This window comes from Macrosteles quadrilineatus, unplaced genomic scaffold (genome assembly GCF_028750875.1).
Source record: "Macrosteles quadrilineatus isolate MER2022 unplaced genomic scaffold, UCM_ALF_1.0 Scaffold_3__2_contigs__length_128488019, whole genome shotgun sequence".
In the NCBI taxonomy this organism is placed as follows: domain Eukaryota; kingdom Metazoa; phylum Arthropoda; class Insecta; order Hemiptera; family Cicadellidae; genus Macrosteles; species Macrosteles quadrilineatus.
In genome coordinates, this window is record NW_026542596.1 from 72,462,583 (window position 1) to 72,606,761 (window position 144,179).

The following is a 144,179-nucleotide window of genomic DNA, read 5'->3' on the forward strand; positions in this document are numbered from 1 at the left end:
CCTCTGGGGACCTCAAAACGAAAAAGTAAATCGGTCCCGTGTCTAGGTCTTACCATGAGACCTACGGTAATAGCTTATTCCCTATATGGGAAATTCGCTAAAATCTCACATATTTTACCTCTTTTGGATAATTAGGTTAAGGTATCGTATTTGCTGTATTGAGTTGTTATAGTTAAGATGGGTGTTAACCTCCTATGTTTGCAAAATGATTGACTATTTATTAAGAAGGCCACACCACGTTTTCTTGCAGTTTTGTGCGAAATTCCGTTTTATTGCTGCCAAATTCTGATTGCCCTTAACAAGTTATGATTTTACTAAAACTATTTCCCTGTAAAATATGCTAAAAAGTTTTTATGCGTATTTTTGTACAGTTTGTGTGTTTTTAGTTGCAAATTGTACCAATGATACAATATTTAAACTACTAATCAATTTTGTGTATTACTTAAATAAACTTACGGTTCCATTTTTTACCAGGTATCATTTCTGTTGTTGTTACTCACAGACAAAATTTATTTGTTAATTGGTTATCCATTCGTTTCTTTTTCAAGAGTTCAATCTTTGTGTATTTTTCGTTTAAAGATAGTAGCTCCGAAGATGAAACAAATATATATACAATACATCTGACAAACAGTAATGTTATTGTAAACCCAAATAAATTACATTGATCATAATACATTGAGCATAATACACCTATATTATAGGTGTAAGCCTGCTAGATTTTAGCTCTACTTCCTAGCTTGGTTAATTACAGTGAACATATTCAGAATAGTAAGCTAGTAAACTTAACACTCACCATCTTCAAAGGGAAAAGGTAAAAGTAACTATGAAGGTAGATTTTAACATGAAATTTATCAACAACTGCAACACTTTAATTCTATTCTAACTCCTTCCTAAGTTGAAACTTTCCATTCATTTTTTATCTTCCGATCAAGCTCTGTAATGTAACCTTTTTACAATGACAACTAAATATAAAAAGACGGACATAATATGGCCTAAGGGACGAGAAAGCTAAGTTGTTTGAAGTACATACGATAAAAACCAATGGATCCACATATTGTGCCCACGCAAAATTGGCCGCGGCGATTCCAAATCTTGATGTTATCTTTATATTCTCGTATATTGAGTCATCCTCCTTCACAGCTGTTCTTTATTGATAACTGTATTCATCTGTTTTACATTAATGACCATGCGAAAAATTGGTTTTACGATATGTAAAATATTAATTTTTCTTTCAATTATGAGAAATTGACAGATTTTGCTCCTATGGAGATATTTTCAAATTCAGTATTGACTGGCTTTTAAAATGTATAAACCCACTCAAATCATGACATGCAATTGACCTTACCGATTGTAGACATTTTGCAGTGGATCAATTAGTTAGACTTTTTTATGACTTGAAGGCTATGAAGAACTTGGTTATAGTTATGTGTTCCAATTCAATGTACACTCTTCTTACTTTTAGATATGTTTGTGCATTTTAGTGTTTAGTGATCCCAGTTGAGGTCGAACCAAGAAATTTACACGCGTATAAAGTTCCTTATTATTATTATCATCACCATCATTATAAAATGGGGACGCCATCTAGGTGCGTATTTGAACCCAATGAATGAGTGAAGGATGAGCCTAGAATGTTGTGAGATGATCTGTGTAGCTTTGCTACTGACGATCAGCTGTTTCATGAGTCAGGATCATTTATTTACAGACCAACAATCAGGAACAGCTGGGTCCAATTTCGAACCATCAAAAAGCCACTGACTAGTCTCAGGATCGAACCAGTGACCTAAGAATCAAAACTTAGGCAAGCACAATTGTATAAAATTACCTAAACACTTCTAATGGTAACAACTTTAGATTTATAACATTGTAAACTGAACTACTGCCAATAAAGTTAGCAATAAACTGAACATGAGCTTATCATATTTAAAAGAGATTCTTGTACTAAACTCACGAAATTCCATAATATTTCGCATTCCAGATTCTCCCAGCTTTCTTTGCCGAAATAAGTAAAATTAATCATTTAAATATGGCGTGAATAAAATTATACACAGAATACGACCCAAAGGCAGGTAATTTAGCTTTCCCTAGTCAAATAATAACAGTGTTTCAAGGCGGGGATCGCAAGATGTAATTGCTTGGGTAGCATTCCCTGCAGCAACCAGCAACATCACTGGCCTTGCGCAACAGTGCTTAGGAAATTATTTATTGCTATTAGGAAGGTAATTATTACTACATAGATGGGTTAAATGGCTAAAGAAGTAAAAAAAAGTTTATTATGTTGCAATGACATACACATTGGAAACCGGGTTAATTCTTCGATTATGAACGATTATTTTTAACCGACTGGTGTGAGTAGTTTTCCCAAGGTAAACAAATTACATACTATTTATAACGGGGTTTTAACTTACACATTTTTTTTACATATTGTGTGAGTGTAGCACATTTCCAGATTTAAAATAATGGAGGCTTGTGAGTTAACAGGATGAGTGTAAATATATTTCAAGTGTTACTAGATGACACCCGTATACTGATTTACATAATTTTTTTGTAAATGAATCATATTAAACTCATGGTTCTGTTAATTTAGTACCAAACCTCATTATTTCAACTTTTGTAGTCTGTTATAAAATCTGTTACGCGTTAAAACATATTGTAAAACCAAATTTAAACAGCTCGACTTGGGATGGTAAAACAGCGGGGTCATTTTCAAGACTATAAAACCCCCAGACACCCTCACATTCACCAGACATCCTCACCTTCGTATTTTCGAAATCGTTTAAGAAAGGCACTCGCGACGGTGACTGGTCGAGGTTATAAGTCCCGACACCAATAATCGATTCGGTGAGAGGTTCAAGTTTTCTCGCAACGGGAATTTTTATAAAAGTTAAGTGATTTGCGCTGACAGGTAGTGGAATTTGAAAGGCAATGTGGTATTCAGCGTTACCCAACCCGGGGAGTTTTAGTAGTAGTGGAGGTTTATAAGCAAATTGTATGAATCGTAAATGATAATGTATGATGTAAATGATAATGTAAGATGCAAATGATATATGTAAATGATTATGCGGGTATTTGTGGTTTACTATGAATTTACAATGTTAAATACATTCTGAATGTATTTTTTTAAACACTCATGATTCTTAATTACTAAGTATGTAAACTCCCCTGCATAAGACGTGTTATTGCATTCGACCTACATTATTGCATAGTCTTCTGTCTACTCATAAACAATTTAAACAAATGCTTGTGGAACTCCAACGTAATTCAAACAACCAAATAGAATTATAAATTATTACAAATTGTACATAGATAAAATTAATTAGATTGAAAACAGATACAGGAGTCTCGTATGGTTTAGAAATGCCTTGACATAAAAACGTCTCTCGTTAATTTTGTTGCCAATTTGGTCACTTGAAAATTATACTTATTACTGTTTTTACCATGCATCACTAATCTGCCGAAAGTTAAGCAAAGGAGAGTCAAGAAAAAGAATTTTATGAGAGTTTGGCGTGAATATACATCATTAGTGAAGATGAGAGGAGTGATAGGTGGGGTCGTGTCTAGTCCCGGTGTGAATTAGAGGACGATGACCACAGGAAACATACTACGATTACCAATTCAGGTTACCAATCAATTACCATACTACAAAATACGCTATTGATATACGCTATACTAAAATATTGTAGTAGGTTTAGTATGTTTTCTGTGCTATGACTTCCGTCGTTCCTCAAAGTGCATCTTATTTTAGGTATACCTGCCAAGTAGTACTATTGATTTTTTATACTGAATATATCAATAGTCAAGGTTTTTGCCAATATTCAAAGGTAGAACCTAGTATGGAATAAAACACAAAAGTTTTTATTACAGTAACAGGAGAACTGAGCCTCTTTTTAGGCACTGAAACGGCAAATTTTGATAGATTGGTGAGGTAGATATGACAAACTAAATATCCTAAAAATTATTAACATTTTAAGTGCGGTATGAAAATGTAATAAGGATTTGATAATCAGTCACCGAAATAATTTCAAAATCTATTTCGAATAATCATTGCAAAGTGGAAGAAACTATAGAAATAAGTGATAACAAACGTGTATATGGAAGTTATCTAGATTTCCCATATCTAAAAGCCTAAAGGTGTTTAGTGACTGAACCATGTCTTACTTATGTTTTTGCAGACCAGGCAGCTATCACAGAATCGCAGGATGATTTCACTCATTTACTCCATAGTTTGCAACTATTTTCCAAATATCCTTAGGCAATATTTGGACTAGGAATTCGTTGCTTACGCCATAAAAATATTTTAGTTGAAAGTTATTCGTGGCTCATTCATTCTTCGTTGTGCTGATGCAGGTGATCTATTGCAGTAGAGAGTTCTATGAATTTGGTTCAATAAATACGAAGACTAAAGAAATTTTAGTTGAAAGTTATTCGTGGCTCATTCATTCCAGTACAGTCCTACCATCCTACCATCCTACCATCCATTCGTTGTGCTGATGCAGGTGATCTATTGCAGTAGAGAGTTCTATGAATTTGATTCAATAAATACGAAGACTAAAGAAAATGCACAACGAAGTTGTACAATGATTTCTGAGGTTGGTTAAATCAGATTTTTTATACAAAACCTGTTTTACATTGGTATATTTTATAACAAATGCTCCACTACATATACTGTAGTACTACAAACAAACAATTTTGAATAATAATCACAGTTTGTATTAACGTAATGGATCAACTTAAGTTATTCAAACTCAGAAGACTGTAGGTAGTATTGGTAATAATCTGTTGGATCTAGTGACCGGTTCCTCTCCCTAAATAAACCTTCGATGTTCAAAGATATAAAAGTGAAAGTAGTTTGTCCATTCACGGAGGTTATAAAGACGAGCTTGGATCGGTTCCATTGTAATAATGAGAACGGCAAGGAGAGATTAGGCTTGTGTATTCCGTCTGGAAGATTATAGGTGTTCGATTACAATAAAATGTAGACTTAACACAATCTCTGGCGTTGTAATGGTGTAATATTTACAGATTGTATATTGTTGGAGTGTAAACATTGGTTCTACTTGTGTTCAACTTTCAGATCAGGTTCTGATACAGTGTATGTTAGTCGACAATTTAATAAAGCCCTAGAGAAACAATTTGAGGGATTCAATATAAAACAAATGGAAAACTTCCTAGTTGTATTTTTGCTATTATACACATTAAAAGTTACGTGGTAACCTAAATTAGATATAGATTATAATTTGAATATAGAATAACATTATTGTTAATACATTCTACTATTTAAAAGCTAAAGTTTTTTCTTTCATATCGTGCTGTATATCTTATATTCATTTCGTATATTTCCAGAGACTGTATGTCAAGAATTGCCTATAAACGAGATGAAAAGCTTTACCCGTCTTACTGCAGACAACGGGTGATATCTATAGGCTACATGCTCTTGCGGGTCTAAATTAGTTATTTTTCTCGCTTAGGGCAAAAAAGAAAAAGCTAGAGTCAAGAATGTCAGCTAGTAGTATGCCTACATAAAATTATTATTCACTAAGGCCTATAGTGACTCTAAATTTTCTTATTTTCATAAAAACCTTTCTGAAGTATTATTGTATCATAATAGCGTAGTAGCGTTACGATATAGAAACCAATTTGGAAACTAATAGTTAAACGTAAACAATGTACGTAATATACGTATAGTGAAAAAGAATTACCTTATTTGTGCAGTAGGCTATAACAAAAAAAATCTAGTTAACACAAACCCAGATTTATTTTCAAACCTCGCTCATTTTTAAATCTCGGTTTCATATCGCTTTCCTAGCTAGATGTCGTGCCGAAAAAAGTAACTTTAAGCCTATAATATGAAATTGCTTATTCGTTCTCTTTTCTGGTATAATGTCAATTAAGTAGACCAAATAAAACAATTAAAAAGCGAAATACTTAATAAGTAATAACAAACATGTATCTAGATTTACCATATATAAAATCAGTTTTCGATCAAATAAATCAAGCCTTTTGTCAAAATCATTTTAAATTTATTTTATTTAAAGCTTACAAGCCTCCACCCTTTTTTAACCTCTACCACCTCTTAACTCATCGTTTCACTCTCCACTTGTACCACAAAGCTGGAATAGAACCTTGAAAAACCGGAATTCGTGAAACGCTTAAGTGAATTTCAACCGGTACTTTGTAGCCTCCTGTGTATTATACGGTACTGCTGAATAAAATCATGCTGTTTGAACCATTTTACAAAATTTAAGAAAACATATTTTGCATTATAACTTTTTTATTCAATACTATGTTTGTCAAAATGTTGTCTGTATGTTGTTGCAATGTATGTAGTCAAGAAACAAGCCCAGATTTCACGATCGATATTGTTTGGAGATAAAAAACAAACAATGAAGAAGTGTAACGGAACATTGCGATTCGCATCGGTTGCTTATCGATCGATAACTGAATATGAAGACTTCTCGAAATACATCGATACTGAGTAGTATGCTAACTGTGATCTAAATCGAGAAAACTATACAGATTTTATTCAGTTAAACTAAAAATTATAGAGTAATTAACGACTCGAAAAACGCCCAAAAAGTACTTCAGAACATGCCATAAAGGTGTGCAGAGTTTAGTTTTTTTTAGGGTGAGCAGTAAAGGAATTGACAGGGGGTCTTCAGACTTTTTATTAACCCTGTATTATTATTTAGCTCCTGTCTTCACATCCTAGGACACCAGAGTCTAGTTGGAGCCTTTTTTTACGCGTTGCAAGTTGTGGAATTATCTCATAGCAAAAGCATTGGTTTGAACCCATGGGACCGCAGCCCCATGCACTCCACTAATAACTAGACCAGCTTGAACCCTTTAATTTTTATTATACATATATTTATTTTTAAACCGCGCTAAAATTCTTGTTTAACTATCCAACTTCTGAATATTCCGAACTTCTTTTGTATTCCTTGATATGAACGCCTTAATCTGTGTTGTGCGTTAATCAACTAAAAATAATTCATGTAATTGTAGTTATGCATCTGCGTAGTATGGTCTGCCCAATAGCCATCCGTTGCATACTGTTCCCTGGTCAAAAGCGTAGGTTCTCATACTGCGCCATGGTCTGAAGCTTAGCTTTTCATTCTGCGTCAGGTCATGGTCCTGCGCAGGTTCTCATACTGCACTTATGGTCTAACGCTTATGTTTTCATTCTGCGCCTCGGTCTACAACTTAGATTCTCGTACTGCACCATGGTCTAAAACTTAGCTTTTCATTCTGCGTCATGGTCCTGCGCAGGTTATCATTCTGCACCACTGTCAAAAGTGTACAGAAGGTTCTCATACAGCGTTACTGTCTTCAGCGCAGGTTAATAAGCAATAGTAATACTTCTAGGGAATGCTTCTCACTTACTCACCCACGTTCTTCAGCGTAGGTGAAGCAGTAATTTGTTTTCTGTAATTCAAGCTGCAAAGACTCGACTGCCCCATTAGTTTTGCAGCGTAGGATCTATACTACGCCACGGTCTACAGCGTAGGTAAAGTGGCAATGCGTCTGCGTAGCGCCTGTCAGGGGTCACGACTCTCTCCACAAACAAGATGAATCCTGAGCTTTCCTGGGCCATTCTCCCGGAGCCGGTCTTGTGATATAACCATTGGTGACCCCGAGGTCCGACATTGCGTGCTGCGCCGCGAGCGATCGTCAGTCGCCCTACCATCCTACCATCCTACAGTTCTACCGTACGACAGACGCGCAGTCCGACATTGCGTGCTGCGCCGCGAGCCATCGTCAGTCGTCCTACCATCCTACCATCTTACCATCCTACCATCCTACAGTCCTACAGACGCACAGTGAGACAGTCCCGCGGGCCATCGTCAGTCGTCTTACCATCCTACCATCCTACAGTTCTACCGTACGACAGACGCACAGTCCGACATTGCGTGCTGCGCCGCGAGCCATCGTCAGTCGTCCTACCATCCTACAGTCCGTCAGTCGTCCTACCATCCTACAGTCCGTCAGTCGTCCTACCATCCTACAATCCTACAGACGCACAGTACGACAGTCCCACGAGCCATCGTCAGTCGTCCTACCATCCTACAGTCCGTCAGTCGTCCTACCATCCTACCATCCTACAGTCCTACCATCCTACAGTCCAACCATCCTACAGTCCAACCATCCTACAGTCCAACCATCCTACAGTCCAACCATCCTACAGTCCGTTAGTCGTCCTACCATCCTACAGTCCTACAGACGCACAGAACGACAGTCCCGCGAGCCATCGTCAGTCGTCCTACCATCCTACCATCCTACAGTCCAACCATCCTACAGTCCAACCATCCTACCATCCTACAGTCCGTCAGTCGTCCTACCATCCTACAGTCCCGCGATGGTATCTGCCAGTGTCCGTGTGCCAGATATGAGCAATATATGACACGGTCACTCTAGAGCGGTAGTCTCAGAACAGTTTATGTGATAACACGCAACTCCGAAATTGCGTGTAGGAACTCACAGGATAGCTTTGCTAGTTTGACTTTATTTGCGGTCAGATTTAGAAACGTTTTTACCATAAAGTTTTGTTATTTTAAAACTTGTATGGATAAGATTATTGGGTTGGTACTCAAACAATCGTTGTGTAGGGATTGCAAGTTTATTTGCGGGAACATTGAATTGAGACATACACAAGAAGACGATAAATGCTGAGTCAGTATCATTTTAAAGGCTCAATAAAATCAATTACTACTTATAATCGTTATATAACATGTTTTTTGTGTACAAAATCGGATAGTATTTTTCGTATTGGGAACACTACACCATTTTATATCAATGATTTATAAATTGTGTTATTGATGTTTTTTTCTTGATGAATCAATTAATTGCTCTGAGTTGTTCATATGATTATTGTATCGTGATTAGCTAACGATATTTTGTTGCATGTTTGAAAATTTATCGTAAAGAGTACTCGGAGGCTAGCGGCCATTTCAAACAGCTGCTTAAGTGTTAATTATTATGCAAAAATAGTTTTCAAACACCAAAATGATTATAATGTTAATATCTAGTATACTGTGAGATTAGAAACGTTGTTTGTTGTTTTGAATGTATTTCCAAGGGAGTCCATGGAAGCCAACGGCCATCTTGGATTTGCCCGCCACAAGAGCAATGTTAATTTTCTTATTTTCAATCAGCCGCTGAAGAATTATTAACCACCTCAAAGTATTTTTTTTTCAAATACCAAAGTTATTATAATTTAAATATCTAGCTAGTGTACTGAGGGATTAGAAATTTGCTTTGTAGTTTTATAATTGCTTTTTGAGTTAGAACGTCAAGGCTCTAAGTACTCTTAATGTTCACTTCTAATTTAAGACTTATACCACAGTGTTTACTGTGGTTATAGGGAAGAACAACATGGATCGTCACTATGATATTTGTTACGGTACAATGAACTGCTTAGTCATGACTATCAATCTTTTCTCTTCACATTAAGGCATTTACTTTGTTTCAAAGTATAATAGATTGACACAGCTAATCATGCTAACAAACGTGGGAACTACTTTCTCCAGGTTGAATTTCGCTATTTTCCCCTTCATGATCGATTTAGTGGGGATTGAGCCAAAGCCCTGAAGGCGATGAGGCATAAACAAGAGATATTATTTTAAGCCTATCTCGTACGGCATCATAAGAAGAATCTGCTAGTTGGAAATGCCTATCTATGCAAGCATGTTTCTTTAAAACCGCTTTTCTCAGCTCGTGTATATCGCAGGGAAAATCTACGCATAATGTTAAAAAGAAAATATGTTCCTGTAGATGTTCAGAACCTTTTTATATATTTTTTTATTTTTCATAGATTTATTTTTTTTATTAACGTGGGGTTTATGTGTTGTCATGCAGATGACGAAATAAAATCAAAATATAAACAGAACATCAAACAAATTTAAGAAATTCCAATCACATGTTATATTTATAGTCTGGGGTGAAACTAGAGAATTCTGTAAATAGCATATTTTTGGTCGAGTTTTCGGCCATTGGACGACTTCTATTTTTATTCAATTGAGGGTTTTGTTCAAATCCAGAAAATGCAAACGCATGTGTCATAACCAATTTCCAAATCAACGCTGCAAAAAAACTTTATAACTGAGATTGAACATATTACAACATTGTTACACGTTACATAATGTAATTGACCACCTGAGAGGTTATATTGCTCGCCTAGAGCTCAAAAGGTCGACGGTTTCATCTTGAAAAAGTGAGCAGTTTTTGGTGGTTCGAAACTGGAACCAGCTGTTCCAACAATTAAGTTGGGCCTTTTATAAATGTTTTGATTAAATCACCAGCTGATCTTAGTTAGTAACAAGCTACACAAGGCATCTTAATTCATTCTACACTCTTAATCACTCGATTTTCAGATAAAATACGCACCTACACTTTTTAAGTAGCTGAGTCATATCTCCTCCGAGTCCTATCTCAATCAGTAAATATAAATCTAAGTTAAAGACACAACAGTACTAACATTCTTTGTAGGTTCTTTTTTGGTAATGGTAAGTTTTATGATGATATAGGATTACTAAGGTCATATTACATTACTAATTTCTTAAAAATATGTAAAACTCAATAATGTGAACATTTTAACTTAATCATTAAATATCAACTATTTGTGATCGGGACACCATCTAGGTGCGTATATACGAGTGTAGAAAGGGTAGAGATGATCTGTCTAGCTTTGTTACTGACTAAGACCAGCTGGTTCATCAGTCAGGATCATTTATTTAAAGCCCAATGATCAGAAACAGCTGGGTTTGGTTTTGGACCATCAAAAAGCTACTGACTTTTCTCAGGATCGAACCGGTGACCTTTTGATTGTTAGGAGAGCACTATAACCAAGCTACCAAGCCTGCCATCGCATCCCCTCCTTAAAACAACAACAAACTTCAAAACAATACAAAAACATCGCACTACTAGTTTCACATTCATAGTTTCCGTGATTTGTCACAGTTAGCGCTACATCACGTCAGATCCTTGATGTTCTCCAGACGTCTTCGGTAGTCTATCGGAGGAAAGTGAAGGTGTAGGAAACAGTTTCACCGACCATTGTACACCGTGACTCGACCAGAGACCACGAACAGCTGTTGTTGAATGACTAGACGACTGATCTCCTCACTTACTCGTCTCTTCTATAGTCATGCACACGTACTTGCCGTTCGTCAACAGACTCAGAGGTTTTAAAATATTATCTTGATTTTATGGTTAACGTATTTTGTGCATTTATATTCAAAACAGCTGATCTTAGTCACCAAAAAAGTTCACAAAGATAATTTTCTACTCTCATATTGCTTCCATATTCAGCTTGAAATACACGCTTAGATTTGCGTCGCGGTCTTAAAATAGTAATAATGATAAATAGTGGAAACTTGGAGAAATATTTCAATATTCTTTAGTCATGTAGACATTTTGACGGGGTTAGATATGATTTCACATGACAATAATTACATCCTAATTGTGTTGTTTCAAGACTATCCTCTGAAATTATTACACATGTATACAAACCATCGTACATTAGTTTTCCCCTGAGCTGTAACTTTACCAAATACCCTCACTGCAGCAAACCTGCAGACTAAGCGAATTTCCATTTGACTGATTGAATTTCCACTAAAATATCTCCTTATAATTATCACATTTATTCCCTATTTAAATATAATTAGTTTAACGAGTACTTAGGTTTGCTGCAACAGGGAGGGTAAAAGTGTGTTTTGTAAAATGTCAATAGTTTAGTAAGAAATAAATGCATTTTCCAAATTTCATAAAAATGTATTCATAAACAAGCAAACTATAACTGTTTACTTATTCTCCATAAGAATAACATGGGAATTTTAAATTTACAATTGTTTGGAATTTTCTCCGTAAGGAGGACCTCAAAAAGAAAAAGTAAATCGGTCCCGGGTCCATATCTTACCATAAGACCTACGGTACTAGATTATTCCCTAAATGGGAAATTCGCTAAAAGTAGGCTTTAACTTTGCAAATAAGCTCAAAATCAGTCAATGTTATTATTGCTGTTTCGTCATTATCAGTCATTTGAATCTGAAGCAGCGTAGTTTAAGTCACAACACATAACACACAAGAATATACATTACGAGGCGTGTCTCTCACACGGTACAGGCATTTCCATCAATTCAAGACGCAGACTTAAAATTGTACTTTTTCGCACTGCGAAACACCCGGAAGGAGACACAGGAGGTTTACGACACCGTAAAATCTGATTGAAATTCCAAGATGTAACTACGTCGAGGCAGGTTGACTCAACGATTTTTATTTCATTTTTTTAATCGTTACACGTGATGATTTCAAATAAAACTTTTACTTTGAATTAATTTAAAAAGTATGATTTTCTGTATGCATGCTCTTTTTCCTATCTCTTTGTAAAAAATATTTACATAAATTTTCATCATATGCTTGGACAACTCTTCCATCACATTGTGACCTGTACGACCAAAATGTATATTTTAACTAAAAAAGCTATAAAATAGCTGAAGGAGTTACAGCAGCCACCTATCAGAAAGTTGCCCTCATTTTTATTTGTGTTAATAATTACTTAAGAAAGAAACATAGGGAATCAATAATATACTTTGTTAAGAAAATTAAAAATGTGGCAGGCCTAAAACTTTGTTTTTATGTACTGTTTAATCTTTGTTTTTATGCAGAAAACAATTCCGCGATAGAACCTAGAGGAATAAGGTAAAAATTGACATGACCTATATTTCTAAATTCTTTTCATTACAACTGCATCAGACTTTCTCAATGAATTGATGCAGGTGTATTTTATTATCAAACTAAACTGGTAGGAAATGACATCACGAACTGATCGCTATTTTATTTGACTTTATTTACTTTGACAGTCGCTTACTGTTGGATACATTTTCCACAATAACGTTGAACGTGGCTACCGAAGTTTCTAACGAGTATCGCCTGTTAACAGATCTGTGTTAGCTATTTATCGGATTTCCATCTATGGCTGAATTCTTTTAGGAGAAATCCAACAAACCTTTCCATAAAAAGAGGCATCACTTCCATTTTCTCCCTGTTAGCTGTCTGATTTACTTCCGTGGAGTAAATAAAAAACTGACACAATGAATGTTGGAATCTACACTACACAATGAATAAATTATTTGCGATTGGAACAATGTAGACATTTTACGTAACACGTTTATACTGTATATTTTGTTCCTTAATAAATACAATTATTTAAGATGTGAAATATGAAAATGGTAATAATTGTATACAAAATTACATTCTTAAAATAGACAAATCGTGTACATGAATAAGTATAAAATGGGTAAAATGAATGTATCATAACTTCTCTTTCATCTTCATTAATTTAGTAATAATTAAGGGAAACGTTCATACGAAAAATGGTTCTTTATATCAAACCCATTCAAGAACTCCTTTGTAATAATCAAAGTATTTCAATGTTGTATATTTCTAGAATTTTATTTGGCATTTTAGTTTGCATTTTCATTTCCATTTAACCATCTATTTTCGTCCCTAGGAGCAATTTAAATCAAGACAAAAAGTATACTCTAACATAATACATGGATATACATAATGTTATAGAGGTAATATATTTTTTTTGTGTAAGTTGGTCAACAATTCAATTACATAGTACACAAAGTAAATATAGTGGGGATCTTGAAAAATAAATCTTCGTTTCCATTATCATTTTTAAGAAAGTGGCGCAATTCTAGGTGAGTAATTTAATCTGATTTTACTCAAATATTAGTGTAGAATGGATGAGAGGATTTGTATAGCTTCTTTACACATTAAGCTCAGATGTATCATTAGCCAGGATAATTTATTAAAAGCACAATGATCAAAGACAGGCAGCAGCCAGAACCGGCGACCTGTTGATTACCGGGTGAGCACTGCAACCCCCCAAATCACCAACTATTTCTTCAAGCAAAGACTTTAAGTTGAACCAACTCAATTTCGTATTCATGAAGTATTCAAGAAGTATGTACGTACACCCTCAACACTGTTCCCCCGAGCACTACTTACAAGGAGAACACGGTGTTTACATGTAATCGTCCGTATACAGCTGAGGGTTGTAGTTTTGGCGGTAAACCACTTCAGTCCAGTGTAGCCAATGGTCACACTCGCGCCATTACCCGCAACTGACCCAGATTCTCGGGTCATAATAGGTGCTAATTGTGGGTTGGTAAACCTGCAGCGGCACTAAACACTTGTGTGACTTCTTCACTCTCAATGATCGACTTTTTGTGGCCTCTTCGCGGAATACTGATCTCCACAGACACTTATTTTCTCAATTTTAGTAAAGTAGTTTTATTTTTGAGGTGTGTTGGGGTTTCAGACCATACACAAAATTAAGAGTAGTGGGTGTCTACTAAGAGTAGTCGTAAGTGTCTAATCTGTAATCTGTGGTCTTACTGCTACAAAACGGCTGTTACAGTACATTAATTGCATTGCTAAGTTGCAGTATGCACTGTTTTAGTGTTAAGTCATTGATTTTGGCCCATTCTTGCATTGGTGTTGTTCTGACTGTTACCTACTTGGTCGAAAATTCGATTATGTGTATTTAAATTTTCAATTAGTCTTATTAAACACCATGGTTAGTCTTTTAAAGTGCAATCCGAATCTAATCTTCATATTATTGAGATTCTCTTCACTAAACAGCACTAGTAGTTTCTTTCCGATACATCTAAATGTCTCATTATACTTTGTTTTACTTGTACATTACTTGTTTTCGCCAAAGACTTTCAATGCATTTCTGGACTAGAATAGATTCCAGCAAACTAACACGTAAAGTATTTCGAATGTTTTTTAATTGTACAATGCATTGTAATTGTAGATTATGAAAACAATAATTCCATAAATGAGCACTATTATTTAGGAAATTATTTGTAAATGTTCTTGTTGCTTCATAATCCAACAAACGTGATTTATAGCTACTATACGACAATTTAAAATATAGTTAATCTATACTTATAAAAGGCAAAGCCCTCACTGACACACTCATTTACTCACTCACTCACTCATCACTAATTCTCCCACTTCCCATTTACCTAGGAGGCTGAAATTTGATACACCGATTCTTTAGTCATTAAATGGGAAAACTAATTTTTTTTTATTCTGATCGGACTCTCGGGCTTCACCCCAGTGGCTCTGGAGTTTCCCATGTTAACCTTATGATTGTTCATGTTTCATCAGTTATCATTTTCTTTAATTTTTTATTTATGACAACAGCTAATTTGCAACCAAAAGGTGAGTGAGCGTAGCGAACGAACTTCAACCTGGAGGCGAGTTAGCGTAGCGAACGAGCTAACCTGAAGGCAAGTGAGCGCAGCGAACGAGCTCCAACCTAAAGGTGAGTGAGCGTAGCGAACGAACTTCAACCAGGACGTGATTGAGCCATGCGAACAAGCTCATCTTGAAAATTAAGAAGTTAAACGGGGCAAAGCCCGCGGGTACAGCTAGTACATTATAAGAGTAAAATGCAAGTCGCTGGTTACACAAGCATACAACACAACATTATGATAAGATTATATAAATTCATAGTTCCGCCTGAACAAACCAGTTGTAGAAGATCAGGATAAAACTGCTAATGTAAATCCATCTCATCCAATGTAACGGTGTTGATGGACCAACGAGAACCTACCAGTCGAAAGTTGGTTTTAATCTTTGATTATTCAGCCATAAACAGCTCTTCTTGTTACGTAATTATCTTAAGAGGATGTGACTTAAGCTTTATCAGGTAAAGGGGTGAAAGTTAAATTCCTAATGGGCTGGAAGTCTTAACACATATGTAGTCTGTAGTATAGTAATAAAAATTCCCTTTTAGGTGAAATAATTCCCTAACTTGTAAAAACTTGCAATAAACCAACCTTGCTACGAGAAGTTTTTATTTTTGTGGTGGATTTACCCGTAATTTAATTTTATTAAATATGATGAAATGGGTCCAGTTTAAAGTTATGTTGATCTTGAATTCACAGGTTTTGCAACTTATGGTTGCACAATTTTTTATACAACACAGACAACGACTGTGTCAGAAGAGCCATTGACGTTTTTACCGTTCATATTTTTGTGGATGGCATTTATATAATTTTTATTCAACTAATCCACCCTTCGGAGTTTATTTTGTATTCTCCTTTATACTTGATACGTTACCAGATAAGTTATTAGCCTACCCCAGCTGTCTGGTAAGTGGGTTTTGGTGTAGTGGTAGAGCGCTGGATTGTGGTCGCCCAGGTCACAGGTTCAGATCCAGCCAATCACTAAGGTTGTTTATATAAGTGATCCAGCAATCCTCCAGGCCTACAGCCTTACCTTTCAGGACTTGAGGGTGTGATTGAAAACCCCTGTGATAAAAAAGCTGATACATAATACAGTTTAAAAATATTTCATCACGTTCTCTCCTCCAATAATCAATCCGAGTATACGTTACGTTTTCGTCCCGGTATCAGATCCTAAGACGCTAGGTTCTAGCCCGGAACTGTTTTAACATTACCTCAGGCTAGTTCTAGAGGGTCGTGGCATTATCACCTAGAAAATCCATTGGTGATTGGCGAGGTTTGAACCCGGGACCTTTAAGCTCTGAAGCCCTCTGCCACTAGACCAGCTCGCTCTCCTGTGTAGTAAGAGTGCTAGACAGTACCAAGCCGGCAGTGACCACACGTCAGGTGACAGAGGTGATGAGGTGACTTGTAGGAATGCCGAGTGAAAGTGACTACCCATGTGGAGGGGACGAGTCAAGGTCCCCGGACTGTGAACCAGTTTCTGTATTACGTCACCGTGTGGTCCAGTGTCCAATGTTACACTGTCACGACTCTGAACTTGCTCCAGTTCCAGACACTTGATCTGGTATCTGGTATAGTGACCTTTGTCCATCCCCGTAGTTGTCATCTTGTTGTCCCAGTTCATTGTCCACAGTTACAGTTCCTTTGGGCGTAGTGAAGAAGCCACTCAGTTTCATGATCATAATCCATAGACATTCAAAAGTTCCCATTAAGGATTATAGGTAGGATTGTAAGGTTTTTTCGAGTAGTGCAGAAATAGTTGAGTAGCCACGACAAATTCCTCAGGCTGGGAGGTCAGTTTGGTGACAACTTTCAGGGAGATACGGAAATAAGAAAAGAACTTATTCCCTTTACCTGTCACGTCAAAAATTTTGATAATAGTGAGCTGTACAAAATTTACCAGAACAGAGTTGTATTTTGTTCCTCTAAGTACATTAACTGCTGTTTGCTATTCATACACACTCATATTATGTGACTCCATCAACTCAAATCGTGACGTTTATGGACATTGACAACAGAGCGTCAGTCCTTTTCCCCTAAGGCCTATCTTTTTACTTAGACCTCAGCTAAATGCGGCTTCCAATCCCATGGAACACGATGTTACCACTTCTAAAAGATATTGGTGATTGGCGGGATTCGAACCTGTAACTCCAGGGTAGAAGTCCCGTGCTTTAACCATCATACCAAACCCCTGCTAAGTATTACACAATATGACTATCTAACCATACTGCTCATCATATCTACTGAGAAGTGTTGACTTGATGCGATTATTACAGTCGGATTACATAGCTACCTCGTATTCCCACGTCAAACCGTCGACTACATGATGGATCGTCTCTCTAACAGAAAGTTGTCTGAACAGTTAGTAACCTGACACATCTCGACTTCGATAGATCATCATTGTCTGTCATTAATAACTAGGCAATGTGAGATCTCAAAACCCTAAAGGTGAACCAAAATGTCAATGTCTAAAGGCTTACTGTGAGAATGCTGTTCATAAATTATCCTTAATAGTTAACTAAAAAAAATATGTTTTTTTGCATTTTTGTACTTACCTCTCAAAATAAAAGGTTGAATCATTCTTAGTGGTGACAATCAGGGTTTCTTATATACCAATAACCGATGATTTAAAATTGAAAACTAGCTCTCTTTTCATGTCCACGATAATCTAAAATATTTTTTTTACTTTACGCTCTAAAAAACACACTTTATTTTATGCATGGCCAAACAAAAAGTATGTTGCAAATTCAGCCAACGTCAGCATTACGAGAACAATCGACAATCAAATTAATTTTTAACTAATATAACTCATGCTAGATCAAATAAACAGCCAGATCATTTTTTATCACACAAATCACCATGATATTTTTCTGTAATAAAGGCATAGGAAATTCTTACGTAACTGCAGTGGAATCTATACAAATATGTAGTTTTTGTGGCGATGTAATCAAAATCGCAGTGTTTCTACAAGTAATTATACTTACGCTATCCTCCAACGACCATATGGTCTATTAGCTAAACACCTTGAGGCTCAAACAGAAAAACTTACAGTCATTACTTCAGGCTAGCTATGACAATAATTGTTCCTGTTTGTAACCTGTTAAGACCCATCTTGAGTGTTTTGCAGCGTCCCTTTCACTTCAAACGGAATGCTGTAAAATGTCGAGTTCCTATATTTACCTATCTTTCTTTATGAACAATCATATTCCTGAAACGTTTTCCTTGGAAAACCTGTATATGAAAAAAAACAAGTATTTAATTTACGCTTTACCAAACAATCAGTCTCAAAATGGTTCAATTTCAGCTAATCTCTAGATTGGACCACATTAACGGGAAAGATCACGATTCAGTTTGCTCGTGATTCTTATTCCACTTTTCTTGTTCCTCTTCCGTCGTCCTGTAATGAACAATCTGCAAGACAGCTGCTATCCTGTCGGACATGTCAGAATAATGTGAAGGAAACTTAATTTCGTTAGATCACATTTAATAAGGATTAGACTTGACTATTCCCACAGATATTTAGAACTAAACAATCGGCGTCGTCGTCGTCCCTTCAACTTTCACACCCATATAAACAAATACATTTTTATATTTCCTACATTTAAATCCTAGGACATAGCGTCTAGCCTGTGAACCATTTTACACATTACTTCAGCGTCTGCCTAGAGGGTTGCGACACTATCACTTTTAAAAAAACATTGTTTTTTGGTGGGGTTTGAACCCAGGACCTCAGGAACCGAAGTCCTACGCTCTACCACTATACCAGCTCGCTCTCCCAAAATATTTAAAAATTGAACATAATCTATTTTAGTTCTTAAACACCAAACCATACAAAAAACAGCACCGAACACCTTAGTGCATAAACACACACAAGTCTTTAAACTTGAATAAACAATTCACGATTGGTTTCTCTAAGACTTGTAAATCGTCGGTACATTATGCGAAATGCATCATCTCCGGGTGGAAATTTCTCCAAATGCCAGTTATTAAGTGGGCACCTGTGAAGATGAAAGTGAAGAAAGGAGGAAAGAAGAGGTTGAGATGTCGGAGGAGTGTTTAGGGAGGGGAGGGTGGTGTATATTAGAGACGAGGATGTGACAGTGACGCCTTTCGCAGGCATTCGGACATTAGTTCGGGATGTGATCATCACTCAGGTTTCTAAGTTTTTTTCTTTTGCTATTTTGAAGAAGGCCAGCTTCATCACTTTTGGAATATCACTTAAGCTTGCCCTCACTTAACTTGCTTAGTTTTCGTAGCCTCTTCAAACAATTAGCCACTTAACTATTAAGATCATGAGGTCTTAAGTTCACCTCAATGAAGAAACCCTTTAATTTCATTCATTTCAACCACCCAGAGATGGTTTCAGTGAAATAAATATTTTAGTAACCAATTCGCAAGCTTACACGTGCATGAGGTATTAAATCGTACATTCAAATGTAGTTGAATATTTTCAAATATTTATGGATTAAAAAGTGGCATCAGCTTCAGGTCTGATCATCGCTGAGTTTTCTAATGTTTTATGTTTTGTGATATTTTGAAGAATGGCAGCCATCTTTACTTTTAACTACAATTTAAAAATTAAGAATGCAAGTCCTCAAGAATAGCATGGGATTTTTTTATTGTTTCCATAACTAATAACCGTACCAAAACACGTAAAGATACTAAATTATTTATTTTTTAAGCTCTACAAAATGGTTTAAAGAAAAATTAGGAAATTATTTGTTTTGAGGGTCAAAAATAGAAAACCTTATTAAAGAGAAACCCCTATTTTCACCCCATAACACTCCTCGTAAAACATCGTTTCCATAGTCTTATCATGCTGGTCAGCGAACTCTTTCAAACAAACGTAGGTTTACACGTGTGGACCGAATTTAATCAAAATCGAATAATATTTGGTTTAGTTATCGTTCTGATAGACACATAAATGGATTCAAACTAGTGATGTGTTTGGACTCTTGAGACCTCTAAACGAAAATATAAAAAAGTCCCAAGTCCAGATCTTACCATGGGACCTACGGGGATAGATTATTCTCTTTTTTGAAAATTTGCCAAAACCAAGAGAGGAAATTTTATCTAAGTAATACACACTCGAGATGAGGGTAATTTAATTTTCTACTTCAATATCTGCAGATTCTGCAGTCAATGGCTACACAATCTGTGATTTTCAAAAGAACGCGATTTTCTTAAAGAGTAATGTTTGCTGTTATTTGAAACAAAAAACTTTGTACTGTGTTTGTTAATTGCCCCAAAAATATAAATAATAGATGAGATTATAATTCCTAAATTATATATTTTTACAGTAAACCTTATAGATACCAATGAAGCTAAGAATTATCGTGATCGACCTTCTAAATCATTTAGGTAAATTAAAAAAATGTTATCTATATTTTTATGTTACTCATTTCAAATTTACAACAAGTTTACATAATGATCTGGTAATAAGACAAGATTGTGAATAAATACTTGTCAGTACAAATAAATACATATTTTCAATTATTTTATGGAACATCTGTTCTTTCCATAACTAAAAATATCACATAACAATCGGTGAGAATCAGACGGTAGTTATTACCTTGTTGTTCATTGTTTAACGATAAATAACCAGCATCCTGTAGAAAGTCTAATTAACTATAACATCTCAACATCTTTGAGTGATTTCTCTAATAAAATAACACATTGAATAAACTAATTAAGTTTTGTATAATGCAATCATTAATTATGGTTGGAAGTGGTGACTTTGCATATTGTGATGATGAGGCATGGCAGTGATAAAAAAAAATTATTTGTGATAATATTGCCACCTAATGGTGTGATGATAAATTTACAAAATATAATAGATAAATTCGTTCCGAAACCACTGAAAATTTGCAACAAAGCTGTTAAAAATTCCTGAAATAACAAATTAAGAATACAAGAGAAGTAACATTATTTTAACAAAGATTACACGATATTTCTAAATTCAAGTAGGCCTAATCAAATATGTTAAATTACACCACGATACATGATAGTAAGAGGACACCTCCAGCAAATATTTCTTATAATACAAACGACGCATCGACGTTACTTTTATTTCGAAATCTAAAGCACAAAATGTATACCTAATTATTTCGACTTTTGATTTTGATCTGAATAATAGAACTACAAGCTTAGAGTTGTAATTTTAAAGAATTGCAGTGTTTTTGTCTTTAATTATTATTTGAGCATTTTATATGATTTATTCTCGTATTACATGGGTGTTCTATTTTCATCAAGATCTTTTATTAGTTTGAGTACTATCAAAATATTGCTGATTCACTCTCCTCTTCCAGTGGAGTGAGCCGCCTTCACTGTCAAGTATGCATTCATTCAATTTCACATTGCATCAATGATACTATTTACTAACACTATTTACGTTTAGTCTAGTTTCAAAGCTTTTTTGGTAATAATTTGCTTGATACCACAGATAAAAAATGTGTTGCTGCTATAATTAAAAATATCTTCACCAATAGCAGTCATAATTAAATTGGAGAACCTGTCAAAATTATTTTGTTTGCAGATTAGTTTTCTGTTCGCTTAAATAGCTTTGAAAACTAAAAATGTTATAAACATGTTCTACTATTAAGTATTGTCAATATTGAAAATAAATATATAAATCACATTAACGGAAGGTTATGTAGATATATAATGGGATATATGTTTTAACATTAAAAAGTGATTTCTGAGAGCTATTTTTTTAAATTAATAATTGATTTCAATGTTGGACGACAATATTGAATCTAACGATGATTGTTGAGTATTGTTTGTGTATCAAATTCCATTCCCTTTCGATGCTTAGGAGAAGGCAGACAACAGCCAAAGTAGACCTTTAAAATGGGTTGGCAATTAATTGTGTTTTCAATTAACTTTTAAAATGGATGGTCTGCTAAAAAACCAATACTTGTCCTGTTGTGGGACTGGATTCAAAACCTGGATAGGAGTGTTCCGAAAAGTATATCGGTGCTAATTTAATCTTTTTGTTTATTTAACAAAATATAATGACCACATTATTTTTCAATCTGAACCTACACTACTGCAAATAGTCATGATAAAACCCAAACTAAGAATGTTTGTTTTAATAATGAAGTGTATGATAATTTTGTAAACATCTTACTCCAAATAATGGATAATGAATAAAAAGCTCGCCATTATTAAACTGGATGAAATTTTTACCACAACCATGTACACATTTATATTATTACACAAACTATGAAATGAAACTAATTTAACCTAGGCTACAAACAGCAATACTAGTTAAGCTTGGCTTACATTTGCAATCGTTTGACATCCAGAAAACCTTTCAGGGTGTTATTATTGATGGAAAAATAAACATTTTCTTATTTTCATTCTTTAAGCATTTTAGGAAAACAACGTGTTAATTTTTAATAGTTGTAGTCATAGAGGCGTTCTAAAAATTATCACAAAGTACTCATTCAAGATTCTTTCAACTCACTCTCATGTGGCCATATTGCTCTTGATTTCCTCTACAAGAAACCTGATTTAGACTGTCAAATGTTAGAAAATAGTTTCCTCTCTGATATAGAGTCCAACAAATTCCATAACAATAATGTTATACCATTGACCTTAAGATGCCGACATAGACATCCCATCAATTTGCCATTGGCTATCAATTAATGACGGCAACAAAAGGTTATTTAGTAACAAGATCAGAGTTTGGTCAATTCTCTTACAAAAAACGTAAACCATTCCAGAGGCAGGCGAAGTTATACAAAAAATAAAAAATGTATGGAGCAGCAGTAGCAATATTTTATTCAAATATATGAAGCCAATCTCAGAGTGTGGAACTGTCAAAATGCTATATCCTCTTATTTTCAGATAGTCTGTTAATTTATGTGATAAAAGATATTACAGGAACTGTTTCTAAGATCTTAGCTTGCTCAACATGCTAACGGACTCGATATCCCCGCTAAAAAAGACGTTGGTTCAACCCAACTATTTTCCAAACCTGGCCACCACTTTAACGTAGGAATGGAACGCCTACTTATCTAAGGTTACGCGTAACCAAAAAAAGTTGACGGGGCTACAATTGCAGCTCGCGGAGTCGGTGCCGTTGCACAATGCTATGATAGGTAAAGGGCCAAACTTTCGCTGCTTGGCGTCCACTCTCGCTGACCTTAGAAAGCTTCACCTCTCGGAACGGGGAAATACCCGATTAGACGCCGCGGAAACGCTTACATGTTTGCGGTATTGCGTCACAATGCAGACGAACCCTCCAGTGACATCCAGGCTTCACCTTCCTGGTTGCTTCACGGCGATAAAACAAACGGCACTACATGAGCCGAGACCACTAACACTGATGGGGAATTCACTATCGCGTGAATCAAGAAAACGGGGATTTTTAGCGTGAGTTATGTGGAATTAAGAACTCTTTCTTTGGATGTACGCGTTTCGTTCATTAATGACGACTTGACAGGAATTCATATCCTTGCTGATCGCGAAACGTGAGAATTTTTAGTGCAAATCTGAAATTAAGAACTCATTCTTATACCACTAACGAGCTATCAACAGGAATTAATTCCACGTGAATCGCAAAAACAAGGTAGATTGTCAGTAGTAAAAAGAACTCTTCATTTGGATTTACAATATGCATGAACTTTTTACAGCTTAAGTCTGAGGTGAATCAAAAACCGTTCTGCCCACAAAAGTATAAGAAATTAATTAGTAAAATTAATTTACTCTGGTATTTTAGTTTTTAATAGAAAAAGATTATCAAATGTCTTACGATGAAGTGGTCAATGTGCACTGATTCTGGGAGGTTGTTCCCTACAACAAATAATGTATCAACACACCATGATCGTACGTGATTCTGTAAAGAATAAATAGTGACTATTGCTGAATCTATTTGTATATATAAATCGCAATCAATGTTTTTGCTTACAATATTACTAATTTTACCACAACACCACCCCGTTACCATCACCCAAGTATTCAAGAATCTCCACAAGTCTGGAAGGTATCAACCAACATTCTCCGATGACCGATTCTTGACTATCCAGTTCTCCCTCCTTTTCGTCTTCTCTCTGCCTCCTCCGCAGCCCCCTGAGGCTGTAAGGTCTAATGTGGGAAGCGGAAACGGCGTTCTCTTCCTCCTCTTATTAGAGGGGTTCACGACATTACCACAAGGAGCACGCGAGGCTACATCAGAGATCACCTGCAAGTCTGCAATGCTCCCGTGGCAAGGGTCATACACCGCGCGGTGGAGCGGGGAGGAATTAGAAATCAGTTTCTTGTGGAGTGAATATGTTGCACTGATCAATTGGAATAAAGAATTTAATGAGAGAGGGCTTTACAGCAATGGATTTTGTTTGCATTGTGTACAGTATATTTTTTGTATCGACTTCACATCCTAGGAGAGATAATTTTGTTGTTGATTGCCTGCTCTAATCCAGAGAGATAATTTTCTTGTAGAGAGAAAATTATTTTTCACTTATCTACTCGAATAAAGTATGTAATGAAGACTTAACACCAATTTTGTTAAATTTAAGTTGGATTTTTTAATGATATTTACATTGTGTGCAATTTATTAATGTCTCACCTTCCTAGGACGCTAGGGTCCTTCCCAAAACCGTTTTACAACGTTCCGCAATATAATGACAATGATAAAAGTCCATTGAAGATTTGCGGGATTTGAATCCAGTAGCCTCTGTGCCCAGCGCTCTACCACTAGAAAAGCTCATTCAATGTCCTGTCAATATAGTTTATTATCAACTGTCCAGAAGGACCTTAGGGATAAATCCTTCCCTAAAATCTGAAAGGGTAATAGTAATACTTTAAGGTTATTGTTTTTTTTTTTTTTTATAATTAGCTAGAATACAAATGGTTGGAGAGTGGAGTTAATGAAAAAGACAAAGTTTTCTAAGATAATTGTTATAATTTTATCATAGACAACGTGGTTTGATTTCCCATACCTAGAAACAACTCTGCAGTTTTATGTTTTTCCCAATTATGCAGTAAACTTCAGTTCATTAGTTTTCTATGGTGTTTATTTATTCGTATTCTGCATAAGAGTGTCAACGATAACTTTAGACTTATGTTGATTTTTGTTTTTGGGAATTACTTATCAAATGCCTCGGTTCATTTCAATCCGTAGCTGTGGATTGATTGAGGATTGGGGAGTGAATTGGACCAGTGATAAAGCGCGGCCTTCGGTTCCTAAGGTCACTGTTTCAAGTACCACCATTCACCAATAGATTTTGTCTATGTGATAATGTCACAACCCTTTAATACGACTAGCATAAAAATGTGTAAAATTATTCTGGGAGAACATAGCTTCTTCAAATGTGAAGGTTAATAACATAAATCATTAGTTATAACCATACACATTACAAGAGGAGCCCCACATTACATTATGTTAGGCTAGATATATGTTTACAGATGAGACTGGTGCCTCTCTGGTCCCATCTTCGACTGTACACACACATGTCACAGCTGATTTGTTTGGAGGCGTCTGTTGATTTAATCATCAGTTGCCTGGCAGGCAATCAACATCAATTAAAAGGTCGTGAAAGTGAACCTGCCATGTAAGAAGACTGGGTTGATTCATGTGAGAACACCGAGTTACCGGTCCCATTCAACCTCAACGTCCAGACCATACAAGTGTCATTGGATGGTCGGCTAGGTTACGTATACTTACTCAACCGTTCTATTGTTCATAGAAGTGTCAGTGATGCTTGATTACCAACAGCTAAAATGATTGCTACTCAATTCTATTGACCTGTTTTCCACTGAACAGGGGATAGAGCTGGTTTAGTGGTAGAGCGCGGTTTCGGTACCCGAGGCACCGGGTTCAAATCCCACCAATCACCAACAGATTTTACACAAGAAAATGTCAAGATCCTGTGGTCCTAGCCTGGAACAATGTTCCAAACAGATCCGAGTAGGGATGAAAATACTGTTTAGTACATGAGTACATGTCTGTAATGGTTCAGTTGTGGTAAAAGCCATTTCCTCTTCATTATAACAACTTGGCACTTGAGTAATGAAACACAAACATTGGTAACATACATATTTGGCATTAACCTACAATTGGGGGTTCAGTATTATTTTCAAAATGTTCCATTACAATATTTACATAATGTTTATTTATTGGTAGCATTTAATGCTTTTAGCTTTACAAATATTGTCAAAATTCTATTACCTTAATCATCCATAGTCAACCAGATATAAGATACCGTAATTATAACGGTTTGTAATTTTCAAATTGGACGTTACCAAGATGGTTTAAGCTTAACCATCATTGTGTGGTTCTTTATGATGTATAGCAGTATAGATTATAATCTGGTATAAGTTATTTTAAACAAACCGTGTATATAAGCGTGTCAACCTGCAAATTCACCTTTTCCTCTGCAAATGTTATACATTTTTGCATTGAAGGTGTTGACAACACAACCAAAAATTTCAAGGACCCTTGGATTTGATGAGTAATAAATGAAAGCAGATGAACTAATCAATTTCGCAATTTCGGTATGTGTGTCACGGATGATTATATTGGTGATAGCTGACTCTTGGTTCTGCAAAGACCATGAACTAACGGGTGAACTGGTGACCGGTGAGTTTACAAGGCGAACAGGTCCAGTCTCTCATCAGAATCTGAGAGACGGGGACGATCTCATGTCAATTAAAAGGAACATTCACACAGACACACACACTTACAACATTGCCATCTATGTTCTAGAGTGAGAAAAGAAATATTGTTGCTTTGTAAGATGAATATCTTCAATAGGTCATTATCATTGCTTTAAGGGAGCAACGCACACATAGATGCATGTTCTGAATATTAGGTAAGTGTAGAATTGAGTGAGATAATCAATATAGCTTTGTTACTGAATAAGATCAGCTGTTTCTTTAGCCAAGACCACTGATCAAGGACAGCTGGGCAAAGTTGAACTATCAAAAAGCTACTGACTTGTTGAGTGAGATTCGGTGTCTGAATCAGTAGCGCCACGGCTTCTGGAACCTAGTACCTAGTATTATCAGTACAGGTTGCCCTTGTACTGTATCGGCTCACCCCTTGCTTTGCTGGATACGTTCCACACACAGACCCCTGTGGCCGATGTAGACGGGCAAATGCAGTGTTGAAGCCGCAAACCTCTTAACAAATATAGGAACACACTTTTATACATTGTTCCAAGAAAATTCTTCTACCTTGAATCCACAAAGATACACAATCTCGTAAAATAGTTGAACCAAAACCAACTGCAACACCCTGTGGAATACGTGTGGTTGCGACAAGGTAATTTGTTAGAAACGCTAGTTCGATTCTACCGTGAGCACATTAGTCATGGAAACGTACGTGGGTTTGATTAATCTCAATAACATTCCGTACTCCTGAAACTCGTTATTAATCCAGTGTTGAGCAACCTGAGTTCATTTTAGAAATAATGATCAAAGCAACAAGTCGGTTGCAGGTATCAGTTCCCAAAATTATATATGGTGGTTGTAAACTGTAGCATCATGTAAATCATCCTTGTTGTTTATTTAGTTATGGTTTTTTAAGATTAGTTTTGATTAAACAATTTAAAGCTATCCCGCATCTGTTCCCTAATCGCTGAAACATATGAATGTCTTGTTGTTTAGGTAATTGACTAAATCTTTGTTAATTATGGTATTATATAGGTACTTGTTAAATCTTTGTTATTCAATATTTCAATATTTTGGGAGGATTAGGAAGGTTTTGTTGTAAATCTGCCCAACACATTTATAAAAAGTCAAATAGCCCGATGAATTAGTGGATCAGAAAGTATGTTTCGTAGTGAAGACAACATTTTCATAGCTTGCGACTTCGTCAAACACACAAATCCTAGGCTATAAGATACAACTTCAAAACGAAACGTGTAAGCTGATTCATCTAGATAATCGTTGGACTATTTGGTGGAGGTAAAGTACGTGCTACCTTTTGTCTTCGTATAACAAAATAATCCAGGGCCAAAAACATGAATTTTGACATTAACAATGTTCTTCACCCTAATCACCCATTCCTGTAATAATATTCTCAAAACAATCAAATGAGCAACATTTATCATGCATTTAATGGTTTCATACTAAACAGTTTCCAAACAAAACTACATCACATGATTCTACAAAAATTAAAGGCCATTGAAAGCATAAAACGTGTATACCATACATCTTAGTTGACCCTTTCGCTCTACCATGAAAGCATTGCAAGATTGCCTAGTAACTCAAGTATAATAACTTACACAAGCTCTACACAACAACCCCCTTAGTCTTCCATCATTAATAACAATAGGGTAACTAGCTAAGTATATCATCCAGCTGATAATAGGCTTATAACCAGCTGATGTTCACTTTCTCTCGGGTTGTCCTTGAGGTTAACAAGAAGTCTGGATCGTCTGACACGACAGTTACCATAGTGGGTCCCCACAAGTGTGGAGTAGAATGCACTGGGCAACACAAGTGTATGTGACTAACACTAATAAACGTGACCAAATACACTTGGGTTTACCATTGGTCAACATTGACTATGGCCACCTTTGGGTTTGTCGTACTTTCCAAGTGTTTAGCTGCACGCCTAATCTGTAAATATTTACTGGATACAGTAGGTTTCACTTTAGTTGCGATTTGTTCCACGATGTTTTATGGGGAACGAATTGATATTTTTGTTTTGTAGAAATTATGTTTGTTTCTTTATTTTTTTGTGAAGGGGTTTGGTGTTTTAATAGTGTGGCCTATTAGAATTATTAGATAGAATCGTAGTTAATATCTAGATGAGTGTTCAAAGTTGTCATGGGATTGTCATTGAAGACGTAAGGTCAGCGTTTGGTGACGATTTGATATCGTCGTGTTATTACACCATATATTACCATTCACAATAATTCCAATTTATTGTTTTAGGCAATACGTCTTGTTTTATGGCTGGATATTTTGTTATATTTCATAATAGTTTTCACCTTAGGGCTAGTCTACTTGTGTTTAGCCTTTTACGCACCAGTTTAATTTTTTTAAATTTAAGTACTATACTATAATGATTTGAGTATGCAAATTTCAATATAAGATGCCACTGAATACCTCTGTATATAAATGTTTCAGATTCACATTGTATACATTATGTTTTATAATAAATATTGTACTGGGTGTTACAGTTACAAATATATGGATTTGTTATGATTTTATTTTATGCATTTTCATGACATGGGCACACTCAGCGACGCTTTGCTGTAGTATAATATATATATATATATATATATATATATATATAGTATCTAAAATTGTTAGTTTAAATATGTTAAGACACCTACTGTTCTCAATCATACCTCGATTGCATCTAAAGCCTATTTAAGTTTTGGGTAAACATGATTTGCTTTTCTATCGAAATCAATTTTTAAAATGTGTAATAACAATTTCACAGAAACGAAATTCCCATGATATTTTGAAGATTTCTTATTCAACGTATATTATCTTATTGTTATATATTAATGTGTAGGCCTATTTGTTGTTAAATTATGAAACTTAACTGACCTGCTACATCTCTTATAGTCTCTATTCTCAATTAAATCATTTTCAATGTTTAAACATGCTAATGTTTCACCATATGGCTTGCTACTAATTTCTATGGAAAGTTGCTACCCAAACAATTCCTGGACGAAGATGCAATTCTTGTTGCGCGGGACATAGTTGCACTATCACGTCGGTATGCAGTTAATGCAGCTACGTTTATAATCAATGGCTTAGCCATGGGTGACCAGCCATCTGTCCAGGGGGCACAGCGCAGCTACATGGATAGCAAAGCTGCCTGGCGTTCTTGCAGCGGCACATTGACAATCGTGTGATTTACCTTTATAGAGGTGTAAGGTTGAAGATATTTATGTTCAAATCTGTAGTACACCCTCTTGTGAATGAGGACATTTTTATCACCAACAGGTTATTAAAACTCAATGTATTAGATTAGAAGGCCTCATTAGGTACTCTACAAATAGGATAGTATTTTTAGGTTTAAGAAATTAAAAGTTTCTTCGCATGGATGGTAGTAGCTATTCTTGAACTATCAATCTAGAGATAGCACAAAATATATTGTCTGTTTAGCCGAGTGGTTATTGTGCTTGTTTTCAAATCTGAAGGTTGCTGGTTCAAATCCATGCGAGATCGTTTCCAGACCGAGATGCCATTTGTCATTAGGCTATGTATTAATGATGCTATATAAAAAATGGTCGACGTTACAACAAGGCAGGGTTTGGACCGTTTCCTTTCAAAACTAAAAAAATCCACTGGCGTAAAAACACACGAACTAAACAAATATATCCCGGAAGTAACACATTGATAACACTGTCACATGTAACTAGACGCAGTATATGGATTAGTTAAACAATTACCTGTTCAGTAAAAAAACATGTCACCTTCTAACCCATCTGTAGGGCATAAGATGCAACTGTAGTCTTATAGGATGACGCCTATCAAGTTTTGTTCCTCTTGGCGCAACTAGGAAGATGAGTGACGTAACTAGGGTCAGCTGTCAGCTAGCCATGGTAATAGTCCCCCTCCCCTCTAACCACTTGTTCCCACACATTTACCCAAAATACATCGCACGCTCATTTGTCGGAGAAAGTGCCGTTGCTGTGTATACACCTAATGACTGGCTTCCGTCAGGGTGGATGCCTAGGTTTGTCTTTGTTTTAGATAGATTAGAAGTTACTCACTCAGATTTTGTCCAGTTTTCTTGGCTTCATTATAATCCTGATTACTGCTTTTAATAGTAACGCCACTTGCATTTTTAAGGTGATTGCAAAACTGCAATAATGAATTCAATATTAGTGTAGGACTGAGAGAGATGGTCTGTGTAGCTTTCTTAGGGACTAAAATGTGGTGTTACTAGCCAAAAGCATTTATGTTAAAACTCTATAAGTCAGGGTAGATGGGCCCAGTTGACCAAACAAAGAGAGGACTCCACTTAAAAAAGTTGATCAAATTTCAATTATTTACCAAAAAGTGTTCTACAGTTCTTCCTGAACATTTTGATGTATGACACATAATAAATTTATTTTTTACAAAATAGCACCTCATTACAGAATTTACAGAACTACCTATTTCAATTATCCCCTCCCTACCCCCTTGAGGGGGGGTTGGCCGAATAGGTTATTGATTAATGAACTATGACGGTGACACACCAGATTACGTAGGTTCAAGGGTTTGTATGATTAAATGTTTTTTAAATTAAGTGTATGTACTTTACGTCAGGAATTTGATTAAACTTCTAAACGCCCTCACACAAAAATGCGTATTTTAAGGCATATATAGGTAAAGGACGGGTTCATTTAATGAGATGCTAGCTTTTTTATTTGGCCAGGACCATTTATCGAAAGCCCAATCAAGAACAGCTGAGTGCAATTTCAAACCATCAAAAGCCTGACTTTTCTCAGGCTCTGAATTGCAGACTATTCCCGATAAATTTATCATTTTGAATCAGCTGATTGCTAGTTAGATAACGGGTCGGGAACTACTGGAATCGCCTTGCATAATGCTGTGGATGTCTGGAGGTGTAGTTAGCAGTTGCAGTAGCGCACCGGACGGTTACATTATGGTACACATCCTTCATCCTTTGATCATGCAGCTTCTTCCGTCCGACCCAGCTGATACCGGGGAAAGCCACGTAAGAAACAGCTGGCCAACAAGCAGCTAAACTGTAGGATGGATGCATGTAATGTCTGCAAAAGAGAGAAGTTAAGTAAAAAAGGTTATTTTATAAATCGACGTGTTCATAAGAACGAAATAAAGATAACGACGTTTGCCTGAAGATAATCCCGTGAAGATTGAAACTGGTCCCCTTTCAAGATCATAAGCATCATTACATCTACAAGTTATTTTTCTACGTTAGATTCCGTTGATGTTTTAACTTTGGGATTTCCTTGTGTAATAATAAAATGTGCGATTGTTAAGCCAATCAATGTATGGAATTGATTGCCTTTGTTCCATATTCAATTACCTCAAAATATTTTGAAAGCTTTCTGTGTTATTTTATATGAGTATTGAAGTGATATAAAGTTCGGAGGGAAATTGTTTCATTCAAAAGTTTATAAATTTTACAATAGGTATTTAATTGTCTTGGTTGTATATTTTATAAATAAATAAATATAAGGTGTAACATTTAAAATATTTGAAATGTTCACAACATAATGGTATGCTTACGGGGAATTTAGGATTGTATTGGTCTCATCGCCGATTTAATAAATTAATCGCTGATTTTAGAGAGAACACGCAGGAAAAAATTGATGTCTATTGAGATCTTTTCAATTTACAATGTCTATAATTCCAAATAAAAATACTATACGATAAGTTACTTCAATATCTACCTGAATAAAGCTAATCAACTGACCTCGTGCACCAGAGAAGATTACCAACGCAACCAAGTAGCAAAGAGAACAAAAAATGCCATCAGGCAGACAAAAAAGCACAAATGGTGCTTTTACACCAGGCTAATTTAATTTGAGTGAAATAAATTAAACTATCCCGCAGCAATGTTTTAATGGCACGCTGTTTTTTTATATTTATACATTTTCCAATTCACACACACCTCAGAGGAGCCACAGACTATACTCCGTTCAGAAAATGTAGGCGGTTTCAGGGGAAGAAATCTATCCCCTCCACGTCTTGATCCTACCATTTAAACATAGCTCAACAGTTGAGATTTGTCAAAACGTCAATCAGTTGCAATATGCATTAAGTAGAAAAAAGTGGTGACGAAACTTCCCATAAAACCGCCTAGATTTTGTGAACGGACTATAGTAGAGGATAAGTTTTCAGAGCAGGAGAGCTTTTCAGTTATACAAGAAATACTAATAATGCCATATTATTAAGGTTTGTTTTTTTTCACACCTTCACATAGTAGGGGACTAGGTTCTAGCACGGAACCGTTTCACATTGCTTAGCCAGGCTAGGCATAGAGGGTCGCGGTGTTATACCTAAAAATCCATTGGTGATTGGCGGGATTTGAACCCAAAACCCCGGTGCTCGCTACCCGATTCTTCGAATATTTGGTCCCTGATACGAGGGGAACTTTCGTTTTTTTACACTTTACAAAAAAACTTCATTATTTTTTCACAAATTTTCAATATCAGTATTTAGTGAGGAGTGACACCATAGACTTGTGAATTCTATAAACCCACCACATATTTTCCTCCTTGCGACTTAATTTTATGCAACGTGTCTTTTACCTTGATAATGCAATATGTGGCGAATAGTAAACTACACTCTGGACCCGAGACACAGTAATGACAACTCTCTGTCTATCATCGTTTTGACGCCATAAGTTACTCTTGACGCCTCTACCTCTACATTTTATTTCACATAAAAGTTACAATTTAATGTTTTGCTTCACTTATACGGTTAGAAATTAGAAAACAAATAAATAAAATTGTTGTGGCCAAATCACAACATTAACATTCGTTAAATATTTTGTAATGGAACGATTTTTTCGTGAGATTGATTTTTAAGGGTGGAATAATTTACAATTAATTGTTTTTTGTAGATATATCGTTAGCACATTCCGCATCGTATTTTTAAAAACATATACATACATTTATCAATTTCTTAGAACTAGAGAAACAATGTTGAACCATTTGTTTGTAGGGTGGTCCAAAACGACAAATTTTAACATGAATTTTTATTTACAACATATTAACTACATGGATACGTACTGATAGAAATACTCAAAAAAGTTTTGGCGATGTTCAATAAATTCCAATCTAGCCACCGTTTAAGGCTCTGCCGGCGTTAAATCAAAACTTAGCTCACCATGCCTGTGTTTGGCTGAGGTTGAATTTCAATTTGACGTATATTTAGGGTGATAAATAATTCAACCCAGATAACTAAATTCATAACCCAATTCAACCTCAGCCAAACATTAACATTAAACGGTGGCCAAATTAATAATTTATTGAATATCGACAATTTTTTGTATAGTTTTTCTATCCGTACATATGTAAATGTTACCATGTAGTTACAACTTTGAAAATAAAAACTTATGTTAAAATGTGTCAGTTCTTTTTGGACCACCCAGTATAATTAATATTACAGTGCGTTCAAACAGCCGTGGCATCTAAGGGATTAGGAGACCCCAAGGGTTTCCATGGGGTCTCCTAATCCGTCAGTTGCCACGGCCGTTTGAACGCACTGTAGTTCATTAATGGCTTGTCGGGAACGGTCAAGAGGTCCAGCTTTACAGTAGGGTGGAACGTCTGACAACAACCGACAATTATTAAAGACGCGATTGATGCCGGAAATTAAATTTTAACTACTATAAAACTAATATTTTAAATATCGGAAGTTATTGTAGATCCCTATGACGTCACTAGCCGCAAGGCCTATGAAGAAAGACAAGACCTGGACCTTGGTACTATCTTAGATTAAAGGAGTAGACACTAATTAATATTATATAGTTGTTTGCAATTATATCAGACACTCCTAGAAACTATTAGTCTACTCGTTTAATATATTGTACTATCTAACCTTTTGATTAACAGTATTAATAATCGATCATTGGAATAGAGAGACTTATGTATTCCTACCAACCTTATAAAATTTATAATGTTGATAAATATTTGAATAGCATTACATCTTTTTACTATACACTTTGATTACTGGCAAAAAATACTACTTTACCAAATAAACTATACATGTTTAACAAAATACATGTTAAAACGTTATGCATGCTTATTGGTACAAATGAAACAATACAAACAAACAAATACGATTTCATTACATTTTTAATTATATTTACCTTTGAAAATCCATTTATGTAATAGGCTAATCATTAGTTAAGTAATAAGAAGTCAGTTGGTAGGACCATTGACAATTTAATTTCAATGATATGGCTCAGTGTATATTGTTACGTATTTTGCTATATGACGCCTTCCATTTCCTGACATTTCGTCATTCAGTACAGTTGAGAAACTGCCTACACTAATATTGCAGGCGCCGTGTAATTTGTATATTGTATAAACTAAAACTACAGTATCTACGAGTGAAAATACAGTATTACCAACTATAATACCAAATACGTGTTAAACAAAGTCTCTTTGTTCGCAACATTAACTATGGATTCTGCAAGTGCATTTATCATCCTCTAGTAAAATCGGAATTAGGTTTTGTTGTATTGTTTTTAAATTAAATTCCGTATCACTTATTTTTTGGCAAATATGTACAGTTTGTGCTTAACTGCTTGGTTTTAATACCAGATTACAAGATATACTTTATAAATTTACCATTTTATTTCGTTATCAATATTTACAGGAATTGTAAATGTTTAAATACATCCTTAGTAAACTTCAAAAATGCTGTATATACCTGACAAAAACAATTCTTTAAAGTCTTCAGTTTATCTCTAAGACTAATGATTAATCTAAAATTATATGTATAGAAATAGAATAGATATAGAAATAGAAATAGTCTATGTTTATTCCATAGCACAGTCATGGGAATAATTATTCCATAGATACAGGGTGTCCCGGAACTCTCTACCAATATTTTAGGGCATTGTTCCTGGGTAAGAAACATATCTAAATATCATATTTAAATTGTCCGGAAGTCCTTAGTTACTCAGATAGCCGCCATTTTGTTTTTTTCACTTATTAATTTTTTTCTGAAAATTGGTTAAACATACGAAGTTGAAACTTTGCACAAACATTTATGACAACTAGACAAAGCTACAAAAAAAATTATGACGATTTTTCAAATTCATAAAACAAAATGGCGGCTGTTTAAAATTTTGTTTCTTAAATTACTCGAAAACTGTTGATGTTACAAAAATTTTACAAGATTAACTTTTTTAAGGCAATTTTATTACAAATCGATCGACACCTTAATCTTTAAGATCGGACAAGTATTAACTGAGATATGGCAGTTTTAGTGATACGTGACCGCCGGATATTAGTTGCAGCGCATGCTGAAAGCGGTCACGTATCACTAAAACTGCCATATCTCAGTTAATACTCGCCCGATCTTAAAGATTAAGGTGTGGATCGATTTGTAATAATAAAAAAGTTATTCTTGTAAAATTTTTGTAAAATCAACGGTTTTCGAGTAATTTAAGAAACAAAATTTTAAACAGCCGCCATTTTGTTTTATGAATTTGAAAAATGGTCATAGTTTTTTTGTAGCTTTGTCTAGTTGTCATTAATGTTTGTGCAAAGTTTCAACTTCGTATGTTTAACCAATCTTCAGAAAAAAATTAATAAGTGAAAAAAACAAAATGGCGGCTATCTGAGTAAATAAGGACTTCCGGACAATTTAAATATGATATTTAGATATGTTTCTTACCCAGGAACAATGCCCTAAAATATTGGTAGAGAGTTCCGGGACACCCTGTATATCTAAATTCAAATGATTGTTTGAATAATTTTGCTTGGACTTAATTTCAATGGTACAACAGTCTATAGCAAAATTTTGATGGATTTTAACAAAAACAAATAGTCATGGAGGTTACCTTAAACCGTGTATAGTCAATGTTTAAACTAATTTGTAAGCAGAATTTGGCTTAAATAAATCAAATCATTAGATTTTGTTATATATAAAAAGTATTGAAACAAATTAAACTAAAACCTACAGTATGAGTCTCCTGTGTTTACCGGTGAACACATAGAGTAAGTTATGGAGTGAATGTGTTTGTGTACTCTATGTCAAGGCATTCAAGCAGACCGACACCTCTCTTCCCTGGTGATTGTACCTGGTATTTTCGTAATCTTAACATTTATTGTCACTTTATGTAACCGGTATTTCTGTGATATTAACGAATCCAAACACCCCATACTTACTGGGCTGTCAGTTGTCAAATTGCACATTTTCGATACGTGCATAATGTGTTGTAAAAGTGTAGTCAAAAGGTCATACTTAAGAGCACAAGAAGATACAATAATTGAAAACAGGAAAGAACCTGCTGTTTTGGGATTAAACTTAGAATAGGTTGTGTTTGCGTCACTCATGGCTAGGAATTTAAAACGACAAACTTAAAATGTAGTGACTTTAGTGTTGAATGCAAATTGAGGTATTTTCAAGAAGGTTATCCTTTTAGCGAATTTCCCTATAGAGAAGTAGCTATTACCGTAGGTGACACGGAGAGACCTGGGCCCGGGACTGATATACTTTTTTACATTTTGGCCAAAAACACTATTCGTTCAATTTATACGTCCGTGAACGCGATAACTTGATTTATTTTTGTCAGAATTTGATAAAATTTGGCTTGAAGGTGTAAGGCGAGATAAATTTGAATGAGTTCACGAACTAGCATAATCGGACAATGAGAACAGGGTGTTATGGGGTGTTTTATGGGGTAAAAATAAATTTTGCTAATTTTTGAAACTCAAAACATAAAATTTCCCAATTTATCTTTACACTTATTTCAAATAATTAAAAAATAATAATAATTTAGTATATTGGAGTTTTTGTGTGCGGTAATTGGTTACGGATAAAATGGAATAAAATGTAAATTTAAAAATCCCGTGTTATTCTTATGGAGAATAATTAAATTGTTGTAGTTTGCTTGTTTATGTTTATATTTTGATCAAACTTGGTAAATATATTTGTTTTATACTAAACTATTCAGGTTTTACTAAAAAACACATTTTATTACCCTCCCTGTAGCAGCAAATCTAGGTACTTGTTAAACCTAATGAAATTTCAATAGATTTCAATGAAAATCCAATACTGGTAAATAGAAATTCGCTTAGTCTGCTGGTTTTCTGCGGCGGGATTATTTGTACAATGCCCTCCTGCCATTAGAATAGGTTAGGTTAGCTTATTTTAGTTTAGTTTATGATCATAAAAACAATATAACAGTTGTAATTTTTAAATAAGTCTAAGTATAAATCGACGATTCTAATAATTTCACCGTAACGTTTGGCAATTAAATGTAATAAACCAATTTACTCTATCATTACACAAATTTAAACACATTCTCGCATCACAGTTCGAAGATTGTCAGTTATATCCAAATCCTAGAACATGAATTGCTCATAAAATTATTTGCATACAAACTGATAAGCAGCTTACAAATTGATAGGAAAAATCTTGCACATACTCTGTTATAATTTGACGGTAAGTTTTGTGGGGTTGAGGCAAAATGTGGCAACGCAAAGCCAGTTCTAAGATTTATGCTACGTTAAATACAAAACAAGCTCAGTAAAAAAATGAGAAAACCCGACGTGTAACCCATTAAACCACCATAAATCCCCGTCGCTACAGTCAGATTGTACTGTTTGTACGTATGTTTCACGTTTCACCAAATTTAATCAAAATCGGAAAATTTATTCCTGAACCTAATGAAACCACCTGCACCTGTTTTTTTTCTTATGTATTCCTTGTGGTAAATTCTCTAAAAGTAGCTTACTCCAATAGCTATAAAAGCAAATACCACTGGCAGTAATTCTATTTTGTCGAATGACAGCTTACATTATCAAATTCTAGAATTTCAGCTTCAGCCCTTTCTTTAAGTCCAATAGCCCTGCTCAAATATTGTCTCTTCACCCCGATAGAGTGCGTTGACGCCCCGTCGTGTGCGGCCGCCATGACCTACTTGAAGGCCACCCTTTGGAGAAAGTCCTTTAAGAGGGGCTAAGAGATTTTTGGCGTATCGTAGTAGACGTCTCGATAAATATTACCCTTGGAAGTTGAAACATTCTCAATAGTTTGCAGATCGATTTCTATATTATCTACAAATAATGGGTTTGTCCTTAAAAATAAAGCTGGGGCAAGCTTTGAAGCAAAATATAATTATTGTTCCGGACCAAAACTTAAATTCAGCGTTATTGTATTGGGTATTCAAATAACAGTGAATAGTTATGAAGTGAACCTCGAGGCCACAGAATGAACAAACTCATAACTTGTATACAACATCTTTACAGATTTTATTTGATCAGCAAAAAAACTGAAAATTAAAATAAAGGTACAATATCCAAACAAAGCGAAAAAATTGTGTATTTCATGCAAATCTACCGTCTTACATAGAGAGAAAAAATCTTGAAATGTGCCTAAATCGCAGCACTGTTTTACATGAATTAAGATCAATAGTTATTTTGTTAGGTAATTTTACATTCATAAAGTATGTATAACTCAAAGGGAAGATTAGAAATTAGATTTTATTTAATTCCGAATGAAATATTCCAATCCTGCTTAAAAAAAATTAAATAATCACTATCCCATCTCATTATTAAGGTTTATAGAAATACTAAACTAGGCCACTACTACGAAAGTGTATTGAACGAAACGAAATTACTCTTTTTTTATATCTTGGTGAGATGTATAATCAATGAGGGAATATTTAGCAAGCAATGTACAAGCAGTTTATACCCTGAGAGGAGAGATGCTATAATGTATTTATTCTCTTATAATGTTGAAACATAGCGTTAATTACATAAGATACCAATGTATGCGTTCCTCACCAGCAATAACTATGCTTTTAGGGATCTTCTAGAACACACATGATTTCTTACAACCAAACAAAATTTGAATTCATCTCAAAGACCCATAACAATACAAACCACTCCCCTACAAGAAGTCTTTTGGCATATTTAGTTACGGAATCAATGTTTCCCAATTCCCATAAACGTCAAGCGATGATGGTTATGAAACGTGTACATGTTAAAGATGCAAAGACAACCAAATACGGCGGACAGGAATATGAAGACTCACAATCTCTAATCTCACAACACCGACACCGCTGGTCATCGAAGATAGTATCGATTGTTGGCATGCAAGCCATTGATCACAATCGCTTATAGGCTAGATTCAATCTTTATTGAGATAAATGACTATTTATCTTCCAGACTGAGTAAGTCTTTTACACAGATGGGGGGGAGGGGAATGGTACATCCTACAACCTCAGATAATGTAACTTAGATTGCACCATGGACTTTCGTACGAACAATCTCTCTCTCTGGTTTACTGTGAATTGTGTGGAGATAATGATATTGTTTGGTTAGCTTTACTTAATAACTAGGTCAGTAACATATTTTATTCTGTTTTAAGTTTTTTGTTTGTTAAATGTTATTGTTTCGTTTAAAACAATAATAGATAAACGTGAAAGCCATTCTCAATCGTAAAGATCGTATAAGTAGGACGGATAAAAAAGAAGTGTAACAGAGATTTGTACATTTTGTCTTTGTCTAGGATAACAGAGGGTAAGCAACAGCTTGCAAATAGATTAAAAGCTATAAGCTAATAGATAAATAATTTATAAATAAAAAATCTTTTAAAACAAAACGTTTTTAAACGGACTAAAAAATAGAAAACAAATTAATAAATATGTTTAGAGTATAAATACTTAGTAATAATACATTAGTTCAATAGGTGAAGGTAATTGTAAATTATCTATTGAATGCATCCCACATTTCTCGTTTGAAATATTACAAGTATTTATACTCTAAACATATTTGTAAATTATTTTCAACTTTTTAGTGCGTTTGAAAACGTTTTGTTTTAAAAGATATTTTATTTATAAATTATTTTCTTCTTTTTAATTTTTTAATGTATATGTGGATGTTAAATCTATTTCAATCATCTATATCAGATTAAGACAGAGGCATGTGAGAAATCAAAGGTTTATTTGAGTTTCTTTCATATAATTATGTATTAGATTGAATGTATAGTATTGAATGTACCTTCTAACTATAAATATATCAATCTATTTAATTTATTGTTTACTTTATAGAATACAAAATAAATAAAAATTGACATTATTAACTAACATCTTTATATCTGCATCAGATTGTTTATCTTTATTTTGAAATGTTTGTTTGTATAAATAATCTCTTGGGAGCATAACCTGCACCTCTTAACCTCTGCTCTCCGAACTGTCAAATTTAAGTATTTACAGCTGACTTAAATTAATTAACAACAAATTAAACAATTCAAATTAATTAATTAACATGGAAAATTTTGAGCCCCATAGTTCGTAGCCCAAGGGAAATATGGAAATTAAATGATACAATATTGCATTTTCATCCATTTGTGAGCTGTACTTGTTTCAAATTTCAAGTCTCTAGTTCATCGGGAACTTAGTTTGAAATTGATATCAAAATTTGTAGGAAAGCAAGCTAATAAAAAGAAGCCAATGGGGCGTAACCCAAGGGAAATATGAAAATTGAATTATATAATATTGCATTGTCATCCATTTGTGAGCTATGTTTCAAGTTTCAAGTCTCTAGCTCATCGGGAAGTATCCAAATTTGCAAGAAAGCGATTTAATAAAAATAAGGCCATGGGGCATAGCCCGAGGGAAATATGAAAATTAAATTATTTAATGGTACTTACGTATTATACGGAGGCCACTTATTTTACAGCGCGCTGCGGCGGTTAGGTTAGGTTGGGTTATCATAAGTTTTTATGACTCATCTCGTATAGTTCGATTCATAACGAAACTAAGAAAGTTCTACAAACATATTTATGATAACCCAACTTAACCCAACCGCCGCAGCGCGCTGTAAAATAAGTGGCCTCCGTATAATACGTAAGTACCGATTTAATATTGCATTGTCTTCCATTTTTGTGAGCTATGTTTCAAGTTTCAAGTCTCTAGCTCATCGGGAAGTTAGTATAAAATTGATTTCAAAATTTGTACCGGACAAGAAAGCGAGCTAATAAAAACGTTTTAATTATTAAAAAACGTTTTAATAATATAAGACATCAACGCATTAAAGCACACCAAAAGTCTACATTTCAATTGTTATCAGCTGATAACTGTGGATGATCAATTTCCAAAGAATAATTTGTAATATGTATTTTATGGTATTTTTTTAGTGAGGCGGCAAAATATTCCACTTTTTCCTAAGATCATCCAACTCCAGCTGTTTACAAAGCACGTCCACGAGTGGCCTTATTGTGGAAGAGATGGGACTGAGTGAAAACAAACCTAACTCAACCGTAGCTAATTTAATTTGCGGAACCACTAGGTATACCACTAGAGCTACCACACTACAAGCAGATGAACCTGATAACCTTTAGCTCAGCTGTTACGTCAGCTGTGCTGGTCCGGAAGTAGATTGTAAACACATTACGTGTTTATTAGTGCGAGAACTGACAAAATGGAGAAGAAAGTAGCGCCATTTGTAGAGGTCGAACCTGAAATTACCATAATTATAAACTTCCCGTCCACATTTGGACAATGGGAGGAAGACATGGAATCCCCGACCACTTACGCTTACTTCCGATGCCGCTATTTTTTTGAAATGATATATTTCTGTGGGAAAACTGAAGTACAAGACAGTGTTGTGTCAGCCGTTCATTCAAGAATGGCTATCACTTGATGCCTGTAAACCACGATGTTAAAAATTCACTTGTTCTCTGGGAACAGATTAGTCAGATTTATGTCTATCTGGATAAAAATGCCAAATATTTGTTGGATGGTTTCGGTTTTATGATTCAATAATAGGTGTTCATCTTTTTTAGTCATCGTTGACACCAAGATTGATTTTTTGACAGTATAAAAATAGGTTAACACCTTAATTAATCCTTAATGTTAATTATACCTTAATGTTTATAAATCCTAATTTGTAGTCTGGGATGTTCATAATTTTTAATTTTTAATCTAAATAGTAGTAGGTGCACATTTTAACCCGAATATGATTCAAGGAATAGTGTAGACTGGAGTAAGATGATCTGTGTAGCTTTAGATACTGATCAACTGTTTTACTAGCCAGTATCTTTAAGCCCAAACGACCAGGGACAGTTGGGTCCAGTTTCGAACCATCAAAAAGCTTATTTTCTCAGGATCGATTCGGAAACCTTTTGTTAGGTGAGCACTGTAAACGTAAACACTCATGATATACAACCAATTGTTGTTCATGGGCAATGCTGAATTCACCGATGATGTCCCCAGGTCTTGTGAGTTGCGCAATAGCTAATTACCGCCAATCGATCGTTATAAGCTAATAGCAGACTCCTTAGTTCTTCCTCCTGCTTTCTCCATTCGCTTGGAGCTCTGACCCGTCACTCATCTCCGTGTGGAGTCGGTAACAAACAGGGTGTGTACTGTGTATTTACCTAGTCCAAAGGAGAGGGGGAGGGTCCATATTCAGCAGCTTGATTTCAATACCGTTCATCATAGATCACTTATCAAAAATGATTGTTAGCTCTGATTCATCACAGAGAAGTAACGAACTTCCTTACTTCCCCGTGGGTTCATCGTTCATCGAATGATAGAACCCAACAGTAATCCAATAACATAACGCAATATGAGTTAATGTCCTGCTAGTGGAACGTCAATGAATATATTTTTTCATCTTCTGTCGCTCATATATTCACTGCAAAGTTGTGGCTTGTTTGGTCAACATACTGACGTCTTCAGAATGACAGTGTAGGTCCGTAATAATCACGTCATATAAAACTGTAATTACTAGGCGTACGCTCATTCTTCACGTATTGGGACGAAACGAAAATAAAGAATTAAAGGGGTAATAAGTCTGACCCACAGAGCAGAGATCTCTTGGTGGGATTCACCATCCTATCCTTTGGTCAAGTCTTAGCTCTGAGACATAATTTTGAGCCTTCAGTAAGGACTCAAAGTCATGGAGAGAAGCAACTTATTTCTACAAAGGGGTAATAAGTCTGACCTACAGAGCAGAGATCTTGGTGGGATTCACCATCCTTTGGTCAACAAGTCTTAGCTGAGAAATCATATTAAGAGCCTTTAGCAAGGACTCAAAGTCATGGAGGAAAGCGACTTTCCACAAAAAGAGTTATATATCGACAACGAAATCAAGAAAAGTGATCCTGATAACTCTCTTGATTTCGTTAAAGAATATGTAGAACAGATAATATCTGAAATTTTGTTAGGGAAGCAAAAGAATAAGGATGAGCCATAAGAAATTGAATGTATCACTTAAAAGAGTCTGCTAATATAACTTATAACTGAATATTATTCTATTTAAGGTTTCCATTACGTTGCTGACAGGGACATAAAATTATAATGGTTTACAAAAAGTAAAATTCTGTTTTCATACCTTTTACTAAGTATATAATTTTAGAATATACTAGCTGTGTACCCGTTCTACGCACGGGGATCTTATAATATTCAGTTGAAACCTTCTTATATAACGAACAGCAGTTGGTTTGCATATTATTTTAAGATATGCTGGCCAAACTATTATACATAGCTTCATTTTATGTTGTTTTTTGTTGTTCCGGATCGGTATGACAATCAATAAAAGGTTAAATTACCTCTGTGTCTGCCGGTCGATCCTATAACGGTAGGCTTACTTTTATTTTTACTATCTGATCTCGTTTGCATGGCTCAATCACGTCCTGGTTGAAGTTCGTTCGCTACGCTCACTCACCTGTATGTTGGAGCTCGTTCGCTGCGCTCACTTTCCTTCAGGTTAGCTCGTTCGCTACGCTCACTTGCCTTCAGGTTAGCTCGTTCGCTACGCTCACTCGCCTCCAGGTTGCAAATTAGCTGTTGTCATAAATGTAAAAGAAATAATAGTGCTAGTGCTGCACCCTGTTGGTAATCCTTGTAACTTTAATGCTATTGAACATCACAGAACAGAACCAACTTGTTTAATTGAAACAGCTGTTAAGATTCAATAATTTCATTTCTCATAAGGTTAACATGGGCTTCCAGAAATTCCATGTCAAAAATCGACAAAAACTTGATTTTCAAGGGTTTACTGTTAAATATCTAACTGTCTCATATTCGATGAAATACGTCTAAAACCATCTCATATATGTATAGTATTTGGAAAATAAGTTTCAGGCGGGACAGTGCTATAGTTATTGAGGAGTAGTTGTAATAAAGTGCGTATTTTAGCGTTACCAAGAGAATGACAGATAGACAGACAGACAGACAGACAGACAGACAGACAGAAATTGAGATAAGGTTTGATTCGGTTTCTCTGACCTATGAAATGTAAAAATAACCAAAAAGTTCATTATTCTAAGCAATGTACAGACAAAACTCTAATTTTATTTATATAGATAATATTCTAAAAATATAGTCCGTTTTTTTAAATTATAAAATATAATTTTCCTAAACTTACATGAAAAAAACGGACTTTCTACATAGCACTCAAAGTAGTTGATTCCTTATTAACAGTTATTAACAGTGATTTAACCTACTTAAGTCCACTTTATCTCACTAGTTTAACTTTTCCGCATTCCTGTATTTCGAGCAAACAATTCAAAATAGCGTGCTTGTAGGCACTTAATGTACTAAAAACAAGTTAGCAACAAAAAACCAAGTTAATATAACTTTCACTCTTCAATTGTTTTACAACTGCATGTCATTTTCATTGAACGTGTTTTTTCAGCTTTTCATTTTCATATTTGCATGTAGAACTGATGTATCTGTACAACATTTATCAGCATGTAATAAGCATCTTGTCGCATGTATGTATCATGTATCACAATATGTAAAACGAGTGTAAAAATGGTGTTTGCTGTAAAAATTAATAAATAAACAATGCTAAATTGATCAGCTGGCGCAGTTGTCAATCCATTTGGCAAACCTTTGACGGGGGGGGGGGGATAAATCACATCTATCCACTCTACTTGACATTTTGCCTTAAAATAATAGCTCTACACCTGATCAAGCAACAGACATTAAGCACAAAAAAGTGGTGAGGGAACTTCCCCTCAAAACACATACATTTTGTGAACAGTGTATAATAGAAATGCTACCAATACGGACATGTGCTGCTTGTAGTAATTTGAATTTCATACATGTATTTTTTAACCCTATCTCTGGTTTATTGGATTATTTTCTACCAAACCTGTCGATTATGATGTACGGGAAATGGAAAGAAAACTCCATTTCCACGGAGGAAGATCCGGTCCAATTTATTCGTCTTCCCCTTTCACTCACTTCGTTTCGGTGAACCCAGTCCAGTCTAGTCAGTCTGCCTCCACTCCAGTCCAGTCTATCTAATTCAATTCCCCGCCCGAATTGCATCGCCATCGACTCGAGACGCCATGATCGCCATCTGCATCTATTTCTATGATCTGATCCGATCCGCCATTTTGTGTTGTGGGTGACTTAGTTCTTTCTTCGATCAGTGTTGTTACTTTTGTAAATTAATTTCAGTGACTCAGCTTTCTAAGGAAAGAATTTCAATTCCTCAGGTAAATATGTAGTTAGTGATATTTTGATGAACTTGTCTGTTCAAGAAATATAGTTGAAATAAGCCTCAGCGAAAGTTTAAATCTATGCCCGCTTGTAAGTCGCCGAACTGCCTAGGCCTAGGGTATGAAATGCCGGTAATACTGAACTTATTCTACCTATGTCATATTACATGTTTTGCCTTAGGTACCTACCAAAATTATACAATTTTAAGAGCTTTTTTACCATTGGCACTTTTGGTGGAAACGCCTAACTTAAGTTAGGCTCACCCTGAAAATCAGGAACAATGCTAGAAATCTGCGATTTTAGGGCATGAAAACCATCTCCGGTACTGTTTCTTAACTGTTCTATCCTAATATCGATTGAAACTATCGAATTGAAAATATTAATCATTTTTACCAGCCTAGGCCTAGGTCTGAGTCCCCTAATTAGTCCTACCTATCAATTTTAAAATTAAACTCTCCTACCTAACCTAACTAACCAAACTTGGTGATAGTGAAATAATTGAATCAAGGTTGGGTACACTTCCATAACTTATCTGTTGGCACAAACAACCGAATGAGTAAGCTAATGATTATTCGATTGTTTAACCCTTTGAGTGCCACGCAACAATAACTAACTTAGGCAACTTAAACAACGTTTTGCACAACACATCTGAAAAAAACTTCACAATGATATGTCGTCGTCGGTACTCTTACCCGAAAAATACATTGATCATGTGAGTTTTAATGGGCATATTGGTTGACTCGGTTGTTATTATGCCTAACTTATAAAACATCGATGATTTCAATCTATTTCTTTATCGAGTCAAGATAAGTTAGGCCTATAGCCTATCGTTCCATGGCACTTTTGGGATGAAATTTTATAGGCCTACTTTCACCGATTTTTATTCTTGCGCACCAGGCCTACGCTTTGCCTCCAAGAAAGAAAACCTGGCACTTTTCAGACAATAGTAGGCTACCACCTAGTAAAAAACTCTGGCACTTTTCGGAAAGTACCAAAATAAATTTCTGGCACCCAAAGGGTTAATTAACTTAAACTTACTTAGGCCTAGGCCGATAACTTATCGATCGTTAGATATATCGATCGATATTTTCGTTCGGTTGTTTGATCTAACTTAAGTTACATTATCAGATATGGAAGTGTCTAGGCTTAAGTTAACTTAATGAAGTTAAGTTAGCCCAGTTAAAAGAAACTGTGGGACCAAACTTCTTTTTAATTTAAGTAAAAATAACTTAAATGGTATTTATCTCATTTACTTTAGTCCTATTTCTTGGCCATTTCAAACACTTTTTCCTCTTCCACTTTTTTCGGCTTAGGCCTAGCCTAGACACATCTTACCGGTAGGCCTAAAATACTTATTTTCAAAAATTTTGATAAGCGTTTAAAATCTCTCAGAGGCCTAAGTTAAATGTTGGCACACTTTTAAATGTGTCAAATAACGTAAGTTATTAAGTTAAACTTACTAACCTTAACCTTGGTTTAACTTAACTTAAAGGCTACCCAAAATCGGTAATTTTTGGCACTTTGTTAACCTAAGCATGGGTTAAGTTAGGTCATTATTCTTAAATATTTCAATAAAAAATTGTAAAAAACAAAGTTGGGTGGGCGGTCAAAATGTGCACCAAACATAACCTCAAGTGATGTGCAGTCCCACTGACTACGCTAGAAGCTATTTCAATGAATTTGTATCAAATTTAGGCCTACAGTCCGGTAGGCTACCGTAAGTGGAGCTCTCAGCTCTGTTTTCACCTTTTCTTCTTTCCTTCTTCCTACCAATATTAGCCTGACTATTAAACATTTAACCCTAAAATAGGATAGGATTTGTTGAACTAATGGTGTTTCAAGGTTATATCGTTATAATTGTTTTTCATGGAACAACATTTAAACATGTATTTTACGTCAAGAGCGATGTATTTTACGATCAAAATTTAGCCATAAACAAGCCAATTACAACATAGGCTATTATAATATTCTACGTAGGCTAAGAATAACATGGGAATTTTAAATTTTTTTTTTTTTTTTAATTTTCTCCGTAACCAATTATGGTAAAAAAATACTTTAATATAGGCCTAGGCCTACTAAATTATTTGTTTTTTTAAGCTCTTTAAAAAGGTCTGGAGAAAAATTGATAAATTGTGTGTTTTAAGGGTAAAAATGAGAAAAACCCATTTTTACCCCATAAATCCCCCCGTTAAACCCCGTTCCCATGGTCCGATCATGCTGGTTTGCGAACTCATTCAAGTTTATCACACCTCACACCTTCAAACCAATTTTTACCAAAATCGGACAGAAATTACTCAAGTTATCGTGCGGATGGACACATATATACAGTCCAACCTCAGTATAACGAATCTGAAGGGACCGAACTGAATATTCGTTATATCAAGGATTTCGTTAAAATGAGGTTCGTTATATAGAGGTTAGGTTTGCAGGAATTTCGCTAAGTCGAGGTTCAGAACCAGCGTCGGTCAATATAGGCCGGGATTTGACCTCATGAAAACACAATTAAATTATCATAGGCTATAATACTTTACAGTACAGTGTTCATTGTACAGTAGAACTTTCTGTATCCAATAGTCAATGGTAGAACCTAAATTATCCGGCATAATAAAGGTGAGGGATCTTGAATATTGCGCAATCATGACAATGGCATTGACGTTGGTACAGGTTAAAAACTGTAAGTTTAAAATCACAGCTTGTTCTAACCCTCCTAAAACCTAGCCAAACACTACATTGCGTAGTCATTAACCATGTAAAAAACAAAACAAAACAGTAGAAAGTTTTGTAAGCTACTGACTGCTCCGTGATAGGCCGGTAGGCTACTTACAGTACAGTACTGATTTATCACAACAGAGGAATGTCAATAATAATCATTAACTATAGCATTGGTGTTGCTAGTTGAAACAAATCGTATTGAAAACAATAAATTATTAGATGAGTCATTATAAAAGTGCATATTCATAGCCAACTTAAAGATAATAAAAACACTCGTAAATTATGGGTTAAAATAACGATGTTACTATTCTTTCTCTTTGCTTATGTTTTTATATTCTTTCTTAGATTTATCTTTATCCAAAAATTGTAAAATTCACCATACAGTAGAACCTCTTTAATCCGAACCCCCCTAATCCGAACGTCCACTAATCCGAACCCCTCATTGCTGTACTCTACACACAGTACAGTAGTTCTTTATTGTATACTGTATTTAATTTACAGTACTGTTTATTCACCATGTTTACTACTGTATTAAATAAACACTGTATTTTACTTTATAAAACATTTTTTTCACTTTTCCCAAAATAATGTTGATCAATTTTAGCCATGTTTTAGGTATTGTTATGTAAGAACAACAATATGTTCTGTAATCCGAACTATTCAATAGTCCGAACTACCCCTGGTCCCAATTAGTTCGGATTAAAGAGGTTCTACTGTATTTACTTATCACCCAATCACAGCTTACTACAGATTACGTCGTCATCAGTCCTCATTGAATGAAATCAGTTCTCAGTTGCAACATAGCGCGCACAGCAGATTGACAGCAGACAGAGATATGTGTAAAACGGAGCAGACGAATGTTAGCGCAAGCGATGACGTCACCTTTCCATTTAATTTGATAAAGAAACAGATTTTCCAAAAACAATACTGGGGTGGGGGATTTGTTACATCAAGGGAAAGACGTAGACAATTCGTTATGCAGAGGTTAAATTCGCAATGTAGAGGTTTTGACAATGATAAATTCGTTATATTGAGGTGTCTTATTTTAGCCGAAATCACGAAAAATTCGTTAAATCAAGGTCGTTGTTATGGTTTGTTCGTTATGTAGAGGTAAAATATACATAGTCTCTTATGGAGAGTTCTAGGGGATTTAAAAAAAATTCGTTATATCAAGGAATTCGTTATATTGAGGTTCGTTATATCAAGGTTAGACTGTATATAGATATATACATAGGTACATAAAAATTTGAACGAATGGTGTTTTTGGCTTCTGGGGACATCAAAATGAAAAAGTAAATCGGTCCCGGGCCTAGGTCTTACCATGAGACGTACGGTACGGAAATAGCTACTTCCCTATAGGGAAATTCACTAATAAATGAACGAGATAATTTAAATAGATCTCGTAATACCCCGAAGTAATAACTTCAACTTTTCCTTTACAGTAGACTCCCTCTTATCCGGACACCTCTCAACCGGACATCGTTTTAACCGGACTACTCGAGGGATGATCAGAATTATGCCCCGATCGGGCAAGACGATGATAATGTGGTTCCCACATCACCGTGGGAAAAGATCAGAATTTTGCCTCATTCGCGCAAGATGATGATCTATACAATAGGCTACATGGCCGAGGGATCACCATTTTTCTGCAATTGCGGGTGGCGGTTGCTATGTACTTACGACTTCGGGGGAGGATAAAATGATGTCTTAACGGCCGCGAGGGGTGATCAGAATTTTGTCTCATTCGTGGTAGACGATGATAATGTCCTCCGCAATGAAAGATTGTCCTCCTCACAATGCAAATTAACTCTTAAAACCCATCCATGACCGCGGGATAATTAATTATAACTAGTGAACCTGTGCGGCTCAATGCCCCGCAAAATAACAAATATGAATTTAGAAAACAAATTCATCGTATTAGGCCTATATATTGACTCGACGTCAAAAATTAAATACAGTAATAATGAAGCCTTGGAAGGGAAGCAGTCCAGCCATGTTCTAGCTGTATATATGTATTATATTTAGTAAATTAATAGGTGTTCAAGTTCAAGTATGTTATAGACAGCGAGCAAGGTTGTAGGGTAGTAATTTTTTAAAGATTTTTAAAACACATTTAACAAAACATTTGATCATATCAAACAAATAGGCCTATGTAGCATATTTTGAGGGTCATAAAAATGCTGCTTGAAGAAAACACACTTTTAAAAATAAACACTAAAAAACTATATTTTTATCACAAAAGCACTTCCATGAATACTACGATTCTTAAAGTTACCTTCAGGAAGATTACTCTGGTCAGAGATTTCCGTAACGAATATGCATATCCTATTAAAAGATGTAGCCTTACTTAAAACAACACATAATATAGCGCTGCAAATGCCAAAGGTAACAGAAATTAGCATCTTTCCATGTTAAAAGGTAAGTTTGTTTCAGACGGTTAATTTTTATCCTCGAAATCAAAATATGTCCCAACTCACTTGTTCCAGTTAAGACTTTACATTCTATTACGTTGTTAACCATTCTGATCACATGAAGCCTTGTGCCATTATTGAGGCCCTTTTTGATGTATTGATATTCCTCATCAATAAAACCACTGCCCCCTTTTATTAGTCTAATCTGTGTCTTGGCAATCCACTGACCTCTATATTTAAACACTCAGTTGGATTTTCTAGATGGGTGTCTCCGCCTTCGTCTGTTTTCAAGGACCCACTATTCTTCCCCTTCGTATACTGACAATTAATTACCTGACTTGTCAAGTTCATGTAGCAATTCATTAATACTGTTAGTTTGTAAAGAAAATTAGATAGGCCTAAAATACTTGGTTTGGTGCTTTCATAACTGCAAACTCAAAATACACCCACAAATGAAAAAGATTCAAGATATTGGTTAAAAAAAAAAACTATGTTTGTGTAATAACATTATTCACATGAAGTAGATGATTTGTTTGATTTGTCGATCAGCTGTTTAGTTTCAAATGAATTAATAATGTCAAAGATTTGTGATTTAAATACACAAATTATTATAGTAAAGTTTTCTAAATCTTGGTAACTTATCCTCCACTAAATTGTACTATTCCCAGCATTAAAATAAAGTAGTAAGATCCATTATGGGTAAACTTTAAGGCACACAATCCTCGATTGAAATGTAGTAGATATACATTAAGAGTCATAATACACAGAAATTATTATGTAGTAGACTTTGACTATTTTTAAGTAACAAACATATGTTTCTGTAAATAAAAATTATCTCCCATGTTATCCTTATGGAGAAATACGAAACTTTAAAGGGCTCCAGGGCCTCAATCTCTCATTATTTCCCTAAAATGAAAGTTTCCTGCACAACTTCACGTTACCCTCTTTCCAATGACACCAAAAACATGTCAATCGGTTCAGTAGTTTCGGAGGAGTAATTGTCACAAAAAACCTGCTTGCGTATTAAATAAGTATATAGATAGATTATGTCTACACAACCATGGAAGATAGATAGTCAGAATTTTGCCTCAATCGGGGGAGACAGTTACGATGTCTACACGGCCACGGGTGATCAGAATTTTGTCTCATTCGCGGTAGACAATGATAATGTCCTCACGTCCGTGGGATATGTTCATAAATTGCCACGATGATGGAAGGCACAGTAGACTCCCTCTTATCTGGACACCTTTTAACCGGACTACACTTGGCGGAAATGACATCTCTTTAATACAAGATACAAGATTCTTTATTTGGTCGATTGAACAGAAATACAGGTATAGACCACGTCAAATTGTTGAGTTAGGCTACAAATACAAATTGAGATATTGCATAGCCTACAGTACCCTACAGGTACCTACATAGTGAATGGACATTTTTGGTGACTAGATTTAGTAGGAACATTTAAGCTGCAAATACCACACAAAGGAATAAAAATATAAAGGTTACTAGACACAAACAATAAACATGTGGAAAACTATAGCTTACAGTAGGCCTGCTTATTTTAACAGAAAACAGATTTTAGTTCGGAAGAAGGTACGTCAAAAAAATCTTTGATTTAAAAAATGGCCTAGATACTAAAAACCTGCAAAGAGTGCTTTTATATATGCTGAAACACATTTGTCTAGCATTTTCTGATAGCCTATTAAACATTTTTACACTTATATTGTCTAACCAACAATGGGTCAAGCTTCTAGCCTATTAAAGGTTTCATCCATCTGCCACTTGTGTCTTGTGCTGTGGTGGTGGCCATCACTTCTAAGTTTAAAATCATTTAGGCCTAAATTGTTCTTAACTCTACAGAGACAAACATAAATGTATAGGCTATATTTACTACAGTCAAGATTTCCTCAGCAACAAATAGATGTTTACTGTGTGCATCGAGAGATGATCTGTTCATGAATCTAATGGCCTTTTTTTGCAGTTTTAGGACCCATGACACATGATTACTGTTGCCCCACGTGCTAATACCATACATCAAATTACTGCGAAAAAAGCAAAGTAGGCACCCCTGAGAAAGTGTTTAGGTAACAAGTTTCGTAAATGCCTCAACAAGCAAATTACCCTATTTAACCTAGTACAGACAGATTGGATATGTGGGTTTCAGTTTAATGTGGAGTCTAGATCAACGCCTAAACGTTTTGCATGGCCCATGTTACAGTGTTCAAAGCTGGGGGTAACTTTACACAAAGAGAAAAGCAAACTTTGAGTTTTATTATTGTTAAGTGACAAACCGTTTGAATTAAACCAGTCAGTGCTTTCAAGCAAGGCATTAGACATTGTTAAACTTAGCTGTTCTAATTCGCTATTAGGCCTACTACTGTACAGAGTGGTGTCATCGGCAAAGATTACAGAATTACAACTTTACTGTCAGGCAAATCATTAATTAAAATTAAAACAAGGTAGGACCCAGCACCGATCCTTGCGGCACACCGCTCTCAACTACTTTCATGATGGGTAGCCTCTGGACCATACAGCAACAATAATAATGGTTTAATTTACCTCTGTCAATATGGTCCTTGCGTAGTTTGTCACTACTGCAGTTTCGTGCTCGTGGAGCACATCATCAGGTGAAGGTCACAAAAAGTTAAAACATTTTCCTTACGTGAAGGTCGTCAATTTAACACACCGAAAAAACACAAAACACACGAACGGTACGAAAAAAACATTTAAACTTGGCCAATACATTAAAGACATTACACACGGGGTCCGGCGCCGGTAGAAGGCAAGTCATGTCTTTAATGTATTGGCCAAGTTTAAATGTTTTTTTCGTACCGTTCGTGTGTTTTGTGTTTTTTCGGTGTGTTAAATTGACGACCTTCACGTAAGGAAAATGTTTTAACTTTTTGTGACCTTCACCTGATGATGTGCTCCACGAGCACGAAACTGCAGTAGTGACAAACTACGCAAGGACCATATTGACAGAGGTAAATTAAACCATTATTATTCTCAACTACTGCTGTCTCAGAAAGCTCATTATTAAAACTAACTTTTTGAGGTCGGTTAAACAGATAGGATTTAAAAAAAACTGAGCTCCACCCAACGATATAAACAACTCATGCTGACAGTGGCTGGCTCAGTGTTGGCCGTGCGGTCCGGCGCTCCCCCACTCTCTAGGCCTACTAGCAGAAGCCGGCGCAGCCCATACACTCACCATATAAAACGCACCTTTTAGCGAATTTCCCATATAGGGAATAAGCTATTACCGTAGTACTCATGGTAAGACCTGGACGCGGGACCGATTTTTTTTTTCGTTTTGAGGTCCCTAGAGGCCAAAAACACCATCCGTTCAAATTCATATATATATATATTTTGTTATTGTATACATCAATGAGGGCTACTTTAAATGTTACTAAGCAAATCAAAATACCACAGTACCCTAAAAACATTTTATTTTATATTACTTACATGTTTCGGACATTAATGCCATGATCACAGTATAGTATATAACCTATTAGTTTCTTTTATTTACAAACATTATTAGATATTTCTTATTAAAGAACAGGTGATAACTTTTATATTAAGGGAAGGAGGTGTTTTCTTTAAGATGTATAATTTCATTGAATATTACGTTTTGATTTTGAATTTGTGTCAAGTTTAGTAAATTGTCTTTGTCATTAATATGGTGAGTATAAATATAAAAGTCTTCCTTTGTATTCATTTTTTCACCTTTATTTTCAATATCCAGAATGTGCATATTTTTATTCATTTCTGAGTATGTATGGTCGGTCTGAAGTATATGTTCGGCGTATGAGGATTTTTGTGTTGTCATATTGTTTGATCTGATTGCCTGTATATGCTCTTTGTATCTGACTTCAAATGTTCGACCTGTTTGACCAATATAGTATTTTTCACAGTTGTTACATGATAATTTGTAAATTCCTGATTTCTTATATACATTTGGTGGGTTGGGTATCGTATTTGTTCTTTTTTGTATTATGTTGAAAGCGTTATTCCTTGTTTTATAACTTAGTTTAAATTTTGAGTTCGGTAATGTCTTTCTTAAGGTTTTGTTTAAGGATGAGCTGAATGGAATACATATAAATTCTTTCTTTACGTTTTCTTGTTCTTCTACTTTCATTCTTTTTGTTTTTTCATTTTTTATTAATTTTTCAATCATTTTTTCTTTGTATCCATTTGTTCCTGCAATTCTTTTTATAGTTTTCTTTTCTATTTCAAAGTTGTCTTTAGACATTGGTATGTTAAGTAACCTAAATACCATTGATTTGAATGTAGAAATTTTGTGTTGCCAAGGATGGTTTGACTCAAATGGAATGATTAGGTCAGTTTGGGTAGGTTTCCTATATATATTGAAATTATGTCGATCGTTTTCTTTAGTAATTGTTATGTCTAAGAAATTTATCTTCTTTTCTTGTGTCTCCATCGTAAATTTAATTGTTGGGGAGATAGAATTTAAGTATTTCAAAAAATCTTGATATGAGCCTTTATTGCCGTTGTATAAGCATAATATATCATCGACATATCTATACCAATAGATTATATCTTTTTTAAATGGATTTTCGTCGTTTATGATTTTTGATGATTCTAGATGCTGCATATATATGTTTGCTAGAATACCAGAAAGTGGAGAACCCATAGCCAATCCTTCTAATTGTTTGAAAATTTTGCCATTGAATTCAAAATAGCTTTGATTGATTGCTACTCTAGATAGTTTCATAAGATCATTTAACTCATTTTTTGAAACCTGTTTATTTTTGTTTAAAGTTTCTTGAAGGATTTGAAGGGTATCTTTTGTAGGAATATTTGAATACATATTAGTTACATCAAAGGAGATAAAAATTGCATTTTCAGGTATTAATTCATCCTTAATTTTTTCAATTAATTTATATGTATTGTTGATACTGTATCCAGATTCAAAGTTTATCTTATGTTTTAGTTTATTATTTAGGTACTTACATACATTGTATGCTGGGGCATTTCGGTAGTTAACAACAGGACGTATTGGTACATTTGTTTTATGTGTTTTAGGTTGTCCTCTAAATTTTGGTATTATTGGATTTATCATTTTTAGTTGTATCATGTCACTTTTATTTAAAGTTTTACATTTAGATATTGTACTATTAATTTCTTTACTGTATTCTAGTGTGGGATCTTTAGAGAGTTCTCTGTAATTATTGTCTTCAATAAAGTTTTCTACCTTTTTGTTATAGTCGTCTATGTTTATTATAACAGTTGTATTTCCCTTATCAGCTTTGGTTATTATTGCGTTGTTATCTTTGAGTTTTTTTGATATTGATGTTACAGTATTTAAGTCTTTTCTAGACTTCTTTATTATACCTTTGTTTTTAGTTTCTATTCTATTTTTGTCTAATTCATGTACAAAATTATGTCTAATTGATTCTTGGATGTCTGTCTTTTGTTTTCTTATTGCAACTTCTAGATCTATCATTTCATCTTTTATAACCTTCTGTTGGAAGTCCATGTTAATGTTGTATTTTAGTGCTTTTGATAACATTTCTGTTTCATCTTTTTCAAATACAATATTTGTTAGATTTTGAACTTTGGGATAAAATGAATGGGTTTCATTTGAATTTTCATTTTTTATCTTCTTAGCTTTTTGACCTATCAGACTTTGTAGCTTCTTGTGATGAGTTTCTTTCTTTCTTTTTATAATTGGTTCAATCCAATTTTGTACGTATTCATTGAATTCTTCTATTGATTCTGTGTGGTAATTTTTATTGATTTCTGTCTTTATGATGTTCATTTTTTCATTCAGAGTATTCAGTTTAGAATATAGACTGTTAATTTCTTCTTTTATCCATATCTTCTTTGCAATTGTTAATGTTTTCTGAGCTGCAATTGATTTAGATTTTGTGTTAATTTGAATGTAGTTTGGCGTTATATTCTCATGTATACATCTTTTATTGAAAGAAATATCTTCTTTTATTGTTGCAATTCTTAAGGTTATGTATTTAAGTTGATGTATAATCTTTGGTTGGTTAGCCATTATTATTTTGTTATTGTATACATCAATGAGGGCTACTTTAAATGTTACTAAGCAAATCAAAATACCACAGTACCCTAAAAACATTTTATTTTATATTACTTACATGTTTCGGACATTAATGCCATGATCACAGTATAGTATATAACCTATTAGTTTCTTTTATTTACAAACATTATTAGATATTTCTTATTAAAGAACAGGTGATAACTTTTATATTAAGGGAAGGAGGTGTTTTCTTTAAGATGTATAATTTCATTGAATATTACGTTTTGATTTTGAATTTGTGTCAAGTTTAGTAAATTGTCTTTGTCATTAATATGGTGAGTATAAATATAAAAGTCTTCCTTTGTATTCATTTTTTCACCTTTATTTTCAATATCCAGAATGTGCATATTTTTATTCATTTCTGAGTATGTATGGTCGGTCTGAATTATTAGTAACATTTAAAGTAGCCCTCATTGATGTATACAATAACAAAATATATATATATATGAATTTGAACGGATGGTGTTTTTGGCCTCTAGGGACCTCAAAACGAAAAAAAAAATCGGTCCCGCGTCCTGTTCTTTAATAAGAAATATCTAATAATGTTTGTAAATAAAAGAAACTAATAGGTTATATACTATACTGTGATCATGGCATTAATGTCCGAAACATGTAAGTAATATAAAATAAAATGTTTTTAGGGTACTGTGGTATTTTGATTTGCTTAGTAATATATATATTTATATATATATTTATATATATATTTATATATATATATATATGTGTCCGTTAGCGCGATAACTCGAGCAAAAATGATCCGATTTTAATGAAATTTGGTACAAACCTGTAAACCTACGTTTATTCGAACGAGTTCGCGAACCAGCATGATTGGACCATGGGAACGGGGGTTTATGGGGGCTTTTATGGGGTAAAAATGGGTTTTTCCCATTTTTGACCCAAAAAACATAAAATTTTGCAATTTCTTTCCAAACAATTTAGTAGAGCTTAAAAAAACAAATAATTTAGTATATTGAAGCGTTATAATGCGCCTAATGGTTACGGAGAAAATTCCAAAAAATTGTAAATTTAAAATTCTCATGTTATTCTTATGGAGAATAAGTAAACTGTTGTAGTTTGCTTGTTTATTAACATGTTCTGCCCAAATTTGGAAAATGTTTTTATTTCTTACTAACTATTAACATTTTACATAAAAAAAACACTTTCACCCTCCCTGTTGCAGCAAACCTAACTATTTGTTAAACTGATTCTATTTAAATAGGGAATAAATGTGATATTTTTAAGGAGATATTTTAGTGTAAATCCAATCAGGCAAATGGAAATTCGCTTAGTCTGCAGGTTTGCTGCGGCGGGGGTATTTAGATGCTGCTCTGTTTAAATATATAGAGATTAAAAATTGCTAATGTATGTCAAACTCTTTTTACAATTAAAAACATAATGTATGTTTTGTTTCTTGCATAGAATAACCCATTTGAACTTGAATAACACATTCACTAAACTTGATTTTAGATGTTTTTTCACACAACTGAAATGACTACCTAGTTCAAAACTATTCATTGTAAAATAACAAGTAATTGCAAAAAAAGGATAGTAAGTAGGCCTACAGAATTTGTCATTTCACACTCGATTTATTAATGAAAACAACATTAAATATGTTTGAATAAAATTATTTTGGTGACTTTCTGTCGCAGACTTATGGTATGTTAGGCGTAAACGTGATACTTTTTTGGTTAGCTGAGTGGTGGCAATAGCCTACATTTTAATAAAAAGGTCACAAACAAACTTAATTAATTGCAATTCATAGGTGTCTTCCCCAAAAGAAATATTCACGACGTGCCCCTTAAAAATAGTGTCCACAAAATGGGAACACGCGGCTACAAATAGTCTTTTTGTGTTAAAGTTTCCTTTATGTCGAAGCTGAAAAGTTAATACATTGTAAATGTACTTAACTACCTTAAAAACTTCATCGTGTGCCCTAATGAGCTTACCTTTAGTTACATAATCAGCCAGTTGAGTGATTATACCTAATGAATATCAACCCGACATACCATCATAACCCATAGTGTTGACTGACCTCTGAGAAAATAAGCCCGGACGAATTTATTTCATTGTGAATGTTTTACAATATGTACAGTATTAGTTTAACACTATCAACAAAATGAAAACAAAAAGAAATTTCAGTTAGGCCAAGTTAAACATGCTGTAACAAGTCAAGGAAACACTTACTCAGACACCTTGTTTATAATCTATTAGATTAGATTAATTTATTAGATCTATTGTTACACGTGAAACGAATTGCCACTGCCTTTCTGTACTCTGTTGGTGCAGCTGTAAGCGGAACAAGACACAACCATTTTAAACTCATACTTAGCGTACAATTAAAGATATTGATAAACTTTAATCACAGTTTTAAAAAACCGCACACCGTTGTTACATCAAACAAGTGTTGAAATGGGTGACAGTTAGCATGCACGTGAGGAAGGCCGCCGCTATCTTGCCAGAAGAGAGTGGGGGGAGCGAGACCGAAAACAGCGCCCGCTAAGCCACTGAGAGCGCAATCCAGTAGTTATTTACATCGTTGGCTCCACCCCACTTAGACCATAAAATGTTAATTTTTAGAGAAGGATGTAATCAGGCAACTTTTATCAGCACATTGGTTTAACCGGACTAGATCATCAGGAAGTGGGCAGTAGGCCTACTGAAACGACAGTTCTCGTGGGAAGGATTTGAGACCAGTGATCACGTGTCTTAATACAATTATCTCCTAAATTTAAGTCAAATATCACAGTAAGCAGTCTGTTTTAACGAGTTTCTGGGGACGTTGGTTTAGCCAGAAAATCCCGTTATCCGGACTGGCCTCGGTCCCGAGGAGTCCGAATAAGAAGGAGTCTATTGTAGTAGGATAAGACCTCTGGATCTCTTATGAAAATGTTCTTAGTTGCTCCAAGAGCCGCAGGAAGCTAAAAGGGTTTAATTAGCAACCACGGCAACTTCTTGAATGCGTGGATGAAAGGAATCCTAAGAAAGAATGGAAGAACAAAAAAGAATAATGACGTTATCTTTTTGAGTTAGGCCTAGGTATCTAATCTTTTATAGGCCTAGACCTATGTTTACAAAACAATAGTTTTCTAAACATTGTTGACCAATATATCCTTGAATGTATAATGTGTGTTAGAAATAAATATAATGAATTAGATCTGCGCAGTAGTAGGCCTATACATTCTCATAATACTAGACATAAGAACAATTTCAACTTAACCCAACATAGGCTTAGTTTTTTTAATAAAAAAGCTACTCATTTTGGCTCTGAATGTTTAAATCATTTACCTGAAAATTTAAAAAGCAAAATTAATAACCAAAACTTCAAGTACGGTATCTGGTTAAAAGTTATTTGTTAAAAAAAAAGCTGTTATTCAAAGGAAGAATTTTTCGATTCTAGTTGATTATTTGAGATGTTCAGAGGTATATATGTAAATGTATATACTTCATGTAATTTAACTTAGCATATACAAATTTTTAAGTAGGCCTATTGTTATTTTTTTCAGTAAGTTAAATCTAGTAAGTTGATTAATGGATTATTTCAATTAATTTTTAAATAGCTTTGAGAGAGCTTTGATGTAGTTTACCATAAGATTATTATAATTATTTTACTTTACTGTGACACTATTTATGTATGTATATACAAGATAAATAAAGAAATTTGACTATGACTATAACTCTGACTATGACTATTACCAAATGACAATAAAGATTTATGATTAATGATTTTTGTAACAACAGTAAAACCAAGTGAACGCAGCAGAGAACAAAGTTTCCCGCAGAATCTGCGAGTTAACTAAATACTTGAATGTTAGTCCTTCCATAGCGCCTGGCGTCTCTCATAGCAAAGGCCAGTGAGTGTAGCACCCCACCGTTTTGAACAATCAGAGGGCGGGGAACGTTGTTATTGTGATTTTTTTATCACGAGAGACATTTGCCAATAGCTGCCGCACTCTATCGGCAAATCTGGGAACAACTACCAAGACCAGTTAATGCACTTTATAACTTATTAAAAGGCGAGTATAATAACTTAGTCGTCCATAGCGTTTTGAGCAAAGGGAATTCCGCTGAGTATTTTTCTACAGCTTAAAAAAACTATTTTTAACTTGTAACTTAACTGGTTATCTTTGTAAATTGGTGTATTGCCGTTGGTAAATAAATAAATACAGCGTGTTAAGGCACACCATTGTTAGGCAATTGCTAATCCAGCCCATTTAGGAATTTGAAGATGCCGTAGGAATGTGCTGTGCTGTAGGGGGAGAGGGGGGCACTTGTGGACAATTTTAAGATTTTATTTTTTGTATTTTTTTCCTTGAGTTTTTTCTTAGTTATATTAAATTATTTAGATAGCTTAGCTCATTGCCAACTGAAATACCAGATTTTCAAGTCATTAAAGCATTTATGGTGTTTAAAATATTTTGTTTACTTAGCATCTGCAACCTGTCCACTTCTGCCCTAATGTGGGGTACAAGTGGACAAAGAAAAAATTACATGGGGCACATGTGGACACAAGGAAAATGTACTCAAAACACCTAAATTATTTCTAATTATGTTTATTTGCACATCTATTAGTCTTTAAAACAAATTTAACAATGTTTTTAACAAGTCCATCCCCATTTTTTAAGCCTTTTTAATAGTAAAATTTCACTAAAACATGATATTAGCTTACAATCTTATCAACCGCTTCTCATATAGGCCTAAGATTTTCTTTTGATAATTACAATGATAACAATTATTCTTAAACTCTTTCAGCCCCTCTTATAAACTATCTTTAGTGAAAAATTTTCAAGGAATTGGCCTATCCCATTTGAAAGTTATCGAAATTAAACTTTAAGGTGAAAATGCTGACTGCTCTTTCAGTCCCTCCTACAACTTTAGGCTGACCAAGTTTAATAACTACGTCAGTGACGTCGAAAACACTCTCATCCGATACATCAGGCATTACAAATTTAGGAGGTCCAAACAAATCTTTTTTTCTTAAGAAATTGACTGTGAATTCAGTAAAACCATGTTTTTCACTTATTTGCAACAAAATGTCAAACAGTTTTTTTTTTAAGCCAACTTCACCAAAACAAAATCATTGTCTTTGATGTTGCTCCATCTCTCTTCACTTCACATTCCTCTTCGCTTTTGATTTTCTCAGTCAAAATAAGTGGGCTTATTCCCCCATCTTTATCAAAATCGATCGATTCTTGCGATTCTTCGGCGTCAGATGTTGCAAGAAACGATTTCTGGTTGATGCTACCTGGTGCTGGCGGTAGATTTAAAATTGGGGCATCCACATCTTTTTCCAGGCCCAATTTCTTGAAACGTTTGTGAAGCATTGACTTCGACAACCCATGGTCAGCAGCTTTCTAATGGAACAGTTTCCATTAAGAATGTCCTGAAGTGCCCGTTGGATGGCTTCTTCAGAAATTGTAGCTCGTCCAGTTTTGGGTGTGTAGGTTCTCACCATTGTGACCTATAATATAAAATATTGCACAAGTTAGAGATAATGTGTTTAAAGATTGAAACTGTAGTGTGACCCATTTTCAAAAATAGGTAGGAAGCCTACAAAAAATATGAATAATATTCCATTCAAAACATAAGTTTTAATATTTTAGGCCTAGGCCTGCTTTAATAAGGCCTACTACTTTAAATTTAGTTTGCATAAGTCTACTTATTTTAAGTAAAACACAACCTAGTACATATTTCAGGTTATGTTTAAGGCAAAATAATCAGTGAAACATGCTTAAAGGTTAGGCCGGGGCACATGTGGACGTCCACATGTGCCCCATTTTTGCTGTCCACAAGTGCCCCAGGTGACATTTTTGTATATTTTCCTCCAAATTTTAGTTTTAGAGTATGTTAAAGCATGCAATATATACATCAAAATGTAGCCAATTTACTGCAGAGTCAGGTTAAAACACCTTTGTAAGATAATAACAAAACCTCAAAACAAGTTGTCCTTTTGAAATCAGCATTGAAATTTTACTTTTTACTGTTAAAAATTAAACAAAAAAACTTACCTTACACAAAGTTGGCGCAGGAGCTCCAAACTTCCTGAGAAGAAGAACTACACCACTGCTTACCTGTGGCAAAATTGCCAACTAAATCCAACATTCAAAGAGCGGGCAATTCAAACTGTCCATTTCTGCCCCTGTCCACATCTACCCCCCTCTCCCCCCAATGTGATGTAGGTTTATTTTAAGTGCAGGATTACTGAATTTGTGCTAAAACAGCCGTTATTGTGAGACTAGCGGAAATAATTAAACTAAGGCTTCCGCTATCAGAATGACCATTCTCAATGTCTGCTTGGTACTGACTCCTGACGTCTGACGATTGCCTATGACGTTGCTAAGGCTAATAAAATGGCATAATACTGCATAAAACAATTTTTTAGACCTTTGGATGGATGGCGGTTTATTGAAGACTGTTGGACTGTCCAGTGTAAACAAGTTTGTTAAAAGAACTTGGAATAGTGTTCCTGTGAGGCACCTCTTTGTCTCTGTAAACACTATCGAAGGCAATATGTTCTAGTTGTTTCAGTTACTTCCCATTTTTTATCAACCCAGCCCACAGATTAACTAACTCTAGGCCTACCACAATTATTTAAAATGTTATAAATTGGAGATAAATTATAATTTGTAGGTTTGACATGCCAGGTAGATCACCTCATCGCCGGTCTCCGCCGCCACCTCCGCTCATATCTCACCACTCGTCTGAGAGAAGTCGAGCCCACAGTCCTGCGAGACAGCGTATAGAGATGGCGTCGTCTAGTCGTGGCAGAGATAGGAGGGAATACAGGCCATCCATCAGGTAGGCCTAAATTAATTGCATCTTAACATACGGTAGGCAAAAGGCCTGTTCACACCAGCGTGTATCCAGGTGTATACCAGACTTTAACATCTGGTATAGATAGAGCCTACTTGTGAATTTTATTGGTAATGCATTTTGTTATAAACTTTCTTTTTAATTGTTTGTGGTTAATTAACTTAATTGTGGTTAAAACTTTGTTTTTCGCTTTTTTTTTTTTGTTTCATTCTTTCAGGAATATTAGTATTGCAATAAGTTTCTGTTATAATTCATCATAATCTATTAAGATCTACAATTTTTGGTACGGTAACCAGCTATCTATTTTAACAGGTTAGTGAGCCAACCTCAGTGAATTTCGGGAAAACTATAAAACTGCAAGCTGTAATTATTGTGAAACTTATATGGATTTTGTTGCTGATTTTCCTATCAGTTTTCAGACACTTGACTAGGCCTAACACTGCAGTCCTATTGTGAAAGATGGCCTTTTTAAAAGTTGAAGTAGGTATCACTGTCTCCTGCAGCCATCCTTATCACACCTTTGCTGTAAACATCACAAATCTGGCAATACATTTTCGGCAATGAAATTAACATTAGGTTGAGAATCCATTACACACACTTAGGTATCAAGGGTTTAGCTAACTTACAAAAACAATAGGTACTCCATTAGGTCTTTATGTGTAATGATATTAGGATATATAAGCCTGAACCTGACTATTTATGTGTATTAAAAAATTCTATAGACCTCCTTGAACTTGGACGGGGGCTCACGCCAGTCTTTAAAATTTACTAGTTTTTAAAACTGGGATCAAGATCAATGTTTTGTTTTAGGAGGAGCAGATCTCCAGTTCCTCCTAAACGGCGTTCATACAGCCCTCCTCCTATAAAAAGGAAGGCTTCACCAATTCCAGAAAGAGAGTTATCCAGGAGACCAAAAATCAGGTATGTTAACAGTAAAAACACACCTAACTTGTATTCTCTATTGAAATATTGAACATGGAATTGTCCTTGAATTTTAATTTGATAGAACACTGGCTGCCCTGTTTAATTGATGTCAGCTGCTTCTAACGTGACTGTTTGTTTCAGCAAAAGTCCAGTTGGCTCAAGAGGTGAATCACGAGGAGCACCAGAATTGCGTTACAATTCAGCTGTAGACCCAGAACCACGACCAGTTAGAAACGTTTCTAGCTCAGAAAGGTAGGCACCATTAATTTGACATGTTCTTTAATTCTATATTGTAGTATATTTCTGTCAAACTATCATGTTAATATGATTTTCAGGTTTTACAGAGACTTGTCTCTTAAGGTTACCTATAATGTATATGAGTTGTGTAATTTAAAAATACCAATGTGAGCTATGTGTGAGTTATGTTATGCCAATTAACTAAGACACGATACCTATTCAACCATAAAAAGTTTATAACCTTCAATGAGCTGTGAATTTGTCCACTGTGAAAACAACTGGATTGAACCAGTCGTAAATAATAGTTATTTTTATGCAATATGACAATTTTTTGAGTGATACTTGTAACATAAAAACTCTTTGTTTGCTGCACCATCCATTCCATTTTTAATGTATTCAAGTAAAGAATTATCAATAATAGTTTAGACAACTTCTACTACTTCAATATTTCCTTTTTTAGATTCAGAGAAAGAGATTATGAAGACAACGATGGCGGCGCACCCAAGTTCAGAGGCCCTGAAAACCCTGTGGACTATAATATTAATGATTTGAAAAAGTTCACAATAGAAATTGTGAGGAAGCCGAGCAGCAATCATGGAGACACTACTATTAACAGGAGTATTATAAATCCCGAAGATATAGCCCCAGTTCGCCGCCCTGGTGAGCCTATTCGATCTAAGTTGCTTGATGAACTACAACATTGTTGACTGATCAATTTCCATACTTTTATTTGCTACTAAACTAATTAAAATCAAACACCTTTACTTTGGAAAAATGGTTTTATAGCCTAGTGCTACTTTATCAGTCAGCAATGTTATATTCTGATTAATTTGCATGCTTATTGCTGCTGTAACCATTCCACCAGAACAGTTTTGTTTTTTATTATTTTATTATTGATATGTCTTTAAATCTTCCTTTGTCTTGAATGTGACACCCATCGCTATATTCTATAGCAATTTGATGGAAAAACCAATTTCAAGTAAACTCATAATTTTTCTGTTTCAAATATCTTATCCTAATTTGTTCCTTCAATAATCTGTTTTACCTCCTAATTTTTTTTTTATGTCCACGTCTTAAAATGCTCTTGATTTTCTGAAACCCCATTTTTTTTTTGTTATCCACCAGAAAACATTATAAATTGTAGGAAACATTGGTGGGATGTGATTTTTGAGCATGCTAGTATCTCGTGTATTTATTTTTATGTTAAACAATGAGGTTTAATTAATACTGATGTTTTGAAATAACTTAGTTTCCTCTTCAAGGGTTCTGAAAATAAAATTTCATTCTTCAGCTTACTTGATTTATTCTGCTTATTGACAAATTTGTAGTAAATATTTTAAAAGTTATGTAATACATGTTTGTCGGATCTACTATGAATCGACGATGTCATATTTCATCTCTAATAGATTATCACGCATAATATATTTTTTGGACATTAACAATATTACTCTGTTTCAAAAAAAAAAATTGTTTTTACTTTGAAACCTGTGTCATTAAACAATTCCTTTTCCCCTTTAAAGTCTTATAGGCCTATTAAACCTCATTGTTTGTAATTTTCAAACATGGTTCCAAGTAAAAGTAACTCGATTAAGCTAATTCTATAACTTTTTTCTAGGTGTCAGTCTAACAGTACTTAAAATCCATATTTTTTAGCCCCTGAGCTGATCTTGTGACTAAATCAATAAATAAGGTTACCTTCGTCAATCAGCTCATAGAAGTTGTAACATTGTTACATCAGCATATCCATGCTATCATCAGACATTCAGCCTTAGTGGCGTCGTTAATATACAAAAACACAAACTGTCACACGCGATGTACATATACATAAACATAAACGGGGGTTTTTGACTAAACAGGCCTGTTGATTACACATATCCGCTCAAGAGCAAGTACAGGATATGTGTAATCAACAGGCCTGTTTAGTCAAAAAACCCCGTTTATGTTTATGTATGTGTACGTCGCGTGTGACAGTTTGTGTTTTTGTATATTAACGATGCCACTAAGGCTGAACGTCTGATGATGGCATAGATATGCTGAAACGGCCGTAACAATGTTACAACTTCTATGAGCTGATTGACGAAGGTAACCTTATTTATTGATTTACTAACAGTACTCATGTTTTATTGTACATATTTTATTTTCTAAATATATTGAATAGTTATTCACATATTGTCTGAGGAAACTGCTAATTCTAAGCTAAAATAATCCAGTTACTTTTATAAAAAAACTGAAATGTTTACAGTAGAGAGAAAAGTTTATTGCATGTGTATTAGGATTAAGTTTTTGAAACCACAGTGCTCAGAATTTGTTTTTGGTTCAAAAGTGGACCTAAATGCAGTAGTTGGTCCATATAAGTTTTACTTCCAGACTAACCTTTACAGTTTTTAATTTTTTTGGTCCTTCCCCAATAGACGAGTACGAGAGAGCATATCGCTATTACGACAATGGACGAGACAAAGGTACCTTAACATCTGGACCCGGCTTTCCACGGATTCTATCATTTTCAATATTAAATTTATATTACAGATTTAAATTTTTATGATTTAAAAATTCAAAGTTTAAATTAATTTGAATAAACAATTTTTTGGAATAACAAGTACCTATTGGCAAAAAAAGAAACCTGGATACTCTGGAGATTGGAGGATTTGATGAAATTGTAAAAAATATTCATGAAATAAATTTAAATAATTTGTTGAACTTAAAGAACAATGCTATTGCAAGAGCTTTTTGTGATTTACTTAAATAAAATTGACCGAAACAACTAAATTAAAAGAATATGCCAGTTTTATGAATTATTTAAAAATAATGTTCTATTTGATCCAATATTAACTGTAATTTTTACAAAAAAAAAATACTTTAAAAAACTTTTCAATCCTGAAAGTAATATCATTGAATTAAAAATAAGAATTAAAGGAATTTTATTAAGAAATTTAAATGTTAAAAGGACTGCTCTACTTATAATATTCTGGCAAAAACGCATTTTGGATTGCATGGATCTTGGACTGGGATATCAACGAAGACTTTTGGACTCTCAAGGATTTAATATGTATTTTTAAAGGGCCCGTAAATTTATTGCATTTTTTAATATTTTTTTAAAAACTTGAAATACTTTCCGTTTTAAAACACATCTTTTATTCTGGATTTCTTCTGTCATTTATTATCTAGGTTAGGCTATATTTTGTATGGTATGATTACGCAGGTTAACCAAAGCTTGGACCAGCAGAGTTGAAAGCTGCACTCTTCTACTGGTAAGGAAAAAGACATCTTTATTTTTCTTTTTTTAATGCATATAACATGTGTTGTAGGATGTATTTTTGTTTATTTATTTATCTAGATGGGTCCTCGTTAATCTAAATGTAAGCAGTTACAAAGTAACGGCTGACAATTTCAGAGATCAAGATTAGGCTTTGTTACAACAAAACAGCACAGCAATGATTCAAGAGTGCAGCATAGCATTTTTTAATAAATTTCAAGATAGTGCAAGAATAATCATTGTAAAATTCTCTACAAGCAAGACTAAGGTAAAAACATGTTCCTGAAGAAAATCCAACTACTGTCAAGAAGAAATTAATTTTTTTTTGAGTACTCCAAGAATAATATACAAATATGTTGATGTTTGAACATTCATCAATATACAATTGATCAAGAAAAAGAAGAGCTCAGAAGATTGAATAATCCATTGAACACAAAATCTACATGTTTTTTTCTCTCTCAAGAAACAAGATACTTATAAACAAAAATTCTTGGATTGACGTATTTTCTTTAATCCCGAAGATTTATGGCTTCGAGACAACATCATATCATATCCAGGAAACATGAAAATGAAGAGATTCATAAATTCAAGATACAGTTAAGAGGAATCAACCATAATAATTGATGTTGGAAAGTTTGCCTATTGTTTAGGGGGAAATAAGGAAACACAGGACGTGTTCTTCAGGCTATTACAGAAAGAAAGAGAAGTAGAAAAGACTGAACTGGGAGAAGATAAAGTCTCGATTTCAAGGGCATTTGACAAGCTTGGGATCCATTCAACTAGTTATGAGACTGGACCATATAGAAACTGGAAATGTTCAATACAATTGTCCAACTGCTTGCTTTTAGCTTATAACATACTTTGTGAACAGACCTTGAAACATTAACAAAAGTTTATAACACTCAAAAAGTGTTTGATATATTTTATTGACAAATTTTTATTTGAAAACGTTCAAAAATACAACTTGATTAACCTTAAAATACAACACCATGGAATAAAACAATTGGACAGTGACCACAGTCTTTTCTAATTCTCAGCAATTGGATATTAGATATTTTGATAAAAAAAAATTCAACATGAGTGCTCTAAAAACCTTTCAACTGCTGATTTAAGACACATTCAATAAGAAAAGAAAAATATTCATTGTAAAAAGAATTGTTTGAAAAATAAAAGGATAACTAGAACGTGGACAAGTTGACCTTTAAAAGAAAGTTTGATTTACTTGTGGCAGTAGAGGATTTGATGTAAACAGGCTTTAAGAGGTACATACTTAGCAGTTAGATCGCAGATGCAAATTTTAACATGGGGTAGTACAAATAATTTCATGTTTTCTTTACAAGATTCATATTCAGAATTGTTTAATACGATCATAAACTACTAACTGAAGTAGCACTATTTCCTTGAAACTGTTCTAAGCTCAGAAAGATTGAATTGTACTTAAAAAGAGAGATATTACAGAAAAATATTGATCATATTATATGAGAAAATTCCTTATTTTTGAAAGTGAAATAACCAATACCAATTTGAATATTCCAACCAAACTACAAGACAACATCGTCATAAGAAGAAGATTTTACGTCTTAACATCTATTGTTAACATAAATATATTAAGCTGGTTCAAGTGCTTGATTATGTCCTTATTGGAGCAACACTAAACCAGTGAAGCAACCCCTGCATCATCATTGAAGATTACAATGGATCGGAATAATTATGAAAAGGCAAGAGGAGAGCTTTTAAAAACTTAATTGTAAAAGTGAAGAAACCTTATGTAAAGTTAAAACAATTCATCTTTTGTTTATTAAATTCTTTATCTCGATTTCAAGGTTTTTTTTTATTTTGGGACTCTAATTTTTTCCTAGGATAAAATTAATATATTTTCAGGAAACAAATGCTGAAGGAGCGTGAGCAGTTTTTCATCTGGAGGTTTTGCAGAGTTTTTTTTTTTTATTTTTCTTCTGAATTTTTGTGTTAAGTAACTAGCAATGTTTACATCTTCAGGCATGAGAGGGGGAGTGGATGGACAAAAGTTTAGAGGATATTATAATAACAGAGGAAATTTCAATGTCAGAGGAGGCTATAGCAACAATCACTACTCACAGCCACAAAAGTGGAAAAATAACCAAGAGCCACCAAAATGGAAAAACAATCAAGAATCTCAAAAATGGAAAAATTATGAAGAGGAAGAAGATTCTTATAGCTTCAATGCTCAAAGTTTGTATTTATTTTTGGCCAAATCTTTTTGTGAGTCGGGTTAATGTTTCATAAGTAGAATATATTGTGCTTTTTCTGATTGTAGAATTTTTGTTGAATTTCATAGAATGTGGAAAGAAAAGTCCAATTTCATGTCTGTAACGTACTACGAGGAACTATCTGCATTGGGACAATTTTAAGGCTAAAAGTTGGACAGTTGTTTTGAGTAGTTAAAGAAAGAAAATGATACAATCTGAAACATTAGTACTTCATAAGGGTGAAAATATATTTCTTCCGAGAGCAGTAGCCAGATATGCACCAGCGATTGAATGACCCTCGGTCCATTGGGGTTGGAGACACTTAACCCACCCTCTTTTGGATGGCCACTGCCGACTTCAGAGATTCCCGCTGAAAGTACTTATACCTTTGTCCCCTCATTTACATTTTGAGATCACACAATTTTTTGAGCTGTAAATTGTAATTTATTCCAGCAAACTGTTTTGAAATGCAAGTTTAAAGTGTTAAATTTACTGTTGCTGTAGAATATAATTATGAACATTCATCCGACTCACTCAATTAGATATTATAATACCTTATCTTTACAGTTATTTCATCAAAAACCTTTGGTTTACTTCAATTTTTACATTAACAAGCCACGTTTATTCAAAGGACCATGCAAGTGGAAAATGTGTGCGTTTGAAGCATCAAAAAAGGTCATTAGTATCATAAAATAATTTCTAATAATATTTTTTACATTTAATGCTGCATTTAATTATCAAGAACAAAGTACGGTAAAAAAAAGTCGCAAATGTGCAGCTTAACATTAAGCAGAATACAATCTGAGATTTCTTGTTAACATAATTTGAATATTTTGTCATAATATCTAAAGGAGACTAACATTATTATAGTAAATGTAAAGTCAATTTTCCATTGATTTGCTTATACAATTTATCGTCAGAACCACAGAATACTACTGCTTCAAGACTAAGATTTTATTCGTCTTCACCCACACGCAAGAACTGAATCTAAAGATATGTAAAACAATATTCCAAAATAGAATAAAAATGCAAAGAAGATCAAGATTTGAAATGTTGAAACTGCTCGACTCAGTTATAATTTTAAAACTTCATATTTTAAATTGTCAGCAAATAGTTTGTACTATTCTTAAATTTACAAAACTAATATTTATCATCTCTGATGACAAATAAACTGCAAATTTTTTTTACAAAAAGGAAAATAAATTTTAAAAAATGTTTCCTTGTGTCTGCTAAAAAGCTAGAAAATTAACTTACCTGCACCATAATTAATTAACTGGAAGATGGAATGAGTCAGGATATAGATTGTATAAATGAACCAGGATACAACTTAAGCTGAAGTTTCAAGGCAAGTGAAGTAGATAAATCTGAAGATCAAAGAACATTGAGTGGATAAAATGTGACGTTTTAAAGAAAGTGGAGTGGATAAAACCTAATATTTCAAAGAAAGTAGTGACTGTTGATTGAAATAAAAACACTTTAGTTAATTTTGAAGATTCTAGGGAAGAAGATAGAACTGAAGATTCAAGGGAAGTAGATGAATCTGAAGATTCAAGATAAATAGATAAATCTGAAGTTTCAAGGAAAGTGAAGTAGATTGATCTGAAGTTTCAAGGAAAATGGAGTTGATTAATTAGAAGAATCAAGAGAAGTAGATACATTTGAAGTTTTAAGGAAAGTAGATAAATCTAAAGATTCAAGGGAAGTAGATAAATCTTTTGAGATTCAAGAGAAATAGATAAATCTGAAGTTTCAAGGAAAGAGGATTGATCTGAAGCTTCAAGGAAAGTGGAGTAGATTGATCAGAAGTATCCAGGAAAGTAGAATAGATTAATCTGAAGATTCAAGAGAATTAGATAAATCTGAAGATTCAAGAAAATCAGACAAATCTGAATTTTCAAGGAAATGGAAAAGACAAATTTGAAGATTTTAGAGAAGTAGATACATTTGATGTTTCAACAAAAGTAGATCAATCTGAAGATTCAAGGAAAGAAGATAAATCTGAACATTTAAGAGAAATAGATAGATCTGAAGTTTAAAGGAAAGTGGAGTAGATTAATCTGAAGTTTCAAGGAAAATGGAGTTGATTGATAAAAAGAATGAGGACTGGATAAAATCTGACATTTCAAAGGAGGTGGATCAAATCTTATGTTTCAAAGAAAATAGTCTCTGTTGATTTAAATAAAAACACTTAAGATAAATATGAAGATTCTAGGGAAGTAGATAGAACTGAAGATTCAAGGGAAGAAGAAAAATATGAAGATTCAAGAGAAATAGATAAATCTGAAGTTTCAAGGAATGTGGATTAGATTGATCTGAAGTTTCAAGGAAAGTAGATAAATCTGAAGATTCAAGGAAAGTAGATAAATCTGAAGATTCAAGGAAAGAAGATAAATCTGAAGATTCAAGGAAAATGGAGTTGATTAATCAGAAGATCGTGAGAAATAGATACATTTGAAGTTTCAAGGAAAGTAGATAAATATGAAGATTCAAGGGAAGATGATAAATTTGAAGATTCAAGGGAAGAAGATAAATCTGAAGATTCAAGAGAAATAGATAGATCTGAAGTTTCAAGGAAATGGAGTTGATTAATCAGAAGATCGCGAGAAATAGATACATTTGAAGTTTCAAGGAATGTAGATAAAACTGAAGATTCAAGGGAAGAAGATAAGTCTGAAGATTCAAAGTAGATAAATTCAAATTAGATAAATCTGAAGTTTCAAGGAAAGTGGAGTAGATTAATCTGAAGTTTAAAGGAAAATGGAGTTGATTAATCAGAAGATTCGAGAGAAATAGATACATTTGAAGTTTCAAGGAAAGTAGATAAAACTGAAGATTCAAGGGAAGAAGATAAGTCTGAAGATTCAAAGTAGATAAATTCAAATTAGATAAATCTGAAGTTTCAAGGAAAGTGGAGTAGATTAATCTGAAGTTTAAAGGAAAATGGAGTTGATTAATCAGAAGATTCGAGAGAAATAGATACATTTGAAGTTTCAAGGAAAGTAGATAAATCTGAAGTTTCAAGGAAATTGAGTAGACAAATCTGAAGATTGGAGAGATTGAGATACAACTGAAGATTCAACGAAATTAGATAAATATGAAGTTTCAAGTAAATGGAGTAGACAAATATGAAGATTCGATAGAAGATAAATCTGAAGTTTCAAGGAATGGATTAGACAAACTGGAGATTCGAGAGAATTAGATCTGAAGTTTCGAGGAAATAGAGTAGACAAATCTGAAGTTCCAAGAAAAGTAGGTAGATTAATCTGAAGATTCAAGGGAAGTAAATACATCTGAAGATTTAAGAAAATAAGATAAATCTGAAGTTCCAAGGAAATGAAGTAGACAAATCTAAAGATTTAATAAAAGTTGAGTAGACAAATCTAACTATTCAATAAAAACTGGAGTATATAAAAACAAGTGTAGCGTTATACTGATAACTTTTAGGAATTGCAGGCATGTGGAATTTGAGAAAACTAAAAATATCCCATTGTCATCGACTGGAAACCAAAAAAATCACCTGTTACTAAAAAGGCTCAGTAAATTTATTATAACTTATTCCACAACTATCAATTTTGTTTTAATAGTTAAAAGTAATACTACACAAAGATTTATAAATGTTGTATAGTAGACCTTTGTGTGAAGAGAATTCATAGACATACATTTTCAGTTAATTAGTTAAAAATGAAGATTTGCTACATGAATATATTTTACCACAGTAAATTTGAAGGCAAACAGAAGAGACATCATGTGAGAATTTTTAATTTCATGCCAACGTTTGAGTATATCAGTTTTAAATTAATTATTTAATTTAATGATAACGAAGAAGAATTATTGGTCAACTTATTATAGCATGTTTGCTATCTCCAATATCACACCAGGAATACTGTGAACGCAACAAATTATTGATATTAAAGCAATGAAGACTTTTTCTTAACTTTCCATACAAATATTTGAGTTTGAAGAAATTTTTTAACAATTGATTGCCATTTTTTACTTTACCTTTTGAGTTTTATTTAAAAAAAAATATATTTTCCAAACTGAAACAGAGCTTAAAGCAGAGCTGCATTTCTCTTTGAAAACGGTAAAGTTGAATTAAATTTTATACACTAGTAGTATCACTTAAGTACCATACTTACTTGATTATCAATGAAAGCTTATATTAACAAAGGAATTAAATATCTTTAACTAGTAATTTTGTTAACAAACTTTTTTGCAAGGATAAAACCAATATTTTCAATAAGTATTCTTTTTTTCTTGAAATTGAAGCTAACTCATACCAAAGAAGTAGGAATGGAACCACAGGAAGCCAGATTTCATCCGAAAGCAACAATTTAACCAATAAAATTTATTACTCAAAGCTTCATTACTATTATAGAAAACTATTTGTTTGTTTAACTGAGAAGAAAAGCAAAGCCTGTTAATGATGTCACTGGAACTTCAAGAATTCGTCTTAAAACAACAATTGTAAAATAATTTGTTTGTTAAAACTAAGAAGGAAAGCGTGCGGACTGATGTCACTAGAAAAACCAAGAATTCCTCTAGAAACAACAATCGTAAAATAAAATGTATTGCCATAAAGTTGAAACAAAGAAGAAAAGCAGGCAAAAGAATTCTTTGAAATGAAGCAGGATTGTATTCAAAAGCAGCAGTCATGATAGTTATTTCACATTTGCAAACTCTAGTTAAATGTTAAATGTAATAAATTGATTTTATTTCAATGTTGGAATTCTTTTTAGTCAACAACTAAGTTCTTATCTTAACTTCAAGACATGAAATTAGTTGACATTGTTACTGTTTAAACATCTTTGTTGATTTCAACATAATGTGAATCTTGCTTCAAATTCTTCCAATTTGGAAAGAAGAAACGAGGAGGACTGTCCTGTCAGAAGATATTTCCCCTTCACTTTCTCTGTACATTTTGTTTGAAAGATGAAGATGGTTAAAGTCGACCTTCCCCAGATTCATTCTGTTGAGCATGAGTCCGTTCACTCTGTCTGTGAACTTAGTTTGTACAATGTTTTGTTACTATGTTTTTCTTTGCAGCTGCGGCCTTAATCACGAGAAACTACAAAGATGTAATAGCCCCTTGGGCCATTCCATATCAAATCAACAAATAAAAATCAGTTTTCAACCTGACCATCTTGGATTACTTTGAAATTTGGTATGCTTATAGTTCTAACAAATACAAACAGAAAACTGTTTTTTGTTTATTTTTATCTCTTCCCGTTTATTTATAATTAATTTTTAAAAACATCCAAAATCGGCGTTTTTTTACTTGCAGGAAGATCTTGAAAAATTCACAGACTGAGTTCTATTCATGCTAGAGAAGGCAGAAAGGTCTCATTTTATTCCTGATGTTCAGGGCTTTAATTTGATATGCAACATGACTATATTCTAAAAGATTCCATTTTTCAAGAAAGTTTTGAAAAATGTTACGTACCGTATTTAAAAAATGGTATTTTTAAAATTATAAAAAAAATGTATGATGTACTTTACACTATTGACCATAAATGCTGTAAGTTTCATTATGGGACGGGCATGGGATCACACCTAAATACTAAAACTTAGGAGTAATGTAGATACATTGATCAGAAGAGGGTTAACATTCACTATGCCTACACCTTGAAACAGCTGCATAATAAGCCTAATTAAAAAAGAAAGTTATATGAAGTAAGCATACTTACACACACATAGGCCTACATGGCTAAGAAAGTTAAGGGATTGGTAAAAGAAAAGGGAATATTATCTCATCCTAACCCTAAACCTTGAAAATTGCTTGATCAGAAAACTGTGACTTAGTCAAAAGTTTTTACTGTTCTGATGATATCAGCAGACTAATGCCAGGAAAATAGATTTTGTAACCATACTAGCTAAATGGCAAAAAAAAAACACAAGGCCAAAAGCGATTAGTGCTAAGTAACCTCAAGAAATTTACTCTGAATTCAAAGATGAGTAAACCAATGTGAAGATTGGTTTTTCAAAATTTGCAGATTTAATGCCTAAGAATTGCTTGTTAGCAGGTGGAAGTGGCCCTCATAGTGTTTGGGTCTGTACAATACACCAAAACTTCAAGTTGATTGCAAGTTAATGGTTGCAAGATATCAAAATTGGCTGAAGAAGAAATAACATATAATCACTGTATTGCTAGAGTGATGTGTAATCCTCCTTCGCCCAGCTGCTATTTCAGTGATTGTAACTTTTATCCAAAAACTGAAACATTGCCAGATTTTTTCAGAGACACTTTTGATGCCAAGAATAAAGACCAAGTGTCTTACAAAAAATGGATAACAGTTGATCGAACTTCATTGGAAACTATTACATCATCTTCAGAAGAGTTCATCGATTTGTTAATTGAAAAACTTGACCAACTTAAACGACACTCTTTCATTGCAACACAACAATCCATTTTCCAGAGCAGCAAAAAGAGTGACCTAAAGGAAGGTGAATTTTTAGTAGTTTGTGACTTTTCTGAAAACTATTCATTTGTTGTCCAAGATGAGGTACATGGTTATCACTGGACAAATACACAAGCAACCGTCCACCCTTTTGTTGCATACTACACAGAAGATTATCAAATCAAACATGTGAGTTTTGGGGTAATGTCAGAACACTTAACTCACAACACAATAGCAGTGCATCTCTTCCAAACTCATTTAATTGAATTTCTTAACCGGCACTTTGGCAAGAAACCATAAAAAATATATTACTTTTCAGATGGTTCAGCAGTACAGTATGAAAACAAAAAATAACTTTATAAATCTATGCCACGATGACAATGACTTTGGTATGCCTGCTGAATGGAATTTCTCTGCCACTTCTCATGGGAAAGGAGTCAGTGATGGTGTTGGTGGCACAGTAAAACGGTTGACGGCACGAGCAAGTTTACAACGACCTCTCTCGGAACAAATTCTTAATCCTCATCAATTTTACCAGTATGATAAAGACAACATAGATGGAATTCATTTCAAATTTTCCTCAACAGAAGACTACCTACATCCAAGAACAACTGAAACTAAAGGAAAGATTTGATAAGTGTTGCACCATCACTGGCACTCAAAAATTGCATGCTTTTCTTCCTCTTACCAGAAACAAAATTACGACAAAACAATACTCTAACTCAAATGAAAGCCAAATAGAGCGAGTTTTAACAGATTTAGATTCAGATCCTGTACCCTTCAATGAGATGAAATGTGGGGGCTACTTTCACTACCTTATAAAAATGGAGATACAACAACAAACTTTTGGGCTAATATGAACAACATTGTTTTATTTTTAATAATTATTATGTTCATAGTAATCTTAAAGCCAAGAGAAGACACGATGAAACTTGCAGCATATAGTAAATAGTTTGACAGACAGCCCAGTTGTTCATAAGTAGGGCCACTTCTTGATACAAACGTTTTTCCGAACTAGGCATTATGCAGCCAATGCGCAATAAATGCTCACTCAGAAACATTACTTTGAAAATGTAGTGTTTAGGTATGATCCCATGTCCGTCCCATAATGAAACTTACAGCATTTATGGTCAATAGTGTAAAGTACATCATACATTTTTTTCAGAATTTTTAAAATACCATTTTTTTAAATACGGTACGTAACATTTTTTTAAACTTTCTTGGAAAATGGAATATTTTAGAATATAGACATGTTGCATATCAAATAAAAGCCCTGAACAACAGGAATAAAATGAGACCTTTCTGCCTTCTCTAGCATGAATAGAACTCAGTCTGTGAATTTTTCAAGATCTCCCCGCAAGTAAAAAACACCGATTTTGGAAGTTTTTAAAAATTAATTATAAATAAACGGGAAGAGATAAAAATAAACAAAAAAATGTTCTGTGTTTGTATTTGTAAGGGTAACAAACGTGGAAAATTTTATAAAAATCCGAGATGGTCGGGTTGTGACCCTTGTTGATTTGATATGGAATGGCCCCCTTATATATTTTTTTAACATCAATTGTTTTGTCAAATTGTATTCTGTGTTAATGATGTTTAATGTTGAGATTTCAGTTTCATCACTATTTTATTGTGTACTAAAATCTCGTCTCATTGCTTTCATTTGTGTGGTGGTGAAATGTTTGTACAAAATGGTTTTCAGGCTTGGATCTTGAACAGGACGAGTATTTTAGATTTTGATCCACTTGTTCTTGATACATCTTAGGATGTGTTGTGGATGTATTGTATTCAACAGGCATGACTGTTGTCAAAATGGTTGAGTATGTTATCATAGTGAAGCTTGGGTCAGAGTAAATTCATCAAAGAATATAGTTTTATTCAAGGTACTACAAGTTCAAGAGTCCAGCAATGTAAACTCACTTCGCTTTGGAAGCATTTTTATTTTACTAACTGAAAATAAATCAGTTCCGGAGCAGGAATGGTGTTGTCAAATATTTTTCTATCTGAAAAATAGCTGAAATGTTGAATGAAAATCTTTTGAAAAAACCTGTTGGCGAAAAATTCATAAGACAATTATCTTATCTGAACCGAAAAACTATAGGAAGACTTGCTTACTAAAATATAGGGTTTTATTGTCTTATACCTTATGCATTACCCATTAATGCTGTCTACACATATTGTTATAGTTTTTATATAAACAATATAACAAGAGATGCTGGAAAAGGAAACAACAATATATTTTTTTTAAATTCATTATTTGTTGAATCCATAAAGTGTTGAATGGTAATGAGCATTAGGTGTTAACACCAATAGTCCAAACAACAGGAGATAAAAATTTCTTCAAAAACATCAGTATGAAAAATTTAAGCTTAAAAACTGAAGAACGAGGAAGGACTTGAAAGTGTACAACAAAAGCAAAACACAGGCACAAGTTGAGTTAAATCAACAGTACTTTTATACATGTTTAAAAGAATATCCAATGCATCTAATGAATATTTCTGTAGTAGATTAAGAAGAATAAGATGCTTCTGAATATAGTAGGAGACACAATTTCATCAAGACATATTGTGCATGATAAATATGAAAACAGAAAATAACCACAGTGTGCTATGTTGTAAGATGAATGTGATGTTAATATGAAAGTGAGATTTATCAGAAGATAAGTTGATGGTTTTTCAAACTTCTATTATAGGCAAGGGAAGGATTTTCAACAACCCAGGGAGGGAGCTTCTGGTTTTGGTAGGCAACAACTTGAGGTGCAGTGCCAGGACGTTCAAGATTATTTCATACCTTGGTCAAATTACTTGCTGCAATTAAAATTTATTTGAATAAGAATAGAGAAATTGATAAGTCGCCATAAGATTGCCTTTAACTATCGACGGGAATTGTCGCAAGCTTTTTGACTTGGTTGGGTTGCAATTATGCTGGATTTGATTACACAGTTGCTTGGTAGATAAAACTGGCCAAATGTTTTTACATAAATACTGTATGGGAAAAAATTGTAACATTTTTGATACTGGGTTTGATTTAAAACCACCCTGATACACTTGGATGAAAATTTGAATGTGCAATTAAATTAAATAGAAGAACTAGCTTTGTATTATTTGATCTAGATTACCTGGACATTTAGAGTAAAAGTAAAATAAAGTTGATATGCAGTAATTAAAACAAAAGTTTAATTATTATAAAATAATGTTTTTATAACGCAGTTGGAAATATTATCATGAGGAACAAGATGATATGTCTGACCAAGCTTCACTATGTGGTATTACATCCGTGGGGTAAACAAGATGTTTTTCCCTCACTTGGAACACAAAGCTGTGTCGCCATTTGATATGGATTCTTAAATTCTTCATAATAATTTTGTTACAAGATAAATTACGTTACTGTTAATAAATAGGAATTATGTTTAACAAAGGATAGATATCTTCATTGTAGTTGTAAACTATAATTGTGTAATAAATTATATAGTTGTTAAAAGTGATGTTAAGATTCGTCACAACAGAGATGTTTCTGGCAAGCTGACCTGAACACCTCAAAAACTAGGAAATACACGTGAATTTTTATGACCGGAAAAAATGCTTATTTAACCGTGAGTTTTGTAAAAAATTGGGAAAATTGAAATAAAAGTAGCCACAAGATCCGTCAGTAATCACCGATTTTTCTCGTTTTACTTAGTTGAAAATTGCAATTACGGAAAACCATCACAATTAACAGGCTTTGTCGCGGTTACGGAAAATCAGTCACAAATTTTGCCGAAATTGCAAAATTATTACAGATGCGGTCAAGATCGCCAAAAAAGTCACAGGGGTTGAGATCACAGATTTTGCTTGGATCTCAAGAAATTACCACGGGTTTTGCTGCGATTGAAAGTAATGATCAAAGAACTGCTGCAATCATGGGAAATCATCACAAATTTTGGGGCGATTTCAAGATATTATGATCACGGACGTATGCAACATCGCAACAAATCATCATGGATGTTGCGATGATTACAAAAGATCATGGATGCTGTTGTAATCGCAGAAAATCATCATGTATGTTGCCGCGATTGTGGGAAACCATCACAGATTTCGCTATCATCAAAAGCATCACCTATTTAGCTGTGATTGCAAGAAATTATCACAGAATTCACTGAAGAGCTTTATACTCTCCAGACCTTTATACAATTTTCATAACTACTGGATCTTTTTCGAGGTGCTGTTTGTCAAAGATTTTTTTTAAATATTGTGATTAAATCATTTTTAAATGTCAACCCAATTAATTATGGTTTCCTTCTCAATTGGACAACTAAAGTTATACAATTACTCACTTAAATACAGTTTACCTGGAATCAAAATTCAAAAGTATCAATGAGTCTACAATTCATGATAAAGTACTCTAAAAATGTTACCTCAATCTTGTTTACTACAATAATTAACATTGGCTATAAGAAGTTATTTATTACTTTGGGAATTAAAACCTTTTTTATATTAAAAATTAATTTTTTATAACCATAATTTTTGTTTAATGAATTTATGTTTAGTACTCTCTAAAAACTCTGTAAGGAAAACCTTAATCGCAGCGTTGTATATTGTTCAGTTTTCGTGGGATGCTTTAACACAAGTCCGGCTAATATTCATCAGGATTCAACTCTGACTAAAATAATTAAAAGTAATTTAAATTTTATTTAAATTACTAATACTGGTTTAATTTTTTTAAGTTACCAATACTGGTTTAATTTTTTTAAGTTACCAATACTGGTTTAATTTTTTAAAACTACCAATGATGGTTTATTTTCTTTTTAATTACCAATACCGGTACAGTTCTGAATACTACAGTAGGCTTTGAAGTAAATAGATACAACATTTTTTTAATCATAAATTCCTCTGTAGTGTTGTTCTAAAATCATAATACCTGTAAGTAGTGGTTGATTTCTCGGATTTGATACACTGAAACCTAACAGGAGTTATGACTTGATATCTTCATCCTGTCCCCATTTCATCTGCATAAAAACATATCCAAATAGTGCAACCAAAAGCAGTAAAACAATGTGCACCAACATTAGCAACCATGGACATATTTCTTAAAAATAAACAAATTTATGTAGATAATAAAGAGTGTCCAAAGCCTCGTTCTGTTTTAGCTCTGAATATAATTCAATTCTGTTTTTACTGCCTTAAGTTTTAAGCCAATCTAATCTTATATGGTTGCATCTTCCGGTTGATCTACTAAATCTGCTGTCAAGTGATTAACCAATTAATTTCTGTAGCTGAAACAGTTGAAAAAGGCTAGCAACAGCTTGAAACTAACCTACAATCCTAAAAACCTCATTGTACCAGTTTCCATAGTTTTTGAAAGTTTGCTTGCAGCAATAAAATATAAGGAACGAGTCAGGAAATAATGAGGAAGAAATATTAGTGATAAGGGTGACACACGGGGGATGGCTTTTAAGTTAAATTTATACAATTAAACAATTGGTATTTTGTTGAGATATCAAATCTCATTACTCGTCATTTAAATTATACTTACATGTACGTCTTCAAAATTGAGCTTGAATCCTAATTCATGATTTACAATGCCAAACTTTTATCGAAACCTAACTTAGTGTGAATTAAGATAACAGAATGAATGGCAGAAACTTTTTGAACTGTTCGTTCTTCCGACAACAAGTGCATCCAAAACTGTGCTATTTATTCCATTGTGCAGGGACTAAACACTACATTTCTGCAATATTTAAAATAGCAACAAAATACAACATTTCTACTTTATCGCGAAACAAATAAAGGCACTTATAGCGATCATAATTCCTTTATTGCAGAATTCTGCTGTCTGCGATCTCAGTCACTCTGTAATATGCAACTGGAGCTCCTCATCATCAAAGCACTCTTCTGTTAACCAAGACTACATTTTTGTCTTAACGTATGAGAGTCGCTCAGTGCAAGGTCTGGACCGAAGGTTAAATGAGAAAGAAATCTCCTGTTTGAATGAATGAAAGTGATCTTGTGTGCAGTTTGCGGTGGCAGATCAGGCATTGATACATAAACAAAACTTTGGATGTCAACTTTCCTCTGCGTTTATTTGAATGATCTTTTGAGGCTGAACTAAGTTTGACTGCTCCAAAGTTCATGTTTTCATCACATTGAAGATAGTCACAGAAGCACACCATACCACAATTTCCATAATCTTCCTGTTATCCTGAAACTGTTACTTGTTTTCTGATATGATTACCAAAGAGCAAGTAAAATACAAGGTTTGCAAGCAATTCCTTTTTGAAATTTTGTGTGCATTGACTGTAATTTTGTCTCCAAATTGACATGTTCCACCTACGTTCAATCAATCACCAGTAACAATCCAATAACCAAACACCATATTGATGATAGGCGTCCAAAAATGTCAAAGCTGCCCCCATTTGCTGGTCTGTTGTGGTGGTCAGTAAATCATTTGCAGCACCTATCATGAACAAAATATGTAGCAGCCTACTTTAGTGTGACAATTTTAACCATCGAGTCCATGGAACCTGTTGGAAACAAAGACAGAACTTAGTTTTACCGACACAGCAGTTTTCACGAGTCTTCTCATCAACTTAAGCAACCGGTTCATCATTGACAATGCTTGGGCATCCACTCTTCTCTGTCATGAACGTTAGTTTGTTCATCCGTTTTTAAACTGCATGCACCATTTTGGTCAGAACTTCATTCATTACCTTGTTTCCGTAGTTCACAAGTGGACGATAAATTTCTACAGGTTTTAGGCTCGTGGGAAAAACCGTACCTCACAAGTGTGATTTTCAATTGCGCAACCAAATGGCGCCGGCTGGACAGTCACTGAGAAGGCAAAATTGTCTGTGTACAATTGGCGAGATCCCAGCAGCGTCACAAGTTTTCCTTACTTTCTGAATGGACCTGAAAGGCACAGAATACATTCTGGTATCAATCCTGTCATGGACACCAATTTTACCAACATCGACCTCCTCTGTATGAGTGTCGTGCATATCTTCTCTCAAAACTGCTTTTGACAATGTTGCAAGTATATTGTCGTCAAGGAAATGTGTTCATAACTATGCTTCCCACTGTCCAACATTACTTCATAGTTTCCCCGTGTGTCACTCTCCTCTTTTTTTGCCCAGAAATTAACTCAAAAAGATTACAACCTTTTGGCTGTTTTAAATCATCAAAATAAGGATACAACTGCAGTATGGCAAATTAAAACTAAATTGAAAATAATCCTTTTACACGCCTATTTTCATATAATAATATGTAATTGTTGGACTCATTAACTCACTTTGTAAATATTGTATATTCAATTGAAGCACACATTTATTGTCTGGCTTTACTAAAATAGTTACTTTCAGAATTTCTGTAGGTGATTGGTTAATGTCTCAGATAATTTAATAAGACTAATTCATATGATTATCAACAATGAGTCATGTTGATTTCAAGAACTATTCCCTAAAGTACTAGTGAAAATCAGACAAGTTGATAGCTGATATTCTATGATTTTGATGATATAAAGTTTTGTGTTGTCAAATAAAAACTTTTAAAGCTAATAATTTCAATTATTTTAAGTGTCATCCTTTTAATCTCTAAACATTTTGTCTCTAACATTTTTGTCTCTTGTCTACTATTTCTAATCACTAACCCAAACATTTTGAATGTTTTTCTAAATAACAAATTTGACGGAAAATAAAAAAAATTGTTTAAAATTTAGTTTAAAATCCTTATTTATTCCTTTCTACTAGTAAGAATTAAATTTCAACACTTAGTTTAACTTATGTTTAATACCACTACATTTGTATAAAAAAGTCCTTAAAATTTTTTTATTTCACCATGAACTTAAAAATGATCACCCAAATACTTCTCTTTCTCTATTTGCATACTCTAACCCATTGTTTTTTCACCTGTTATGTTATTTTTGTGATGTGATTTGTGACTATAAATTATTGTTTATAAACAACTAGGTGTCTACTTCAGTTTTAAGAGCAAAAGAGGGGCATACTAGTTTTCAAGTTCTCTTTATTTAGATTTAGAAAATTCCATCTGAAATTTGGTGCTGAAGTGTTTTAGTGTTTTGCTTATTCTACTTAATTTGACCTCTAAAATCAATATTAAAACTAACTATATCGGTACGCTATGGACAATTTAAAAACATTATTTTTTTGGAATTTTAAGTATTGGGTTGGGTTAAGCTTTTGTAATTTTTTCATCTGTTTAAAATTATTGATTAAAATAGTTTAGCTTAATCTTTTCCTGGCAATCCCTAGTCCTAGGAAGATGACTCAGCCATTATTAATTCCTTTCTCTGAAATAGTTACTTTTACTATTAAGTTACTTTTAAATACTTTAGAAATAAGTGATATGTTTTAGAATGTACATAGTGTTGTTTCACCACCACCATTGACAGTAATGATGACATTAATCGACACAGAGTATGGTTTTCCTTTTGCCGATTCCAGGAGTGGCCTTCCCTCCGAACGTTGGGTAGTGCTCAAAGATTGTCCAGTCAGTAGCAGGTAATATTACAGACAGTTATTACATCTTTGTTAGTTGTCTCTACGGCTGAAGAGGAAGTAAATGGCAAGGAGCAAATGCAGTGTCTTGGGAGATTTTCAATCCTTAAAAAAAATACAATTTGCCTATTACATCAAAATTTCAAAAATGTTTCTGCTTTCAGATTTTTCTGACTTTTTCCCTCTCTTCTTGCTCTATAAAGGCCTCCACTTTCCAAAAGCTTTTATTTCTTTATCCTGTGATATTTTACAAACTTAACTTTCTACTCTTCATGTTCTTTTTTACATTTCTTGTACTTCTTTGCTTATTTTACCTATGTCTGTATTTTGTTTTCCTCAATATTCTTTCATTATTTCATGTCTAGTCCAAGCTCTTCAGACTATCTATGCTTCTTTTAAAGTAAACGACTTTCTTTTAATTCTGTATTCCTTCCAATATGTATACTTTTTGGCTCTCCTTATAACTTCTTTATTGTTTCTTCCTTCAATCTTAAAAGCTATTATTTTGTAATCTTGTTCCTATGCTCTGTATAGTCCTGATTTTCTCTCTACTTTATTGTATGGCTTACTCAAATACTTGTTCTTACATTGCATATACAGTAAAGACTTGACCGATTTACATCACCAAAACCCAAGTCAAACAGAACCATGTGTAAAATATCTGCTACAACACAGCTATGAGAATAAAATATTGGCACTAAACTAGGGATGGACGGGATTGAATTTTTAGTTCGGGACGGGACGGGACGGGATTTTTATTTCCTTCCCGATTTTCGGGACGGGACGGGACGGGATTTTTTTCTGTGCATAAAAAGAAAGACCTGTTTTGCAGTTACCAAAAAACACGTACGAAATCAATTTTTACCATTTGTGGCACTGATCTATGGAAACCAAAAAATGGGTTTACAGGTACCTATAGTACCGGTAACTTGTGACTCGCGGGTCACGGGGTGATCGTCTGTATGACTCACAGTCACGGCGCGATCGTCGTCATGACTCGCGATCACGGCGCGATCGTCGGTATGACTCGCGGTCACGGCGCGATCGTAGGTAGGACTCCATGGTCACGGCGCGATCGTCGTCATGACTCGCGGTCACGGCGCGATCGTCGGTATGACTCCGCGGTAACGGCGCGAACGTCGGTAGGACTCCGCGGTCACGGCGCGATTATTGATCGTCGGTATGACTCGCGGTCATGGCGCGATCGTTGGTATGACTCGCGGTCACGGCGCAATCGTCGGTAGGACTCCACGGTCACGACGCGATCGTCGGTATGACTCGCGGTCACGGCGCGATCGTCGGTAGGACTCAACGGTCATGGCGCGATCGTCGGTATGACTCCGCGGTAACGGCGCGAACGTCGGTAGGACTCCGCGGTCACGGCGCGATCGTCGATATAACTCCGCGGTCACGGGGTTATCGTCGGTATGACTCGCGGTCACGGCATGATCGTCGGTATGACTCGCAGTCACGGCGCGATCGTCGGAATGACTCGCGGTCACAGCGCGATCGTCGGTATGACTCCGCGCTCACGGCGCGATCGTCGGTATGACTCGTGGTCACAGCGCGATCGTCGGTATGACTTCGCGGTCGCGGCGCGATCGTCGTTATGACTCCGCGGTCAGTCGGTATGACTCGCGGTCACGGCGCAATCGTCGGTAGGACTCCACGGTCACGGCGCGATCGTTGGTATGACTCGCGGTCACGGCGCGATCGTCGGTAGGACTCCACGGTCACGGCGCGATCGTCGGTATGACTCCGCGGTAACGGCGCGAACGTCGGTATGACTCGTGGTCACAGCGCGATCGTCGGTATGACTTCGCGGTCGCGGCGCGATCGTCGTTATGACTCCGCGGTCAGTCGGTATGACTCGCGGTCACGGCGCAATCGTCGGTAGGACTCCACGGTCACGGCGCGATCGTCGGTATGACGCGGTCACGGCGCGATCGTCGGTAGGACTCCACGGTCACGGCGCGATCGTCGGTATGACTCCGCGGTAACGGCGCGAACGTCGGCAGGACTCCGCGGTCACGGCGCGATCGTCGATATAACTCCGCGGTCACGGGGTTATCGTCGGTATGACTCGCGGTCACGGCATGATCGTCGGTATGACTCGCAGTCACGGCGCGATCGTCGGTATGACTCGCGGTCACAGCGCGATCGTCGGTATGACTCCGCGGTCACGGTGCAATTGTCGGTCCAATAATCGCGGCCACGGCGCGATCGTCGTTATGACTCCGCGGTCACGGCGTAATCGTCGAAATGACTTCGTCTCCTGCGTTCGCGGACTTATCGCTCGCAATAACGGCGTTATCGGCACTCGCGAAGCGGAAAAATCGCCGACGATCGGACCAAATCCCGTCCCGAAAAATTCCCGAGTCAAATGTAATCCCGTCCCGATAATCGGGAATATTTTTTTCCCGAAAAATTCCCGAAATTTCGGGACCCGTCCATCCCTACACTAAACGCTGCATTTGCTACTTAATACATTTATAAACTATCATTTCAGGTAAGTATAGTAAAGTTGAAGTAAACCAAAAGTTTCATTATGTGTTTATAAAAAAATTAATTAGTAAAAACGTTTTTCTAAACTTTTTACTCAAAGCTTTGACAAGATTTTGCTTCTAAAAAATAATTTCACTTTAACTTTAGATAAATTCATTTTGTTTGAAGACAATCATTGAATTTGAAGTAAAGTTTGCATTTTTAAATGAATAATTTCAAATTTAGACATAATTTTATATGAATATTAACTTCTTGAGTGTTCCACTAAAGTTGGTCATCTCCCTAATATAGGTGAAGGGTCTCGGCCCTTGTTTAGAAGAGGTGATGTCGCTGCCAGTAAGGACAAGTCCAATACTGAAGAGTACCAAAGGATTGTGGCAATTGACAATTCCCGAGGTTCAGGTAATTTAAAGCAAACATATCCATAAAACATATTTATTTGGAGTAAAAAGGCTAAAAGAAAGTGTAGTTAACTTTTTTTAAATATATAAATCGCTACTTTTTTATTTAGGTTGAAATGTTATTATGGACAAATCTTGGGTTAGGTTAGGTTAGAACCAGGACATAACTTCAATTGCATATTGTTGCATAGGTAAAACTAATCTCTAGGGCCAACTGTTGGCCTGGTACCAGTAAACCCCAGTAAATTGTTGACTTTGTTGGACAGGTCATGACAGGGGCCACTCCCGGGAGAGGCCGCCTCCTAGATACTCCCCTGCCCCAGGCCCAAGTCACTACGAGGACAGTCGTAGGCCGTACTATAATGAGAGAGAACGCGGCCACAGTCCCTACGAAGCCAGGCATCGCTCACCTCACAGAGACGAATATGTGGACAAACACAGAGAACGGTAAGTTAGAGGTCTCTTAACTCGTGTTGGCCTCCACAAGACCGAGCCACTAGCCGGACTACAGTTTGCCCAAACAAACCAACCTATTGAAATGCAGTAGGCTGAATTAATATATAATATGTGTAGTCAATAAATGGTGTTAAAAGTAGTGTTTTAAGCCTCTGGGGTTATTTATCTTCACATGTTTGCAAAACCAAAAGAAAATATATTTATAGGAAAAAGTGGTCAAGTAATTAATTACAAACATTATGAGTTGAGATAACATAAACTAATGCTTAACCAAGATGAAGGTAAAAATGACTAACAATAAATTGGCTCTGAAGAATATTAAACCTTAAAATTGTCTGTAATGTTTTGCTGAACTTTCTTGCTCATTGTTTTTTCTACAAAACGAAACAATTATTGTACTGTACAAACCGCACTGGAAATAATCATCTAACTGAATACTCGGTCTTCCGATTGGAGCCGTGTCAAGTCAGGTTATACACTGTACAAAACCAAACATTTTCCCATGCTAAGCCTACAATCATCTAACTACTGTCGGGGAAATAAATGCACTTGGGTTGTGACACTTATAATTTGGCTTATATTTCTCTTAACCAACAGATTATTAATTTGCAGAAGTTCATTGTGCTCTTATAGTGCCTAATAACATCCAAACACAGAAACCTTGCCCAAAATGGTACCTATGGAAACCTATCTTGACAAATTATTTGCAGTGGCCTATATTACGGACCATGGCCCACTGGGTTGTTAACATATTGAAAATAACACGACATTTTGTCTGTAAAAAAAGGCACAAAGAGTAAATACTATTTAAGCAGCTACTGTCATGACAGAAAGGTCATATTCCTTTTAAACTAGATCACATCATCCTTTATAAGATACGTTGTTTAACAATGCATTTAAACATCAATATTTACGTAATAGCCAATTTATAGTATTTTTTTGCTTTTTGGAAATGCCACATTGCTATGAAATTTGCATTATTTGTTGCCAATGAAGGTGCACAACCATATAAAAGAGGAGGTACCTAACAGTCCAAAAATAAAAGCCAACTTCACTTCAAGTATATTCCACTACACCTAACTTTCCGTAGATGAATTAGCGTAGGCTAGGCCTTGACAGTAACCGTCGATTTCGACGGGTTTCACCTAGTACATTATAATAAGTTAACTATGGTGGTAGGAAAAATCTACTTTGTATTACGAGTACCAAGCCAATTTATTTTGTGTTGATTGAGCTTGTTAAAAAAACAGGTAAATATTTTCCTCCAGTATTTATTTAATGGTTTCTTTAATTTTCCACTTTTAAATAAACCACTGAAAGAAGAAATTGTAGCAGTCATCACCCTTTCCGGGCAGTGTGTTGCGTTAAGCTGGAACATCCGGTGAGTAATGGAATGTACACATAAGCTCCCCCTCTTTCTTGAACTATGGTCGCTATGAGAGATGACTAACCAAGCTAACCAGTTCGTCTTAGATTTTTACACTGGTAACATCTATTCGAAAATGCCTCCTCGCCGGAATTTTTCCGATGGTAAAATACAGATGATAGAATGATTTTCACAGTAGTTTGCCGTGAGTGAATACCAAAGCAATGTCAGTGTGGTGGACAAACACTTGTAAGTAAAAATTTTAAAATGCCTGGAAATGTTAACAATAAACCTACCAAAAAGCCATAAAAATTTCAGAAGGATTGGCTGAGTGGTTTGTTTACAATTAAATTTTAAACTTCAGTGCAGAGTTTCTTAAAAACCGGTACTTTTTAGGATCTTTCAACTATAAAAATTTGTCTGGTAAACGGAATTTTTTTTATTGTTACCACGTAAAATGTATTTAAACAAGCTTATATTTAGTATTTGTTTCAAATAAATCGGCTAATTAATCTCAGAGAAATTTAGGCTCAAACTCGAGTGCACATATTTATTTCCCCGACAGTAGCTTAATTGAGAAGTAATAACATCCGAAAGGGTGTCCACCAACCAGGAAAACCGGGAATTATGCGTGATTTTTTTTAACCGACGATGACGATTCTGTGACCGTGGGAGACGACGATGACGTTCCCGTCACCGCGGGAGACGACGATGACGCATCCGTGACCGCGGGAGACGACGAAGACGTATCCGTGACCGCGGGAGACTACGATGACGTTTATGTGACCGCGGGAGACCACCATGACGTTTCCATGACCGCGGGAGACGACGATGACGTTTCCGTGACCGTGGGAGACGATGATGACGTTTCCGTGACTGCGGGAATCAATGATGATTTCCAAAAATATTGCTTGACAATGATGACCACGGGAAATTATTTGAATTAAGCTACGATCGAGGAAGATTATGATAACTTTATTGTGATCGCTGGAGACGATTATAATGTTTCTGTTACCGCTGAACAATATCTGGAATTTTTCACGACCACGGAAGACAGTGGTGATGTTTCTGTTACTGAGTGAGATATTCAGGATTTTTCAGTTATTGCAGAAAACGATGATGGTGTCTCTACGACTGTGTTAGATGATTACAATATAACCTCGAGTTTGGAAATATTTTGTGTAATATCTTCATCTTCCTTTAACATGGTATGTATTTAATGTGTTTAGAAGGGTTTAAAACCTAAATTGGCTACGAGCAGTTTTTGTTATTTCTGAATTATTATTTCTGTAGGCCACTTGGAAAACAACCCATTACTCCACAATTATAGTATATGAAAGTAAATAAAGCCAGGGGTTGGTGTAGTAATCCTTCAGAAAATTTGGTAAAATTGAAATGATCAGTATTAAGAATCTATTTTTCAAGTTTTTGTACAGAGATTCGATAAATTTTGGTATCGACATATCACTATTTTTAGGAAGTTATTAATAAATTGCAGGTTTAAGGATTAGTTTTTAATTTTTGGATTATTTAATCAGTAATATATAAAAATTGAATACTTTTGTCAGGCAATATTACAGCAATCATATTTTTTTTTTCTTAACTGAGAATGCTCTTTCCGATAACTAAAATAGCGAGCTGTGATAGCGCTAATACAGCAGCATTGCAGGGTTGGTGCAAAACACGTTGGAAATTTTAGTATAAAAAGTACAACCTAAACTACCTGGAATTTGTTTTTCACTCATGAATCTTTTCTGTTTGGCCTGGTGGACACCCTGTCTGAGAAGTGGCCAGATAAACCGAGGCCGGTCTGAGGTTAAACTATTGTATCTTTAAAACTAAAAGTTATGATTAAATTAATTGGCTCAAAACAAAACTACATTTAAATTAAATAAGGATATTTAAAGATTTCAAATTTGGTTTGAAAAGCTGGATTAGATGGTGTGCAGTAGGAACATCAATTGATTCAGATATTTTGTCATTGTGACGTATTACAACAAAAATTGTTCAAGCACGTCCTGTATATAAATACAAGAGCTTATTTAAAGGACTAACCTATTGTGAAGGTAAACGTTTTTTTCCCAACATAGGGTTGATGGTGCAGAAACTACCCTTACTAATTTCTTATTGGCAGACTCATTGTCTAAAATAAAGTACCAGAACCAACTGTGTTTAAAAACAATTGATATCTTATTCTTGATGTTTTATTTACAGGAGAGGTGGTAGTAGAGAAGATGTTAAACGAGCAGATTTTGTTGTAAGGAAAAAAGAAGAACGCAGGTATTCACCTGAAAGAAGACTGAGCTATGAAAGAGATCAGAGAGAAAGGTACCGTACTATAACTATATCATAAGTTGTTAAAAAGTTTTTAACCCTTTCCACTCGGATAAGTTGACCCCTTGTTGTCCCATACGCTTGCATTTATTGCCATGCAAAAAAACATGTTTTAAGTTTTGTGTACATATACTGACTAAAATAAATTATTTGTTGTACTTGAGGGCTTGATTCTTATTCAGCATAAAATTGTACACAAGTAAAACAAAATATCAAAATAAATATACCCATAAAATATTTTTTGTGTGGTCATAATATAAAAAAAGCAAAATAAAATGTACAAAATATTTTTTGGGAGGCTTTTTAAAAAACGTTAACACATTTTCAGGATTTGTAAAACACTTTATCAACATTAGTTATCTAGTTGCCAATTCAAATCAGCCATTACAAGAAGGATTAGGTGTATTTTTAATGAAAAAATGCATTTTCAAACTTAGATTTTTTGGTGATTTTGGTCGTCATGGTTACTATTTACACTTCTCTATTCTTTAATCCACAGCTGACTAAATAAACTTACAATTATTTTTCAAGCTACCAAAGACATGTAAAATGAATAAGGAAATCATTAAGTATGTATTCAACACAAATTCAAAACATGCAAACACTATATAAAAGGGATTTATTAATAAAAAGCCGATGCTGAAAATGTCGCGGCGGCCGCGACATACGAGTGGAACGGTCAGACGTGAATGTCGCGGTAGCGGCGACATACGAGTGGAAAGGGTTAAAGTTCTAGTTAATCTAGAGGTTAAGGATGGTCAAGTCTCGAAATTTCGGAAATTTTCGGGAAATTTTAAATCTCGTTACACGAGACGAGATTTCTTTTAGGCCGAGATTTTTATCGAGACGAGAATAAAAAAAAAAAAATTAAAAACGCCTGCAGAAAGTCAATGCAATACCCGCAATACAGGAGCGTGTTGTAGTTGCGTTTTCCTTTGCGAAGGCGTTCTTATTTAATTAATTCTTTAAATGTCAATATTACTTTAATAACATTTGAGAAGTTTTGTTAAGTGTAAGCAGTGTGAGGAATGTTTTATTATTATAAAAAGTAGGGATGGACGAGATTGGATTTTTAGTTCGAGACGAGATTTTTTATTTCTCATAAAATTTCGAGACGAGATCGAGACGGGATTTCCCTTCTCATAAACAACGGGAAATGCACGTTCAAAATTTTTACCTGATTTTGTAACATTGTTAGATGACTGTTTAAATACAAAAATAATGATAATAGGCAAGAATATTTACAATCTTTTATTAAAAAACATCAGCATAACATTTTTTTAATTAATCACGCCTAACTTATTAAAAATGCCTACGATTAGGAAACATGGTGATATCAGTTAGGATAGAGTTCAACTTATCCTAAAATAAAAGCAATATTAATTTTTTATAAAATAGTTACTTGTTTTGACTTGTTTTATAGTAATAAAACATTCCTCAAACTGCTTACACTTAACAAAACTTCTTAAATGTTATTAAAGTAATATTATTAAAATAATTAAAGTAATATTTACATTAAAAGAATTAATTAAATAAGAACGCCTTCGCAAAGGAAACGCAACTACAACACACTCCTGTATTGCGGGTATTGCATTGACTTCCTGCAGGCGTTTTTAATTTTTTTTTTTTTTTTTATTCTTGTCTTGATAAAAATCTTGGCCAAAAAGAAATCTCGTCTCGTGTAACGAGATTAAAAATTTCCCGAAATTTGGAGACTTGACCATCCCTAATAAAAAGTCAAAACAAGTAACTATTTTATAAAAAATTAATATTGCTTTTATTTTATGATTTATTTTATTTTAGGATAAGTTGAACTCTATCCTAACTGATATCACTATGTTTCCTTATCGTAGGCATTTTTAATAAGTTAGGCGTGATTAATTAAAAAAAATGTTATGCTGATGTTTTTTAATAAAAGATTGTAAATATTCTTGCCTATTATCATTATTTTTGTATTTAAACAGTCATCTAACAATGTTACAAAGTCAGGTAAAAATTTTGAACGTGCATTTCCCGTTGTTTATGAGAAGGGAAATCCCGTCTCGATCTCGTCTCGAAATTTTATGAGAAATAAAAAATCTCGTCTCGTCTCGTCTTGAACTAAAAATCCAATCTCGTCCATCCCTACTAGAGGTGATGTAGAGAACTAAAAATGCCGTATAATTTTGACAAATCAAAGTGGTATTGACAAGCCTTCGTTTTATAAAGGTAAAATAACATGTTGGCTAGTTGACAGGTACAATGAAATTAGAAATAGTATATTTTATTACAAGTACTGAAAGTGGAATTTTCAATTGTACACATTAGGTTCCAATTTCTCGTTATGGTTTGCTGAAATGTGTTTATTTGACCACAGTGATCTAAGAAGTCGTATCAATGAGAAGCGCAGTGATCCTCATCCTCGTGTAGACGAGAGAGAGCGAGAGAGAAGGTACGAGAGTGACAGAGAGAGAGGTGAAAGACATGGGAGACCACATCACTCTTCTCCACCTAGAGAACGTAGAAGACCTGGTAAGGGACTGAATCAGTATTGCCATCTAACAGAAATTTTATCCAGTTTTAATTTTGAAACTAAAACAAATCCTATTGAAAAATGCATTTTTAAACTACTGTACAGATTTATAACAGGATATCGGTAATCCGTCTATTCGTTTAACCGTCACACTTGTGAGGTGTTTATGTCGGGTAGGGCACCTATCGTAAACTTACCTCCGATTTGCTCGGACAGCTCGAGTAGTCCAGGGTCTCGCTGACAATCCTCGTCGCTCGCTTCCCACTTCTGGATCTTCGTAGATGTTAATGTCGCGCCGATCTGCTAGTACACAAGTACACACTGGGTACCTCGGCACGTCGACGCACCGTACACGAGTTGCTATTAAGGAATACACTAACTATAGTTACTCCTATAACTTGGTGTCAGCACAGCGACGCGCTGACAAGGCCAAGTCGAAGTTAACTACTCGGGCTGATAGCTAACTAGGCGACGATTAGAAAATAAAATAAATACCCAGCTCCTAGGCTTAACGAAAGGTCTCACTTCTCAAAATAAAACTAAAAATAAGCTTCTCGGAATTAAAAGAAAACGACGCTAACTCGCGATAAGTAAATAATGAAATAAAATAAAACGTAGAAGGCGCTTATGCCAATTCTCCTTGGCTTTAAGGAAAATAAATAAAAACTCTCGATTAAAATGAAACAAAACACTTTGGATAACTAAAAGTAGGCGTAGGTGACTACGACACTACACTCGCAGCGTCGGTCGTTAAATTACGATTTTCTATAAACTACGATAAGCGGCCTAGAATAGCCTAATAAATATCGTAATTTCCCTCACTAAAGGGGATACGAGTAGAGGTATAACGTATACGCTAGTTATGAACAGTGTACTTACGTATCACGATACTTTCCGATTCGTCTCTATATTTCGCACGCCTTCGCCGGATACTTTATGTTCGCTCGCACAGCCTAAGGAAGGTTGGTGTGCGCGAACCTAACGCTCGCCGCCGACTGTCCTAAGAACTCTCCCCTGTCCGCTGGTCTCGGCTTCTCCCCACCACGTCTACGGCAGCGCTTCCAGGTGACAGCGGCCGAGTCTCGAACTAGGAGACATGACCAGCTGCAGTGGACATGTGTGACATTGTTGTCAAGCGCGCTCAAGCCTTCGCGGCCTTTAAATAATTAAAACGAACCCCCCAATAAAATGTGACCATTACACCCCCTTTTCACTTTCGCGAGAAAAAAAAACGAACAAAAAAAAAATACCTCCTGCCTGCAGGTATCAACTCAAACATAATCCCACGAGGCGACAACCTTCGCACCCCGCACGGCGCTCGACCTTCGCTTGGTCGAGTAACCTAACTCGTCCGACTCGTGGGCGGGGAGAACACTCTCCTCCTGCCTCCTTAACGAAACGAAAACACTCTCGTAAAACAAAATAAAAATTTAACCAAAATAGCTTCTCGCTTAGTAAGACACATATCTTTAATTCCGCCGATATTCGTCCTTCAGGAACTTTCGCCGGTAGGTGGTCCCATCTTCTCGTTGGAAGCGCACCCGGTACGTCTTGCGGACTCGTTTCCGCCCTCGGTTTCTCCGTGGGTTCCGGGACCTCTGATGAGATTCATGCGAATCAGTAATTTTCATGGGCCCTTGGGCAGCCGTCGCTGGTCTCTTTACCGCCGATACGCGTTCCTCACTATAAGGTCGGGGTTGGCCCCGTGCAACCGGGTCAAAGTCCTCGAATTGGTCGGGACTAGAAATATCCGACAGTATCGGTGAACTAGCTGGAATCGTGTCTACCGGGATTGTGACTTTAAATCCTCCCTCACGATTCACGATTTTACCACGGGGCGGAGAAGCCACCACTTCACTAGAAGACCTAGCGCCCTCGACTGGTTTGCACATTTCCTCTATCTCGTCCATAAGATCATCGGCTGTAAGTGACAGAGCGGGTGACTCACCACCCACCGCTTCCGGTGACTTCACTTCTTCCGTCTCTTGCGTCACTACTGCCTCCTCTCGACTGAAGATCGGGGCATATCGCGGTGATCCATACGATCTGAAGCTGACCGGGTCTACCGCTACGTCCACCACCTCCGATGACGAGTCGGGCGCAGTCACTGTCAACCGGGATAAGTGAGATGGTTGGACACGCCCTCCGTACCGAAGATCTTGTTCCCTAGGGACGTTTACTTCCAACAGGTCGAACACTTCGTCCTCCAATCGTCCCCGTCGTAAGGCTGTCGCAACGTCACGACGCCACCGCTTTTCATCGACTTGGAGTTTCCCGAACGGCGTCGAAAGCGAGATACAAGAAACACAGGCGCACACAAATATACCCGTTGACTCCGACTTCTCAGGTCGGGGATAATCACTCGGCGTATCTAGAAATCTCCAGCTTCTCTCCTCTAAACAGTCTCCCTGTTCTTCAGCTACCTTCGCTAGGAAAGAGAAAACGATTCCCATCTCTCGACGTCGACTGACTAGTGACGGGTCATATGCACCGATCGTCGCCGAACCAGGCCTGCAGACCACAATGGCCCAGAGCCCCTTACCATCTTCACCACTTAACAACACAGGAAATAACAGCAGCGAGTGCGTTAATACGTCCATTCCCGTCGTCAACGAACGAGTACGCTCAAATCCACCATCCGCCCATTCTTGAAAAAAATTAACTGGGAACGCAAACACACTGGGTAGACCAATGTAAAATCGGCTCCGCCTCTCAATCAATCGTAAAAATGTATTCATTACGTGAGGGTTCAACGAGCACCCAGGATGCAAACAGTCCATTTTAGACGGGCAAAGCGTAATAAGAGGTCTTATGCATGCCATCGTGCGCAATAACTACTAATACACTTTAGAAAAAGCTGTCTCATGCACAATACACTTCACCAAGCACTACCACAAGCATCTAAGATAAGAAATTTGAAGCACAAGCAGGGTGCGAAAGCATGCAGAGCGTGCACACGAAGCAAACCTGCGAAAGAGAGTTTATTAATAAATATAAACTAATAAAATACGACAGGGAATCCTACTAAAGTATTATAATGCACTAGTCACAACCGCAACCACAAGCTAAGTATTACACAGAAAGGTAAGTTTGGTGAACTAAATGGAACTACTATGAGTGGAAATGCACCTCACTAAGCGATAAACAATAAAACCGGATTAGACCTCTGACCTACTTATCATCCGAATGGAAAGGTTTAAGGTCCTTTACATGGGCCACGGTGGTTTTACCCGTTGCCTCGTCCTTTATCACGTACAAATTATACCCTCGCCTTTTGCTCACTACAAAAGGGCCATCGAATTTTGGCGCGAGTTTGCTCGCGATCGCGTCGACAGCTGACGACAGTACATGGGTCCGCTTTAAAACCTGTTGACCTATTTCGTACCGAACGTCACGCCTTCGTAGATTATAAGATCTAGCCTGTTGATCAAACGCAGCTCTAAGATTCTTCTGAGTGGTGTCATACAGCCTCCGGAAACGGTCCATACGTTCCATATGTATGTCAGCCGGCGTCGGCTGTTCACCTCTCCGGCTCGCGACGAACAGCGGGCCTCGAAGTGCCGCAGGGAGCCTAAGTTCACGCCCGTAACACAACATCGCGGGGGTACACTTTGTCGACTCGTGGCACGCTGTGTTTACGGCGAACGCGATCTCCTTCAGATTCGCGTCCCACGTTTGGTGATCGCCTTTCACTGACTGAGCGATAAGAGTCTTAAGCACGCGGTTACGTCGTTCGATGGGATTTGATTGCGGGCTATAGGGCGCAGTCGTCTGAAACTCGATGTCCCATTCCTTCGCCATATCTTTAATTATCCTCGAGGTAAACTGAGTACCGTTGTCCGTGATGAGTACATCTGGTGCACCAAAACGATACAAGACGAGTTCCTTGAACTTAAGCACCACCTGAGACGCAGTCGCGTCCTTCAAAGGGGCTAGTTCAGTCCACTTACTGTATTGGTCCTGAAATGCGACGACAAAGCGATTTCCTTTCTTCGAACGCGGGAGGGGACCTAATAGATCCGCGGAGACAGTATGCCACGGCCCACCAGGTGGGCGAAAATGCATTTGGCCGGCGGGTTTCGTCTGTTCAACCTTGTAACGTTGACATACGGGACAGTTCCTTACATACTTACGCACGTCACGTCTCCAACCGGGCCAGTAGTACTGTTCGCTTACTTTTCTAGCGGTCTTCTTAACACCGAAATGTCCAGCTGCAGGGGAGTCGTGCACCTCTCTCATAACCACCGCCCGTTCGTCCTTAGGAACACACATTTTCCATGTCTGTTCCCGGACATCACCTTCCGTAGTTTGCCGACCAATCGAGCGATATAATTTGCCTTCCCGAATGACATATTTGTCGTTCATCCCGGGATTGACGCTCATTTTATCCCAGAGTTTCTCGTACCACTTGTCCGACTGATTACTCGGCCTTTCGGGACCGTCTCCAGCGTCGGGACCTCCATCCAATTGAAGTGGACAGACCGCTGTCTCAATAGACGTCTCCTCGGCTACACCTACGGGGTGCCGCGATAACGCATCCGCCACCCGGTTGGCGATGCCTTTCCTGTAATGCACCTCGAAATCGTGCTGCTGGAGTTCTAACACCCAGCGTGCTAACCGGCCTGTCGGCTCCTTAAGCCGTAGCAACCATTTCAACGCTATATGGTCTGTGACGGCGATGAAGTGGTACCCCTCAATATAGGGTCTGAACTTCCTCACGGCCCACACCAACGCCAAACACTCCTTCTCTGTCACGGTAAATTTACGTTCTGAGTCAGAGAGAAGTCTACTCGCATAGCCGATAACGTTCTCCTTTCCGTCCTTCTTCTGTGTGAGCGCGGCACCGAGCCCGTCGTCCGACGCATCAACTTGCAGCACGAACGGCTTACCGAAATCGGGACAAGCTAATATCGGTGTCGTGGTCAACTTCCGTTTCAGCCCGAGGAACGCCTCCTCTTGGCTTTCAGTCCAGCTCCATTTCGTCGATTTCTTTAGGAGACACGTCAGTGGAGTAGTAAGTCGCGCGAACTGGTCTATAAAGCGTCGATACCATGACGCGAGTCCTAGGAAGCTTCTAAGGCTCTTTACGTTAGTTGGACGCGGAAATTCGGCGATTGCTTTAACCTTTTCCGGGTCTGTACCAATACCGTTCGCATTAACGACGTGGCCGAGATACTTCAGTTCGGTCCGACAGAACTGGCACTTCTCAACATTGAGCTTTAGCCCCGCCTTTCTGAGTCTACTTAGCACTTCGCACAACAAATCGAGATGTTCCTCGAAGGTTTCAGAGATCATAACGAGGTCGTCCAGGTACGCGAACGCCCTAGGCTCCAATTCCGGACCGACTACCTTATCCAGCAACCTTTGAAAGGTCGCGCCAGCCGAATGAAGACCGAATGGCATCGATGTGAACTGATATAGCCCACGCCCAGGAACCGTAAAGGCAGTGAGAGGCCGGCTCGCCGCCGCCAACGGCACTTGCCAATATCCATTAGCCAAGTCGAGTGTGGAAATAAATTGTGCCTTTCGCAACTTTTCAAGTATGGCAGATATTCTAGGGAGGGGATAAGCATCCTTCTCTGAACAATCATTCAGACGTCGAAAGTCTATACAGAACCGATATTTTCCACTAGGTTTCTTAATAAGCACTACAGGGGAACTCCATCCACTAGTAGATGCTTCGATTACCCCGTCACTTAGCATACGATCCACTTCAGCGTTTATCACTTCCTGCATAGCGGGATTTCGCGGGTAATACCGCTGCTTGATTGGAGTAACTCCTTTCTTTAAACGGATTTCGTGTTGGATCAGTTCCGTGCGGCCAGAAACGCTTTCAAATAAAGGCAATTCGGCCTTTAGAAATTCGCCCAATCGTTTCTTTTGGCCCTCAGTCAAATCCGATATTGCGCTTAATTCGACAATCTCGCCGGCGACGTTCGTCCTACTAGTATCTAACGCGACGTTATACGTCACCAAGTCCAGTCGTTCGAGAGTGTCGATACCGAGAACCACGTCACTAGTGAGAGTGGGGAGATACAATGTATAGAACTCCTCGTCGCGACCTTGAATCGAACCCTTAAAACGATAGGATTGGTCCGATTTCGAACAGCTACCGTTCGCGAGTCTCACTACCGTGGGAGTCGAAACAGACATAATTCCAGACCGTTCCAAGTGACGTGCAACCGCCGTGCCGATCAACGTGACTACGGCACCTGTATCTATTAGTGCGGCGAACTCTCGCCCAGCTATCGTCACTGATACGTGCGGTCGTCTGTCGTTGGTCTGAATCTGAGCGTTCTCGGTTTCCGGGAATTTCTTAATTTTCTCTAACCAAGCGCACCAGTCCGGGGAGGTCTTCGTAGTAGGCACTACTGAGGATTCAGGCGACCTCCTTCTTCCTGAACCCGTCGATCGTTTCCCTGGCACCGACAGTCGTGGGTGCGGATGCCCACCTTTTTACAATAGAAACACTTAAGTGTTCTCGGCATACGGCAGTCACGAAACATGTGGCCTTTCTTGTCACAGTTCCAACATGTGATAGTAGACTTGTCACGCACATTATCGGGCAATCGCGAAACTGTATTGTTCTCTCGGGGTGAACCTTCGCGCTCACGCTCCGAGTGACGTCGTGGGCTCGTAGATGACGAGGTCCTCGTAAAATTACCCGTCCGGGGGTTCGGAGAGTTCTCTCGTGACCTACGTGGTCTCGCCTCGGACCGGAAGCCTACGCGCTTCTCGGTTAATCGTCCCGTCACGCCGTTTGATGACTGACAGTCGCCAATCGTCGAAACTCCGAAATTATCTCCCGATTTATTATCGCGTCCTCGTCTCGGGTGATAAGCCGTTTCGGGGACCAACGCTGCTGACGGAGGGGGAGGGGGACGGAAAAGAGATTTTTCCCTAAAATAGCTCTCAACGTGTTCCGCTTGTCTGAGCATTTCGTCGACCGAGAAAAAATCGTGTCTCCTCATCGTCAACTTATATTCGGGTCTCATATTCGTATACAAAATATTCAATTGTTCGTGGAGACTGAGGGTTCCCTTGCGTCGCATGAGAGTAGTTAAAGCCACAACAAAGTTTCTAAAAGCTTCGTTGTCACCTTGAGTCCGACGCCGAATTTCTTCGTCTAGATTTCGCTGGTATCCCGGTGGTAGGAATTGTAGTTCGAAACTCGATCTAAATGACTCATAATTATGCCAGGAGTCTTTATAGTTTCGATACCACAACAGTGCATTACTATGTAGTAGCTCGGGGAGTGCTCGTATAATATCGTTCTTATTTATTTCGTAGGCCTCCATAAGCTCTTCCAGGCGTTCCAAGAAAGAAACGGGGTCCTTTGAGCCGTCAAAACGAACGTTCCACTTTCGAACTAAATTACACAACGCCGAGACATCAACACCAACCTTACGAATTACGTTCGAATTTTCGTGACACGAAGGCAAACCACTACTGAATCCGTGATTCACGCTTGCCTGTGTAGCAATACCTAGTTGTTCGCTCGTGAACCCACCGTACGGTCGCTGACCGGTACCGGGCACCGTAGTTCGATGAATCGAATCTGTAGAGTGGGAGGTGTCGAAAGCATAGTTAACACTTGGTCTGGTTAGTGTACTATACACTAACCCCTCGGAATTTGTAAAACGATCTGATTGTGTCATATTGACTGGATAATTACTAGCCTGATTGTTATCAGCGCGCATTGTTAGGCTTGATAACGAACGACAAACGTCCTCGAAGTTGGTTCCTGGAGGCAAACCAACTATCTCCCGTACTCTGTCAAGTTCCGCACTTCGTATGTCACTGGCACCTGGTCGCGAGTCGACATATCCCGTGTCGTACCGGTGTGGAAGTGCAGTCGCACCGTCCACGCTATCATTTACGTCCTTACCGTACACTGCTCGGGGAATGCCATGTTTCCAAAATTTACAAAACGACTTGCGAAGTTCGTCGACTGTCCCCATATTAGGCAAACCGTATCGACTCATTTCGTAACGAAGTTCATCCTTGGTTAACGTGTGAATCCACCCAATTCGCGGGTCATCCTCTGAGGGACTCTTAGACGTCAACGTACGATCAGTCGTAGTAAGTAAATTTAAAGTCGTTGGTACCATTAACTGTGACGTAGTTGTACCTACTTGAGGCTGAGTAGCCTCTGCGGTCGTAGTAGGAAAACTTAAAGTCGATGGCACAGTTGGTTGTGAAATAGTTTGTGCTACTTGAGCTGGTAAAGACCCTGCAGTCGTAGTCGTAGTTGTCGTTGTCGATTCAGTCACCGCTCTGACCGTTTTAGGCGTAGTTTTCGCGCTAACACTCGATCCTACCATTTTCGCTTTTTCTTATATTCCAAAGAAAAAACCACTACGATATCGATTTTACCGTTCGGGCGCCAATACGTGAAGCACGTATGAATATTACGATAATAACGAAACTTTCAATGTCCCTGTTCGGAGGCGCCACTTTGTGAGGTGTTTATGTCGGGTAGGGCACCTATCGTAAACTTACCTCCGATTTGCTCGGACAGCTCGAGTAGTCCAGGGTCTCGCTGACAATCCTCGTCGCTCGCTTCCCACTTCTGGATCTTCGTAGATGTTAATGTCGCGCCGATCTGCTAGTACACAAGTACACACTGGGTACCTCGGCACGTCGACGCACCGTACACGAGTTGCTATTAAGGAATACACTAACTATAGTTACTCCTATAACTTGGTGTCAGCACAGCGACGCGCTGACAAGGCCAAGTCGAAGTTAACTACTCGGGCTGATAGCTAACTAGGCGACGATTAGAAAATAAAATAAATACCCAGCTCCTAGGCTTAACGAAAGGTCTCACTTCTCAAAATAAAACTAAAAATAAGCTTCTCGGAATTAAAAGAAAACGACGCTAACTCGCGATAAGTAAATAATGAAATAAAATAAAACGTAGAAGGCGCTTATGCCAATTCTCCTTGGCTTTAAGGAAAATAAATAAAAACTCTCGATTAAAATGAAACAAAACACTTTGGATAACTAAAAGTAGGCGTAGGTGACTACGACACTACACTCGCAGCGTCGGTCGTTAAATTACGATTTTCTATAAACTACGATAAGCGGCCTAGAATAGCCTAATAAATATCGTAATTTCCCTCACTAAAGGGGATACGAGTAGAGGTATAACGTATACGCTAGTTATGAACAGTGTACTTACGTATCACGATACTTTCCGATTCGTCTCTATATTTCGCACGCCTTCGCCGGATACTTTATGTTCGCTCGCACAGCCTAAGGAAGGTTGGTGTGCGCGAACCTAACGCTCGCCGCCGACTGTCCTAAGAACTCTCCCCTGTCCGCTGGTCTCGGCTTCTCCCCACCACGTCTACGGCAGCGCTTCCAGGTGACAGCGGCCGAGTCTCGAACTAGGAGACATGACCAGCTGCAGTGGACATGTGTGACATTGTTGTCAAGCGCGCTCAAGCCTTCGCGGCCTTTAAATAATTAAAACGAACCCCCCAATAAAATGTGACCATTAATGGTTAATAGAGGTAATACTATACTATGTTGTCTTTATATCTGAACTAATCTCAATCATAGGATAAGATCTATGTAGTCCTCTGCTGACTAACTTTTTTTCTAATTAATTTAATTAAATGAATGTTTTTTTTTCAAAATATATAAAAACCTCTAATCTTCTAATCCACAAACGTATAGTGTAGAGTTTGATTGATATTGTGATCAACAGCATCGTCAGAAAGACACGAGGGGTCTCGGGATCGAAGAGAGGCCTGGGAGAGGGACAGGGAAAGAGACAGAGAGGGGAGGGAGAGAGAAGGCAGACGTCGTCACAGTCGTGAACGTGAACCTCGGGAACACTCGGACAACCACTACGAAGACTCCCGTCGTCCACCTAAGGGAGAGTACGAGCCTAAGAAGTTTTATAAGACTGTAAGTGTATAAAATATGTAAATAAATTTGTAAAAAAAGTGGGATGATTAAGATGTAAAAAAAAAACATGCACTTTAAATCCGAAGGTATAACTTTGAGGTTAAGAATCTGACATGGGCATTTGTGTCTAACTTTTAAGGATTTTATAAAATAGGTTTATCCAAATGGGAAAACTTGTACCTTATTTGGTTCTATGTCAGTGACAGTGAAAAATTCTCATATTTAATGTATAAAATAAGGATTTTAAATTTGTAAGTTAAAAGGATTGTTGAATTACATGTAGCCCATAGAACACACGGACAGAAGACACATAAAACACACGATATTTCTTACTTAAGCTGACTTTTTCGTGTGTAGACAGAGAGAGTTCACACAAAATGGAATAGAAAGGATTTTGTGAAATCTTTTTTAAACTTGAAAAAGTCTACCAGGAGACTAAATATTGTTTGTTTGATATGTGTCTTCTGTTTGTTAAGATCAAAATCCTGGCCTAGCCTTGAATTAAACTAACCTTAAAGTAAGTTTTTAGGGTTTCATGTTTCTGGTTGGATGTAAGCCTGGTTTTTTTCTAACAATACACTTATTTACCCCAATATCACAATGATTGCAGTATGAACCAAAGGAGTTTATTCCTCCTCCGGTAAGAGGAAGAGGCATGCCCATGCGTCGAGGGGTTCCTCCAATCATGCGAGGTCGAGGAGGAATCGTTCGAGGCATGAGTCGAGGGTTCCGAGGTGCAGTGATGGTTCCTCGAGGACTCCCGCGCGGACCGTTCATCCCGCGGGGATTTCCTCCACGTAAGTCAGCATACTAATACACCGACTGAGCAATCGCCTCGCAACAACAACGCTCTTCAACATCTGTTATGTTTTATGGACCTTGGTGATTTTTTAGTTTTAAGCCACATTATTATTATTATTATGGTTATAATGACGGATTTTCGATCTTCTTCTTTATTGTATTTTAATTTATTAGTTTTAAAGTCAGTTATTTTCAATACTGCCTTGTGTTCTGTTATTTTCTGTAGGGGAATGGGGGGGAATTTTACAAACTGAAATTCTGTTTGTATTCAATGAGGTTTAAACTTTATGACATGTTATGCACGTTTACCAAATACATAATCTTAGATTGTCTTGTGTTGGAATTTCTGTAAATTAAGTCTACTCATCAATATTTTAAAGTTTTTTTCTTAGTTACTGACTAAGGTAAAAAAAATGCATGTTAAGTGTCAACGTTTGTTTTGATACAATAAATATAATTTCTCTTAGCCTTATAATTTTTAAGGATTTAAGTATTAATTTATTATTATTTTATCTACTCTGGTATTTACGCATGGATTTGAAATTGTGTGTCATTACTACAAAAGTTTTATGGTTTATCAGTGAAAAAGGCTTAAACCCATAGTGGAACTTGGGATTCCAGATGTAGTAAGAAGTTTTACTAAATGGCAAAGAGGCTGCTGCCATTTATTTTACTTGTTGCCAAAACAATCAAGGCTAATAATGTTAGAAATGATCCCAACTAAACTATGAATAATCAAAATCGGCTTCCTCTTGTGGTTTCGTCTTATTCCATCTCGGAATCCTGGTTTACACCATAAATGACAGGTGGGTATTTTATAGTTGATTCCTTTTAACTGTCCTTTTTTAAGATTCATAAATTGATTGGATAAAGCTAAATTCTTTTTTAACACTAATACCAAAACACTACCCAGGCTGACGCTAACCGAAAACCTCGGTCTGTGAGACCCCATTGGAAAATAACGAACCCCGCACACAAACCAAAACCCTTGGCCTATGAGACCCAGCTTTAATATACACTAACGCTGGGCTTCTGAGATGGGCATGTTATGAACAGACAACCTGTCAAGGTCACAACACCCACGCAAAATGAACGAACAGTATTCAACAGGTAGGGGAGGAAAAGGGGGGGAAGGTATTGGGGAATGGAATCCCCCAAGTAAACAGTGTTGCCAACATGCGTTTGTGAAAATTCCCGTGGGCCTGTCAGACTGGTGTTTTGGTAAGTGTTAAAAGTCTCTATGTTCCACTTTTTCAGAACAAAAAGACTAAACGATCTTGTTTCAGGTTATAAAGACCTGATAATTTGATTTTTAAATAATGGCCACTTACGTACCTAAATTGCTGGTATGAATATAATCATTCTGATCACCATTTAAATTAATCGTAGCTTAAAGGTAATCTATTGTACCTAAATGAGTTGTATGCCCAAGTTGCTAGTACCCATGTGGACTTTGGTACCCATGATCAAGTTCAGTTTTTGGTCATTAACATAACTTTTACTTTTTTGGGCCAGTATATTAATTGTTACTTGCTCTTATGTTAGGTAAATAAGTTATATTTTCTTCTTTACAGAATCCCCCTAGAGTTACTCATTTGAACCGTTCTCTTCTTCCCTCTGTTTGGATCACTAGTATTTTTGTTTTAATTTAAGAAATTTTAATGTTCATTTTAATTTTTATTCAGGATTTTTTGAGAGGATAGCAGGCTTACCTGAATGGGAAAGAGTCCAAACTGGCACAGGAAACACAAAACAAAACTTTACACTATATACACAAAACATTAGAATATTTCACTGTCACTGACAGCATTTTCAACTAAGGAAGAGGAAGAGATAGTTTTCTAGATGTCCAAAATGGTGGCCAGTGAGTTGTTGAGTCAGTGTTGCCAATAGTATGAATTCAAAAAACACAGTTTCAGTTTATCTTTTATGCACTATATATATATATGAATAAATATGTAAGCCTGCTAGTTGGGTTGGATATTGAATTGGAGTGGGTTAGATTAAAGGTATTATCTCAGGTTTAGGTTTGGGGGTTGTCTAGACTTAGTAAACCATTGATAAGACAATTCCCATCTTCTCAGTTGTGACTGGTCACATTGAGGGGGCAGTGATTTGACTATTTTGGTTGTAAAGCAGTCATTGAAACTAGGGTTGTTGTGGCTCTGGGCATGTTGTACAACTGGTTTGTCTTTGTATCCAGTAGATACATCTTGTCTATGGCCATTCATCCTGGTTCTGAGGCTATTGGTGGATAGGCCTACATACTGTGCCTCACATTTGTTACATTGTAGTTGGTAGATAATGTTCTTCGTTTCACAAGTGTTGAAGCCTCGGATGTTGTAGTTTTCTTTGGTTGTGGAACTGGAAAATGTTTGGCTGGGTTGATTTATTTCACATGTTTTACATCTCTTGTTATCACAGGGATATGAACCGTTAGGGCGTGCGTTGTTTGGGTTGTTGTTGGCCGGGTCAGGAACTTTTGGGTGGACTAGTATTTTTCGGAGATTGGGTGGTAGTGGTAGGGAAGTTATCTTCCCTGTACACTAACATCCCCCTTACACATGGACTTGCGGCTATAGAATTTTTTCTGGATCAACGCCCCAAAAACACTAAGCCCTCAACTTCTTTCCTACTGAACATGGTTAAGTTCATTCTAGAAAAAAAACAATTTTCAATTTGAAGGTAGAAACTACTTACAAACTAAAGGCACTGCCATGGGTACGAGGATGGCCCCATCCTACGCAAATCTGTTCATGGGGAAACTCGAAAAATGTTTCCTACAATCCCAAAAAGTACAACCTTTGTGTTGGTTCCGGTTTATAGACGATATTTTTATCTTGTGGACCTCAGGCTCAGACTCCTTAAAACAGTTTATTGACAGCCTTAACAGTTTCAGTTCCCTTAAATTCACCAGCAACATCTCAACATCAACAATAGTTTTCCTGGACCTAGAAATAAATATTCAAGATGGACTCATACAAACCGGTGTACACTTCAAGCCTACCAACCATCTACAATATTTACATTTTAACAGCAACCACCCAAAGAACACCAAAAGATCCATCCCGTTCAGTCAAGCCATCAGGGGCAAAAGGATCTGCAGCAACGATGATGAATACTACAACTACCACCCAATCTCCGAAAAATACTAGTCCACCCAAAAGTTCCTGACCCGGCCAACAACAACCCAAACAACGCACGCCCTAACGGTTCATATCCCTGTGATAACAAGAGATGTAAAACATGTGAAATAAATCAACCCAGCCAAACATTTTCCAGTTCCACAACCAAAGAAAACTACAACATCCGAGGCTTCAACACTTGTGAAACGAAGAACATTATCTACCAACTACAATGTAACAAATGTGAGGCACAGTATGTAGGCCTATCCACCAATAGCCTCAGAACCAGGATGAATGGCCATAGACAAGATGTATCTACTGGATACAAAGACAAACCAGTTGTACAACATGCCCAGAGCCACAACAACCCTAGTTTCAATGACTGCTTTACAACCAAAATAGTCAAATCACTGCCCCCTCAATGTAACCAGTCACAACTGAGAAGATGGGAATTGTCTTATCAATGGTTTACTAAGTCTGGACAACCCCCAAACCTAAACCTGAGATAATACCTTTAATCTAACCCACTCCAATTCAATATCCAACCCAACTAGCAGGCTTACATATTTATTCATATATATATATAGTGCATAAAAGATAAACTGAAACTGTGTTTTTTGAATTCATACTATTGGCAACACTGACTCAACAACTCACTGGCCACCATTTTGGACATCTAGAAAACTATCTCTTCCTCTTCCTTAGTTGAAAATGCTGTCAGTGACAGTGAAATATTCTAATGTTTTGTGTATATAGTGTAAAGTTTTGTTTTGTGTTTCCTGTGCCAGTTTGGACTCTTTCCCATTCAGGTAAGCCTGCTATCCTCTCAAAAAATCCTAAAAAATCTAGGCCCTTGTGCTCTATGCTACACCCTTAATTTTTATTCAATTTGTTTTGATATTCTTTAAATGCGTTTAGAAAGTCAAAAAGCTAAAAGTCTTTTATTGGTTTCTCAATTAGTAAAATTTAACTCGTTAATTTCTTTCACCTATTTTTTACCGGTATGATATTGTATTATTCGTTAGGTACAACATTTATTAACAAATGAAGTTTTCTTGAAGCTAATAGATGTAAGTTTTTTGTTTGTTTGTTTTTTTATTTTAAAGTGAAATATTGGGTTTCTTGGTCAGTTTTATATCCTTTCCTTTGTCTATTTATCAAAGCCGGACACAGATTTTCCAAGGGATGCAGAACTTCTTATGTGTCCTCTAAACTTTTCTTGACTTTATAGCCAGCATGAAGAATACAATTTCACCCCTTTTTTTTATCAGTAGAACCTCAATAACAAGTGTCTCATGGAGATTAAAGATTGTTACAAGGTTGACTTCTTATCGAGGTTCTGCTGTAGTAATATTTTGTCAGTATAAACTTGCACTCTGTCCATCAATATCTATTATACAGGGTTAGTAAAAAGTGTGGAGACCCCCTGTTATTTTTTTAATGTCCCATACTAGAAAAACTAAACTCGGCACACCTTTATGGCATGTTATGAAGTACTTTTTGGGCATAACCGCCACTTGGTGTACATCCCCAAAATGGGGGATTTTGGGGGAAACTCAAAAATTTCAAATAGAAAGACCAATCGAGTGATGGCAGCCAATTGAAATTCTCAGAAGTTAAATTTAACTTACAGCTTACCAAGTCTGGAGACCCCCAGTAAATTTTGTAACGGCTCACACTAGGAAAACTAAACTCTACACACCTTTTTGGCATGTTATGAAGTACTTTTTAAGCCTAATAGCCACTTGGTTCCCAAACCCAAAATGGGGGATTTTGGGGGAAATTCAAAAATTGTAAATGTTAAGCCCCATCGAGTGAATGTTAATTCCCATCATTTTGAAGGCCATAATAAAAGAAAACTAACAACGCAAACTAGAGGCCTCTATCTTAACACAGTAAAATATGGCATCCAATTGAATATAAAATTGCAAGTTATTTCTGATTTCTAAAGATTTCAATCAGCTTCCATGATTTACTGGATTGAGATAGAAACCTCTAGTTTGCGTTGTTAGTTTTCTTTTACCAGGACCTTCAAAATGAGGGGTCACTCGATGGGGCTTATCATAAAAATTTTTGAGTTTCCCCCATTTTGGGTTTGGGAACCAAGTGGCTATTAGGCTTAAAAAGTACTTCATAACATGCCAAAAAGGTGTGTAGAGTTTAGTTGTCCTAGTGTGAGCCGTTACAAAATTTACAGGGGGTCTCCAGACTTGGAAAGCTGCAAGTTAAATTTAACTTCTGAGAATTTCAATTGGCTGAAATTTTTTACTTTATTGAGATAGATACCTCTAATTTGCGTTGTTGGTTTTCTTTTATCAGGACCTTTAAAATGAGGGGTCACTCGATTGGTCTTTCTATTTGAAATTTTTTAGTTTCCCCCAAAATCCCCCATTTTGGATATGTACACCAATTGGCTGTTATGCCCAAAAAGTGCTTCATAACATGCCATAAAGGTGTGCCGAGTTTAGTTTTTCTAGTATGGGCCGTTAAAAAAATAACAGGGGGTCTCCACACTTTTTACCAACCCTGTATATGTTATAATAGGTAATACAAACAACAACACTTTCGACACAAAAATATTTACTATGAGGCCTATAACAGCTCCTGATAAAAATTATTGTAACTTTTGTCTTTTTACCCTTCTATTATCTTTCTATTGCTTCAAATGTCAAGCTAATTTTCAATTTGACAATCTTTTCCTAACGGTTTTTCGAACGGTTCGCTAGCTACACTTGAGTCAAAATGAACAATTCAAACAAGGCCTACCTATTTATTTATTTTTTACTCAATACCTATTTACAATTTTAACTTAAAATCTAACTTCTTTTTTGTTTATGAAGAATATGATTTAACAAAAGTGTTAGGGCTTCCATAAATATTCTTTCTAAATAAAATCTTGCTGTATTTTATCAGCGATATTGGTCTACAATGACATTTTTTATACACAGCCACATGTGCATGACCTATGTTGGTAATGAGTTTATAAAACTAGAAGACAGACTTAATCCGTGCTTTGCGACGGCAGAATACATGAAGATAATGTGGTTCTTTAAAGCCACTGTTTCTTTTAATTTCTCTTTAGATTAATTAAATCAACTAAATTTATAACTTAATTTTTTTAACTAAGTAAATGTAAGCTATGCAAATATCAAAACTGAGGATTTTCTGTTTGTTTCCATTGAGAACAAATAAACATCTATAATATGGTATTCTAAAAGTCGCGTCATAAGTGAAAAATATCACATAAGACCCCCGATCAGAGGACGATCAATAGTGTCCATGGTAATCATCAACATATTAGTCTTGTCCTTAAATTAAGGTCTCAGTGCACTGTTGCAGCCAAGCGAGATAGATCAAAACAAAGACCACAGAGCTATTTTTTGAGTGGTGCGGGGCCCAGTGTAAACATTCAGAGCATACCCTGACTACCAAAAAGTAGCATCACGATCTTAAGGTCTACTTAATGTAAGCTTGCTGGGGCTTGCTTGGATGCATCAGGAGCTCACAGGACCCTCATTTACAGGCAACCCTTTTACATTTACACACTCTACAGGCAATTATCAACAAATTTAAACTTTTATTTATGATTAAACACTGTCCAACATCTGCTAACAAAATATTTTCATTGTTAATTTACTTTTGCAGGCTTTTTCCCTCCCTACTGAAGTAGGGTCGGACCACATTCGTCTAGCAACAGCAACGGTGGTTAAATCATTTTCTATCATCACTTAACAAATTGTTAAATATTATATAAAACAAAATAAGTTGCTGTTAAAAGAGTCAATGCTGTCAGACTGACAAACCTAAATATTCCAAATGCTCTGGACAAAAAAATATACAATATATATAATTTATGATTATGAAGGTTGAAAATTAACCTTTGCAACACTATTTGGATAGCTGTTTTATCCATCTATATGTTCTCACATTATGTTTACAAAAAAAAAATCAAATAACATAAAAAAAGGTAAAAAAAAATGGTTCTATAACTGTTAATTGTTTATAAACAGAATCTGTTTAATATTAGGCTTCCGATTGTTTAATTAAATTATATTATTAAGATTTTACCCTGGGAATTGCCTGAATGATATTCATGGTACATACGTTGTTTTATTAAAATAAACTTGTTTAATAAAATTCTTGTATGTTTTTGTGAACATTTGCAGTTTTCTAATGTTCTCTCTGTTAGAATAGAACAATACTTTGTGTGATGTAATCCTTGATAAAAATAAGCTACTGTTAATATTGACCCTTTGAATGATGTGTTATGCAAAACCATTATTTTCATACTTGTAAATTTGTGCTGCCCCTTCTTGAATAAAAAAAAAAATCTTTGCCCCAATATTGGGAAAAATTTTGTTGACGTGTATTTTAATAGGAAATGCAGGGATAATATATAAATAAGTAGCTTGTTTTTATTGAAACACCAAAATTATGCTCAATACGCAATTCATCAAATCTGCAAAATGCATAAAATAGTTGTGTGCATTTCATTTAATAATTATTTAATGCAACAATGTAAGCCATCATAAGGTTATCCTTGTTCTTCATATTCAAGATAAGTTTGTTTTTTCTGTTTATTCCTTGCGATTATTGCTCTAGTTCATCTCACTCAAATGTACAAAATTTTTTGTTATTTTTTTATTCTGAGTTGCATTGTGAAAACACATGGAATATTTAAAATATCTTCACATTGAACATTTCCTCATTTTGTTCCTAGAATATATTTATTTGTTGTTTTTTTTATTTGATGTTTTTTTTTTATTATGGAACAAAAATGTTGTTTTTGTCTGTATATGTTGACTATTATAAGTTAAGGTTTAATAGTTGTTCAAGCTGTAATTTTTTGTTACCAAAATTCAAAAATGAAGTTTTTTTGGAAGTGGTATAATTTTGGTTTGATTTTGTAATTTTACCATCTAAGAACTTATTCTTAAAGGAACCAACCATTTTTATAATGTGATTGTGTACATTAAAAAGATTCTGTAATATGGTTTATTATAATATCTCCCTGTTCCCCTTGTTTTGATCTGATTGTTTATTCTGATTTGTTCCTTTTCAGGAAAACTATCTTTAATCATGCCTTTGCTCCTCCGCTACTACTTTCTACGACCTACGTTATATTACAATCATAAAGACTTCATCATTTATAGCGATAAGTGTTAATACATTGTATTTGCAGAATTTTAGGTTTAATAATGCAATATCAAACCCTCTGAAGTTGACTATCATTTGGGCATGATGCCAGGAAACTTTGGGCTAATCCCTGATTCTCAAACTTTCAGCAAAATTCCTTATTCTCAAACTTTCAGCAAAATTCATCACTTCCAAAATCACTTTTGGATTCAGTGGGATCCATAAGTCGGACTTGAACATTTAGACAAAAACTTTTACCATATTGCATAATAGTGATGGACGAGACTAGATTTTTTACTTCGAGACGAGATTTTTTAATTCCGGCGGGACAGGATTTTTTTTGGGTCGAGATTCAATGAAAAGTTATAAAAAAAATTATTATCTACTTTTTAAGTTCAGAAATATTTTACAAGTTTTAAAAACTTGAAAAAATAGACAAAAATATTTAAAATCTTTTATTAAAAAACATTGATAAAAAAAACACCAGCATTTAAAAAAATATTAATAAGGCCTAACTTATTAAAAATGATTCTTCGGCATAGGAAACACGGATATAACAGTTAGTATATAGTTCAACTTTGAAAAATATCAAAAACAACAGTATAACTAACTAGTTAAGTAGGCCTATCAAGTAACAATTTTTAAAGTCTTGTGTTATTTTTAGAATGATTTTGGAGTTGCTATTTTGGCTATGTTTACACTCATAACATGTTTCACGCTGCTTGCACTAACAAAACTTCTCATTTGCTATGTCAAAGAAATTATAAAACAATTGAAGCAATATTTCAATGTAAAGAATAAATAATTAATTAGTTTTAAAAAAATTAAAAAAAAAAATTTATCTTGTCTTGAAAATATCCCGTTAGTATTTCAATCCCGCCCGAAGCTTCGAGATAAAAAATCTCGAAGTTTTGGGTCTTGTCCATCACTATTGCATAGGACTACCATGTATAGGAGGATAGTAGTAAACAGTTTCAGCATTCTGACAGATATTTGCTCCCGACCCTTCCTTATAAGCGGTAGGGATGACTATGATATTTTATGGGAAAAACACAAAGTTGCAACAACTTTTGAGCCAGAATTTTCACATATTTGTGAATTGTACCACTTTGTTTAAAATTAAAAGTACCATAACATAAACATATACTAAGTTTTAACCAACCGTTCAAGGGGTTTTTGTGAAAATTAGATGTTTCTGTTATTTTATCTGGGGATCACCATTTAAAATCAATATTAAAAACTCCTGGAAGTACCATGTACGTAGTACCATTGAGTACGAGTTGCCCATATATCCATCTTTTTTCAAAATGGCCTAAGAGTGTTTTCTGTAGCTTTGTACACATCCACACTCACACACATAAAGACATCACTTTGTTGAGTTCATAGGGGGGACCCAAAATTCAAACAAAAGATTTTGACGAAAATAACACTTAAGTATAGGAGAAGAAAGTAATTAAATAAACTGGATGTTTGATCGTGCTGGCAAGTCATAATACTGTAAAAGCATGTGCCAGTGGCATGTATGGTACACAGCTCACGCTCACTATCAGCAGGAGCCACGAGCCAGACACTTATCTCTCAGAGGTTCAGCTGTCCGTGGCTTGATGTTTACATTAATTAATTACCATCACACTTTCACCTTGTGATACTCTTGTTTACTCTTCACTTGCATACTTTTTGGGCAAAAAATATAATTGATTCATCCAATGAGTGCCTGGGTTAAAAAGTGTTGTACTGGACACAATCTGGCTAAATTCTTATTTTAAAACAGCAAACTATTTTAAAGGTAAATACAAAAATTGGAATAACTCTTTTTTGGTTAGAATAACTTTTTAACTGTATTTTTTTACAGAAATGGGACTTTAAGCATTTTGTTCAAAATTAAAAGGAATATAACGTACTAACTTTAGTTAAAACCTGTTTTTTTTTCAAAAATCATTTTTTTTTATTTTATAGTTTGTATTATTTTGTTCAGAATTTTAAGGACTATAACATACTAAATCTCGGGCCACTTTTATAAAATCCGATTTTTTTCTGTCATTTTAAGGGGAAATCACCATTAAAAATCAAAATTATTTTTAAAACTCCTGGAGATACCATAGGTTAGTAGGCTACCTACATACCAAATTTAATCAAAATCAGACAACAGGTGTGGTCTGTAGCTCTATAGTATACACATCCACAAAACATACATAATTTTGAAAACTACTTTTTTGAGTTCCGAGGTGCCCAAAACGGATATATCTACTCAAACTCAAAAATGTTGACGAAAAAATACTTTCTCCATATACCGTAATTTAAACCGTTGGGGGTTGAGCAATTTTTTAAAGGTTAAGAAGACTATAAAATTTCAAAACCGTTCGAGCCATTTTTTTAATCCGAATTTTCCGTTACTCAAATTGGAAAACCAAAATTTCCAAAAGCCTTGGATTGATGTTTGTGTGTAATAGAAATCCTTTGAACCCAAAAAGTGTGTTTCGGAGTGATATGTGTGAGTGTGTGGCCCTACAGACTACACCTGAGGTCCGATTTTGATGAAATTTGGTATGTGGTGGGTACCTACTAATCCATAGTATCTTCTGGTGTTTTTTTTTTTCATTTTTGAAATTAATTCTAAACTAAAGTATTTAACCCTTACTAATGTGTGAAAATTGCTATTAAAAAGATAACGCAACTTTTGTGATTTTCGCCATAAAATATCACTCCCACCACCCATGATAAGGGTGTTTGATAAGCTAATAGGAGAAATGTGTGTCAGATTGCTGATAGTTTTTTTTTTTTTTCATAAGTGATACCGTACGTTCTGAGAACTGTATAAGAATTTCAGAATTATATGAACGAAGAGTCATCTTGTCGTCCAATTACAGCAAGTGTTGAGTGTTGGCTACTTAACATGATCAGCTTCTAACCGTTCTGGGCCGGTTATTGCTGGTTCAGTGGTTCACCGACCACCAAACATCGGTGCCAAGTCATAGACGACCGCGCAACGGTTGACGCCATCTTTTAATTGGGCAGAATTTCAAAAGAAAGTGTCGAATCATCGCTTGTCAACTTAACCTTGGAGTGTATGTTGGACGCAATCGATTACATGGAGTTTATAAGCGGAAGACTGCTGAAATGACAAAATAAATATCTACTAATAATGTCATACAGGGTGTTTTTTTTACTTGCTTCTTTATTTAGGCTATGTTAAAACTGCAATAGATAGAAATATGCTATTTGCGGGAATCATCTATTGACGAAGAGGCCACAATTGTTGTATTTCAACGTTATGTTCTCTTTCTCCCCCTACTCTTAACTTGAAATTGTTAAATTGCAAGGTACTCCTTTTGATATATCAAATGAGAGAGAAGGCATGAAACAAGAATGGCGCAAACTAGACTCTCTACGTCAATCCTATCAAAATCAAAAGTGATGGCAGTTCAAAATTTGTATCCCCCCCCCCTTCCTATTTTAGGAAAACACGTTTTTTTATGGCTATAGCTCAAAAACGGTAAGAGGTTGAAACTGTTCCCAAACATTTGAAAGAAATTTCATGATCAGGAATGAAATTTTCTACAAAACACTACTAGGCGTTTTCCGAAAATTGCATTCCTTCACCTTCAAAAAACGCCCTCCTAAAATTTGTAAAATAGGCAAGATCCGGGTTCGTTCATTCGCTTTTGAGTCGACACAAAGACTTGGAGAAGACCTTGGACGGCCACGCGGACGCGGTGTGGCGGCGTTGAAAACGCGATTATTCAATGAACTGGCCCATTCTGCCGAGTGCCGACCGTCTGAAAATAAACTCCTTTTTAAATTTCCACTCATGCTCCGCTATTGGATGATCCTCGTCATTTGGCCACCTCGTGGTATCTCGATGACTTTGCACAGCTTTTTAGGTGTACAAGTAATTAATCAGCAGGCTGCTGGCTTGATCGTGAGAAATCAGAAGTTTTTTTTTTCAAAACTTAACCCAGCTGTTTTGTTATCAGCTGGTCTTAATCAGTATAAATCTGTCTTTAACACTCATTATCACCCATCATTGGATTGTTTGGTGTCGTTGAAATCTAATACAATCTTTTGAAGTCAACGTGATTTTTACGTGAAGAATTCTTTTTTTTACAATCTTGTTTGTTTAATAAACCCTCATCTGGCTACGTTTTACTATTTTGTAGCGGTGGACGCTTTAAATGCGTCGTATAGAAGAAGAGAATACGAAACAGAGGGATCGTATAGAAGTGCTATAATTTTGGTTGTAATTTAAAATACCACCGTTTCAGCATAAATACTGCTGAAGAATATCCTAGACTTGATAGCCTACCTAACATTCAGATACGAAAAATTATTTCTCACTGATCTCAAAAACTGAAAAGATTTGATTTTGTAACAACTGATGAATTAATTTTATGTTGTACTGTAAGTGTAATAAGACGAGACACCATAGTAAATCGTGAGGTTTTCAATATTTGTACGTTGTTTAAATTCTGTTTTAGTTTGTACACAGAGCACATTGTGTGGTTTGGTCACACATTCTCACATTCATTACGTTGACATCGTCCTTCTCACGCTTCGCAAAGTGCTCAAGGTCGATTTTGTTTTTCCACTGACAAAAAGCATAACCGTGGTGCCTCATTGCAAATTGGCTTCTCTATTGTATACCTAGGAAAATACCAAACTCGCAAATAGCTATTATAGAGCTAGAACTAAACTGACGTGCTGGGTCTAGTCCAGAATGGAAAAGGGAAACAACGCCAAATAAAGGTGGTATTTCAAGTAAGATTATGATGATGATGATGCCAAGATTTTACATGATGTACGCTAAGTGGTGAAAAATCCCTTATTGAGAAATAATATATGATTTAATCTGGATTTTGAATACCGTCATCTCCAAGGAAAGATAATTCTAATTTAAATATGTGGGTTGCACCGAGCAACGGAATTTGCTAACATGGCGTTATTATTCAATATCCGTAATATAGAGACGAATTAGTACTGTAACTGTAATAAGTATAGTAATATAATAAGAAGAAATGCCATATGCAATTTTAACAAAATCTGATATAATCTTTATAAAGGCGTTAGTACTAGCATTAATTAATAATTAAATATCTTCATGGTTAACGAGCGCAACTAGTTTGGAATAAGCCTTCTTTTAGTGAGACAGATCGGGGTCACCGAACTGGTGACATCATCGTAGAGGATCGTACACACAAGTGGTATGGCAATATTATATAACTATATGACATCTCCCTTGTTTACAAAAGATATTTAATATAACAGAATATTCAAGAAAAGGTTCAGTGGAATTGAGATATTAAAAATGAATACAAGTTACTTAGCAGTTGGTGGTTTATCAGACGTAAGAACATGATATAACTTAACTAACAAAGATACAAAGAGAGTCACAATGTGCAATAAATGATAAAGGAATACATTAGGCTTACATGAGATGCAAAGTGATGTTAATAAAATACAATATATAATGGGGATGACCAATGATAATGTTTATAACTAAACCAGCCTTCTACTGGAACTACGATGTCAGTTAGGGAATATAGCCTACGTAAGTAAAGTCTTACTGTTTTCATATTTGACAATCCATGATGACACCTTAAAGAATCAAGGTTATCGTCTGTACCTACTCAAAGACTTTTAAGTAACGGAAAAAATATTTATCTTGTAAAAGTAAAATACAATATCTATAGTTTGTTTAGTTTAGCTCTTGGTGTAAATACATTTGGAAGTCTATATACTCTTAATATGGTATTTATTTTAATCACTCATTCCATACGTGCTACTTAACCGATTAAATTTAGCTATAAAGTAATCTTCGAGCTAGAAGTGCTTTTCATTATTCGTTTTGAACAATTGGAAGTGCACATTTTGCGCAAGGGCCCTCGTATACATGTATTGGTGTGTATTGGTTTTATATAGGGTAGAAACTTTACATCAGGGTCAGACACAATGGTGACACTTGGCCAATAGTGGAATGTTTGTTTCGAGGGTCGCAACTCCAATGGGTAAATATCACTGGATCTCCTCCAGCACCTGTACACTTCAACTTGTCCCCATCAGATGTAAAGTGACAGAAGACCTTGTCACCTCAGAGGAGGGTCGAGGTAACGTCACACCCTGTATCTCTCCTGTACATATGAGTTGATAAGGAATTATTGTTGTTATCCATTTCAAATGTACTCGTATTTTGTCATTAAAATTACTAACAGAGAAGGTGGTAAAATACTTTAAATTCTTGTGAGAATGTCAAGGATTGAACACGTCGTTTTTGCACTAAACTGCTAGGCGCTAACCAACTCCTTTCACGCTTATAAATATATAAGCGGTTTTAGGGGAAGCTATGCCATCTCCTCCTCCTCTACCTCACACTAACTTTAATACTTGAAATAAGCCAATAAGTAATTGGGGAACCCAGGAAACCTTCCCCGCATACAGTTTGTGAATGGACTATAAAAACAGTATTCAGTATTAACACACCCAAAATCGTCTAGATATGTACTGTAAATGGTCAGCGATTCTTATGTGAATATAGATTCTTTTGTCCTTATACATGTAACTAGGTCAGCATTTATATGGACTGTAGTTTCATTAAATGGTGCCTGGAGTCGAATATTCGTTTTGTTATTTTTTACTGGCTAGCATAATAAAGCTCACTTAAAAAAAGTAAATTTGTCACAAAGGCTACGGTAATGTAGTCGATTTCCTCACTTTTTTGAAAATTACTGCTCGAACCAACTGTTTTTGTATTATACCGTTTGATTGGTTATTACTGAGAAACTAAATAACATGTTTACTTATCATAAATTCTTTTTGTTTGTACGTACAAGTATAGTGAAATATTATAGCAAAGATCTCATGGATCCCATTTTGGGCTGCAGGAACTACGGTATTAAAATAGAACACGTCATCAGAACCGAAATTTTAAGGTGTTTTTACTGTTTCCAGTTGTTCAATAAAACTTATCTTCCAAATTCACGTGCTTCACATTTCTTTTGCATGAGTGTTCTATGGTTTAAATTCTCAACAATTTAGGTGTACCAGATACTCTTTGCTACAGCTGATTTGATTGATTGTTCAGAATCTAAGTGCCTGATTTCAGTGTCCATTCATCAATGTACATTATTAAATCAATTCGTCACAAGTATGGTTAAGCCCAATAAGCCCAAGTCTTGATGGATTCTTCAAGTGAAGAGGCCCTGAATGTCTGTGGAGCCCATACTTGAATAATCGTTACGAAACCAACTTTACACTCACTCATGACTCCTATGGCACTGTTATGCAAACATTTTTTTTTTATAGCGGAAATTGTAAGTTCTAACAAGTCAACAACACAATACACGACTTCTATTATTATTGTAAATTAAAATATTCTCTATAAAAGAAGGTCCAGTAAAAAAGGGTAGTAAAACACAATAAACTATTTTCCAGTTGTGATAAGCAGAAGCTGCCAACCAACACAAAACACAAGTACACTTCTCATCCCATTGTACATTTTGAAGTCCGCGTTCCCATTTTGAAGCTCGTTTTTCATTACTAGTTCATGTCCGGTGACACTGATCGCTAGTGTTGAAGAGATTTTGTTTATATTATTCTGGTTCATGATTTGTGCTTTAATGTTTGGTTGTTTGTGTAACTAGAAGAAGAGTAATTGCATATGATTAGATTGTTTTTCAAACGACGGAAATAAACTACTAATAACTGCCAAAGTCATTATATTTTGTAAAGAGCATGAGCACAAACATCTCCAAAGATCTAAACACTTTCTCATTCAAAGGCTTGTACAAACATTTCCATTGCACTTTCCGTACCTACATCATTAGTGCAGGCCACCATAGGACCATCATTAGCACCATAGGATGATTGATTCCAAGTAATTAAATACTGTAATTATTGGCACGTCATTACGACTGATTCAAACTTTCCTTTAACAAACATGTACGTGGCAAATGACTAACAGCATGGTCAAAACAGTATGAACTAATGATATTAAATTTTTCCAATCTGGAAATAACTGACTGCTCTTGTCCGTTAGTTCGCTCTTTTGATTGATAAGATACAAAGCTATTGAAGGGTTTTGTCAACTCCGTATCCACAAATGTTTATTCAATGTAATTATCGGACACATGATGTTATTTATTTATGTTACTTTTGTTTTACAGCGTTTTACATGTAGGCTACGCGTGTGACATTTTTTACGCCTTTTGTAAGAGAACTGTCCAAACACAGGTATTGTTAATTACTATCTAACGTTGACTTTCCGTTTGAATACTTCATTAATTGATGTAGTCCAATGAATGGCATCTGGATCTGGGAACGATCTCTTGGAATCGAACCAGCGACCTTTAGATTTAAAGGAAGCACTATATAACTTAGTCACTCGGCTTCCTAACCAATAAACAGTGTTGTCGATTATGTCAACTTTTACTCCAGTGTTAGAACATTTACTCCAAATAAATGAAAATCTAATTTAATTTCAATAATTAATTTCATATTCATACATGCGGACAGTCGAACACCACCACCACCATAAAGTAATCACAGAGAATAGACCTAATTGTCTGTGATATAATGTAGAGTTTAAAGTTGAAAACTTCGGATGGTGAAAATACGCGAATACGACTCATCTGATTGTATAATCTGATGTCTAATCGTGTTTTTCTTGCCCGTTGACGTTTGAGCCCTGCATTATCTTATCGTTAACTTATTTTAGGGTAGGTCTACATTTTAACGTTTAGGACTTTATTGATTGGTTACAGGCTGATTCTAAAGTGAATCTAGATTGAAATTTGAAAACGTACATAGTTTTATTTGGTAAAAATATGCGCCACACTACATTATTTTGACGAACTTCCCACGCAAGGAAACAGAAAACATTTATCCAGAAAACTTCTGTTTGCCACCAGTTTATTCAAATGGGGTTTCATTGCTAGGTTATGACTAGTGATTTTTAGTCCTTTAGTTGGTGGAAATATATAAGGATTTGTACAGATTTAGTAGTATGGCGTAAACTATCGTACGTAACTCGTCCAAAATGTGTGTACCGAACTCGTATGGTAATCCCGTACTCGACTTCGTCTCGCACGGGAACGACCACACTCGTCCGGTAAACACTTATTTTCAGGACTATAACGTAATATACTATTTAAAAGTACAATACAAGAAAACTTTAATGGGTTTTAATGGGCCACTTTCCCTTTAAATAGATTGCATATTGTCGTCGTTAAAATCCCACTGGCGTTGACACGGGGGAAAATAGTTTACGCAAAGGCGCGGCGCACTCACGTAGCCTACACCAGACGAAATTATACCTTAAAATTAAGTTGATAATTCTTGATAAAAAATATAAATTTCATAATTTAATCTTTGATCTTTTCTGATACAGAAATATAAATTGGCAAAAATACGCCATTTTGTATGCGTTATGAATGGATTATATATTTTTGACAAGGTATCGATCTACTTTATCTTGTCTAAACCATTGAAGTTCCTGACGTTATTTTGAAAACTATCTAGAAAGAATTTTTTGTTATACTGCAGTAAAAACAGCCGTTTTTAATACATACGTTGCGGGTCAAAATAGCAATTTTTCTCTCTAGGAAGTAAAAAGAGTTTTTGGTCCTTTTGGAGTAAAAGTCAGCTGTTGTTACCTAACTAAGTTTTAAAAACCAAATGTTAGCAATCGCATGTATAGAAAGTATGTATTGATTACAATAAAATAGGTTGTAGCTCATTGTAGTATTCTTGCCAATAGATCGATAGTACATATCGATAGTATTATGCACGATTACTAGAAAAAACCTTTTCTAAAAAAGGTTTTTTTTAGTAATCGTGGTATTATGTACACTGACACAATCGTAATAGACGAAATAATTGAATCACTTACATTTGCTGGCTTGCATTAGCAAAATTGAATCGACGTGAAAAGTATTTTTTAACTTGCTTGAATAGTTAATGTGACGAAAAATATAGTTCATCATACAGTTCATCCTCGGCTTCACCTCGATCGTAAAAACTTGAGGTCGAAAAAATCACTTTACGCCGGTGAAGAAATACTACAGTACTGTATATATGGAACCCTGTTGACTGTGGCCACGTTTTAAGGCAAGTATAGTTCAAGTTTGCCTTTGTTCAATGAGAGAACCGGTACAGGGCGTGGTTGGTACCGACACTTATGGAAACTACTTGGCTGCAATCTTTGGGCTTCTGTTCACTTTACACTCTACGACCTTTAAACTTCACCGGTATTTATAACTTTGTGCTTCGAGGTTGGATAATCAAATGAAGGCGTTGAAATGGCCTTGCGGTCAAGTCGGCTTGTATTTCAGTTCTGCTGTTTGAAAGCTGCAACTCTAATATTCAATATTTAGTTGGTCTTGGTGTATTTGTGTTAAAAATATAAAACTGTATCGTAGAGAAATATTATTTGAATATTCCCGTAGATAAGGAACAATTAAGGATGTATATGATGATAATCGTTCATAACCAATTTGGTATAGGAGGATGTTTCAAATAAATAAAATTATTTCTGTAACATTTGCTCTTCCGTAGTTTTTTGCAATTATAATTTCCATTCATTTTAGTGTTGTATATTCAGACTTTAAATAATTCAATCTCTTGTTAACTAAATTGTTGACAATTATATCAAATAGTTTTATCAGAAAATTAAAAATTATTATTCATAGTAGGATATGAATTCTATTCAGAGCAATATAAAGATCTATAGAATTCTTGCATGTGTGTGCATTTAAATATTTCACGAATATTGAAAAACATTTTCGAGAATCAAGAGTCAAACAGAAATAAACAGCTCAACAATGAGTACTCACTACGACTTTTAGTTTTAAATATTATTATTAAAGCTACGCAAACAACTTTTACCTAGAGTATGATGAGTTACCATTAAACCATACGAATAAATAATATTTTTGTACGCAAGTTAATACGTAGGCATTAATTTATCTTTTCTAACGTATACCATATGACTCGGCTGCGGTTAAACAGCTCAAGGTACATTTACAACCTTGTCGGTTGTTATTCACGACAAACTCATATTTCGAGTGTTGGCTTTCAATGTTTGCAAATAGAGACTCCATCGGTGGCGAGGTCTTCTACGAAGGTTGAGGACTCACTATTAGTTGATAGTTGTATAGCATGATAATGAGGACATCTTCAAAATCTGCGGTTTCCTGTTAGGTATTTACATAGACTAACCAACACAAGTAGAATTCCTATCCCATTGTACATTTTGAAGCTAGTTTTTCATGTCTAGTTCATGTCTGGTGACTATGATCGCTAGTGTTGATACTTACTTTCCGTGTCCGGAAATCAGACTTTGCTTTTCCAAAAATTAGCTACCGATATGGCTTAGTCATTCGCTTGTAAAATATCATCTAATGTGCAAGACTGGGCTAGGCGTGGACAGATCAGCAGATGGTCAGGATCCTGAACAGCACCACACGCACACAAGATGTTTTCTTCGTCTGGTAAGAGACCCCATTTCTGCATGTTTTTCTTTCATTTTGGTACCTCGACCCTGATTCGATTTAGGGTCTTCCACACTGTGAAATGAAGGCCTCCACCAGGAGCCAGTTCCTCCCTGACTGGTATGGGAGGTTTAGTCAATTACGTGGCCTCCCACCTTGCCTCCCGATTGCTTGAGAGTGATCCATCCAGGACTCGTGTCCGTGATAAAAAAGCTCTTTCTGGACCGAAGCCGTCAGTGTTGATGCAATGTTGTTTCAATTTCGGTTTAATTTCATGATTTGTGCTTTACTGCTTGATTATAACTATGGGATGAGTTGTTGTCTATGATCAAATTTTTTATTTGGTTAAACGAGGTTTTAAATTATTGAAATGACAAGAAACAAGTTGTACACAAAACACGACCTCTACAGTACATCGGACAGAACTGAAAATAAAATTGGCTTCAGCATAAGGATGATAAATCTACTTAGGGAGTGTGTTTATCTATGGTATTTATCTGACTCAGTTTCGTATTGTTTTGTTACAAACCCTTCTTAACCTATAATATGTAGTATTTTATGTAGTCAAAATCAGTGTGTAAAGTGACGAGCGAGGGTCCAAAGGACACTTTCGCCCACGGGATGAACTATATTGTTCATGTTGAGCAATTAAGGAAACTAAGTAACAAAACCAAAATACTTTCCGTGTAAAGATAACCTTTCAAGACGACTTCTAGCTTGTTTCCAATGTTGATAATGCAAACAAACAGCTGTTTGGTAATTGATTCAATCATTTTATTTAGTCTATTACGATTGTGTTAGATTACATTCGATTTGTCGATTGTCGAACTATTGACAAGAATTCGACAATAAGCTACAATCGACACATTCAATTTGTGCATATTTTCGATACAGGCTATTGATTAATCGAATTTTACAACAGCTAACCTGACCTTTACTCCCTAGGGAGCTGACCCGTAACGTATGTTTTAAACACACCTGTTTTTGCTGCAGTATGACGAAGAATAGTCTCACCAGTACAATACTACATTAAATAAAACCATAATAAAACTAAGCTATAAAACAATCACAGCTCGTATTGTTTAAGGGTTTGCAGGGCTTCTACAAACAGAGGTAGACACTTCAATAGAGCGTTCACCACTAATATGCCCAGAACAATTTATCTAGACTAATGCCAGACTGGTCAGGACTAATTTATAACACTCTGAGGTCGTTCTGTGGATAATACGTGGTAACCTCTCACTCAAAAACTAAAATTGAAGGTCCTCTTTAGGGATCTTACTCAATTTAGTTGCGCCACAGTTCTGATGTCTTATGCAAGCTAAGGACTAAGGACACTAAAGGAGGTAATGAGGCAGAGGATGTTCAGGTCGAAGGATGCGACAGGACAAGGACAGGTCAGAAGCCACTTCCTGATTCTTACATCATTGGTCCAAGGCTAGGCTAGGCGAGGTCACCTTACATCTGATACATTAGCATGTCTACAGACAATCAAGGACTGTCTGGGTGATCCAGCAACAGCTGTATCTGAGAACTCAATCTATCAAAAACATCGTGTCAAAAGAAATGGACAAGGTCGTCAAAGAATCACACTTGACGGTTCGATATAGCAGTCAGCGGGCTTGTAGATTGCTAACGAAACGCTTGTGTATGCTTTTAACAAAACGAAGTGTGTTTGTTTATTATTTTTATATATTTCGTTTTGACAATATAAATATTTCAAAAATAAATACCTATGGTGAAATTTGGAAAAATTTCAATGCTTTCGCCAACATTCATAGATTTCATTTTCATAATGATAGGTCTACCATTGACTATGAACATATTATATGATTCACATTTGTCAAATCTTTTATCAAATCATAAGTGGACAAAATATGCTGTGCATCAGAAAGCCTGTGATATTAAACTTGCTGCAGTGTTAAATCTGAAGTGAGTGTACGCGCGCAAACTAGGACCCTGAATATACAAATACTCGTGTGACAGCAAAATCTTAACTAAATAAATAATGAAATAAAAAACAATCTTTCATAATGAACTTGTGGTAATATCAGTAAATATATATTTAAATTTTCTATATTTGTGATCAAAATCGGTACAGCAAGTCGGCGACTGTTAAGCGTGAGACCATGTACAAAAATGTATGCCATTTTACTACTTAATGTTTGTTCCACTCGTTCCACTAAATGATAATTATGTCCTACTAAAGGTTTTTGTTCGAAAGAAATCTCTCAGACGAGAAGAACGTCCTCTAAATTAAATATATTCATCCATGCTTTTTTAAATGCATTTCTTTCTTTTTGCTAATTTTTCAAATCAAATAATAAATCAACGAAGCTAATCAGTCCACAAATGAACTGATTACGTTATATAACCAACGTTACGTAATCAGAATGTTCTGCGGTCCAGTCGGGTGTGTAGCCGTGGAAGATTTGCATAGTAAACTAGACTGATTATGTTACCATTATTGAATCATTAGTTACGCTTTTCAGCCGCGGTTTGACCTTTAACAGCCAGTAAGGTTATTTGCAGAATCGCACGTAAAATTGTTGCCTGGTCGGCTGTTTCAAAATTATACAGTACATTCTAAGATTGTTTTGCAGTATCACATAAAAAGTTTTGTTCTAAAAAATATGCGCTTAGTGTTTTTTTCTCTATTTATCCCATTAACCTAATTCGTTCCTTTTTTGTGTATTTCCCACATAGGGCTATTACCATATGTCTCATTGCAAGACCAAGGCCGGATTATGGGAACAATGTTTTACCGGTATGTAGGGATTGATGGGGTGGAAACTGGGTTTGCTCATTTTAACTTCAAAACATAACATTTCATAAGTATTTCCTTTCATGACCTTGGACATTGAAAAAAAATAATATGGTGTATTGAAATTCCTATGTTATTTTTGTGGAGGAAAAGTTAACTGTTGTAGTTTGCTTGTTTGTAGATTTATTTGTATAAAGTTTTGGCATATTTCTTTATTTTATTCTCAGCTATTAATATTTCCCTGTAGCAAAAAACCCTAAGTACCTTGTTAAACCTAATTTTATGAAACTAGGGAATAAATCTGAAATTTTAAAGAAATATTTCAGTGAAAATCCATTTAGGCAAATCAAAATTCGTATAATCTGCAGGGTTGCTGCGGCTGGAGTATTCAACTTTAATAACAGCTGTAAATATATATTTTACATCTAAATCAGCTGATTCATCACATTGTTTACTCGACAAACTTTAGCCAGACTCGAAGTTGTGTCGCGTCTGTCATATTTTCATGAGTCATTTTACTCGATACATTTACTGCGGTCATTGAACTATTTGTATACATACAACGTGTTGTGTAACACTTTGTTTGGCAACTTTATGGCTGTCGTAGCACACTACATTAAGATTATCTCTATTGTTTTACGGTTATTGGCCGAGTCATAAATCATTCTAAACATGCACACTTTAATTTACCACCATTCAAAGATAGCCACGTGTTTGACTACTAGGGATTAGTGTAATGAAGGGGGCCTAAACATTATGAGGGGGGCGCGGGTGTGCGAAACCCCCCGATCTGAGAATGATTTTTATTTTACGGTACAGTACTACCTATGGATTTATTTCGGATATTTAATACTAGCAGAGTACCCGTTCCTCGTACGGCGTTTGCGTACAAGTATAAAATGCTTATTGCAGTTATACTCTAGCTTTGCGTTTGTAATGAGGGAGGATAAGGCTTGAGAGAATTTGGTTCTTATTATTTACGATATGCTATAGCATTACAGATATAGTATACTGTATACAGTGTAGTATTACACATCTACCATAGCCATTCTGTTCTACCACTGCACCTAAACAATATAAAAAATTAAATGATCAAACATTCACACAATATCACAAATTATGTATTAAATTAAAAACAAACATTACTGTAAGCAATCCTACTTTGTCAGGTTCTCATTGTGTACAAGGTGTATCACAGATTTTTGATATCTGTGGGGATATACTTCAAATTAGCTGTTGTCATAATTAATTGCAAAAAAATATAATAGTGCTGCAACCTGTTGGTATACCTTATAACTTTTTAATGCTATTGAATATCATAGAACCAATTGTTTGGTCGAATCAGCTGACAAAATTATTAATTATTAAAAAAAATTATTAAATTATTAAATTATTAATTATTAAATTATTAAAATTATTTAATTCCTTTCAAATGTGAATACCCATAAGGTTAAAATGGGAAACTCCAGAGCCTTTGGGGCGGAGCCTAAAAGTAGTTTTGAGATAACAATATGCCTATGTTAATCGGGAATGTGAGCTATCATCACCCCCATATTTCAGCCCAATCCGACCAGTATTTTTCGCGTTTACTTGTCACAAACATACATACATACATCCAAACTTACTCTTTATAACATTAGTAGGATAATCCCCTCTCTTTGGTATAGCTACGTGCATTCGACATATAATTTTGTCGTCCTGTATAGCAAATTACGGAATCCGTACAAAACTATAAGTTACCACTAAATAAAATCCTAAAAGTATACCTATTTAATTTAGATCCATATACATGTTTATATTGGGTGGAATATAATATTTTATAAGAAAACCTGAGTTAAAGATTGTAACATTGCAAACTTTGAAAATCAACTTTTAAGAATTGAATAATTTAATGCAAGTGCAAGAGCTCGGTATAATTCATGCTCGTACATGCACAGCCATCCTTTAATGTATGTAATCAGTGTGTGTGCGTGCATGAAATTACCCGATAGTGGACGTACATGCAGCCATTACACCAAACTGGTTTGAAACTTCTGAGAAATTCGCAAAAGTGAATTGCAACTACTGTACGAACTAACCAAACCCGAACAAACGAATGTTCAATCAAAACTGCACAAGTCTATCTCTTCAGGGCAATGAACAATACACATTTTGTAACTGATAATTTAATTGTTTAGTTTCTGTAATAAGGATAACATAGACGAATAGAGGTGTTGTAACATTTCAGTGGTGCGTTATCCATAAAATAATACAATGTTTTAAGACTACGGACTATGTCTTTGCCATAAAGTAAAAGTGATATTGTTGTAAGACTTGTTGCTATTTAAAAAAAAGTGTTTTATTTGATCACGCTAATTGAGTCAATGTTCATATTTAATTTTTGTTTGTTGATTTTACTTTGCCGTCTACGATTAAGATACAGAAGTCTATGGTTTGTACATATAGAGGCTACGTTTATTTGTATAAAAAAAGTTTTAACAATGGTAAAACAAGAAAGGAAAATTGTATAAACAACAAAATAACCCTTTGCATCAACTGGCCTGAATTAATACTACAATATTGTCTACAGCGTGACCAAAAAGTTAATAATTCTTTAAGGAGCAAGTTTAAGTCTATGTCTATACTTAAGTTAAGCTCTAATGTTTTAACAATTTTAGGAATACAGTAACAACACAACCAAATTCTCCATGGGTGATTGAGACGGGTTGAGTGAAAACATTTCACTTAAAAAACATTAAGCATTATTTTCCATATTGACAGGAACCTAATAATGTGCAGTGGAATATTAACTGTCTAATTCTCTAATTAGATAATGACGCCCGGGGGAAATTTCAAGATTAGACGGGTAATTTCCCATCACTGTGGGGATATTTCAGCGGTTGCCCCCACCACGGCGTGGCTACTGACTTCGCTTTTACAGTATAACTCTTTGCTCACCGTTAGTCTAGCTAGAGAACTGGTCGAAGAAAGGTGTTGTACCTTTGTCGATCATCTTTTGTGTTAAGTTTACTAAGTTGGTTTTACTACACAAGTGCAACACATTGTGATATATTTGTGTAATTCGTAGGACTATCGCAAAGTGAAGGTAAGTTATATAGCAATTAATGGTTTTTAACACATTTTTTGATAGATTTCATTGTCTTAGTGATGATTGTTTTATTTTTTATGACACAAAGTTATAATGCATAGTAAATTCGACGTTATTTTGCAATATGTGCTGTTGAGTTTAAAAATATTTTTAGTCATTTGTGCTTTACAAAACAGCACATTTTAATATGTTTAATTGAAATGGGAATCATACGTAAATAGGTATTAAGCCAAGTATGGATGGAGATAAGTGTAGTGCAAAATTAGCTGCACACAATTGTCTTTGATTCATAAACCTTTTAAATGTAAATATAAAATTTTAAAACGATCCTGGGAATTTTAATTGAAATTTAGTACAGAAAGGTACCTAATTACAAACTAATAGACTGTCATATTTAACTATCTTAAATTTCCTAAAATCAATAATTTTAGCAACTGACATTGAATCAGGGATTTTCTGTAACTTTCGTGTGCTCCAGAACTTTCACTTAAGACTGAAATACTTTCACGCCAGTTCACGTTACGCTAAAACTCAATTCGTGCTGTTTTGTAAACAAAACAATTTAACAAGAAATCGCTACCTATAGGAGAGCAAAGGCAGAATGTGTCGATACACAACATTTGGAATATTATCCAACAGTGAAAGATATAAACACTTGGAACTGTTAACATTTTTAACAGCATGTTTACGCGAAATAAATAAAACTGGTGACGACTTTATATTTGACGTCAAATCTGTGTTTGATAAGAGATTTACGTAGCTACTGATTAGTGATTACGTATGGCTACTGATTGACACGATTGCGATTGTTTTTGTTTACTCGTTATCAATCTTCGTGGTTAGCCAATGATTAGCATTAAGATAACTCCGACGAATTTGTACAAATTCAAAATACATCAGAATAGACAATCGAAATGTGCGACTCCTATGATAGAAACATCCTGTAAGTAAATATTATTTTATTTTCGTCCTGTTTTATCTGGTTTATATTACATTGCTTAGTTTATTACCTAAAATTTAAATTCATTGTGTATTTTTCACAGTTAAAATTTAGTTTTTTTATGATTTACGTATAGAGTGCAGTATGTTTTAATATTATTTTACAAACATATATTACACGTTTTTGAGAATCATTTGCATAAACTTCTATGTGAATCTTTTGCAAATTTAAGTCGATTCCCTCTAAAAGAGACATAAGAATGCAGTCGGAGTATCAATTGACAATGCCCTCATTTAACCATTCAACCCTGGGTTTCGCTATTGTCGCTGCCACTGTATGCTGCTATCTTATGTCTACAATTTTTATTGCTCTGACACTAACAAATCCAACTAACTGCAGCATTCGTGATGGATTTGAAAAATCAAAACTTTCCATGTTGATTTAATTTTCTTAATTTTCATGCAAGTTCATCTTCTTCTGTACAAGCCTAGGGATTCCATCGTCCGTTTATGGAATATCATACAATGCTATTCACAAGTTTATATTATAAACAGTTTCAGATAAAGTGTACTTGTATCTTGTGAAAGGACAGAGAAACTGCATTAGTTGACTACGTAGCTGAACTTTCCCTATCGACCTTGTCTGGTCTCTTTCTGTTATCGCTCTCTCATTGTTTCAATATATAATGTTAGTTTTTTCTATCCCAAAAGTGTGAAATTTCCTCGTTTTAGCGAATTTCTCTTATAGGGAATAAGCTGTTACCGTAGGTCTCATAGTAATCGGACCCGGGACCGATTTATTTTTTCGTTTTGAGGTCCCTAGAACCCAAAAACACCATTCGATGAAAAAATTTAATATAAGTACCAAAATTTGATGTCCGTAAACGTGATAACTCGAGTAATTTTTGTCAGATTTTGATGAAATTTGGTTTAAGGCGGGATAAACTTGAATGAGCTCGTGAACCAGCATGATCGGACCGTGGGAATGGGGTTTCACGGGAGCTTTAAGGGGTAAAAAATTGGTTTTCTCATTTTTTTTATATTAATTTCTCTCTAGACCTTTTTAAAGAGCTCAAAAAAACACAAATAATTTAGTATATCAAATTGTTTTTGTACGGTTATTGGTAACAGAGAAAATTCGAAAAATTGTAAATTTAAAATTCCCATGTTATTTATTCTTATGGAGAATATTGTAAAATGTTGTAGTTTGCTTGTTTATGGATATATTTTGATTTTGACCAAACTTGGCAAATTTATTTATTGTATGCTAAGCTATTAATATTTTACTAAAACCCTCCACTTAAATCGTTTCCTTCTAGCAGCAAACCTAATGGTAATCGTTAAACCTATTTAAATAGATTCATTGAAAATCAATTTAGACAAATGAAAATTTGCTTAGTATGCAGGTTTTCTGCGGCGGGGGTATTTACTTTATAATTCGTAAATGTTGATTAAAACTTACCATTGTAGGTTGTCCAGTTTTAGTTTACAGTAGCTATCCGTAAAACTAGATTGTGTACAAATGCATTTTTTTGTCAAATTTTATATTTAAAAACAAACTATAGATTTAAAAAATCTAAAAAAATCTGTTATATACTATGTTTCCACCCGGTTTATATGGGGAACGTTTAAATGTTAATATTTCTTCTCATTTTATCATAAGAGTATTATAAGCGCAATCAACTAGAAAAAAGTATAAACTGATGCTTGTTCCAGTATGGCATAGCCTAAAGTTAGTGAAAAATGTAAAATTTGCAATAAAATATTCAACTATATAAGAACCTGATTTTAGTACGAGAGACAACTTGCCGCATTCTCAACCAATGGTAAACATTATTGGTTCAAAAATGTTGAAACTTAACATCACTGTCAAAAGAACAACGAAGCAACAATATATCGGAATATTTAAATCTATAAATTAATATACTCTGAATTTTGAGAAGAAAAATCCCAATAGATCATGAAATATGTCTAGTTTTTAGTTTAGTACAAATGGTGTTTTAAAGATAGGTGATTTTGCCGGCCACACTCATTTGATAACTTAATAATCTACATTTCCTTGAGATTTGGTCAAAGAAATTCCAGAAACAAAAACTTATTAAAAACAAAATATTGGTCTGTTTGAAGATATTCAAGGTAACACTGTAATTTCATCTTATCATAAATTAATCTCAGTTGATTTCTTGCACGGTAGTCAAATTTACAACTCATGCAGCGATTTCTAAATGAATTATCTCTATTCAGATACTTCTCGACTTCCAAACTCAATTAGTCTTTCCGTTCTAAAAATAACTTCTCCTGATTAGGAGTGAATATAATCTGGTATTTTGTCTCGCCTTCCTCCAAATATAGGTGAAACCCAACACCGTAATGTCGCTGGAAACACGCGCAGGGTTTCCTGTTTACCTGTAAACAACTTTACAAACACTAACACTCGCCTAATATCAAACTCACACACAGACACACGCACACTTCTTGGAGTTTCCTACAGAATGTTTCGTAATAATTCCCAGAATTCTCTGATTTCCTCTCAATCTATCTTTGTTCGTAGAAATTCGGTTATTTTCGTCATTTTACGGCTACTTATAGATTTAAAGTTGTATGCATCTTTGTGATGTTAAGATATAAAAGACAGCTATATTGATTTAAACAGTGACATAAAAAACATTTTGTTGTCATTGGATATCTTTAATGTGGTGTTTTGTTCTCTAAGACTAAATATTTTGTTTTAGTCAATCTGTTTGTGATAAAGGTCAATGCTCTTACAGCAAATAGCTAATGGAAAACGACGGATCCTACGTAATTAAATGTGTGAACAATTATATTGTATGAACATTTTTTGAGTCATCTTGTTATTTCCTGATTTATTGAGTATTCGATTTTAGTACAGTAATTGACTCTAAAAAGCCGAAGTATGTTAATTTTGATTTTTGTAGCCTTCATCTCTATATTCAGATCATATTTATTTCACTTCATAAGGGAAACAAATAATGCGACTCTCTCCTATCTTCTCACTCAAACTTGGTTGAAGTATGAATAAATAGTATGGTCAACATTATTGAAAAAATAAATATAACAAAGGACCTAAATGAAAAGTAATAATTTTCCCATGCAACCAACTGTAAGTTGTAGTGGATCATGGAAGAAATTGCAGTAATGATGTTTCCAACAAGCCTTCTGGGTTAAAAGCTTTTAAGAGTATCCCTGCAATTTTAATTTGTACGATTTTAAGATACTTTTTCTCAGAAACTGGTACCTCAGTTTTTCTATACATTTTGTAATTGTGTTTTTTTACAATGTAAGCTACAATTATTTATTCAAGAAATTTATGTATTCTTATTCTTTTACTTTCATATTTTTAAAATTTGTCTGTTAACACATAAATACAAAAATAGTTACAGTTATGTTCCACCTTAACAGTGCCATTGACTATATATAGTCAATACTATATAGTCAATGGCAGTGAGTAGACAATGCCATTAATCATTAATCAACTATTATTTTTAAGACAGACACACACCTCGGTGTGTATTTCAACCCAAATATGAATGAAGGATGAGTGTAGTATGGAGTGATCTGTGTTGCTTTGTTACTGACTAGATCCGCTGTTTATTTATTCAGCAATATTATTTGAAAGCCCAATGATCAAGGACAGCTGGGTCCAGAGAACCATTTTTTTGGGGGGCTACTGACTTTTCTCAGGATCCAAACTGAAGAGTGTTCAATATTTTACGAATCTCAAGACATTGTCTAGAGTTTCATGAATCCGCTGATTTTAAATGGATATTTTCGTTGCAGAATGTCAGTAGCAAGTGTTCATCCAAACTCTCAGTACAACCACGGATTCCAACAGACAGACTTTTACACGGAAACATCAGTTCTGTCCATAGAAGAGATCAGGCTGCAGATGTATTCCTGTTTTACGTAAGTTTACAAAAATTCTACACTAATTTATTCACACCAAAAAACTGAGGAGATGAGTTAAAAATCTGGTTCTCATGTTCGCAAAAACTTGAGACTATTATTATTAGGAATATGTTTCAGACCCATAATGGAAAGGTTGAAAATGTGTTTCTTTTGAGTAAATATGGTTTTTATATCCTATACTCTTAGAAATATGGAAATGCCCCTTAACGCCAGGTAAAACTCATATGTTCACTCCCAAATTATTGCTGGTTATACCTTCACAGCCTAGGATGTTAGGTCCCAGCATGGAACCGGTTACATATTGCTTCAGACTTAAATGTCGTGGCATTATCATGTGGATAAACTTTATTGGTAATTGGGAAAATTTGAACCTGTAACTTCGAGGATCAAAGTCCTTGCTCTAAACTTAATACCCACTTCTCCTGAGTAAATGTGGTAAACAATCAAAATTTATATTTTTCCAGCCATACAAAAACGTCATTTGTACATAATTTTACTCTTATTAGGACCAAATGTTGAAAGGTTTATTTTAAAATGTTCAACCCATTTTATGAATGCATACAGGAAACAGAAGAATGTAATTTCAGTTATATTCTTGTAGTTGTATAAACAGAAAGTATCTCCAGTGATAAAGTTCAGAGATAATAGAGATAGACTGTGTTCATGGTTTGCTACAGTAGTTAAACACTTGTGTTGTGTTTAAATATTAAGTAATTTCCTACATTGACAATGCAATGATTCCTTCAGCACAGAATAAAGTCAATAATAAACTCTTTATTCTGCGATTAATGTGATTTTGTGAAACGCACTCAATAAAAACTTTGGATAAAATTGTCTGATGTCAAATTAGATAGAGCCTCTTCTTTAACGAATGGATTTTACCAATATCAAAGTATTTGAAAAATGTAACAAACGGTTTTCATCACCTAGTATCTTTGAAGGTGCAAAACCATATTTAGATATTAAGATTAATTAAGTGGTTTAAGGGTTATTGTGAACATTTTCTATCACAATTTTTACTCACCATTACCAACAATGACCTTCAAAAACGAATTAATTTAGTGCTTAAGAGGATGATAACGGTAATTAATAAATATATATATATATTCGTGGGAGAAATATTATGGATTTAGGATCCAATATACTGTATACATGCCTCCTTGAGATGGACTTATGTGAGCTGTCCTTGTCTCTAATTAGTTGCTTCACAATCAGTTTAATCTTCCATCTTGAGCTCCAAAGATGAATGTTGTAACTTGTCAAACTTATGAATGATTTCATCACCAAATACTAAATTAAAACAAGATGATGTGGTGATTTTTGGTGTATAAATACTTACCGTTTGGATTATATTTGGTGAAATAGCTATATCTTGTTTTATATTGTTAATTTGATCTTTAAAATCAGCTACACCTTAAACGTACAAATTACTCATTGCCATTGTGTTATTTAACCTGCTGGTTTACTTATTTTACTCAACAATAAATTAACTAAATTTTGTTTTGTCGGGTTGCAGGTGTGGAGTCAGCTGGTTGGAGGACCATGTGTGTCTGGATTGTGCCGAATGTGGCGGATATTCCCTCCAAAGGCCGTGCCCTCAGTGTGATGGACAGTGCAACTCGCTGTGGAAAAGAGACATTACTTTGGTAAGGATAAACTGATCCTGTAAGTTTTAGTATTGACTTTGTATGCTGAAGTACACCCTATCTAAAAGGACCAACGTAGCCAATTGTATTCTAAAAGAACAGTTGAATGTGCCAGTAACGGAGTGTGTTAACTAGTGTCTAAAATTATATTTTATACCTAGTTTTATTTCACTGGGATAGTTGATGTAAACTTAACTATTACCGAAACCCCGGTCTGACAGACCCATGGGAATTTTCACAAACGCATGTTGGCAACACTGTTTACTTGGGGGATTCCATTCCCCCAATACCTTCCCCCCTTTTCTTCCCCTACCTCTGGTGGTTGTTTGTTCATTTTGCGTGGGTGCCGTACCTTGACAGGTTGTCTGTTCATAACATTCCCGTCTCAGAAGTCCAGCCTTAGTGTATTTCAAAGCGAGGTCAAGCAGGCCAAGGGTTTCGGTTTGTGTGTTTCTAAGCGGGGTCCATTATTTTCAAACGGGGTCTCACAGACCGGGGGTTTCGGTTAGCGTCAGCCTGGGTAGGGTTACGGTATCTATCTATCTATATATTAATAGGCAAGCATGTTTCTTTAAAACCTTTTTTCTCAGCTCGTGTGAATCGTAGGGAAAATCTACGCATACCGTTGGAAAGCTATTTTCCTGTAGGTGTGCAGAATCCCTTTATAAATTTAAATAGGCTCAAAGATAAGCACAAAAAATGAGTTTAAAAATTTGAAAAAATTAACATGGATCTTATGCGTTGCTATGCTGGTTACGAAATAACAACGAAATATAAACAGAAAATCAAAACAAATGGAGGAAACTCCAATCACATGTTTTATTTATAGTGTGGGGTGAAAATAGATAAGTGAGTACATTACATATTTTTGGTCGAGTTTCGACCACTGGACGACCACTAGTTAGTGTTAAAAGATGCATAGCTTACAACAAGTTGTCCAGCTTGGTTAAAAGTCTGAATAACCCACCACCAATCTATAATCCCATCTATAATTATCTCTTCTAATTTATCAACTAAGGTGTGTTTAAAGAATACATAACACAGGATGATGTCGGGAAAACGAGGAAGCTAATATCTTGGCCAACTTTGTCTATATGTATCTGCTAGTCATCAATTTTGATTTTAGGTCACAATAATTATTCAGATAAACTAATTCGGAAACAAAAGTAAAAGTAAACTTAGGCGTGTACCTGATACAACCAACACAGATACACATCGTAAATTAAGAAGCAACAGCAAAACTTAACTATAAACTTAACTGTAATATTCTTTTATTGACACCCTGTATTTTTAATTGTAACACTGTTAACTGAAGGTTGTTTGTTACAGTCGCATGCTAGTGGAAAAGCTCGCTGGACGGGAGAATGCCTTAAAAAGACCTCTGAGTCTGGAACAACACAGGAAAAAGATTCATCGATCTGCAAAAATCTGTCAAAACTGAATCTCAAGTCTTAATGAAGATTATAGTTATAGGAGAATATAGCACAACTGTGCAGTACGGAGCTGTGAATATGACTTTTAGTGTAGATATTTTGTTTCCAACAGTGACCAAATGTTGCATCCTCTCTATTCCTCTTTAGTAAAACTTAATCCTAACTTGCAAAATTGTTTGTTATTTTCAATAAAGTAAAATCTTCAACCAAATTGAGCAGGCTCTATGAGTTGTAAAAGGATTAAAAATAATCTGGGTCATTGTGAGTAAAATGACCTTTTTTACAAATAGGTATTCATTCTTGAAATTCTCTAAAAAAACTGTAATAAATATTTAACTGTAATTGTGAAACATCAATGTAAATATAAATTTGTATATTAGAAAATATTTATAGACCTTACTATTTATGTACTTTTATACCTTTGAGTGTGTTGTTTCACGTAAGATTAATGTTGTGATAGTTTGAATTTCCACATTCTCATATAAAAGTATTTTGTCTAGTAAATGTTGATTCTCATACAGTCTTGTATTTATTTCTTCCCCTAATTCATTTTTCAATTTTAAATGTTACGTCTATTTTGCACCATGATGGCGATTAAATACGACCCTTTAATAAAGGTGTGTTGCCTTAGGGGAAGCTTTATAGAAAAACTAATATTATTTGCAGAAGTTTCTCATCAAGACCTCCCATTCAAGTATGAGGTTGATAGGCGTGTGAGTGTGCAAAGGAAAATCTAAAGAAATATGGTCTATAAAATCTGGTATAATAGTTTTGATGCTTATTTTTTAAGATGTAGAGACTGGCATAGATTTCATCGATAAAGGGCATTTCCTTTTATGCTCGCATCATGAGAATAATGGATTAATATTATTAAACTTGTCTTTAAATACAAAAGTTTATTGATGATTAAATACACATAAAAGTAAACTTTTCACTTAGTGTGATGCATAACATTTTCAATAATAACAATTTTTAATGAAGAATCTATCTTTTGGTTTGACTTGGAGGAATCCAGCCCCCAAACTCTTTCTCTAAGGCAGCAGCTACGGCCATGGTCAATCTGTCTTGCCTCTGCCATGCAGAAACCTGTAGAAAAAAATATTATCTGGATGAAATGGTTAACCATAAAAAATAGTCACGATATATGTTAGTGCATTCGTAAAGTACTGGTGTACGGTTTTTCAAGGAAAGCTAGGGCTTTTAGTCTAGACTTTTCTACAAAAGAATTTATACATGAAGTGTCATTTTTAACAGTTACATACAGCTTTTTACAGTAAGTAAGTGCTTTAAAAGGGATTAAACAGAATTTAAAAAAATTGAAAAATTAGAAAACTTGTCATAATATGTTACAATGGTAAACCTAATTCAGTTAATAAGAATATTAAATTTGGTAGAACTGAGGGTCTACGAAAGAGAATGCAGGGACTTTAAACGGCCATTGCTTGGGCACTATGAAAGATAATAAAACGATTTAAACGTCAAATAGAAGGGGAAAGAACTAAGTTTTTTTTTCAATACTTCAATAAAATTCAGAAAAATTTATTAAAATTTGGATTGGCATGGCATCAATCTTACATGAGCATAAAACGGGCTAATTAAGTATGTATGCTTATGATCAGCAGGTTTAATCTGATGTCTTAACTGAACTTTTCAGGCACAAAGTCTCAACCTTTCATGAATAACATCATAGAGTATCAAGTTAGGTATGTTTAACTGAATAATTTGCTGATAAATTGATTTTTTGGGATCCCCGATGCAGGATTTTCGGATTTCTTTTACTTTTTCATCACTTGTTTTTAGCTGGCCAGGTGAACGTCCTTTCAAAACACTTCCTGTGTCACAAAACTGATTAAACCAGCAAAGAATTGCTGTATCATCAGGTTTATTTATATTTAAATTAATTTAAAAAATCACAGATCACACTGTGCAATCTGCTGTGCCATAAACATCGTACTGGCATTTGTGGCATCAGACGTGTGAGTCACAACGGCGGCCTGCCACCACTCACCTCTTTTGCGCATACCTAATCTACCCTTGCTGGAAAACAAAACTTAGTTATTTCACTGTGAGAGTGATTGGTAAAATTACTGGATTCCAGCTGTCTTTAATGCTTCTGGCTCAAATACTTTACACTTTACTTTCTGGTAAACTTTCTGGTAAACTTTCTGGTTTAAATACTGTATAAAACAGCTGCTTACTGTGTGGTGTGGTGAACATAAAATTAATTATCAGTTGCTAAACATTGTTACCTGTATGCCAATAGGAAGGCCCTCTCTGTTGAGTCCTAGAGGAACAGCTGTAGCTGGAAGTTCCAGCACGTTGAAAGCACTCAGGTACGCGGTGTTTAGGAACTTGTAGAAGATTTGCCCGTGGAAGTGCGCAGCTTGTGGGAAAGCGGGGTACAGAAACACTCCGTTGTCTCCCAACAGCTCCTGGACACAAAATAGAGTTAACTCTAACAGGGGTCGCAAAATTGGTCTTAACACAGAGAATTAAAGTACAGAGGAAACACGCTTATGAGATATCAGTGAGCTTTCAGCTCTGGTATGTTATGTTGGAAATATTCTTGTGACGAGCAACAAAGAGTCCCAGCGGCTCGCACTATACATAAATTCCTATCAAACAAGGCACAGGTTCTTCCTCCAGCTTGAGCGTTGTAGTAAATGAGGATGGTGTTGGACTTTGTGCAGGGACTATAGTGCTAGACACCACCTAAGTTGAATGTTTCTTCTGTACCTTTATTTCTTTGTGATCTTAAAGACACAATTGGGCTAAGTTTGTTTCAACCAAATTAAAATTGTTCTTAGAAAACTTATCTTTTATAATATGTTCATAGATAGCACCATTGACTATATATAGTCAATGATAGCACTTTTAGGAAGGTTAAGCCTAAAAGTTTTTTTGGTAGAAATAACCGATCTTGGGGGGGTTTTGATAACTGTAACAAGCAGTTTGAAACAGACTCAACACCACTGACATATGGTTCAACGTTCAACCCCCGGCCTGTGTTACTCCTTCCAGTAATTACCTAAATAGTGTGTTTTCTTCTTTTCCACTGATGTGCACTGGGTGATTAACCCGAGGAAAAACCAGAGGAAAGAAATTGTTACTGACCATATTATTTGTACCAATAATAGTTAAGGGGACTTTTCCTTCCCTGCTGTTTCAATTTTCCCCACCATGTGTGATATTAATATTGTTAATGGCTGGGTTTCCAAGGGGCAGAAGAGGAGCGAGGAGAGCAGAGTCCAATCTCATCTTGTTTTAGGTAATTTAATGGTAGGGCCTAATGTTTAGATGTTTGATGGTTATGTGTTAATGTTATATGAGAAGAAAATTGCTTCTTCACACTCTGCTCTTTGCTAGGTCAACCCAGCTTTAGCTTTATTACAACCAAACAGATTATCGATAGGTAAAATAGTATTAATTTTATTTTATAATTTGAACGTTTAGATTTTATTACCTTGAACTGGTTCATAATGTGTTCTTTTTTCTTGAGCATTATCTCATAGTCTTCTTGAGGTACATTGTCCACCAGAGTTTTAAGAGGAGCATACATCAGACAGCTCAAGGAAGATGATGACTGGCCGACCAGACGTTTCGCAAACGTAGAAAAAACACTGTTCCATTCCTAAATTGACAATTAAATTGAAAACGCTCAGAATATTTGTCACTGCTGAAACTATTTCAAAATTGTACACTTTTAATGGATTCTTAAAGAGACTGTTTATAAAGTTAATTGCATTACTTGATCATCAATATGTGATCATCAATAAAATTTATGCTTCTGGCAGAGATATCCTTCATTAATTTAAAAGCTGATTGTCACAAAAGATTTGTGTTCCTGTTCTACTTCACGCACAATATGATGAACATTGGGTGACTCCACTGGGTGAAGGAGGGACTAAATAAATTCACAGAGTCAAAGAACAGTGATCAGAAGACATAATACTTCCTAACCTTATGGATAGAACTGTAAATGTGCGCTATGTCCTATGTAGTAAGGCATTTTATGTCATCTCCCATGCCATTATGGAAGCTTAGGAAGTACAGGATAAAACCTACATACTATATTGTCTCCTACCAAGAAGGCAGCAAAAAAGTTATCTCCTTTGGCAGTGCAATCACTGGTGTTAAAAGTTTGCTGCATGGAGTTCCTCAAGGCTCAGTCCGTGGCACACTCCTCTTCACAATTGTCATTAACAATTTAACCTGCCTTTAAAAAACAAACTCTCATGTTTTCAGACGAAACTGTACCAATCATCAGAGGAAACGCCATGAACCAGTGACACACTGAGGCAAAATGCCTTCTGTCTAGAACCAGACACAGCAGTCATAAAATATAGGCTACTGGTTGAGTGGTTCAACCAAAACTTGTTAAAAATAAAGGAAGACAAAACCTATGCACTGCTATGCAAACTAAGCCCAACCACCTGGGTGAAGTAGCTGTCAAACTCATGGGCT

At 35.4% G+C, this 144,179-nt stretch overlaps 3 protein-coding genes across 7 annotated transcripts in view; 2 read left to right on the top strand and 1 right to left on the bottom strand.

The window, feature by feature from the left end:
- The first annotated feature begins 46,244 nt into the window (after positions 1-46,244).
- On the top strand, positions 46,245-114,244 carry LOC128989951 (zinc finger CCCH domain-containing protein 13-like). 4 transcript variants are annotated; one of them, XM_054412119.1, is made up of 13 exons: positions 46,245-46,352; positions 64,191-64,344; positions 65,170-65,280; positions 65,425-65,535; positions 65,981-66,180; positions 70,772-70,984; positions 88,681-88,791; positions 89,057-89,237; positions 92,827-92,940; positions 95,303-95,457; positions 105,174-105,376; positions 105,987-106,173; positions 112,948-114,244. In XM_054412119.1, the coding sequence occupies exons 2-13, from the start codon at positions 64,292-64,294 to the stop codon at positions 112,965-112,967; spliced, it is 1,659 nt and encodes a 552-aa protein (XP_054268094.1). In that variant the 5' UTR covers positions 46,245-46,352; positions 64,191-64,291; the 3' UTR covers positions 112,968-114,244. The 4 variants fall into 4 exon arrangements, with proteins under 4 accessions (XP_054268094.1, XP_054268095.1, XP_054268093.1 ...); XM_054412120.1 differs by lacking the exon at positions 70,772-70,984 and adding an exon at positions 67,932-67,979 and having other exon boundaries at positions 46,248-46,352; positions 64,177-64,344; XM_054412118.1 differs by having other exon boundaries at positions 46,248-46,352; positions 64,177-64,344.
- Positions 114,245-131,625: 17,381 nt separating this feature from the next.
- Positions 131,626-140,210, top strand: LOC128990119 (protein pinocchio-like). The gene is made up of 4 exons (XM_054412377.1): positions 131,626-131,767; positions 136,508-136,633; positions 138,153-138,282; positions 139,612-140,210. Exons 2-4 carry the CDS (start codon positions 136,509-136,511, stop codon positions 139,735-139,737), a joined length of 381 nt encoding a protein of 126 aa, XP_054268352.1. The 5' UTR covers positions 131,626-131,767; position 136,508; the 3' UTR covers positions 139,738-140,210.
- Positions 140,211-140,597: 387 nt separating this feature from the next.
- Positions 140,598-144,179, bottom strand: part of LOC128989763 (fatty-acid amide hydrolase 2-A-like) — a 17,028-nt gene continuing 13,446 nt past the window's right edge. For both annotated transcript variants that reach the window (XM_054411800.1, XM_054411799.1), the window contains exons 9-11: positions 143,179-143,346; positions 141,965-142,147; positions 140,598-140,801 (exon numbers count right to left, since the gene is read on the bottom strand). In XM_054411800.1, the coding sequence (XP_054267775.1) occupies positions 140,700-140,801; positions 141,965-142,147; positions 143,179-143,346 (453 nt within the window). In that variant the 3' untranslated portion in view covers positions 140,598-140,699. The remainder of the gene's footprint in view (positions 140,802-141,964; positions 142,148-143,178; positions 143,347-144,179) is intronic.

What these genes read in the sequence shown, in the direction of transcription:
- LOC128989951 (XM_054412118.1), top strand. Translation starts at nt 64,184, where the DNA reads ATGCCAGGTAGATCACCTCATCGCCGGTCTCCGCCGCCACCTCCGCTC. An exon ending in TCCAGGAGACCAAAAATCAG is followed by an intron (nt 65,281 to 65,424) that starts GTATGTTAACAG and finishes TGTTTGTTTCAG; the next exon opens with CAAAAGTCCAGTTGGCTCAA. An exon ending in GAAAGAGATCAGAGAGAAAG is followed by an intron (nt 92,941 to 95,302) that starts GTACCGTACTAT and finishes ATTTGACCACAG; the next exon opens with TGATCTAAGAAGTCGTATCA.
- LOC128990119 (XM_054412377.1), top strand. Translation starts at nt 136,509, where the DNA reads ATGTCAGTAGCAAGTGTTCATCCAAACTCTCAGTACAACCACGGATTC. An exon ending in CAGATGTATTCCTGTTTTAC is followed by an intron (nt 136,634 to 138,152) that starts GTAAGTTTACAA and finishes GTCGGGTTGCAG; the next exon opens with GTGTGGAGTCAGCTGGTTGG. An exon ending in GGAAAAGAGACATTACTTTG is followed by an intron (nt 138,283 to 139,611) that starts GTAAGGATAAAC and finishes TGTTTGTTACAG; the next exon opens with TCGCATGCTAGTGGAAAAGC.